The sequence below is a fragment of the Scleropages formosus genome, chromosome 14 (assembly GCF_900964775.1).
Source record: "Scleropages formosus chromosome 14, fSclFor1.1, whole genome shotgun sequence".
Classification (NCBI taxonomy): domain Eukaryota; kingdom Metazoa; phylum Chordata; class Actinopteri; order Osteoglossiformes; family Osteoglossidae; genus Scleropages; species Scleropages formosus.
Window position 1 is genome coordinate 12,218,576 of NC_041819.1, and position 144,179 is coordinate 12,362,754.

The window sequence follows — 144,179 nt, forward strand, 5'->3', positions numbered from 1 at the left end:
CTGTTATGAACAACATCTATTTTGTCAATGTGCTCCACTAGGTGGTTGTGCCCCTTCCATCTGAAGCATTTTGTTTTGATACATATACTTGACAGAATGAATTATGAATTATATTACCTTGTGTAACATTTTCTTTCTGGAGAAGAACCCATGAGCATACACTCATATGAAGGCTGTGCTTGTATTCATTTACAGTTTTAATATTTATGACTGTATGCAGAGGAGAAGTGGGGCTTACTGTAATTGTTGTGAATTCTGATGAGAGGCTTTCGTCTCAGAAGTCTTCTTGCAGATATCTAGCCAACAGACTGTACACTCAGTGGATCAAGCTAAGAACTCGATATGCTGGATAGAAGTACTTCTTCCTCTATTCAGTGTTTTTTTTTTTTTTTTTAAATGTTGTGCGGTTCAAAGCATTATAACGGCCAGCGCTTGTGGGAGTGTGACATTGAGCCCTCCAGAACTGGAAGCACATTATTTTCCCCTTATTTGGCAGCTGCACTGCAAAGTTTATGCTACTGGTCCTTGCTTTAGAATAGTTAATTAAGATGAAACAAAAATAGTCCTTGTGGTGTTATCTCATAATTTTGGCTGAACATTAAGAGCAGTAGTAGCAAAGTGGCTATTCCTCCCCTTGGAGGCCTATAAATAAAATTTTTCTTTACAAATGCTTAAGAGGCTTGAATATTGCGACAGCGTCCAAAGAAATGTGTCAATGCAGAAGTTATTGATGGTTCCCCTGAATATAGTCAGTTAGCATATGTACGTGCAATGACTTTGCTCACTCTGACAAAATACTGTGTGAGTGCCAGTCTTCTTAACCACCAAAACCGCAAAAGTTTCTTTTCATAAACTTCAAAGAGGGGTTTGGATTTCTAAAATAACTGCTCATAGCTGTTCCATGTTTGTGCATGACTTCACCACAATGTAAATGATCATATTAACCAGATGTTTTCTGCGTTCGTGGAAGCAGGGCACCTGTGGCACTCTGCCCGTTCTTGTTTTTGCCGAAATGATAAGTTGAATCCAAGGTTCTGTTTGAATATATACTGTATGTATTTGTCAGACCACTGAGGGGAAGAGGGAAAAAAAAAATTTATCCTCATTGTTCTGTCATGTGACTTGTTCACTATTTTCACCATTGTTCAGTGGACAAGTAAATTAGACAACAGATATTTCTCTTAGTGAAGCCAGTCTTTTTCTTCAATTGTTTTTTTTTTTTTTTTTTTAACATTTATTTATTTAGCAGATGCTTTTCTCCAAAGCAACTTCCGATGAACTCTATGTAGTGCTATCAGCCCACACACCTTATTCACCGCGGTGACTTACACTGCTAGATACACTACTTACACTGGGTCACTCATCCATACATCAGTGGAACACACTCTCTGTCACTCACATACTATGGGTAAACCTGAACAGCATGCCTTTGAACTGTGGGAGGAAGCCAGAGCACCCAGAGGAAAACCATGCAAACTCCAAAAAGACTGAGCAGGGACTGAACCCACATCCTCTCGCACCCTCCAGGTGCTGTGAGACAGCAGCATTACTCACTGTGCCATCATGACACCTGTTTTTTTTAAGCTGTGATTTTTGTGTTTTCAATTAATTTGCTGATATTATGTTAAAATTCAGGCCATTGATTATTTTTTTTAAATTCTCAGTATTATGGCAGCATTGATTATCAATGTAGTTTTGTCTTGAGGTGACATGCAACAGAACACAGTTATGACCTCTGTGACAACTCTGCGTGTTCTCCTTGTTTCCACGTGTTTTAAGCTGTGACAGAAATGTCCATCTCTTTTCCAGACCAGGTGAATATTTCAGACACCACAATTCCAGGGATTGGCTTTCTCTAGATAATGACACTAAATGAACAGAAAGGTCTTGGCAGTGCCCCAACTGTGCATGCTGGGTAGTAAACTGAACCATCAGCTTTGTTCAGTTATGCGTGCCAGATGGAAATGAGTTCTGAAAGTCGGGAGGCTTCCTGGCGAGGGGCTGCTCCGATGGCCTGCAGAGGGACGCAGCAGGACAGGTGCGTGCTAAACGTGCACATCACGGTATGCTCAGGGCTACGTTGTTTGCATGCTTTTATTCCAGCTGCTGTTGTTGAAGCTCGCCTACATACGTCACAATCGAACACACTTCGCCAGTGTTTGCCGTACAGCATTTATTGAAAAGCATGATACTGGCATTGGAATTGGAAACCTCTTTGTTCCAGATCACTACAGGTGTACAAGGTGGCCACCATGTTTACTGAGTATCCACACTCAGGACAGAAAATTACCTGGATCCTGATCATTGAAAGACCTCCCCTGAGAGGACAACAAACTGTTGGAAGGCATTTTTCAAATGCCAGTGTTTGTTTACATGGTTGAGCATGGCTTGCATTGTGTGCTCCCTCGCAGTTTCTTAGGTGCCTATGTAAAGCCTACATCAATGCTAGCGTGCAGTGTGTTAAACTGGAAGTCCTGTTCCGTGTGTTTGAGGAGAAAGAGACGTGCACAAATATTTAGCGAAGTTTCTGAAGGGACTTTCAACGGATATAAACAACTTAATGGCACACTGAGCTCAACAAGCTTGCTGTGTGTTGCTGCGATGGGCAAAGAGATTGACTTTTTGTGCAGGCACAAGGGTGGTGGTTTTCCAGGTTGAATGCTCATCATTTTTATCTGTAGAGTACATCTATGCATGAATCCAGTGCAGCATTACCCAATGGCATCCTATCAATATTTCAGCAGGTGGAATCCTACTGAAGCCATTAAGAAGAGGTTTGTTGTGAAGATTCAACCAGCCTCCCACCAAGAATTCATTTTAGGGGTAGCAGGTCAAGGGTGCAAATTGTTCCCCACATTGGGCAGAAACTGTGGATCAAGTATAAACAGCTAGTCATTAGTAAGAGCAAGAAAGGATTATTCCAACAGCAGCACTCATCCATCCGCAACTGACATACACAGCCCAGAGGGAAACAACGTTGATACGTAGAGTATGTGATCAATAACAGCAGGATTTGTATTGATAAGAGCAGAATCCCACTGGTTGAAGTCCTCTCTTTTTCCTTCTGACATGCTCAGCTTCATTGCATCATGGGTCAAGTTGACAGTTTCTCTGGAGCTGTTGGGGTGCCAGAGCAGCAAGGACTCTGTCACTGAGGCCCAAGCCTAGCACATCTGGAAGGTGTCACATTCAGCAGACATGATGCATTATCAGTGAGCCAAAGCATGCGGCTGGGGTGGGTTCTGGCAAACTTGCAGTAGAGGAACATGCCATCGAACCCAGTGAATTCCAGTCCAACACTTAAACAGTTCATCACCACAGCAGTGGTATGTACTGTAGTACTATGCACTGAAAAAATTAAACATTACATTCTTATTACAACATGTATCATATTTTGTGGTGGCAGAACGTAATGTATTAAAATGTGTTATTTTACATGTGAGGTTAAAAGAAAAAAGGTTTTGTATTAACATATATTAAAATGTTCCACAAATGAACCTTAGAATGCTCATTAAATGTTAAACAGTACATTCTGTCTACTGCTCTTTCAACATATATTAGTTCCCACCGGCCATTTTATTCCCATATACACTTCTACATCATCTTTGGACCTGCAAGTGTTTACTCTCAGTTGCAGAAGCACAAGTATTTGTTAAGAACATAGCAGCGTGTTGTCCGAGTGCACAGTGCTTCTACCTTGCAGCTGGAGGGTAATATTTATTTTTATTATTATTATTATTATTATTATTATTATTATTATTATTATTCTCACTCAGAACTGTGGAAACTCTGTCTACATTCAAGAAGGGTCTGAAAACTCACCTTTTCCGGACCCATTTCGCCCAAGATCTCTCCAGCTCATGTACCGTGTAAATGTTCATGCACCTTAACTTCATGAGCATCGCCAGATAAAGCCTTTATTGAGCCACTACTCCAGCATTGTTTTTGCTTGCTTGTGTATCTTACAATATTATAAAAAAAAAAAAAAAATTGGTAGGAGGGTTTGAGGATTTGTCTATCTTGTGTTTTATGCACCTACTTGAACGATGAACCTCGGTGCAGCAAGTGGTAGGTAACAAACTAGGATTACTTAAGAATCACATGTCTGCAACTATGTCTCTTTCTCTTAATGTCATGCATAAATTGTACTTTTGCCGAGATGTACGTCGCTTTGGACGAAAGCGTCTGCTAAATGAATAAATGTAAATGTAATGTCAATGTATCATTCCCGTTGTTCTTGTTGTTGTTAATTTAGGTGATGCTTTTGTAAAAGTCTATTTACATTGTTTACATTGCTCTTCCACTTCCCCAAACCCCATTCACACTTTGTGCTCCTTTGGTGTTTCCAACTTCTGGAAAACAGCTCAGCATTTTATTCCATGAATGGTGTTCCACTATTGTTTGCAGTAGGACAAAAGGACAGAAAGAATGAAAGAAACAAAAGAAGGTGGAAAAGAGAAGCTGTTTGTCAGCACTTGTCCAAGCTGCTATTTCTCACAAATTACTGGCGAGAGATGAGTCGCGGAAGAGCTCCAGTGAGGATAATCCTGCCCTAATCACCGCGGAAAACATCCTGTTAAAGTTGCCCTTAGTGGATGTTACCCAGAGACCTACCAAATGGACACCACTACTGAGTACAGCTAACTGGAGCCACCAACCCGGTGAGGCTCTAAAGGCCTAATAGTCTGAGCCTGAGACTTTCTCTTCACAGAAAAGGAACATCGGGAGAGATTTTAAATACCTGTGCTGGCATCATTTATAGAGGCCTGGCCCACACTTTTTTATCTGCTCTTTCTAATAATTAAAGCTCTGTTCCTTTGCAATTCTGTTGACTTGTCCAGTACTGGTAAGCAATTGCCTCTTATTGGCAATATTATCCTGCACCTAAAATCAACCTACATTTCATGGTGTCGTATTATATATAGCAAAGAAAAACAAAAATCTGAAAGCACTATCGTGTTATATATCAAAACTGGTTAGATTGCTATATTACTCTGAGCTTCGGAGCTGTAGACTGCACAAATTAAACTTCCTTGTACAAGCATGAGCTTTTTCTCCTAAATAAGTGATCGCACAAAAGTCAATATTGCAGTGAGGGCAAAGCAGATAGCATCACACTGATTGTTGGACTACCAGCATCATAATGCTTTATGTTCTTGGGAAACGGACCAAAGTATATTCATGGTACTTATTTCCAAGTGTAAGCAAGAGTGGATCTTGGGCCTATTGCTTAATGCAAAGAAAGCAGTTGAGATGCACACCTCTGTTGTCTCTTTGAATTATTTACTTGGCAGAAGTTCTAATCCAGCGTCATTTCCGGTGTAATGGCTTCTCATTTTTTCATTCAGTGGCTTTTATGAAGATTCAGATGAATTTCGCTCGAGGCTTCTGAAGGAGTGCTGTCACACTGCACTGCTCTCCTGCTGCTATGGGGTGGTGGGTGGTGTGTCATGAGTTCTGGACTTGCTGCTTCCCAACTAGTCCCACACACAGTGCCCCAGAGGGAAGATTATAGGGACTGTGGCAATTCAGATGAGATTACTTCAGGTTATACGATGGCTGCAGTTGGATGAGATTAACACCTTAACAGGATGGATGGGATGCATTTGGCCTATATCTCTGCTTTGTCTGGTACATTGCGTACCTGCGGCCTCCCTGAAAGAGGAGAGGACTTGGGGACAAATCACAGCCGTCTTGCACCTCCTCCTTGCAGCCTAACAAGTTTTTGCACAGAGGGGCCTAATTGGATAGCATCCCTCGAGGGTAGGGCTGGGACTGGGAAGGGCAGTGAGGCAAGGGGCCCATCATGCCCTCTGGGCTGAAAGATCGCCAGCTGGGGAATTAACTGCTCAGGCACAGTGCTGGCGACACGGTCTAGCTCCCTGTACAAGAGTATCCGGGCGAGCCAAGGACGCCAGTCCGTCTGTCCTCCACCATTAATCACCTGCTGCAAGTCAAACACAAGTCTTCAAAAATATAGTCATCAGCCAGCAGAAAACCACTATCCTCATCATATTTACTAATGCAGTTCCATGAGGCTCCTACTGTCAACAGATGGCTTGTCTTTGCTCTGTAAAGCATTGGAGAGATAGGGAAGATGTATGGATTATGCTTTTTGTAATGAACTCTTGACCTCTCTGCAGAAGGGCAAAGTAAAATGTGCTGGTGAGCCTCAGATCCTGCATAATGCCTTCGATGCATTTCGATCACATTTGTACTTGTCTGATCAATATAAACCTCTTTAGTGCCCAACACTGAAGTGGCGTATTTGATTATGGTGAATTATTTTCTAAAGGTGTCCTGTCTTCGTGACCTTGAACTCTGGACATTGCTTGTTTAGTCCACAACCAAGCAAAGTGTGAACCCTGTTGTTTTGTAATTGTCTTATAAATGGGTGATCACAGAGCCTGCGCATATTCTGTGTATTGCATTCCAGTTTAGCATAGGTAAAATGCAGTATCATTAGTTATCCAGAAATCTGAGGTCCTCAGTCTTGGTTTAGATCAGTATAAATACCCAGCTAATGGGTGAAGTGATCATCCATCGCTTCAAAAGAAAACATGCACAGCAAATGAATTAGTCTCAGCACTTTAATTCTCTGATTTTCAGACTTCATTTGAACACTTATTCTTAAAATATAGATGTATGTCCAGAAATACGGATTATATATTTAGCTAAGACTTTTCTCCAGCGGAATGTTTTTTTTTCCCTCTCTCCAAACCTTTAATATCCCGGAGTCTGCAGCCAGTGACCTGACTAACAGCGAACGGCTTTCCCTTCTTCTTATGTAACCTTTGGAGTCTCAAATGTCTCTACTGTTTATTTCCCTTCGCTGATGGCAGGTGCGTGTCTGCTGCTAGAGAACACAAAATCCCTGCAAAGCCGCCTGAACCTGCCCCTGGACACAGGATGGGCCATCCCCTTCCATCTTCTCACCCAAGAACCCTCCTGCTCACCCAGTGTTTGTTCCTGTTTCCCAAAAAACCACTGTGTTCCTGCACCTGCCAGGGCTGCTTTGTTCCATCAAGGCTGATTAAAGACGGCCTGTAACTTTGCTATTACACCACGTTCCCGAGGTGGGGAGACTAACATTTATAACTTTGGAATGACACTGTGCTCCTCAACCAGCACCTGTTTCCCCATCGAGAGCCCCGGCAGGCACTCACCACAAAAAGTGCATTATGTGAAGAAGAGGACTTTATGTTCTGGGCTCGTGCTGTGCCAGGCAGGCAGTGTTCCTGTCTCGTGTCTGTCAACAACCCGCTGCAGGTGTCTCTCCCTACACTACGCTGTACCACTCCACCACTCACCCGAGAGCTCAAAACTATGCCTTCAGCTTGTGTGCTTGTGGCGCCTCCTAGAGGCAGCTTTGTCTTTGTAGGATGGTGCTCATGGCCATCTTCAGTAGTTATTTCAACACGAAATGAGGAGCACATATACCAGGGAGGAAGCTTACTTAGTTTTATACAGTTTATTTTTTATTCAATGAGTTGTTCATTTTGGAGCTGGAAAGAGTTGATGGGAAAAAACATTTTTTGTTAGTAGTAAACACATATTACCTGAAATACGCAATGTCACTCATTTCACCGTAAGGAGTCCGTTTCCTCGAGGGCACCCAGAACCCACTGGGACTGGTCTATGTTAGTAATATTGATATTATTAGTATAAAAAGTACAAAAACCCAAATGACCTTGTGTTCAGTTTCTTTTGCACGATGTACAAGATTCAGGATTCATAGGTTTCAGTGCATAATTATTATAAAATCTAAGTACTTCACAAGACTGATAGAAGATGCTTCAAATCTTCAAATACTGAAGAAATTTCTGCTTATTCAAGAAATAAGGAAATAACTTGTAACTGAGATTCAAATTTCTGTGTATTTGAAATTTAACTTGCGGGTGTGGGTTTGCACTGGTTCAACTGCTAAGCACTGCCAGTTCTATTTGTCACCTAATGATAACCAGCTGCCTCCTATCAAGCCTAGTGACACAGCTAGTTTAAGCGACAGCGGGACAGAAAGTTGGAGTGTAGCTGGACTGTTATCTTGTGGATTTATTTTTTTTTTTTGATGCAAACGGATGTTAATGATAGTTTATTTACATGTTCCATTCTTTTTCGATTGCTTAAACTGGTTTGCTTTCCTTAATAACTCCTGTTTTTAGAACACTATTGTGTGCGGTGTCAGTACCCCACCCATGTAACCACATGTACCTCAGTAAAGGACACAGTGTGCACATGTATATAGATAAGAATTTCCTTCGGGATGAATAAAGTTTTATCTTATCTCTTATATTGCAGAGCAGTCTTATAAGGCAGACTGCAATTATACGTAGGAGGCATACTGTTGCTGCTGTGTCATATTTCCTGCTACCTCAGGTGCATTACTGAGCCCCCGGAGGAATCTGCACATGCAGCACATAGCGACTAGACTGTTAGCTAAACCTCTCAGCAGCTGTACTCACAGCTTCCCCCTTTGGGCTTTTATATTGCCTGGTTTCAACATAGAGTATTTGCCCTCCTGTAAGTAAGATATTGTGGCTACCTTCAATTACTCTATGCGTTATTGTCCTGTCTTACATTGTGAAGTATATTTGAAGCAAAGAGCCATAAATTTTGTTCACAACTATCAGAATCTATATCAGTTTTTTTGTTTTCATGCAAACCTTGTTAGTCATTTAATGGGCGTATAATGAACAAGCAAATAACTGCATTGATCACAGGTGGTTCCTATTAACGCATTTTCAATGGGCAGTAAAAATATGTAATCACTGTATTCATGAACAATTGCCATTCAATAAATTGTAATAATGCAGACTGAATTTTCTGTATGAGCACAATAACAGGTGCCATGGTTTGGATTCCTGCTCTTGTGATATTCCTTTTCTTTCAGAACAGAGAGGATGTATAATGGACCTGCCCATCTCTTCAAAAAGTAGCACCATCATGTTTCATAAAAGTTTTGCAGGTCCAGAGATGGTGCATTATGTCTTCTTCATGCAAACATGACATCTGCTTATGTGAGTTCGGAGGTCTCCGGCTTTAAGGGTTGCAGGGGCAGGATTTCTGAAATGAGATGGTGAAATATTTTACGCTGCCCGTGTTCATTCCACTTACTGAACTTGTTAAATCTGAACAGTCTTGCTTCTCGGCAGGTTGGAACAAACAGCTAAGGACCACAAGCAACTGTATTTCTTCAACTATGTATTCAAGGGATGGAAAGAAAAAAAATCTGATAATATTTTTTAAGTGAGGGGAAAAGAGGGCAGCAAAGCCATAAGAACTGAAGAAATGGCCAGTGTGAGAGAGCAGGCCAGACTTACGCAAACATCTCGTCGTCTTCAATGGTGGCCAGCCAGAAGCTGTAGGAGTTGGCATAGTAGTTGCACGTTCCACGTCCGTGACACTCAATGAAGGGGGCACTGCGGAACTCCTCCAGACAGGAGCCAGGGGATGCTAAGGCCTGTCCAGAGCCCTCTGCCCCAGCACTGGTGTGCTGCAGGGGAGGTGGAGAAAGCAGCAGTTAGGTGGCATTTAATTGCTAAAAAAGAAAAATTGCCATTAACAACAGAACTAGTGAATGCTGCAGTTTACTAAGTTAGGATAAACTTTCACCACAGAGCATGAACCCCTCTATCAGCCTGCATTTTTCATTTACTTAGTTGACAGTATTCATGTACAACTGATCTCAGAATGATCTGAGTGAGCACGACTAAAAGTGAATAATGTTTCATGCACGTTGAAAAGCAATCAGAAGTGACCAGTACTAAGAAGAACTGCAAACGCAACAATATTTTCACAACAAATGCTGCATATCACACACAGTTTGCAGGAGTATAGCACAGAAATGCAATTACCAGAAAGAGGAATTTCATTAAAACTGTGCTATTGTTTCAGTTAACATGCAATGATAAATTATTGACTGGATGAACATAAATCTTACCATAACAAAGGAATAGCCAATCCACAGAGACTCCCATCCTACAGGACAAGGTGGTATCCTGATAGACTGGCTATGGAATGCCATAACCATGGCAGGGGCCTCACACACTGAACACCTGCCAACACATTACCTTGGTAGAGCTCAAGCAGCAATATTTCAGAATGCCTCTTTCGTACCCCTTCCCCTAGCATTCATTTACCTGCTGATGAAGGGCTGGATGCTGTCCCCTGTGATTGGTGCCATGCTCATGGGCATAGGCTCAGGGGAAGTCAGCCAGTAAGAATAGTCGTTCCTTGAGGCAAAATTGCAAACATTGTTGATGTTACAAAACAGGAAAGGCATTGGGCTGAACTTTTTCAGACAACTGCCTGATGTTCCTGTAGGTAGAAGAAGGAGACTGGTGTCAAGATCAGAGAAGGTTTTGACTATGCTTGGCTTCTTGAATACTGAAGTAGCACAGCAGACACTTACCCAGGTCCTGTCCATGTGAGCGCTCATTACCCTGGACATACAGGAGGGAGTACCCATCGTAGATGAATTTGGTGCCTTCAGGGCAAAGGGGAACTTCCACTGACTGACTATGCCGTGTGACCAGGAATCCATGATCCATGGATGCAAGCCCTGGGAGCCCCATTAAACCAGGTAATCCTTCAGCTCCTGGGGGACCAGGGTGCCCTCTGGGTCCTACAACAGAGCACAGAACAGCATCAAAAAGGACTAAAGGCTTGCACACTTCTCTGACTATATTGTTTAAGACTGTCACGACCGTTTACCCTCAGGTCCAACTGGACCAGGTTCGCCTTTAGTCCCAGGTCTGCCATCAAATCCATGTTGACCTTCCTCTCCCTTTATGCCCTGTGGTCCAGTCACACCTGTGAGGGTACAGAGTGAGCCGCTGATAGAGATCTATCTGCAGAACCAATACAAATTTCCATAATACATACAGTATATTATTTCCACCATATGTATTATTTCACTATATGTTGAATGTCCTTATGTCAAATGGATAAATGTAAACGTAATGTATAGAATTATGAAAACAAGCGATAAGTTACCTTGCTGGCCTTTAATACCAGGGAATCCTTGAGGTCCTCTTGGACCTTGAGGCCCTGGTTCTCCAGGAAGGCCAACATCCCCCTTAATCCGGGTGACTGGACCAGGAGGTCCTGGGGGTCCCTCATTACCTGTGAAACAATAAGGGTTCAATAAATTGATTTGGGGATGTTATCCATTACATAAGTCATACAGGTTTTTATACTGTGTTACAAGGTTTTCACTAGTCTAGTCACCCAGTTAAGTTTTCGTTTATGTACATTTTACATTTATTCATTTAGCTAATGCTTTTGTCCACAGTAACTAACAATTTTAAGCTACTTACATTACTTGACCTGTTTGTACAGCTGGGTAGTTTTTACTGGAGCAATTTAGGGTAGCAAATTCATATCTACAGCTTAAGGTTGTGTGATTTCCTGAGAAGGTGACTTCATTATGTATCCAGATTTTCTCAAAGAGAGCCTTGTATGAATCTCGGTATCTTATACCTTTTTCTCCAGGGAAGCCCCTGTCTCCTGTCTCTCCCTTGAATCCCATCATTCCAGGCTCACCCTTTATACCTGCAAGAAAGTTCTGAGTTTTAGCTCAGAGCACAGCAGCATAGTATACAAATGGCATCCCCTTTTCTTTGCAATGACAGAACACACAAGCACTCGTGAAAATGCATGCTCCTTAGACCACACACCTGAGAATCCAGGAAAACCTTGTTGTCCCATGTCCCCCTTTTGTCCATTGTATCCAGACAGTCCAGTTTGTCCCTAGAGCCCACAAACACACAGAGAAAACAAATTCATGTGCTTATTGAATGGTCCCCATATTAGGAGTTACTTAATGATGAGGTCTTCATAAAGATCTCCTACCATGAATTTAAGCAAATAACAAGCTGCACCTTGATGGACAGAAATTTGTGTATTGCTGAGAGGAGTAAAGGGGAGTCTTGCTGCTGCCACTAATAAATAAGTGACACTGACTCACAGGCATCCCAGGTGGACCTATATCCCCTTTCTCTCCAGTCTCTCCTGGAGGCCCTGGGAAGCCCTGGTCTCCCTTCTCTCCCTTCTCAGCTGCACTTCCTGGAATCCCTTGAGGGCCTGGAGTCCCAATTTCACCTGTGGTAAGGTGTATGACTTAGAGACTGTGCCACAAAGTGTAAAAACTTGGAGGGAGGCATATTAGACAATTTCTCACTCCTATTCTGTTGAGTGCATTTTGCCACTAAATAAAGGCTGAATGCAGAAATGCAGTCCACTTTTGCTCCACAACAGACATAAATTCTAGAGAATGGCACAGTTAAGAAAACAAAATTAGAAACGCACTTAAAAAACTGGAAAATGTCTGTATCTGGAAATCTGTAACTTTAACATTTCTATGAGGGGCCAGTGGACTGTTTCTGTGTCTGTCTTTGCTGGCAATGTAACATACACGAATGGTCAGTTTTCCCACAATGAGCTTACCTTTCTCCCCTGGCACTCCTGGTGGTCCTTGGTCCCCTTTGGGCCCGTCTGCTGACGGACCTGGGAGGCCCCGTTCTCCTGACTTTCCCTGTTGACCCGGGAGACCCGGAAAGCCTTTTTCCCCCTTTACTCCTGGGAAACCAGGGATGCCAGGAACACCGGGAATGCCTGCAGTGCCTTTATCACCTGGAGAGGGGAATGAACACTGCTGGTGGTGAGTGGCAGAAGACAGTTGTTCAGGTATTTATAATTCCTTACTTTGCTCACTCCTTTGTCCAAGGCAAATCTTAGTGTTAGGTCTAGTATTTGTTATTTAACTTTCCTCACACTGACAGCCTAGAGAAATGAGTGATACTGTGAGCCTCTAACCACAAACAGTGGCAGTATTTGTTGAAAGTCCATTCACTTTCAAAACCACTTATGCTGGTGTGGGAATTACTAGCAACAGGTTGCGCACGAGACCATACTTCCTTTTCTGTGGCAACAGTCTCCATTCAGAGACATTACCAGACCAGGCAAGAAATTTAATTTCTTAAGCACATCCTCATCTACCCTGGGGCCTTTTTTTTTAACCCATCTCTCCATTTTCAATAACCAGTTGTGCAATGCAGGGTCAAATGTTCCAGAGATCTTCCCAGAACAATAGGCAAAAGAGGGGCTTAATTTATGTTTGATTACATAAATTTTCCTCAAGGGTTTTTGGATTTTTCTCATCCTTGTTGCAATTAGTTTAATTAATGTTGCAATTAAACTAATAAATTTTGCAATAAACGTTTTCTTTGTTGAGTTTCACTTGAGTTCTCCAGTCCATGTTCTCACTGTGACCGCAACCTTGCCAAAAACTTTTTACTTACTACTTATCCTAATTTTCTTTGCTATATCTGATAATGTTTCATCTTTATTCTTAGCTGTTTTACTGATGCAATGACAGGCAAGAGTTACTGTATTTAGGTACATTTTTTAAGTTGTTGGAGGTACATTTTCTTAGCACAAAAAAGCAAATGTAGGAGAGGCAGAAGGTAATAACCAATGCCTCAGTGCTATAGAAAACACATATTACTGTATTATAAAAGACATACCAGTTATATCACCACTGCTTGTCTACATTTTGAGTGGTTCTTGTTTTTTTCTTTAATGTGTACTGTTACTTGAAGTTAATTGCATGTTTCCCCTAACTTACTAACAGTCAGGAATCACATCTGGTTAATATACATTTCCAGTACTTTTCACTTAATTTATATCACACACACACACACACACACAACCTGAAACCACTTGTCCCAAACAGGGTCACGGAGAGCCAGAGCCTAACCCAGCAACACAGGGCGTAAGGCTGGAGTGGGAGGGGACACACCCAGGACGGGATGCCAGTCCGTCACTTATTTTAAATACATGCAAACAACTTTCAATTTTAAGTTCAAATGTGGGTTGAGTAAATAATGGCAGTGGTGGGGGGGGTTATAGTGAGACACAGTCATAAATAAGGAGCAACATAGCAACAAAGCAGTGTGTAGCACAGACCATCTGTTCTAATGAGTCACAGATATTTGTTCATTTGAAAGCCATGAGCGTCTCACCTTTGCTGCCAGGTTGGCCCGGTAAACCGGGCAACCCTGTGCCAGGTATACCTGTGATAACGGAGGTCAGAAAATAAGAACTGGTGACAAAGTCTGTCAGAAAGGAGTGCTATAACAATCATTCACTGACTAGACAGTTTTACTTTAGTTTTTTTACCATGGGTAAACAAAAAATATATGAATATATGATTTACATATACACAATATACAATTATGTCTTTGTCACAACATGCCAGAATTTCCATGTGTTCCTATATACAACTGGGAAATTTTGTACACTAACCTGGATCACCCCTCTCGCCTACAGATCCTGGTATCCCATCCTCTCCGGGCAGGCCATTCTCCCCTGGTGGGCCTGGGAAGCCCTGTACACCTGGTTCACCTGGATGCAATAGAGTTTCATAAAGCATTGCTTATAACTGAAATATGGAAATATTTTGTTAATTAAATTTTCTTTAACTCAATTAATGCCTTTTTATTTGTACTGCAGTGGCCAGGGCAGCAAGGTCACCGAGAAATTACAACTGAGTTTGTTGCTATTGCACTCTTGAGCTGGCGAGCTTCAAATGCTGCAAAAAAATTTCTACATTTCTAAATTGCTTTCAGAAACAAAATAGCAATGGTCAATGATGTGTGTGTGATAAATAGTAGTAAAAGTGAAGAAGTTTGCTCTCGCATACCTGGCACTCCCTGTAATCCAGGCTCTCCTTGTAACCCAGGCAGTCCAGTGATTCCCTTTTCACCTGGAGGTCCAGGGTGACCTGCATATCAATTGAGGAATATATATTTATTTCTTTTGAAGGTGGAAGATATGGAGAAGTGCTTGACCAGTTCTCTTTTCCAGTTATAAGTGTAATTGCAGAGGACAGGTCACCAGTAGCTGATAAATATCAATGTTGGAGGAACACCTGCCTTGAGATCCCTCAAATCCTCTGTCTCCTTTAGGTCCTTGTTTTCCTGGCATTCCTAAAATGCCAACGTCACCCTTCTGGCCCTTTTCTCCTGGGACACCGGGTAAGCCAGGTGTCCCTGGCTGACCCTAGGAAAAGTGTTACACAGAAATACGGGTATTTCTTGTTCACACACATATACAGCAACCCCATCCACATTAACCTCTGTAGATGCACACTATGGATGACACAAGAAAAAAAAAACACTCTGCCAACCTTCTCTCCATGAGGTCCTGGCACTCCAGTTCCTGGCTGACCTTGATCCCCCTTCTGGCCTTTCTCACCATCCGAACCTGGAAATCCTGGGTGACCAGGTGTACCCGTGACTCCTTTCTCACCCTTTGTTCCAAGTATACCTGGAGAGCCACATGAAGATTCTAAATGCATACTGCATTGATCACAGGAATTATGTTCATGGTATTGTTTACAGAAGCAATAATAGAAAACACAAATAAGCACAGATTTGCATAAGAAAAATAAATAATGACTTGCATAAACCCATACCTGGTAATCCCATTTCTCCCACACTGCCTTTTAGTCCAGGTAATCCAATACGTCCCGGTTCTCCTGGTACACCTGTGTCACCTTTCTCACCTGAAGGTAGCATTTAACATAAGAGGAATAAAAATTGCTGTATATTTCACTGACCTACTAAAATTGCACAGGTCAATATAATTACAATATGAATTGTTTAATACTTGCGTTTTACCTGGCTGACCAGATAAACCTGGCTCTCCATCCATTCCTGGCATCCCTGGAACTCCAGGTTCTCCTAGGTATCCTTGCTCTCCTGCAGGTCCCACATTACCTGGGAGTGAAGATTGGACAATAAAATTTATTAGCTTAACTCTATTTATACAGTAATCTTTATATTGTTCATTTTACATCTTATAAATTTAAATCTAACATTATCTTATTACTATGCCACCTAACTAAGGGTAATTTGAGGTGAAACTTATTTTGAGTGAAACCAATTAGCTGGAATTAATGTCACAGCTTACTTCACCTGCCCTGTGCCTTGTACTGACCTCAGTAATGGAAAGATTTCTTTTGTACCTTTTTCTCCAACATCTCCTTTTTCACCCTTCATGTGTGCCATGGCATCACTTATGTTCCCAGGAGGTCCCTGTAGACCTCGTTCTCCACGTTCTCCTTTGGGTCCCATTTCACCAAGATCTCCTCTTGGGCCCACAAGTCCAGGGTCACCTGGCAAGAAGAAACATCAAGAAAGACTATCATTAGACTACTCAATGACAAAGTGATCAGAGGTCATTTTTGATGTCTGGATTTACCAGTTATATCAGTCATTTAGGCATCATGTCAAAAGTGCAATGAAGAGCCCTACTTTTGCACTCTTTAGAAAGGTAATAGTGAGAAATTCTTCAGTAAAATATGTTGATATAAAATGTGAAAGAAAGAATTTTGACAATTATGTTAGCTAAGCAAAGAAACCATTACTCATACACTTAGTACAAGGTTAATGATGAGCATGTGAAGATGTATCATCCTTTTATGACAGGCCTTCAAGAAATGCTGGAGATGACTACTTTACTACAGAGACTGCAGATTAAATTTTGTATTTAGTGCTGGTAGTATATGACAGTCTATTACCTCTGGGTCCTGGCATGCCAGGACTGCCAGGGAGACCCTGAATTCCTGGCACTCCTGGAAATCCTAACGCTCCCATTTCTCCTTTGGATCCTGGGAATAACATGGATTTTTTTTAAAACCTTTTTAGAGAGCTCTTGTATAAGCATCAGGGCTGGTGACAAACATTAATTTCAACAACAAATTAATATTTTTTTTCACATATAAAAGAAATATTAGAACTAACCAGGTTCACCAGATAATCCATCTCTCCCTGCAGGGCCTGGTCGACCTCGCAATCCTTTAGCCCCTGGAGGTCCAGGGAATCCCACATCACCCTTCTCTCCTTGAGGCCCTGGCATGTCTAGGCCTTGAACCCCAGGGTGCCCCTTTTCTCCCTTTACTCCAGTTTGTCCTGTCAAGCACACACACACACACACACACACACACACACACACACACACATTTTCAGAAACGCTTGTCCCATACGGGGTTGCAGGGAACCGGAGCCTACCCGGTAACACAGGGCGTAAGGCCGGAGGGGGAGGGGACACACCCAGGACGGGACGCCAGTCCGTCGCAAGGCACCCCAAGCGGGACTCGAACCCCAGACCCACCGGAAAGCAGGACTGTGGTCCAACCCACTGCGCCACCGCACCCCCGTCCTGTCAAGCACATCACAATAGAACAGCTGAATCTGATAACAAACCTTGAAAAAAACATTATTTAAATCCAAGATGAGAAAAATTAGAGATGGAAATGAAATCAAAATCCATCTTGATGAGGATTGTTTCATCCTTTTTAATGACACAACAGGAGGTCCATCCTCTTAACGTCTGTAGGTTTAAGCTCTGTGAGAAAGAGTAAACTATAATACTGATTGCATTTATTATAGTCATTAGTGAATTCAGTGAAGCTGCAGGAAAGTCTGCGAACTCTTGGTTTATGCTTGAGAGATGGCCTTACCTCGAGGTCCTGGTGAACCAGGAGGACCCATGTCTCCTGGTGGCCCAGGCTCACCACTTCCTGGGGTTCCAGGAGGACCCTCAATGCCCTGTTCTCCTGGGGGTCCAGGATCACCTAGAAACACATGAGAAAGTGTTTTAGTATAAATTATTACACAATTTCAACCATATTGCTAGGCAAAATACAATAAATTATAGTTACTGGAGATTGCAGCTCAGTGCTAGGGCCTTACTAAATTTATTTATTTGCATGGCACTTTATTCCAAGCTGACTTATAACGTTAGGTTCGAACATTGAGATGCTTAGAATGATACTGTCACGCCCCCAGGAACGAACAAAGCAGAGACACTTGCAGCCACTCAAGAAGACCAGGGATAAAAGAGGCTCCGCGTCCACACCCGGGCACGGATTCTTGCAATTGCTCTGTGCCTTTGCAGTTTCAGTGTCTCTCCCCAGCATCTGTTCCTTGCCTGCTCTTGTGTCTTGACCCTTGGCTGTTCTTTGTTTGACCACCGAGTTTTGGATTGCCTGTATTGCCAAGTTCGTCCCTGGATTGACCTACACCTGTTTCTGACTCTGACCTTGCTTTGTCCCTTGAACCTGTCCTACGATATTAAAGTCCAACCCACAATTGGGTCCACAGACTTACCTGCGTCCAGTCCTCGTCCCTGACAGATTTATCCATTTATTCAACTAAGTAATTCTGACTACAGTAATTTGGGGAAACTTCCAAGCTCAAGTGTAAAAGCAGGATTTCAACACGGGGCCTTTCAAATTACAAGGTATCAGTGCTAAACACAATACTACATGTTACCCCTACATAGAACTATGTCAGAGTTGATATTTTGTAACCATGAATTCTTTTTGTACCTTTAATTCCTTGCTCCCCAGGTGGACCTGTTTGCCCTTCCTGCCCTGGAGCACCAGGTAGCCCAACATTCCCCTTCTCTCCAGGGAATCCTGGCACTCCTGGAGGCCCTGGAGAGCCCTTTGGTCCTGGCAGGCCACGTCCTGGTTCACCCTAGAACTCAGAACAGTAATCAATGAGGATCAAATATTAGAACTTATCTGCAAAGCCATGCAATTAACAGTTTAAAGGAATGCTACTAATTTCCATGACATTGTCATTTTAGTTACTTGTTCTGGTAACCTCATGTACCTCCAGGAGATTACTATAATTACAGTTGTTTCAAGGTACTGTAGGCTTTACTAAACCTTTCCTTAAATACCTTTTGTCCAGGTGTGCCTGGCCTTCCAGGTGCTCCTTCTTGGCCTAGAGGTCCAAAGTCTCCTGGTACCCCTCGTGTCCCTGGTATTCCCATATGTCCTGAGTAAAAAGAAGTGTTTGACTTATTGCTTGAAACAGAACACAGAAATTTTGTCAGTATCCAGCAGTTCTGAGCAGGTTTCACTTACACTGGTGTCAGAATGTGTTTACCTTTAGGCCCAGGGGGTCCAGGCAATCCAATGCCAGGCAAACCTGGGTCACCCTTCTGGCCTGGGATGCCTGGCATTCCATGATCGCCAGGAGGTCCTCGATCACCTAGGAAATTGAACACAACATCATATACATATGCTTCACTAATCTAAAGAATAATTTTCAGAGTTAGAAGATTTGAAGATACTTCTGGGTAAAAATTTCTCCTTTAATACTCCTGAGAAACCACAGGCCCGCTAATATAGAGAGGGTTGTCCTACCGAGCTCTTATATATCTCACAAACTTAACGCTACACTCTGGTTGTGTCATCAGTCCACAAAAGTATAGATACTCACCTTGGAGTCCAGGTCTTCCTGCTTCTCCTCGAGGTCCAGGAGCACCCTGGGGCCCAGGTGAACTGACACCTTTTCCAGGTTCACCTTTAGGTCCTACACAAAATGTTGGACAAGTAAGTAATCCCTAAATCTTAAGCAATTTAATTTTTGAGAGTACAAAAACCAATATTTCTGTATAGCTTATAAATAACGGTCTTAGACAAGCATTTTCTGTAATAGGCAAACTTCTAAACAGATCTGATATTATAGGCTCTGGGCAATGGAAATTTTATGTCTGTCACTGTAACCCAAACACATAACACAAGTCTGCCCATTTTGCTATAACCTACCAGGAGGCCCTGGTGCCCCTGGATGACCAGGCAGCCCTGGAACACCTTTCTCTCCAGGTTCTCCCAGACGTCCAAATCCTGGGATGCCTGGAGGACCTCTTTCACCTGGGAGGCCAATCTCACCAGGATCTCCGGCTTGGCCTTGGTCTCCCTTGGTACCCACAGTTGCCTTGGAAAAGTCAAAGTTATTAAGTTATTGACAGTACATTTGAGAATCCTTAGGAAATCATGTGTGAACATTAAATTAGTGCTGATGTGCTTTTTTGCAGTGCTTCGTGTGGCTTTGGTATCATCACTAGATGTTCTAGTAGATGTGGTCATGGATAACAATGACAATGAGCTCATCGTAACTAGTGATACTGACTGGTTCTCCTTTGGGTCCAGGCAACCCAGGTATCCCATCTGGTCCAGGAAGACCATTTAGACCTGGCAGGCCTCTGATGCCAGTGCTGCCTTGGGCACCCTTCTCGCCTTTCAGCCCTGGAGCCACATAGACGTCCCCTGGATCGCCATGTGCCCCTGGAGCACCGATCAATCCAGGGGGGCCTTGAATACCCTGTGGAGGTGAGCAAAATCAGAGTAACAAGAACTAGTGCATTGTTTCCCTTCTGAACAAAGAGAAAATTAGCCATTTACTCACTGGTTCCCCTGGAGGGCCTTGTAGTCCAGGTTCACCCTTTACTCCTTTATTGCCCTTCAATCCAGGTACACCTGTCATTAAGTTTCAGAGCCATGTGCACAAACATATTACATAAGATATTTTTCACTCTTCTTCACCACCAACCTACTCATTCTGAGATTTCAGTTGATCTCAGTGCATATAAACAACATGGCTATCTCAGTTCCTACCTGGATTATTCATGAGCACATAGTGTTCTCCAGCTTACCTGGCTCTCCAGCTGGTCCCAGAGGGCCTGGAGACCCAGGGGGTCCAAAAGCTGAACAATGTAAACAGGTATCTCCTTGATCACCTGAGGAAAAATAAAAGGCAGGGAGAGATAGCAAGGTAACACTGTAAATTACTCAGTTAAAAGTTTAAGCCCTTGAGTTGTCATGGTGATGACTCTTACCTTTCTGGCCCACTTCTCCGGAAAGGCCAGGTTTACCCGGTTCTCCTGGAGCTCCTCGATCAATATTGCAATCCCCATCACCTAGACAAATAATAAAAGATTAATAGATAAAAATGTGCTTTTTGTATGTAGGGCCAGAGAAGTACACAATCCATTTGTCCAACTTGGTATGATCAATAGTCTTCTTTAGGCAACATTATATGGATTAGTAGACTAACTAAATCATTACGTATTTTTTTAAAAATAAGAAACAGAGTACAGTCCATAGAAAACATAACCACAACTTTAAAAGTTTAAAAGTTCAAAAATGTATTAAAATTGTGTGTGAGTGTCACGGAGTGAGTGTGTTTCACTGATGCATGGATGAGTAACCCCTTCTAAGTAGTGTATCTAGCAATGTAGTCACCTTGGTGAATAAGGTGTGTAGGCTAGTAACACTACATAGTATCCGTTGTAAGTCGCTTTGGACAAAAGCGTCTGCTAAGTGAATAAATGTAAATGTAAATTTAAACATGACATTTTGTACAGTACATATTTTAAGCTCCGAATTTTAGTGTAACACTAATTCATGTCAACATTAACATATTCTGAAGTGCTAGAATTTGAATAATAATTTAATTCTGAAAACAGGATCACATATAACATTTAATGATCATTCAGTTGGTCAGAGAGAATGTTGAACATCGAGTCCATAAAGGCTCAGCCAATATGCAAGGAAATTAAATCTCATTTTATAGAAATCTCATGATTCTTTCATCATCATCTATAATGAGCCCTAAAGAAAAAGTTTTAAAGTTCTTAAATTTGAAAAGGCTATCAATCAGAATTAGGATATTATTATTATTATTACTATTATTATTATTATTATTTTATATAGTGCATTTAAAGAAGTTTATTAGTAAAGAAGATATATAGATTATAATTCTAAAGCAATTCACATTAAATGTCAGATTTTTGAAATTACAACTACAGAAAGATAGAATCCACCCATTATTAATAACTGCTTGTCAAGTACAGAGTTAAAATGGTTTCAAGTCATCCTAGAAGTGTAGGGAGGATACACCCTGGACAAACACCATGCCATCTCAATCACACACCTTCATTTACTTACACTTAAGCAAACATTACAGGTATTTTTGATTTACCAATTCACCCAAAACAGGTTTTGCAAAACTATGCAAGAAAACTTGAGAATCTGGGGGAAACCCATATGAACACAGGCAGAATGAACAAACTCCTCACAGACTGAGGCACTTGTATCGGCTATCTTGTCCATAGGTGAGGACGAAAACCGAGAGCTTTGTCTGAAGGTTCAGCTCCTGCTTCACCCCCACACCTGCATGCAGACCCCAAATAAGTGCTAGAGCAGCCATAATCAGTGTTCCAATAATCTCCTTTTTTTACATCACTCATCAACATGACCCCAAGATCCTTGAACTCTTCCGCTAGTTGCAGTTGTTCCTACCCACTCTTTTTTAGGAGAAGAATATGACCTCATATTTGGAATTACTGATTTTTAACTGCTTTAGACTCAGCAGCAAAATGCTCAAGTCCATGCCAAAGTTTACAGTCAGATGAGCCCAAAAGGATAATCTTCCTTCGATCACCTTCAACACAGCAGAGATACTACCCTTAGTTTTCTGAATTGGACACGATCTGAGACTTGATTACAAATAATATGTCCATGAAAATGTCAAACAGGAGCAGAGACAAAATACAACCTTGGCAGAGTCTGATGCCCATATCAGACAAATTTAGCTGAGAACTAAAAACATGCACTGTGCACATACAAAGATCGGATTACATGCATCAGCAGCCCCAGTAGCCTATATTTCTGCCACACTTGTGATAAGTATGAAAAGAAACTGCTCCACCGGTCTACAATCACGAACAAATCACCCCATTCCTCTTGAATCTGAGGCTCATCTACTAAGGGGAGTCTCCATTCCAGAACCCTGACATAAGCTTTGCCAAGGACAGTAAGGAGTGTGACCCTGTAGTTAGAACGCAACCTCCACTCCCTTTTCAAAAATATAGGGACCAGCACCTCAGTTTGCCAATAAAAAAGTACCTTACCTGGCTTCCATGCAACACTGAAGATGTTGAGACAAGGTGCTCCTACACTGTCCAGCATATTTCTCCGTATTTCTCCAGCATATATCTCCAGGCATATCCATTCCTGTAGCCTTACCACTACATAGGCTTCACAGGACCATAGTGACTTTTAGCCTACCAGAGATGTCATACACTGCCTCCTGGTAGGAAGACATTTCTACCAATTTCCTTCCATCACTTCACCAGGAGTGGTCAGCACTTCCACATTTTTGCTTAGCACAGCCTGAGGAGGATCACACCTTCCCTACCTAAGGAAACTAATGGTTTGCCAGAATATCTGTGAAACTACCTCACATTCTTTCTCCATGGTCTCCTCAAATTCTTCCCATGTCAAAGCTTTTACTTCTGCAATTGCTTTTGCTGTGGTCCTCTTGACCTGCTAGTATATTTCAGCTAAATCAAGAAACCTCCCAAAACCACTGTGTCAAAAGCTTCATTCTTCACTTTACTCTCAGAGCTGTTCACCATTAAGACCCTTCCAGGAACCCAAGCCATGAGAAGACAAAGCACTGAGGTTCAATGAAACACACTACCAAGCCAAGGTGACAGTCAATCAGTGGAAAAGACTCAAGTGTATTATGCAGAAGGACTTTTTAACCTAGATTTAAAGGAGCTTCCCTAAAATTAAGGTCTGGCCTTAATAATACAAGATTTACAGTTAATCCTCACACATAGAATATGTCATGCAAGGCTTATTTACAATGTGTACCTGGAAGTCCAGGAGGCCCTGGTGGTCCCTGCACCCCATCTTTGCCACTTGGTCCTGGCAGTGATACTCCATCAAAACCTCTCTCTCCTTTTTGGCCTAACTCTCCAGGGAACCCTCGCTCTCCTGGCGGGCCTACAATGTTCTTGCCTGGAAAGAGGAGATCAGTGAGAAACTGAGGAGTTAGTAGCAGTGAAAACATGGATGGATGGATGGATGGATGGATGGATGGATGGATGGATGGATGGATGGATGGATGGATGGAATGGCCAATATCACCTGGAATGCCAGCATCTCCTCTGGTGCCAGGCAAACCTAAAAGATCAAAACCAACAAGCACTATTAAGAAATTGAAGACATTCATAAAATACACACAACACCAATAAAGCAGAAGCATGTGGATATTTTTCTTACTGGAACCATTTTCATGATCTTAAATTTAATGAGGACTGGGCTACAGAGAGTCATCTGTGGTGGGGGGTACCTTGTTCCCCTTTTAAGCCTGGAGGTCCAGGGGGGCCTGGAGGGCCAGGAGGTCCATCACCCTGTTTAAGTCACATATTCTGGTCACCCAAATCAGTTATGGTAACAATAACATCACAATCAGTCACCACAAACTGTGAACTCTCTAGGTAGATCTGGTCATGATGTTTCCACAATACCACTTTAAAAGCTGAATATCAGTAATTAAGTCAGAAGCCCCATATACTCACATATCCAGGTGGTCCTCTGTCACCCTTTTCACCCTTCCAAGGAAAAAATATTTTAATGGAAGGATAATAAGAGTTTAGATGAGTTATTAATGAATGTGGTGTTCAGTTAAGATCACCTTAAGATAAAACTTTAAGAGATAGTAACTCTTGGTGATGGTAGCTAAAAAAAAATTAGAATTATGGTTGCTATCTTTCAATAGCAAAGGCTCAAACAGAGCATACATTTGTCTTCATTTTTACCAATAAGAACAGTTTATGGCAATTCACTAATGTCAGTAAAAATGGGTTAAATGTAGAACTCCACATATATGACCTTTCTCTATTATTTCTATGCTTTTCATTAAAGCAACTGAGAGCCCAATTTGAGGCAACTGGAATACATGGATAAAAACTGGTGCAAAATTACCGGCAGACCATCGTTTCCAGAGGCACCAGGAAAACCTTTTTCTCCCTGTAACGTGACACATCCACATGCATTTACATACAAAGGTGAAGCTGAAGAGAGATATCAATAAAAAATAACACTGAGACACATGATTCAATAAGAAATGCCACAAAGCAGGGCCACTTGGTCATTAAGAGCTCATCCCTCTGAGAGTCTGAGCACTCATTGTTGAGCCTGATGGCTCCTACAAGAAATGATCTTCGGTAGCTGTGCTTGGAGCACTTCAGTTGGAAAGTGAAAGTGCTCCTGTGTTTGACCAAGGGGACATATAGAAAATGAATGACCATGATTCATTTACTCCATTTCAACAGTGCAAGTAAATATCCACCCATCCATCCATCTTCAGAACCACTCATCCCATACAGGGGCACCAGAGCCTACCCAGTAACACAGGGCAGGAGGCCAGAGGGGGAGGGGACACACCCAGGACAGGATGCCAGGCCATTGCAAGGCACCCCAAGCAAGACTCAAACCCCAGACCCACTGAAGAGCAGGACTGCAGTCCAACCCACTGCGCCACCACACCCCCACACAATTAAATATCACATTTACAAAAGTATAAGAGTATGCAAGGGTGTAACTTGAGTTGTGTGTATAACGTTTCTGTGAAGGGGAATGAGTGTGGGGTTGATTACTGCACAAGAGGTCGATTTGCAGAAGTGGAAGGTAAGATTGAGGGGGAGCTGTGCAGCACAGAATATACCATGGTGTGAGCTGGTAAGCTAGAGAGACAATGAACCACAACTGCACTAGAGAAATACACTAAAGGAAAATAATGCTATGAAAAGTATTAATAAAGAAAAACACAACAATACAGCAACATATTGCTGTTGTAGTACAGGAAGCATCATTAGAGAACAGGGAAGTACCCTACGATTGGGTAGCTTATACTTACTTTAGGGCCGGTTTCTCCGTCTTTACCTGGTTTACCCTAAAAGACAACACAAAAAGGATCTCTAATGGTCACTTTTTTGCATTTACAAAACCTACAGAATTCTTAGCAAAAATGTATCTGATGAATAAATTGATATGTCATTTGTTCTAATACAAAAACTGACATTAAATGGATTTAAACAGGAAGGGCTTATAAGAGAACTGTTCTGGTTTTTAATTAGTCACTTTTACTCACCCGGGGCCCAGGTGTGCCAGGATCCCCCTTAATTCCATTTTGATATGGGAAGCAACTTCCCTGCAGATAAATACTAATGGTTACATCACCCGTCAAAGATACTAAGGTGCAATTTTTTTTTTACTTGAAAAATGGTTATATGACTTACTTTTTCTCCTTTGTCGCCAACTGAACCTTTCTCGCCCTATAAAAAGGTATGAATTAATACACCTTTTTTAAAAGCACAACTAAACAGATTCATTTTAATCAAAATATGAAAAATTGATAATCCCGCATTGTGAGCACCTTGGGTCCTGGTATGAACTGGGTAGTAGGACCTCCCTTGAATTCTTGAGGAGCTGGAGGTCCTGGTGGCCCCCGAAATCCACGAGCACCCTGTTGGATGAAACCAGCCATAAGAAACAAACTTCTACCTCAAAAGTGACCATCCAGAATGTTCCAAACAAAAAGCAACAGGGAGTATTGAAGTTTCTGCAGCAAATAGACTCACCTTTTCACCCTTCTCACCTATGAAAGTCAGCGTTTCCTTTGATGTAATCAAAAAATAGACAACTTCCTGTTAGAGAACTTTTAATGAACATTGACTTCAATAAGAACGATTACAAAATAAAATTTGTAAAAAATCACCTCTCCTGGTGGGCCAGGGCCAGGGGGGCCAGGATCACCCTGAGAAACAGATAATTTTTTGGATGTTTTCATTTGTGAAGACAAAGTTTTAGGAAAATAACGTTGGCCAAGTAATAGTATTGTTATTGCAGCTCAACCCAGTATTAACATGTTCACTTTGAAGATGTTTGCAAGAGGCACCTGGTTGCGCACTAGTTAGAGCTGCTGCCTTTGGACCCAGAGATCACAGATTTGAATCCCACCTCCAGCTGTAATACGATTGAGCAAAGTACTTATCCTAAACTGCTCCAGTAAAGCTAACCAGCTGTATAAATGGGTGAAAAAATGTAGGTACTTTAACATTGTAAGTTGTTTTGGAGGAAAAGGTCTGCTAAATGAAAAAATGTGAATATTATGGTAAAGCTACAGGAACCGGAGGTTGTGAGAACAACAGCCTTTCCAACTGTTTCTAAGTTTGTTTCACAGTCTGCACTTAGAAGGAATCCTCATCTTGACCACATAGTTTCACTAAAATCAATATTCCCACTCACTCTGGGTCCTGCTGGCCCTGGTGGTCCCATGGGTCCTGGAGTTCCAGGCCACCCCTTGGGTCCCTGTGGAAAGGGCAAAGAGAAGATCACCAGCCAAATAGCTTAAATCTGGGCCAACATTGTGGGTTCAAAGCTAAGTTACTTTGCTGGAATATTCCAGAACAAGCAATCAAAGTAACCAACCCTGCATTTTATAAAAAGAAAAGTTTGAGAAAAAACAGACAGTTGTGGAATATCTACAATAAAGCATGTTTCTTCACCCTTTTTCCACTTAAACTTTTTGCCACTAGATGGCACCAAGGTCAGAGTACATGTCCACTGCTAACTAACAGCTAATAACATAACCATAATTAATTAATGACATGGGCGAAAGTCACCCACCGGCTGTCCTGGTAGTCCAGCAAAACCTTTCTCGCCTTTTTGAGGAATGAACCCTTCAATAGCACCTCCAGGTTCACCCTTTTGAGGCAAACACATACATCAGAAAATTATCATAAGGAATATACGTAGTGGTTTACGAGTAAGAATAAGTAATAATTTAAATTCAATTTAGCATAATAATAATGTAATACAATATAATCATTTATCAGGATCTAAACAGATTTTCAATACATTAAATTAAATTACCACTGGTACTATCATTAATATTCATATGACGGACGATAGGAATGCAAATGTTCTTATATTTATTCATGTAAAATACCTGATACATATTCAAAACTGTCTCCAGAATAAAGAAAATGAAATAACATGCCTATAGACAAATGGCTTGAGTTCCCCTACCTTCATTCCTGGTATGCCAGGGATACCCTGAAAAAATATAATATTAAAAGCTCTAGATTCAACAGCACACACTATAAAATAAATTCTTGCCACTATTATGCAGTGATATAAATCACTCATAACTTTTATACTAGTAAAAACACTGAGGGCTGAATTAAATAAGTATAACTGAAAACTGTTAAGTAGAAAATGGGACTGCAAGAGATGTCAAGATTAAGGAGAAGGCCTTTACCACTACCACATCACATGGCCTCTGTCCCGTTTGAACGTACCGGTGGGCCCTGCAGCCCTGGAAGCCCTGGGTTTCCATCAAGACCATGTTCACCCTAGAAGACATGGTCAAGATAGACATGGACATGGTCATGGCCTGTGCAAAGCTTTAAGGTATTCATGGAGAAAACTGTAAGACTTGGTTCAAACGGCAAAAGAGGGACACCTGTAAATTGGATCAACTTGTTTTTCCCGATGAAAACCAGGAAAACTATATTAACAGACTATATATTTGAAAAAATATAAAAATTTCCTGTAACTTCACATATACATTTAATGTGATGTGACACCTTTGTTCCATTGCATCCAGGGATTCCTGGTGCTCCTGGGGGACCATCTTGCCCAGGGATACCCTACATTGAAAAAGAAAATATAGTTAGTGAACACTTCCAACCACAAAGATGAGAAGTAAGATCATTTTCAGGCTTTTCTTCTTCAGGTTTAATTTTTTTCACAAGAAGGTTTCAGAAAGTACTGCATTCATTATATTCCTGTACCATACTGGTAAAGGTGATGCTTGGTTTTTTACTTACTGGAAGGCCTGGATTTCCTGGGAATCCTGGCAAACCAGTAGGGCCCTGTAATACAAAGATACCAGGAAACATCTTCATCCCAGGATGGACCATGAAACAGTGCCTTTACTGTAAAACCATGGCAGTAACACACCCCACAGGTGGTCTAAATGTGTCCTCATAAGACATTGACAACCATCTCTGCATGCTGTTGGGGACTAACTGAGATGGGTACTGAGGCAGCTATGTCACAAATACTTACACGTGTTCCTTTCAGTCCTGGTGCTCCAGGTTGCCCAAGATCACCCTGTCGATAGAGAAGAAAGTATGAATCACCGTAGATGTACAAATCAATGAAAATTAAATCTATATTTTTTCTATGTTTTACACAGATTATACTGTTAATTGCAGGGACTATATGTTTTTATAAGCCTTTTTTAAGCCTTTAACCAGTTACATTGCCTACTTATCCAGCTTTAAGACTTATCCCTTCGCTTCTGCATGCCCACTGTAGAGTTCTTGTTGAACTACACATGATGCACACTTGCTTGTTAGAGAAAAGTGTAATTGTATATAATATCATGTTGGCATTAGATACTCCCTCTTCTCTTATCAGTATCCTGTTATGGCAGGGTAGCCACCACTTATGCAGAACATTAGCTCTCGCCTGATCTTGAATCTTGTTGAGGCCTACGGTAGCACCAGCTTACTATGTTGCCAGGAGCGAACGACTACATACAACAACTGACAGGATAGGCAATCGTGGCCCTGGACAATGAATGAACATTCCACAGACTACACATGAATCCTGACAGTTGCTTAGGTCTTCTTTGTAATAGACATATACATGCAGTTCCCTTGTCACCACATTAAAATGTCCAGGAAGGGTAAGCGGCCAATAGTTCTTGAACCCCAAGAGGTTTATTTTTTCCCTTTCTTTGCAGTTGGAAGTTTTTTGTTTTCCTCTCCTCACCTTCCAACTGGCTTACTTTATATTTATTGTAACTTTTTTTTATCACATGCTGAAACATTGGATCATTCCCAGCTCTTGGTAGGGCTACTCACCTTGGGACCCATGGGGCCTAGGGGGCCCTCATGTCCTTGCAGCCCAGGAAAGCCAATGGTGCCTGGAAGGCCAGGTAGACCCCACTCACCCTGTGAGATGTGCAAGAGCAGCTCTGAATTTGTCTTTTGTATATTTATATAGAAATGCTTAACAGAAATAAATAAATACAGTAAGTACCTAACTATAAAAAGGAGCAGAAACATAATATTTAAAAATCTGTTTGCATTGCCTTTTATTCTGTATTAGTGCAGTTTTTGAGTCTCTCAGTTATCACAGTTTCATGTAGACCTCCTTAAAACACTATCATTAAATCCAGCATGACAGAAATTGAAGCAATATAACTAGATATGTTCTTAAGAGCAAATGCAGTTTATTGGCCCATGATGAGGGCAGCACTATAGTCTAAACAGCAAAGTACTTTGATTCTGACAGAAACATGCAGAACTGCCTTGACTGCTCTGTAAATGACAACCTAACAGAGATCCAGAACCATTCAAGCTGTAAATGTAATCTGTGACAGAATTCAGAAAGCTACAACTCATACCAGTATTTTCTTCCAACTGTTTAATGTTCCTGTGACTTTCAAATAATAGCCTTTTCAAATTTTAAGAATATGGTTCCTTTCTTGGGTACCAATATTTTGTTATGGGGAAGAAATCTGCTGAATATCCAAGAAGAAAAAACCAAGTACATAGTGCTGGAAAATGTACAACAATAAACAGCATGATGCATTTGTCACATGTAATCCCTACTACCCATTTGGGGAAATTTCATGCTTTGTATTTGAAAGTTAAACTCTCACCTATAACTTATATTTCCACAAACCCATACTCTAGTCTTCCCTCCCAGAATGAGTGAGATAGTAATGATGTGTTTTCGGCATTGTTTCATTCATTCTGCTACAATCATTTCGCTGCTACTAGCAGCCAGACAAATGTATTGTATTTGAGGAATATATATTTTTAGATTATGTATATTTAATACATTACACTTTCAGATTATCACATGAAAATTCTTTAAAATGAAAGAATAATCACAGAACTTTGGGTTTATCTATAGAAGTGGGGTCAAGTTGAGCTACTGTTCAGGTGGACCTCTGTTCTGATTGCTTCGGCTTGCCAAACTCGTTGAATTATTTTCTTTGGCAGCCAGGGGCGGTTGCACCAGTAACTTCGGGAAAGCTTCTTGTTCTGTGAGTTCTTCATCACTGCACTCCTGAATACTCACCCAGGCACAGACACAGACATGTTTTCTCAATTGCAAGAATACAAACAAACTGCAAAAGGAATACCAGAATCATGGGAACCAAGCCACCAGCATGGAAAGAACAGGGTGACTTTATGGTGGCGAACACAGGCAGTATATGAGACATCTGAATTTAGTCTCTCTGAGCTAACAAAAATACATACTGACATGAATGTCTGAAAGCATCAAGTATGTCTCAAATAAATTTAAGTTGTCATGGTATCAGCAGGAACTTAACTGGCCTTTTAGAATATCAGAGTAAGGCTAACGAAATGTAAAAAATAAGTGTAGAAATTTAAGCTAGGGTGTTTTTTTAGAGAAAAGACCTTTTGGCATGAGCATACTTTGTGTGACTACAAGTCAGAACATGGACACTAAATTGAAAGAAATACATATTATGTCACCATGGGATGTAATCTATTTGTCAAGGAAGAATAATGGGGACCCTAGCGCCAAGATTAAGTCAAGTTCCTGACTTATGCATGGGTAACAGGATTGTTTGGACAATTTTCCTGCTTGCAAAAGAAGTATACAAAATGGAAAATTTACAGGACACCAACTACTAACCACCACCTGTGCTAATTTCAGGTTTATAACAATATAGTTCTTGGAAGTAGAAATGACCACCCCATCCAGGGTGTACCCTGCCTCAGCCTTGCGCCCAGTGATTCTGGGATAGACTTTAGGCCTCCATGACCCTGATCAGAACGAGCAGTTACTGAAGATGGATGGATGGATGGATGGATGGATGGATGGATGGATGGATGGATGGATGGGAAATGAAATACTGTTCCTTGATCATTGTTAGCATCACAGACGTGCACTTCTGGTTAATGGTAGATATGTGCTATCCTTACCTTCTCTCCTTTTACACCATTGCAGTCACATTTCCCACATGCTGATCCTGAGCATCCCTGAAGAAAGAAGGTAGCTTGTCACAAAGACTGCTCATCACACTAACACACAGCAGATAGAACTGCATCATTCAAGGGCAGGATGAGTGGCATTCACAGCTAGAAACACAATCCATGTACTGTGGAGTCATAGATAGCAGCACTCCTCTCATTAACATGTACAGACACAGTGACACGAATAACTGTAAAAACAACACCATAAAAATAATATGAACTTACAATATTGCAAATAATTATTCAAAATCATTTTCTACTCAAACTTCAAAACATGAAGACTGCAGTAACACGATTTAGCATTTAATATCTCTGTTTTATCTCTTACTTTATCTTCCTCTGATTTATGGGCAAACTGATTTCATGACTAAATGTGAAAGCTTACAATACCCAAGAACAACTGGCCTGAGTTTCTAACACTTTCCCCTCCCCACCAGCCTAAAAAAAATAAACCCCCCGATAATGGCGGAGCCTGGGAACAGAGGTACATGGAATAGCCAGCTGCAACCGCTCATGGCGGGGGCATCCGGCCAAAGCCTGAACACATCTGCACGATTGGGGATGCATTTCAGACCGGTGCACAGACCCACTTCCCCCTCGTGGGCTAACTGGAGCAGTGTGAACATTCTGCACTGGGCTGGGAAAACCAGGGATATTCTCACAGACTCTGTGACTCATGCAGGGGTTCTCAGTAATTTTAGTAAATTCACATTATTTATTATTAATTCGTCTGGCCAATGCCTTTCCCCAAAGCAACAAACTGTATGTTGTAACCTCTGTGACTTGCACTGATTTACCCACTTATACAGCGGGGTACTTTTTTGATGGATCAGTCCTTTCTAGTACCTTCCTGAAGAGTATTAAAGCAGGAAGTGGGTTTTAAACCCAAGACTTTCAATTGCAAGGCAACTACTCTAACCACACCATTATTCACTTACCCCTTACTATAGGAAAAGACACAGCTGTGTTTTTGTACTCGTAAATACACATCATCAACTTTTCTTCACTCCAGAAAGGTGTGGATACGCCTGATTAACATCACATGAACACAGTATCAGTGCAAAGTAATAGCCTCTAAGCTTTGTCTCTAATAGTAATACTGCTGATTTCGATGCTGAACTCAAATCTCATGGGTTTTTTGTAGTTTTGATGTAAGAAAAATTGTAAATCTTACTGTTTCCCATAGCACAGGATTGCACAAAATTCTTTGTTTAATACAACAGTCACAGCTGTCCATGATCAACCATCAAAAAATTTCAAATTTAACTGTTATGGTGTTGAGAAATATAGTTACGGAAAACCACGTTTGCCCCACATACATGTAATTTAACCGTTTTTCTTTTATTTGTACTCACCAAGCCAACATATAAAATGTATAAATTCAAAAAAAAAGGAAGAGTTATAAGAAGCAAATATTTTATGTCTTTTAAATTATGGCCAAAGAAAACTGCTAAAGGGCACATTCATTTGTTCACTTAAATCGAAGAGAGTTCCAGAGTTTACCATCTCTAGTCTTGCCTTGAAAAAGAAGTGCCTTCCTGTTGCTCATCAGTCCAAAATAGCCGTGGGACTTAAGACAAACTTATTCTCCAGAGGTTTTTTGAACTGCATCAAGGACACAGTGCCCCTCATACTCTGCTGGATTTTTTACACTGCAGTTTGCCCCAGAGCGGTTGGAAGAAATTGTCTCAGCATCTGCCAACGTAGGCGTAAAACACTTCCCATTCCTGTTTTTCTTAGCAGTTAAAAAGTATCCTTAAAGTCTTTTACTTTATTTAAAATCACCTGCAAACTGTAGTCCTGCATATCATACCTGTATAACCACACTGTTTGCCAAGGCTATAAAATTCCAGAGTGTTAACAGGACATAAACTCAGGTTTTACTATGAAGCACTACAGTCCACTATCACATTTCCTTTGGGTTGTTAAAATACGTGTGAACCATAAAGAACAGTTCAATCTGAATACATCCAGCAAACCTCCGAATCCTCATATTTCACGTGAAGAACATTGTTGTAGTCGTGCCACAGCAGATGTGTTCTGCATGTTCTTTGTGCCCGTCTGTGCCTTAGGTTAGTTCCGCACAGAATGTCTGGATAAACTCCATAGCTACGATGACATCACCACGGCAACGGTCTCACTCTGTGCATTTGATTTTGCAGCCTTCAAACACTGCAAGGACCTGGCAGCTGCCTCTTTAATTCCAGTGCTTGGCTTGCCAACTTCAGTCTCTCTCCCTTAAGCAGATGATGTATTACCGAATCATGTATCAATTTTTGTTTAGATTGGCACTGTTTTATACAGGTGGACTTTGACGTGTATGACACAATATACAGTACGTACGCCTATGATGTTTCCCATCTCCTCACAGGAGTCAAGCCAGCATGTTGAACATGTTTAGGCCCTTCTATGAACAATAATGACATTGTGTAATTATTACTTAATGTTTCTTGGGGAAAAGGGGTGCAGTGGCGCAATGGGCTTGGCTGGGTTCTGCTCTCTGGTGGGCCTGCGGTTTGAGTCCCGCTTGGGGTGCTGTCCTGGGTATGTCCCCTCTCCCTCCAGCCCTATGCCCTGTGTTGCCAGGATAGGCTCCAGCTTGCCACGATCCCATACTGGAAAAGCAGCTTCAGCCAGTGTGTGTGTGTGTGTGTATGTGTGTGTGTGTTTCTTGGGGATCACAGACTTCATTGAAATATGGTAGCTTATTACCTTTTTGGAAGAGAAAGCAGGATACATAAGTGGTGAATTTCCTAAGGACAGACTTCACAACTTGAGGAGAGCTGTCAGTGTGAGTGTGCTTGAGAATAGTTAGACGGAGCAGACGTTACAGCACAGGGCTTCATCGATAACCCAAACCTCTTTAAATACTTGGTTTAGTTGTTAAATAAGCCTCATATAAAGCGCAACATATAAAGTGACTAGTTCATAAGAGCATCTGAAAGGACACTTCCTGTTCACAGAACTGTTTAAAACCCTTAGACTGGGCCACTCTCATTTTTCTTGTACATATCGTTGCTTCTTTGAGAGAAGAATTTTGCTTGTATTTTTCTTTCACCGATTATCTTGCTTCTTTTCCCTTTGCTGGTATTTCTACCCATGGAGGACAGCTCTGCTCTGTGCCTTTAGGAAAAAGTCATATCACTGCGCACTGACAAGGGCCTTCCTCCCTCTTTCGATATCATTTTACTGGTGTGAGATATTTCCTTTTGTCTTTAATTTTTCAACTGGACTCCATGTCCTTATATTAAGCCTATATTTCCCATCCAGTGTTAACTGGATTACACCACACATAAATTCATATAATATACATCAACATAAATCACCAATTAACGCAGGTGAAATCTACTGCATAAGAAAAAAAAACGAAAATAAATTTGTGCCCACATATTTGCTATTGGGGGTGCGGTGGGTTTGGCCGGTTCCTGCTCTCTGGTGGTTCTGGGGTTCGAGTCCTGCTTGGGGTGCCTTGCGATGGACTGGCATCCCATCCTGGGTGTGGCCGCTCCCCTTCCAGCCTTGCACCCTGTGTTGCCAGGTTAGGCTCCAGCTTGCTGCGACTCTGCTTGGGACAAGCAGCTTCAGCCAGTGTGTGTGTGTGCGTGTGTGTGTGTGTATGTATATTTACTATTACTTTATGCTTTCTAGTATATAGTAATATTATCTTAGTGTTTCCTTTTCATTCATTTCCTCACAGGATGTGCACATATTACTATCTTAAGGGCATTATGGCTGAAGCCCAACAGAGACAAAACTTTTTAAGTTTCATGAAGATAAGAGGGATCAACCCAAACAGTCACTTATTAGCCTCAAACAAAATAACTGACTAGTCATTGGACAGGGCAGCTGTATCTCCCTTTGCAGCTGCTGGGGCAAGATGACACTATTCACTCGGTCAAGGAGAAACACTATCATTTAAACGCTTGTACTGTCAGAACAAAAGGTAAAGCCCTCACAATTCCAGATCCCAGGGTCTTTGCCTGAAACCCCAGTGAAATTGGGATTTAGCAGTGAAAAACAGCTAATGAACGACCTTCATGTTAGAGCCAAACCATAATACACAAACCATATCTGGTAGCGTAGTGGTTAGCACAACTGCTTTTGGATCCGAAGGTTGCAGGTTTGATCTTTGGCTGTAGTGCCCTTGAGCAATGTACTTAAATTGCTCTAGTACAATTACCCAGCTCTATAAATGGGTACATAAATTGCAATCCTATTTGGAGAAAGGCATCAGCTAAAATGTAAAGGTGGCATGATGAAAACAAAGAGTAGATGGAAGAGGAAGATGCAATGCCACTGTGGATGTGGGCAATGAAACGGTGTCCATAGAGAGGCATTATTTTTAACAAACTAGGTTTACTAAAGTGTCACATGTCTGCAGCCATGTCTCTTTCTCTTAATGTAATGCATAAATTGTATTTTTGCTGAGATGTACGTCACTTTGGACAAAAGCGTCTGCTAAATGAATAATGCAAACATAAAGAAATGTACACACCAGCTGACCAGGGAACACACTTAGTGATGTAGCCACAATGAGTGGGATTAGATGAGAAACACCACTTTTCCATTTTGTTACCCAGTTAAGCTACAGCTAGTTTCTCAGAACAAAGAAATGCTGACCTGCTGTTGTCATACTCTGTACTTTCTGTCATCCACAGATGAAAATGTAGTAAGTGTTTGCTTCACAGGAACATCTGGTTCAAGTGAGTAGGACATGTTTTGTACTAAACTTTAATAGAGTATATAAATATGCAGCATGTATAACAGAAATTCACATCTTAAAAGCAACCTTTTGGTGGGTGGATCAGAAGAATCCGAATTCCAATATATTGTTCTCTAGCTGCCCCCCGCCCCCCCCAAACTGTTGTGAAATCTAGAGAAACTGGTAGCCACAGAGCAAGCTCTAGCATGCTATAAATATGAATATATTGAAAACGACAACTGCCTTGACCCTCCCATTTAACAGCACAACAAATGATAAAGACATTTTCCACTCATTTTATACCATGCTGGAAACAATTACTACAGGAAATACTGACTTACTATGGTGTCCTGTCCATAGTACTGGGATTTCCCTGATGCTTTCTGAACCATCTTACTCCTGTCTGAAAGTTTCTACTGCTTCTGGAAACTGGGGACTAATCCAGTGCTAAGGACTGAGACCAGTGAATACCAAAGTTAACCTTAGTGTAGACACACAATCTGGACCTGTGATTTATTTACCAATGAATGATGTATTTTATATTTATTAACCTCAAAAACTTCATGAATGATGTGGTATTGTCGCAGCAGTTTCATAACTTAAATGATGCTGAAAAATCTTTGATACAACCCAGGCTAGCGAGTCAGCAACTCACACACACACACACGCTGTCTATAACTGCTTGTCCCGAGCAAGGTTGCAGTGAGCCAGAGCCTAACCTGGCAACACAGGGCATAAGGCTGGAGGGGGAGGGGACACACCCAGGACGAGATGGCAGTCTGTCACAAGGCACCCCAAGCAGGATTCAAACCCCAGACCCACCAGAGAACGGGATTCAGCCAAGAGCGGTGCGCCACTGCACCCCCCCCCCCCCCCCGAGTCTGTAACTCTGTTCCTAAAATGGTATAAACCAATTAAAATGTCCAGTAAGTGAGTGAGTGAGTCAGCCCAATTATCGCAAATGATCATGACAGCAGTGAAATTAAGCTTAATGACAGTTGGTCTTCTTTCATCTTTTGTAAAACAAATTTGAATTGCTGCCCCTGCCCTTCTGGACCAAACATTCCGACCTCTGCGATATGATGTCCATTATGCTGGAGGAAGAAAGAGTTAAATTATATACATTTAAACTTTCCAAAGCACAAAAGGCTTCCTTGTGCCAACAAAAGCATTATATCACGGGAAGTCCAGAATGATCTGTTGAAACAGATCAAGTGAGGGTGAGGGAATATGAAGGTTTAAAACAAACGTGATGTAGACTGGAGCTGACGGAGGGGATCATGTCTAACTAATACCCTTTGCCTGATTTCCACTTCATTTCACCCCTGCAGAAGATCTGCAAAGCCACATCTGCCCACCAGTTCTAGCTGCTGTGCGCCGTTCAGCACAGTACTCAGAGGAATCATGTCAGCAGCACTTATTAGAATGTATTATCAAAAGAACAAATTTTGTCTGCTGATTCTAAAACTGCTATGTGTTCAACTAACAATTCCTGCCCAATAAAATTTATGGGACAAATTTAATTTAAAAATCTTAATTAATCCACCTGGATACCTAATTGTACAAGGTACAAATACTTAGGGATCTGAGTCACATTTGTCTGACTGTCAGGAAAACAGGCAACTTTCATATTCCATAGATAAGTAATCTAACTGAATTTACACTATAAAATTAAGATATCCACTGAGTTGAGACTAAGGAAAAAACTTGGAAACTTGGTTTATAGAGACATTGATGTACGAAATTACTTACACATTCAGATTGATTTTAAAAATCTAAATTCTGGAAGCAATTGCACATAGGTGCTTAACTTTGACATTACTGGGAGGACTGCTTGGTCATTCTCATGAACTTTAAAGCAACCCAGGTGAGAAAATTGTAATAAGAAGTCCACAGACATCATTTATCATTGGTTCCTGAGACTGACCCTATTGCTGATGGAGTGAGAAAGGAATATCTGCAAGAATGAAAACCACATTCTCAGAAGCTTACACCAAATACAACTTGTTACCTGAATTAACTCTATTACCTGTTCTCAAGAGTTGTTCTTGGTCATTTTCTGAAAAGGAGGACAGAAATGACTTAAGCACTCCTGGTATCTAAGCAATAATCACTCAGTTAACTTAAAAGTAATGAATGTTTTGTGATTACATTATGTAAATCATCCATATGCTCAAAATCAGAGTCTAATTTAAGATTTAATATGCCTATATTCACAAAGATATTGTTTATTTAAAGTGGTTTTATGATAGTAAGAAAGAAAGACAGAGTTTAAATATATCCTTGATTCCAGTGTTCCTCAAAGACAATGCTGGTTAAATAACTGCATATTAAGATTCAAAAAGTTTTTCTGCAGCAATTTCCAAATATGTAGGACGCTTGCGCATTACTCAGCATTCTCTCTACTGTCCAGTTCCTCCCATACCAGTATTGCCCAAGTGTACTCAAATTTTGAATGGTACTTTTGCTCTAAAACAGCCCTGTGTAAAGCTATTTTCTGTTGCAACTGAGCTCTCGCTGTTGACGGCAGAAATAAGTGACACCGCATAACTACTGCATTACTGGAGTGTCTATATAGGCCTGCTTTCCCAAGCAGTGTCTAACTGGTACTAGGCAAAAAAAATTCTTCAAAAAAACCAAAAACATTTTTTTCTTAAACTTATTGGACATATTGTACATAATCAATCTTGTAAATTTTTAATAGAAATAATTACACTTTATCCTAATATCCATTAACATTCTTTTGAAAAAAGTGTATCCACCTAAAGGCACAATACACACAGCACTGTGGAAAGAAATAATCTGAGTTTTTCAAGAATACCTCCCCAGTGTAATATATAGTCAGCCACCTGCAAATCCCTGACTCTGGAGTCAGGGGTAAAGAATTGAACAGGAAAACAGATGTCTCACTGCCCTCTTCTGAGTGCCCCACCCCCCACTCGCCCACAACCCTTGTCATTATGATGTCATTTACTGTTTACTTTATCATTTACTAGCTGCTAGCAGGGGAGGTGTGGTGGCGCAGCGGGCTTGGCTGAGTCTTGCTCTCTGCTGGGTCTGGGGTTTAAGTCCTGTTTGGGGTGCCTTGCGATGGACTGGCATCCCGTCCTGGGTGTGTCCCCTTATGCCCTCTGTTGCCGGGTTAGGCACCAGCTCACCGTGACCCCGCTCGAGAAAAGCAGCTTCAGCCAATGTGTGTGTGTGTGTGTGTGTGTGTGTGTACCTGCCAGCATCTGAAAACTTCTGTAACCCATTTCTCTGACCCCACTCTGTACAGAAACACACTGACATTCTTAAATGCAGAAAAGCTATCCAAATCTTCCAAAAGCCTGCTGCATTAGTTTTGCCTGTCATCCCAGGCAGGGTACAGCCCAACGATGCTCCCAATCCCAGATTTTAAAAGAGGAGGGTTGGGTGTGGAGCTACTACCCCCACCATGTAAAAACTCTCGCTTGATACAGAAACTCCAATAGAAGTGATACCAAAACCCTGCTGAGGACAATCCACAAATTATTATACCTGGAATGTTCACATCATAACTACCTTTGCAACAGTTTCACGGATATTGCAACGTTGTTAAAAACATTTAAAAATGAGCTGATAGAACAGTGTATAAAGCTGCTGGTTTTGGACGTGAAGGCTACAGGTTCAAGTCCTGCCTCCTGCTGTTATACCCTTGAGTAAGTTACTTATCCTAAAGTACTGTATAAATGGGTAAATAATTGTAAGTAGCTTAATATTGCAAGTTGCTTTGGAGAAAATTGTCAGTTAAATGAATAAATGTAAAATCTAAAGAATATGTGCAATGATTGCTAAGCACAGTAAGGACTTTCTTAAAGTAATAACTATAATTATATAATAATTCAGCTGATTTTACAAATATAAAATTTTGCTAATAACATCTAACTCAGCATTTGTATCTATACATCAGGTAGAAAACACTGAAACAGAAATTCCAGCATTATGTTTTGCCTTAAAATAATGTGATTTATAAGGATTCCATAGCATTCCATTGGCAGTTCTCTTTTCCAGCTCTGAGAGGGGCAACTGAGTAGGGTTCTGGCTTCTCCCTGGAGCTGCCGGAATGCAGCTCTCTGGCCTTCAACAATGTAAGTCTACAATTTATTTCATATTAAAAACTGAGCCAAGCAGAGAGTGGCAGGTGCCAGATCATTGATTAGTGACTCCTTATAGTACACAGTAACACAATCAGCAGTAGACATCAGCACATATCACTATTATTTTATGGAAAAAGGATTCTTAACACAGTCACCACAACGTCTAAACATTTGGAGATAAGCGATTATATATCTTTAGTCATATAGTTTAATGAAGCTGCTTACAAACTGCATGTGCTATGTTCTTATAAGAGCCTTCCATTAATGGTCTCGCTGCCTAAGCAGAGGCTGCAGACACTGCTGTCACAGGAAGCAGTGAAAGAATGGGTAGATCCTGTTTTAAATCTAGCAGGCCACAAACAGCAAGAATTCTCTGCAGAAATCCTACACTTCCTTTTAACGTCCTTTTGTATATTTACCTTAGACACAACTGATTTCTAAATGACAGCCCTCCAGTAAATTCACACCATCTAAAAGTCCTAGGACAGAGGTGCTGATTCAGTTATAGGACAAATTCTGAGGCTGCTCTTCTTCAGGACTCTTTCAATCACTGTTAACTGTCTCATGTTACTTTAGACCCTGTCATGAATGTCACACATCATATAGCTGACATAAGGGGTAAATGGTATTCATCTTAGACAGGGGGTGCGGTGGCGCAGTGGGTTGGACCACAGTCCTGCTGTCCGGTGGGTCTGGGGTTCGAGTCCCGCTTGGGGTACCTTGCGATGGACTGGCGTCCCGTCCTGGGTGTGTCCCCTCCCCCTCCGGCCTTATGCCCTGTGTTGCCGGGTAGGCTCCGGTGACCCCGTATAGGACAAGCGGCTCTGAAAGTGTGTGTGTGTGTGTGGTATTCATCTTAAAGACAAACCTGTGTAGCTGCCTTTGTCATTATAATTTTGTTATTTCATAGTTCAAGTAATTAAAAATGTTCTATTATCTATTTAGAAGCATATGTCTACTAATTAGCATCAGATGTGCAGTTTGACAGCAGAGTGATGCAGAAGGCCTGGACACAACTTTAGAGTCGGTCTTGCCAACAACCTGATCCCAGGTGAGGCTGGAACATTTTTATGATATCAGTCATATTCATTTCATCGTCAATATAAAACAAAAGCATAAAGCAAAAAGAGAGGGAAATACAGATGCTCCTCGCCTTATGATGGTTCAACTTCCAATTTTTAGACTTTACGGTGGTGCAATTGTCACGACCCATAGGGACAATACCCCAACGGGTAAGAAGTTTCGCGGAATGTAATCCCAATCTAAGTCGGGGACTACCTGTACTCATCAACTGGAACACTGCTCAATGTTTGTTGAAAAAAATGTTTAGCAAATCCACACTGTGAGTTTGGGCAGGAAAATGGGTCTATTGTAAATAGTTGTATTGTGGGAAAACTGGAATAAAGTGTTCAACCACTGGGTGGATTTACGGGGAATATAAAAGGGTGATTGTGTTTGCCAGTGGAAAAGAGAAAAAGCCTGGGGGTGCAATGCAGGCTGGCTTGAGGTGCAGGTCCTTGAGGAAAAGGGGTCCTTGGACCAAGAGCGTTATTTCCCTGTGTGTCGGTGTTCCGATAAACCTTCGTCATGAACGCTGCCTGTGCGCCCTTCTTCGCCCCATCTGAACCCAGAGCGCAGTGTGCCACAATACTCAAAATTATTGACTTGGATATTCATAAGCAAACCGCTCCGCATTGTTTATAACTTGAGTTTCCAGCACAAACAGGAGGTAGTTTCCCCAATACAACACTTTATACAAACTGCTTCCCTGCACAAGTGCAGAATGCATGCGCTCCCTCAAATTTCAATGTGAACTGAGGAGGCCGCGGAGAAGCGTGGGAGGCTGGAAGAGGGAAGAGGCCAGCATTTTGATGGGAAACAGGCTGAAGGACAAGGCTTCTCTGGCACAGTGTGGAACAGGGGCACAGCACGGCACGGCACGGCAATCTCGGTTTCTTCACTACAAACAGACTCGAGTCTCTCTTTCCCTCTCTTCTGAGAGAATTTCGCCTGAGAAACACATTTAAAGGAGTTTTCATTAAGTAATAGGATATTTGAAATAAAAGCACAGAGCGAAAATCCATCTGACAGAGAAAGAAATCTCGTGCATAACATACATGATTCGACACACACCACCCATAAATCACTGTATCGTTTACCCGCGTCTAGTCTAACAAAAATTACAAGCAGTTCATGATGATAGAGAACATCACACATCACGTAGGAATCCCCCCAAACTGAGAGTTGCGAAAGGAATCCGTGGAAAAGTCTTGAGAAAAACGACAGCTTTGCTTTAACTCTTCCATTGAAGTCCTTTGTCCGCCCTGTGTGTGTGTCTCTCGCAGAGCTGCTTCAACAAGCGCTTGTCAGCCTGGCTGGCATGATTCTGGAAAAACGTGAGCCTCGAATGTAAATTACTAAATGTAAAAAGCCTCGAATTATCATGTACTGTTGTTGTTGTGAAAGTGACTGAGACGAGAAAGTGTACGTGATGATGATGATGATGATGTTACGCCGAGCAGCTTTCGGAACCGAGGAGCGAGTTACCTTCGCGCGCGTCTGCCCTGTGAGGAGGACCAGGACAAGAAGAAGAAGAAGAAGGCAGGAGGAGAACATAGTGACTGACGCGACAAAGTCTTCTTAAAGATGTTCCGAACCTCCAGCAGGACTCGCTGTGGACCGTCTCTCCGCGTTCACTCCATTAACAGCAGTAAATTTCGCAGTAAAAAGGCTGGAGTGCGAGTCTGCGGCTTCCACACGCTCGCTCACTGTGACTGTCGGCGGCACTACTGCCCCCCGACCCCCCACCCTACCCCACCCCACCTCAGCCCCCCGCCCCCTGCGCCCGGCTCGCGCTCGCACCCGAGCCCGAGAGCAGCTCGTGCCCAGAGCACCTCCGCTCCGCTCCGCTTACAGCTCAAAGGCAACAGCGTCCTCCTCCGAGTCTCTCTGGGCTCTGCCGTCTGCTCTCCTTCCTTCGGTTCGTGTTCTTCTCGTAGCGCGAAGCCTGTTTCTCTCACCCAACCCAAGTGAGACAAGTTCCGTTGTGAATACCTGGGGGCAGGTGCACCGCTTGCTGTTGCCTAATTTCCTTCCTAGGGCTCTCTCTGCCTTTATTTCGATTTACACTAATAAGTTGTTTTTTCCCAGCTCGTGTGTAAAAGAAAAAAAAAAAACAGCTTTTAATGTGAATGATTCTGCACGGCATGTAAGTTACCACTTCTCGCTTGGAAACTGCGTAAAACGTGCCTTCAGATCCACGTGAAACGTCTTCTCTTCCGACCTCAGCTGTCAGCGGCTTAGGGCTGAACATTAATCATTTGTGGATCATTTCAGTTCCGTGTTACCTGAGCATATTCTTGCTTCGGGCCGATTCCGACGCGTTCACCCGCCGCCGCGATGCTGCCGGTGATGCGCGGTGATGCTGTGTGAACGTGATGAGTGATGAGTGTGAATAATCGTGCCGCAGGTCACCGCGTGGGAGCCGCTCCGATGAGCAGCTGAAGAACTGACATCCGACGTGTCAGTGGGTCGCAAGATGCAGGTGCGTCCGTGGACCAAAGTGCATCGATTGTGGCAAGTACTGTGTATTCTATCGTTTGCATCATGCCTTTAATATCGACTTTTTTTTCAACAAAACAGACTATGTTCGTGTATTCATATTGCTGTTTGTTCGCTTCCAGGTTTGCGCTTCTACTTCTGACCATCGTCACTTTTTCCCCGTCTGAAGTAGAAGCGGTAAGATCATCATCATGATCATGTGCTTGTTCTTTGCCCAGTACCATGTTTTCACTAAGGTTATACTTTTCTCCTAGGGATCACTAACGAATGTAACGCGTGTCCATTTCCTAATTAACTATTGTTCTTTATTTAGAGAGAGAGAAAACAAACAGTACTCTGTTCTACCCCTGCTGTGTCATGTCTCAGCAGAGTTGTATTTAAAAGTGGTGCTGGACTTCACTGCATCAGGTGCTTACGCACGGAGCCAAGCGCTGGGAACATTTTGATGGGATGTCTGTTTATTTAATACACCAAATTAAAAGGTTTCCTTTGTTAGTTTGGTTTTGTTGCAGGATTTTTTTTCATCTTTTTTGGAAAGCGATGTGTAAGAAAAGTGAGTGTGTACATCAGTGGTTGAAAACGCTCGCAGGAGGTCAGCTTAGAGTTGTGATGACCGGTGAGCTGATGACTGAGACCAGAAAGCAGGTGATAGGGACAGAACTCCTCATTGTTATCCCTAGCATTTTGTCACGGTGCTTATAGTGGATAATCCTCAGAAATGAGTGATACGAGAATGAAGGTATCTCTGCTTTGCCCCTTTGCACTGGATGGGGACTAAGCCACTGAAGACATTAGGCATAGGTTATATTGCTATTGTCATATTACAGAAAAACATTGCATAACAGTACATGTGGCCCTTGCTTCCATTCATGGGAGGTTGTCTGAAAAGGGGAGCAGAGGAAAAAAACAGCTTTTGAAGATACAGAATGACTTTCTGTGTTCTCAACACATGTTCTTACCATAGGCTGGCTTCCTGTACCCTTATTTTATGAGCATACTCTATGTTGTTCAATATTTAATTAGTTAAATCTGAGCAGTTGACCAAGGACAGGAAATGGCTGAGAAGAGAGCTCCTGGAACTACGTGAAATTTTAGTCTTTCTTGATGAATAGCTTGTGATATCATTGCGTTCTGCTCTGTACCGGGCAAGCAGAGGCATCTCCAAGGCCATGTTTTTGAAAAATGTGTTTTGGTCACAGATTAGTAACCTCCTATCATCAGCCTTCTATATGAAAAAAACAACACTTTCTAAAAATTGTTAAAGACAAAACACACTGAACGAAAGTTCCCGTATGGTGCTCTGTACAAGTGTGTAAAGTGCAGAAGGTGAGTTGCTCAATTACATGTATTCATTTAATTGATGCTTTTTCTAGTGACTTACAATTATTAACCCATTTGTACAGCAGGGTAATTTCACTGGAGCAATTTAAGGTAAGTAAATTGCTCAAGGGTACTACACCTGGACGTTGGATTTGAACCTGCAGATGTAAAAGCAGCGGCTCTAACCACTACTCTACCAGTTGCCCAATTAACAACTAACTGTTCCAAGAATTTTGCAAGACCATGGAAGATCTAGATTCTAGATGTTTGTTATCTTTTCCACCAAGATGTTCTGCATTGAGGGGGGCGTGGTGGTGCAGTGGGTTGGACCAGGTCCTGCTCTCCAGGGGGTCTGGGGTTTGAGTCCCACTTGGGGTGCCTTGCGACAGACTGGCGTCCTGTCCTGGGTGTGTCCCCTCCCCCTCCGGCCCTATGCCCTGTGTTACTGGGTAGGCTCCGGTTCCCCGTGACCCTGTATGGGACAAGCGGTTCAGAAATGTGTGTGTGTTCTGCATTGGAAATCAGAGTATAAATTTAAACATGCAGTGGAAATGGTAACCAAGGATTTTTTTTTCCAAATATGGTGAAGCTAGAGAAAAGTAAATATGGTGAAGCTAGGGAAACTGTGCTTATTTTTAGCAAACTGATGCAAGGGCACATATTACCTTAGTGATTATTCTCTGCTGTTTGGCAGATGGATTATTTCCTGTCCCCTTTCCAATTCCCACCTTTTCCTCATTTTGGCTGGTTCAGGTGTGCTAGCCTCTTTGCTGCTGAATTCAGTTTCAGGCATTACATATCCCATGCAGGTATTGTTTTCAGTAAGAGAACTGAAAAGATGCCAAACATTCACACAGCTGTTATTGTTATTTAACACAAAAAAAATCAAATTAAATTGTAAATTATACTTATTTTTCCTTCTTTGTACATTTTAATTAAACGGTTCTTAAACAAATGCTACATTTCCTTTCTTGAATTAAAAGAACAATTTGTTTAACGCAATTGTAGATTAAACACCAGAGACTCTCCAATACTACAGATATTAGACATTGGTATTTTCTTCATTCAGATGTTAGTTTGTTAGGAATTACAGTTCATTTTTACTATTTTAATTTTATTTGTGAATTATCTTGTATAATATCATTAGCTGATATGTGATTGGGGGGTGCGGTGGCACAGTGGGTTGGACCGGGTCCTGCTCTCTGGTGGGTCTGGGGTTCAAGCCCTGCTTGTGGTGCCTTGCGATGGACTGGCGTCCCGTCCTGGGTGTGTCCCCTCCAGCCTTATGCCCTGAGTTGCTGGGTTAGGCTCTGGCTCCCCATGACCCCATATGGGACAAGCGGTTTGGAGAGTGATATGTGATTGAATGATCCACTCTAATAACCTCCACATATACATCCTTGATGTTCACTCATAGTTCTAAAGGAATACAGGAAAAGCATGACCCCTAGCCTATCTGGCACAGATTTTTGCTTTGTCTTGTATTGTCTGACAGGCCATGTTGTGCTGTACATGTTGAAATTTAAGTGTGTAATTGAATCAACACCCAGATACAGGAGTTTGTGCATGTGAAGAATGTTGTGATGATCACTATAAGAGCAGAGGTACACCCAGCGGGGCAGAACTCTGTAATTACCTGACATACTGTATTTGGAAATATAAATGTACAAGTCTCGTGAAACAGTCACATTGATAGTTCCAATATGTGATGATAGTCTGGATGTCTCGCAAAATTTTGTTAGTCATGATGTGTTTCTAGCCATAGACCTGCACATGAGTGTCCCCAGCATTGTCCCCAGTATCAGTCATAAGGAAACCTACTTAAAGTGTGTAAGATGTCTGGCTGTAATACAAACCAGCACTTCCTTTGTTGGGAGTAGGAAATGGCTGTTCCATTGCTGCAAAAGCTCTCTCCAGCATCAGGTCAACAATGGTTGGAAGGCTTTGCTGAGCTCCCTTCGGCAGGAAAGAGGAAATTCGAGTTACACGAGAAGTCCATGTGTTTAACTGTTGTAGATACACACACACACACACACACACACACATTTTCAGAACCGCTTGTTCTATACAGGGTCACGGAGCCTACCCGGCAACACAGGGCGTAAGGCTGGAGAGAGGGAGGGGACACACCCAGGACAGGACGCCAGTCCGTCGCAAGGCACCCCAAGCAGGACTTGAACCCCAGACCCACCGGAGAGCAGGGCTGCAGTCCAACCCACCGCCCCACCGCGCCACCACGCCCCTCCTCTTGTAGATAAAAAACACATTTCTATGTGCTTTTCTGGAGCTGTTCTTTATTTACGTTAATTGCTTTTATTTACTTTGTATTTACATATTTATGTTACAAGCGTCGGGGGGTGCGGTGGCGCAGTGGGTTGGACCACAGTCCTCCTCTCCGGTGGGTCTGGGGTTCAAATCCTGCTTGGGGTGCCTTGCGACAGACTGGCGTCCCGTCCTGGGTGTGTCCCCTCCCCCTCCGGCCTTACGCCCTGTGTTGCCGGGTAGGCTCCGGTTCCCCCGTGACCCCGTATGGGACAAGCAGTTCTGAAAATGTGTGTGTGTGTGTGTGTGTGTGTGTGTTACAAGTGTCATATATGCTCCCAGACAGTGTTGACATCCAGTCAGCTGCACATTTTCACCGGGACTTCTGCTACTTCATGGTTACGAATGTTATGACCATATTATTATTATGCATGTTTTGCTAAGCATGAATTTACCAGTTGCCAGCCAAACAATTACCACATTTCTTGATCACCTGTACTGATTACCTATACTGTGAATGCTGAGATTTCAGCCACAGCAAATCTTACCCTTGTCTGTCCATCGTCAGGTTTGACAGTGTGAAAAGAGACACACTCCCTGAAGAACAGCACCCCACATTTGCTTTAACATTACATACGCTGGGTAGGGGCCACAGGAACTTTATTGTTTCTCAGTGGGACACAGCTGGAATCACTGCACATCATTTAACTCCGCAATGAGCACTTACAGAACAGGCTCAAGAGCAAATGTTTATTTGGAAAAACTAAAGTGCAGATCACTTCTTGATTACAATTACTGAAAAAGTCCAGGGGTTCAGAGTACATGGGAGAATAAAACATTACCTCCCACACACACAAACAAAGGAGGTCATATTTGAAGTGACATTATGTAGTCTTGCCATAATGGAGCATGGACACCATAGAAAGGGATATAAATTAATTTGTGAGCAATTTAATTTCCATTCTCCTTTTGATCTCAGTTTTTAAATTCATTATCATGTATTTACAGAAAACTTTTTTCTGTTTCTGAGTGTTTCCTGTTCTTTTAAAAAAAGCAGTGATGAACTGGGAGTGAGGCAACAATTTATGGATTAAAAGGTTTTATTTTCTTTGTTTTCTCATGTTAACTTAAACATACTGTGGAAACAAATGCAAATGACTGACAGAATAAAAAACAGCTATAAAAATAATTGAAACTCATTGCTGTATAGAAGGAGGGGTGCGGTGGTGCAGCAGGTTTGGCCGGGACCTGCTCTGTGGTGGGTCTGGGGTTCAAGTCCTGCTTGGGGTGCCTTGCGGCAGACTGGCATCCCATCCGGGATGTGTCCTCTCCCCACTTGGCCTTGCACCCTCCGTTACTGGGTTAGGCTCCGGTTCACTGTGACCCCACTTGGGACTAGTGGTTGTAGATAGTGTGTGTGATCTCTGTATAGAACTACACTCTGCAGCCCAACATCTGAAGTATTGAAGGGAGGCTCAACTAGTGTCAATCAGCCAAACCTAGGCTCAGCATTTTTTTGACAAGCCCTGATACAGGTGTGGATGTCCTTCAGTGTGTAAAGGAAATTCAAGTGTGATTTAGATTGCTTCTTGCTGGATGGATATGTTATTTGTTCTTTTCATTGATTGTCATTTCACCCTCGTATAAGTTATGACACTCTTGATGATTATGAAATTGTTTATATAAGTTGATCAAAATCCAGGTTAAGCAACAAGAATGAATGGTAGAGTAGGTGGGAGAAGGCATGGTCACCCTTTGTGTTCAGCTACTCACTTTCTCTTACCAGTTCATTCTTGTTAAATGTAAGACTTTCCATCAAGTGAATCATCATCACTGTGTCTCCAACATGGATAAGTGAAAATGGAAGAACGGGTGTATGGTATTACCACCCATTACTACTCCATTTACATGTAGTTAAATTTTCACAAGTTTGGCAATGGTCGTGTAGTTTATTTCTCGGTATCTTTTCAGTATACTCAGGCCATCCCACATGTAACCTCTGCAACTTATTCTGCAGGTGCACAGTTGGCTTCATAGGTTTGTTGGAGAATATGCACTTGAGTACATGAAATTTCTTAAATTTTCAGTTTGAAAAACAAAACTAACCTTGCAATTTGTTAGTTTCCTGGGCACGTTTTTTTGGGTTGGCATTCTGTCAGGGGTGTGACGGTTTCCAGTGATACAGTGGAGGTGGCAGAAGGGCACGAGTTGACGCCAGTTCCACAGAGCCTCTCTGCGCCGTGAAAAAGTTATCCTTCACCAGGCTGTAATGTTTCATTACTCCTTTCCTTTTATAGTATGAGCACAGCCATTGTTTACTGGGCTTGAATTTCTCATTTATCATCTGGCCTTGGGAGCTGTGGAAGTTTTGGAAGGGGATCAGGCACCTGGCAACCTTGTACTGGAGCTTTTGTCATGGATGACTCACCATCATGTTTATGTTAACTACAAATTACCTGTGTTCTCTTTCATCTATTTTATGAGCTAAAATGGGCATGTTTCCCCTTCTTACTGTGAAACTTCTTGCAGTTTTGATTGTACTAGTTTCTTAAGCTGTAAAGCTGTAGAATCAGCTCATTCAGGAAGAGGAAGAGAAGCTGCAGATGATATAACTGACATTTTGTTGATGTGTTCTTGGCAGGGAACCAGATATATATAGTATATATAAGTTTTGCGGAATTTAATCAGAAAATCAAAAGTAGGGTGAGTTGTTTTGGAGTTACAAATAATTTTTTTGAAGATTGCTGGTTTGGTTTGTGCACTCAGAGGAGGTCTTAGTGGACAGATAAGGGTCTACTTCCAAACCCATAGTTCAACATGAGCAGAGTAGATGGAATTTTCTGTTTTGGGGTGTTTTAGATCACGTCACTGCAGCAACCTTCCAGTCTTGTTTCCCAGCCTTCTGCAGTGTGGTTTACATTTACATTTATTCACTTAGCAGATGCTTTTCTCCAAAGCAACTTACAATGGATTCTTTGTAGTGTTACTAGCCCACACACCTTATTCATCAAAGTGACTTACACTGCTAGATACACTACTTACACTGGGTCACTCATCCATACATCAGTGGAACACACTCTCTCTGTGTTATTTACACACTATGGGTCACCAATCCACCTTAACAGCAGATCTATGGACTGTGGGAGGAAACCCACACAGACACAGGGCAAACATGCAGACTCCACACAGACTGAGCAGGGATCAAACCCACAGTCTCTTACACCACCCAGGCACTGTGAGACAGCAGCGCTACTCGCTCGCTGTGCCACCGTGCCATTTGATTGATTATATACAATATCTAACTCTGTGCTCAGGCCACATTTGTACCGATCTCTCCTGTTTGAAGACATGCACTAGTGTGTGTGTGTGTGTGTGTGTGTGAATTTGTTAATAGGGACAGCAGTTGTGAATTCAAACAGTGACATTTGAAGACTTGGGCCTGCTATCTTCCCCATGACATAATGAATAGGCTGCATGTGTTACATGAGTTAGTGCCTGTCCTCGGGGACTTCTCGTCTCTCGAGTAAGAGGGAGTTCAAGATTTAGAGTTACATTTTCTGTGGCGTTTTCACCGGGGCACATATTTCTCAGCAGGACAGTTTGTCACATCATGATGAACATGTACCTTCAGTTATTCTGTGTTTCTCTAATAGTGTTATCAGAACCTTTATTGCAATTTTACTCGTGCTGTTCCTAACATAAAAAAAGTGAAAACTGCAGATCAGCTTCAGCTTACGAAAACTTCTTTTACTTATCATTCATTGCTGTCTGTAGAAAAATATTTCAATAACTGTATTCCTCTAATGCAATCAAAACACAATATCACATGATTTGGAAAATTAAACTATTGAAATATTTTTCTTAGTTCACAAACTGTTAAAGCTGTTTGTAAACTAAGAAAAATATGTTAGTAATTTTATTCTTCTAATGTAATTAAAACACAATATAAAATGAGTTGGAAAATACGATTCTGTTTTGCAACGCAATTTTAATATTACCTCTCTTTACTGAGGGGTGCCACAGTGGCCACCTCACAGCATCGGGGGTGTGTGAGAGAGCGTGTGTTCAGTCCCTGCTCAGTCTGTGTGGAGTTTGTGGTGTTCTGAGCTTAAAACTCTTTGCGTGGCATGAAGTTCATGTTGCACCAGCTTTACACACTCTTGCTCTCAGTGGTCAAGAAAAGGCATGGCCCTCCTGAACAATATGGTATCGTAATTACACTGGAGTTGTGGTCCAGATTGCACTGTGTCTTTTTTGGGAGCATACTTATCCCTTGTGTAAAAAACAAAGAAGCCAGGGGCTTTCGGTGGTTTATCATAGTTCACTAATAGACTTTTTCCATCTCACTTCACTTTATTTAACTTCTCATTGAGAGAGTACAGCTTTGTCCCCTCACAGAACTATAGACTGTGAAGTTTAGCCTGTTGTGGACCTTTCAAAAGCATGAGTTGCTCCCCATCATACAATGTTTTTAGCTCTTATGAATAATTATGTTGAGAAACGATTCTGAAGTAGGCATGGTTTACTGCAACGTCTTGTTTATAAGACAATCACTTAAGGCCAAAGTGAATTCCATTTTTGGAAACTGAGATTCAGGGTGCTCCATAGGTTTCTGTCCAATCATGTGTTCAAGGATATGCTTTTACCATTGAGTTATTGCTTTGGAAATATCATTAATTAAAGTCCAAGCATTGATGCGGCTAAGTGAGTCTGTTTGAATCCCGTTGCTACAGTGTTTATCTCTTACAGTTGATATTGTATTGTAAGCAGTAACATGACATTATAAAACTTTCTGTAACATTCCTGTCTCCTGTAGAGTGACTGTAGCAATGTTCATTGTTGGTTTCCTCTTGATCTTGACCCTCAACTTGAGATGTGGCCCTGGGCTGCCCTGGGCTTCTCAGTTTCTCTCTTAGCCATGAACATCTGTTTCACAGGCTGGGAGCCCAGCCGGTTCTGATCATCTCATCTCTTGTTGGCAGAGACAAAGAGGTGTTGGCTGTCCTGACATTTTCTTTTTTTTAAATGGTAATACTAGTAGTTCTAGTAAGTGTTACTCAAAAAAGTAGAGCTTCACAGTGGGGTCCACAGAAGACCGTGAACTCTTCTGGTTAGCTCACTGCCAGCAGTTTACAGACTACCTTGAGCTGTGAAAGTATTCATCAGCTAACGCTGTGCTGTCCTGCATTTATCAGTGTTTGATGAGAATCTCATGCTGTTTGGAGTCCTTATGATTAAATTTGTTTGACACAATTCAGTTGTTCCAACTGTCAACAGAAAATTTACATTTTCACAGCACTGAGCTGGGAAAGGCACGTAAACGTTGCAGTTGCCTGATCCGCGTAGTGATGCTGGACAAACATCACAGCTGCTGGACAAATAACATGACCCGCAGATGAACACGACACAGCCCTGCCAAACAAATGGCATTGCTGTCAAACACCACACAACACTGCAAGGCAAATACCATATCTGCCAGACAAACAGCATGACTACCAGACAAACACTACTTAGCAGTGCAGGACAAATACCATGATTGCGAGGCAAAAGACCAGACTTCCAAACGGCACATAACCCTGCTAGGCAAATGTCACAACTCTCAGATGATTTCCACAACTGCCAGACAAATGCCAGAACTGCCAAAGCAACACCAAAAACACCGCAGCCACATCTTGTACAGAATACTGTAAAGCTGACAGTGTAACAATGAACAGGCACAAAGCTGCCTGCAGGCCTCCATTCTGAGTGCCAAAGCACTATGTAAATATGTAAAGGAATGTGTGGTAAATAAAGCACAACTGTAATTTTTACTGGTGCCAAAGCATCCTGAATACTTAAAAACACTACTCATCCTGAGCATATCTAATTCCATAGTTAATACCAGCCCATTGTGAGTCTAGCATCTCACTCACTGACACATTATGAATAACTGGTGATCACAAGGCAGGGTCATAGCAGCCCAGAGCCCACCTTGGAATCACAAAGCACTAGTCCAGAAAAAGTTCACCCTGGACAGGATGCCAGTCCACTGCAGGGCAGCCACATGTGCACACACTCACGCATTCACAAACTACGATTAATTTAGTCATCTCCATCATGCACAGGCAGTCCTCAACTTATGTGTGACTTATGACCACCCATACTTATGACAGCCATATCATTAAGTTTATATTATCTTAAAATCCTGACATTCGATGTAATAATGACTGCTCCATTTGCTGTACAATAATATTTTCTCACCGGCATACGGTGTCTGTTATTGTTTGGGTGTCAATTTCTGAGTGTCTAGTAGCGAGTGTGTTTTGTTTATTAATCTGTTCGTTTGATTTGCTTGAAGTTACATTTTTTACAGTCACTACCAAGCAACAAAGTGAGTCTTCTGGTGGTGCTGAAAAAAACACGAAAGACAATACATTTAGAAATGAAAGTAAAAATAGTAGTGTAGCATAAAAATATAATATTGTATTGTATTTATATTTTTATTCTATTTTAATATAGTATGAAGGGGGGGTGCGGTGGTGCAGCAGGTTTGGCCAAGGCCTGCTCTCTGGTGGGTCTGGGGTTCGAGCACTGCTTGGGGTGCCTTGTGACAGGCTGGCATCCCATCCTGGGTGTGTCCCCTCCCCCTCCAACCTTGCGCCCTGTGTTGCCAGGTTAGGCTCCAGCTCACCGCGACTCTGCTCAGGACAAGCGGCTTCTGACTCTGTGTGTGTGTGTGTGTGTGTGTGTGTGTGTGTGTGTGTGTGTGTAGTATAGTATGTGTGATGGACAGGGTGGGTCAAAACCCTGTGTCACCCCCTCAGAGTGTAGGCTGCATGACAAAATTTCAGCTCTGATATGCTAAAATGAAGAATGAAGAATAAATGTGTTAAAATGCCAACCCAGTGGTTTAAGTGTTACATAGGATTGTTCTTATGTGTTCATATACAGGCAGAATATGTAGGCCACAACGAAAATTCTATACTTGTACATTCCACTGTGCGGACTGGAAAAAAGCATCTTGTCATAAAACAAAAGAACATCTTTGTTGATGCAGTTGGAGACTCAATGTGGTCATTGTGTCTTTCATCCAGCATATCTCATCCTGGTATAATAATAGGAATTCCTCTAATGCTTGCTCCACTCAACTGTTGCTTAGTGAGCATAAATCACCCATAGAACATGAATTGAACCCACTATATATGGAGCTCTTGCACCCTCTCAGAGCTGTTTAAATGAGATGTACTGATGTTTTTAAACTGAGGTACATGGCACAGAGTTTGCGTTTGTTCCATCAGGGGCTTGTTAAAAAGAAGCTGAAAAGAAACTGGTATCTTCATTCCGTCTTAGAAAACCTTTTGAAAAGTTCAAACCATGTCAACATTTTTTCATAACAATATTCTGGATCTCTTGAGTAGACATCTTAGTTGTCCCCTTCCGCACTCTTTGAAAAATACTATATGTGGTAGTGTCTTAAAATGAATGAATAAACTGCAAGTCATTTTAAAAAGAAAATCAATCCCAGGTTTGCAAGAGGCATATGAGAGGGTCTGTGAGGAAAAAAAATGCATTCTCTAACTTCCTTTGTATATGTTAGTTTTTTACAACTACAGAAAAAAATGCTGTATCTTATGTTACAGACTGAGTTTAAGATATTACTCACTTTTTGTCAACTTACTGAACCTGGTGGACCTTTTATTCAATTAACACCAGTTTAAAAAACTGTTTGGACTCATATGCAAGATGACATTGTGGCAAAATCAAAGGACATGTTGAAGATTCTTGTCTCTATCTTTCCATTTCTACACTAGCTCCTGAACACACAAGCCCAGTTAGGTCCAGAAATCTGTTCATAGCTCTATTTGTTCATAAATCCAAATTTTTTTATACCATTAAGTCAAAATCAATGGAAACATAAAAATTAGACATACTTTGATGTACTTGTGAGCTAGGTTCTGTAGATGCATCAGATAAAGCTACAATAAATAAAAAAAGAACTATTCTGTGAGACCTATTTTATTAGCGTACTAAATTAAAATTTAAATATATTTAAAAGTACCAAAAAAGATGTCCAGAACACACACTGTCTGAAACTACTTGTCCCAAGCGGGGTCGTGGAAAACCGGAGCCTAACCCGGCAACACAGGGCGCAGAGCTGGAGGGGGAGGGGACGCACCCAATGTCCAGTCCAGAACCTCCTATTCAATTGTTGACCAATTCATTCCACAAGCATTTGCGATTTTTGTCAGCTTCCAGTTATTTTCAGTTTTCTTTTTTAACTATTCAATGTGTGAACGCTTAATTGCACATATGTACTTGTCATGCCCTCGACCACACTCCGGGAAAACGCACCTGATCTGAATCAACAAGGTCAAGTGTAAAGGACACCACACCACCACTCTCAAGTTGCGCAATCTCAATGAGACAACCATCCCCTCTGCGTTCGCAGCCTGACTCCTTCTACTCCTCGTCCCACATTTCCTACCACTTCACCCTCGCCCAGCTTTCCTGCCCCCACTCCAGACACCCTCGGTTTTAAGCACAGCTCTGAACTTTGATGACGAACAAGGATTTACTCCAAGGATAATGTTTGCTCTTCAGTGGCTTGACACACGCCTGACCTCAACCACAATTCCCGTCTTCAGTTCACAACCCACAATCCCACACTTGGATCCTACCGCTTGTCTCCTGGCTCAGTGGCCATGACAAAATTTCTGCTTATTCACTGGTTAGGTTCTGAAAAAGTCATGGCAACCATAGACTAACTTAAAGTGATGAAAAATAAAATTATGTTTTCCCAACAAACTCCTATTTGGTGCTGATTTTTGACAAATTCAAGCCATAAAAAGTGTAATGCTCCTCTTGTTACTGTTTACCAACACTCAGGGACACCAGACAGGAGCTGTAAACATTGTGAAACCAGCTGAATGAAGATGATTCCACACTTCTGTTTTATGTGGGTGTGTTTTACTGCCCACTCTTAGCTGGGCATGTATATACAGCTTGCATTAGCTTTCTAGGAAGCAGTAGTTTTACAAAACAGATAAAGAAGAAAATTGTATTTTAAGAAATAAACAGGAAAAATTTTTGCACTTTTGAAAATTTGTCCCTCAAATGTTCATGACAGATGGAAGCAGTGAATATTCACTTTAGTATTCTAATGAGTAGGGATATGAATTTTAATTTTTCCTCCAAGATGTAAATGGAAAGATCTGAGCAGGATTGTCAGATAGTGGTATTTTTATGTTTAACAGGGCCAAATATATATTCAAAAAACAATGATGGGGCTACAAACGTATTTGTAATAAAAGGGAAGTATCTATCGCACTTAATCAGAAATAATTATGTAAAAGCACTCATTATGAAAAGAATTCTCTAGAACATGAGAAAATGTTTAGAGAGAAAGGTTTTTCAGCTGAAGTTTATTACATCTTAAAAAAGGAACCATGACACATTTTTCTGCACAGATTTCGCAAAGTGCATATTAGTTATATTTTAGTATATTGCAGTGCGCTCCATTTACAGGTGTTTTTTATGCCTTTTTTCAGGGAGGCAAAAAGTTCAGTGGAGTCTGTGGAGGAAGAGACTGCAGCGGAGGATGCAAATGTTACCCCGAGAAGGGCGCTCGGGTAAGTGACAGTACCGCTTCACCTCCCTTCTGCTGGAGGCCTCAGGCACTAAACAGATATTCTTTTTTAAAACTTTAGATGCTTATTGTGTGCTTTATTTTTAATAGAAAAACTTCTTTATATTTTTTAACAATTATGTTATTTTTTGTTTTAATCATATCACAACTGATTTTTTATCAATACATATGTTATGTAAAAACTGAATTTGTAACTTGTGCACACACAGATGATGACTGTACAAAAACATTTGCTATTTCCAACTGAATGTGTCTGATTAGTTCACTAAAGTCTGCAAATTACATAAACACAGACTTTTAAAACTTTTGTGAGTAAACAATAAATAGCAAATACAGTCCAGCAAAAATAAACTGCAGGACATCAAACAAGCAGTGTTCTTTGTTGAAATTTATTAAGTAACTAATTTATTTGGTAACTTAAGAAAAGATTACTCAGCTGTACAAATGGGAACCTCATTGTAGACAGCTTAATTGAAGCTGCTGTGGAGCATCAGCTAAATGAATAAATGTTAATGTAGTATCCAGGTGTTCTAAATTTTTTGTTGCATGAAGCATGAAAACACATTGCAAAGACCATGAAACTTGAATAATGTTTTAATATCTACAACCAAATCTATTTAAATGTAAAATTCCATGAATCATATAGGTGGTTTGAGAGGAGATTGACTTAAAATGCTGTTAAATGTCTGACCAGGGGGCTGGTTAATTTTTACACTCTTATAGAATAATAAGTAATAGTGAGCGTAAAGGCCATCACTTACTTAAAAGAACAGACATACAGAAAAAACATTCACCTCCAGTGTTTTCAATGTGCTATAACACACAGATAATGTTTGACTGAACGATCACATATAACCTATTAATTCCAACAGAAGTGTCTTTTAGGTCATTTTAATTCACTGACATTTACTTCTTGAACTTTTTGGTAATTACATGACTCACGGATAATAAACACTGATAGCTAATAATTAATGTTAAAATAATGATTGATAACAAGTTTAGCTTTAAGCCTTGTGCAAATTATATGTGGTTGAATTAATCCATATATACAAACAATGGTGTTAATAGTGTAACACGTGAACATGTAGACACTTTCTACTGTGACATTTGAAAAGCTAAAATGATTAGTGAATGTGTATACAGGTAAACTATGCCCTTTTTGAGTATTTCTCATGCTATGACTTACACTGAAAATGTGTGGTGAGAAGTAAGATGAAAAACACCTTCAGCAACAAAATACTTCAGAAGTCAATTGAAAGTCCTTATGGCAGGATGTATCTTTGCTGTTTGAGAAATACTTTGAAATGAATTGTGTTAAAACTAGATGTTTTCTGTGAATGGGGAACACAGGTGTATTTGTGTTTGATATCTTTGTTCACTAAATGTACATTAGGACAATACGACACATCAATTTTCAATTAGACTTTGCTGTTTTTATTTTTAAGCATGAATGCTTTTTTCGTTGTAGCTTATGTTACAAAAGGAAAATCTGTTATCCTATTTGTGAGAACACATCACACATTCTGAGCTACATTTCCCTTATCACTTTCAGGCCAGGTAGTTCATGCATGGTAGTTTGAGTCAAATTACTCGATACTGTATTTTTATGGTTTATAATGTATATTTTTGATAAAGGGTACTTGAGGCATCTAAAGCAGTAAACTATGGATTTGTGGATTTTGTCTTCTGAGCTCATCATCATTGAGGTTGAGGGCCCTGCCTCAATAGCAGTTGAATGCTTGAGTCTGGAGCCTAAAGCACGTGCCAAATGACTCAGCATTTTGCCAGAGCCCATGTGTATCACAGGCTCACCCTGTGTCAAAGGCTGTCTTCAGCACTGATGAGGAAGACATGAAATAAACAGACTTGACAAGGTGTGTGTTTAAGCAGCTTAGCTAAAGCAGTTGTTACTGCAGATGTTTATACCAGAGCTCATCGTACTCCTGGCAGCCCATGAAGATGGCCAGCTCTTTACGACAGAAGTCGCGTGAGCAAGAGACTCAAATAAATCAAAGACAGTATTCTGTAAAAAGAAAAAAATGTAAAGAAAAATGAAAATTAATTCAAAGTTTGTATGTCCCAGAACTGAAAATAAGTGCATGACTTAAATTGAACTGACTTTAAAATTCCTTTTAAGGTGTTGATCTGTGTTGAGAACAACAGCAAAGAACCGTTAACTCGCATGGCACAAAGTACCGATATAAATATCCAGCGTGAAGGAATTCAGCTATATATTAATAAGAGGAAACTGATTCCAACATGGCAAGCGAATCAAAGCCTTCTATTGTCTTCGGGATTTCCTTCCTGAAAGGTGATTCCAGCATAACTGAGTGACCAAACCTCCTTGTTGTCTCCCAGAGAGAAGACCGATTCTGACATGATTACGTGATCGGACCGCGCTGCTGTCTTCCTGATTTACGTCTTACAGATCTTTCCCCGGCCTCTCGTGTCAGATCACTCTCACATAGGAATCACAAGTGCTGCCATATTTTTTTAAAGAACATATTCAACTCAGCTGCTCTATTTTTTCCTTTTTTAAGATTTTGAATAAACTGATTCTTTTCATTCCAGACACGTGTTTGCCTCCAGGTGGAAAAAGTCCTTGCTGTCATGAGTTACATTTAAGGACAACTTTCACAACGGGTCATATTGTGTGTTCGACAGACTCATCTGATAGAGCAACAAGGGTACAGAGCGTGGCCTTCCCAGCATGGACACTGTGAAACATTGTAGTAGACCTGCCAGAGGGCCAGGATGAGCTGTGGAAAAAGGTCTCATTAGTTGGTGATTTGAAATTAGGAGCATGGTCACATTCTGTGTATCTATTATTTCAGTCAGAAAGCGCTACAGAGGGGTTGACACATAGTTTATGCTGGTATATACTAGAGTCCCCATGCAATGTTTATTGCCAAGTCTAAAGTTGCTATGCAGCAAGGAGAACAACAGCTGCCTTTCCCATCAAGTGTCATAACACAATGAAAACTAAGGTCCAAATAAAGAGGGTATGGTTATGTGCCATGCACAGACGTGTCAGAACACATGTTTTGTAGTTCTTTTTCATTAACGTTAATCTGTGCTGTTGGTTGAAACCAGCGATCACCTCTTGTGTTTTCTTTTTTCTTTGCAAAACAGTAAAAGTCGTTCCTTGGAACACATATGAAGGACACTGGAGAGTTAGGTGTAAAAAGAGTGAGGTTTTTTTCCTGTAGTGCAAGGAGGGAAAAAGATAATGTCAGCTAAATTTACCAAGATTGGTTAATTTCCTGAAATTGAATTGTGCTCATTTATTAAACGGTGGTTCATTGTTAGCAGCTAAAACAACAAAAACAGGATTTAAGTTTATAGCCAAGGTTCGTAGCAAACTCCAGTTCCAGTGCTTCTGCGGGTGGTTTGCACTAAAAAGCTGAAGAGCAAGACTGGAGATAATATTGAAAAGATAAATATTAAAATAAAATGAATAACTATAAAATGTATACTATAATAAACTACTCTATATATGCTACTAATACTAATATACTGCTTTAAAATGAATGAATGAATAATATTCATTTTAATGTGAAAAACTAGGTAGAAGACACTGGAGATTTTGAGTGACTAAAGCATCCCAGCTGACAACTATGTGTTTTCAGATAATATGTGACTATTATTGGCAGTCTTACAGCTCTTGGCTTTTACAGGCAGCCTCACAGTTCCTGGGTTGTTTTCGGTTTCAGTTCCAGGTGTTCTGGTTTCCTCCCAAAGTCCAAATACATGTGTTTCAGGTGAAAAGGTGACTCTAAATTGCCTTTGCGTGTTGGGGGGCGGTGAATGGAGGAGCGTGTGAGAGATTGCTCTACAGTGGACTGGTGCCTCTTCCAAGCTGTGTCTACTCTGCATCACTCCCTCTCTTTCCAGGAAAGACTCCAGACCACTGCGGCCATGCATTGCCAAGCACTTTTTCAATAATGTAAAAATGGGTATGTCTGACATATCTGTAGCTTTGTTTGGTTCTCTGCTTCATTCGTTTACATGTGGACACTGACACACAATAACTGGCCTCATTTTCAGACAGGAACTTTTACCGGACAGCATAGCGGGCACATGGCTGAGAAGTTTTCTTAAAATTCAAGAACACGTAGTGTAGTGTAACTGCAGACACAAATTCTTATGTGAAAAAAAATTCCCTTGACACAAAAGAGGTGCTGACATGTGTTTTGCGGCTGTTCAATACACTCATTGTCTGCTTAGTTTCCTTCAGGATGGGGAAATATAATAATAATGGATAAATTCACTCACGTGTATGGGACTGCAGAAGCTGGTATAGGCCTGTTTGCAGAGGCAAGATGCACTTTTGTTTTTACCAGTTGACATGAGGCCTATACTCTTCCTCAGTGTGGTTTTGCCCTTTGAGGCTGAACAACTGGACTTGTTTGCTTGTTTTTGTGTGAGAACCCATGGTGGTGCATTACTGTAACTTTGTATGATGTGGTACCTACTGTTAAGAGCTGCCTATTTCAACAAGAGTAATATGGATAGGGTTGGTTCAAAGAACTGAACAAGACTCCACATCCAGGGAAAACCAACAGTTGCATTCATTTTTGTCACACGTCTTATTTACGGGTCACAAGATTCCCACCCCTTCCGAAAGACAGCAACATCTGGCCCATGACTAAGAGCTGGAAGTGTTAACTTCGGTGAGGTCAGCAATACGTTTCTTCAGTGTAGGGTTTCACACTGAGAGAAGATGAGATCAGGGGATTTCTATGTCGTCTGTTATCACTGCACCTCATCTGTTAATTCCCTGCATAAACAATGTCAGAGATTTGATTCACTCTAATTAAATAAAGGAGAAAGCACACAGATGTGCAATGTATCATGCTTTTCACAGAACATTCAAACAGCATATACACGTTTATTTTACTCCACAGGCTGAAACTATCATTGTAATATAAATCAGTCACTTTTGTTTTTGGAGCCGAAGGTGCTCCCCAAATGTTATATTTTTTCCATACTTTTATCTAAGGATAATCAGGAAAACTGCTGTCTGTCAATATTCTCAGAAATGGTTTTCCTTGTTTATCCTACATCCTCATTCGTCTCCCTGTCACATCTGTCACATCATTAATGAATAAATTTAATGATCATAATATAATCATAATAATCATAATGAATAAATGTAAATGTAAATCATTATTTTCTGTACGCATTACATGTGGTAAAATGCATTTTGTCAAGTGCGGAACTATTATTAATATTGCTTCCTGCTATTGGCATTCAGAGAGCACTGAATTAGTTTGTACATGCATTTACCATTTAAAGGTAAACAGTAGTGCCAAATCCTGAGAAGAGATGGTCCCACCAAACGAGCATTGCCCTACTCACTAACAGCTGTGATTTTATCGCTAACTTCTCGAGTTCAAATGCTGGACGTTTGGCCGCGAGAGACCTACATAAATACAGTCAAGTTGGTATCACTTTCAGGCAATATTTAGCAAAGCTCCCAGACATAGGTATTTACTTTCCGTGGTTCATTAGCTGAGCAAATTGCTAAATCAAAACAGACATCTGATAAAACCGTAGGTATCAATGAGTAATCTTCAGATCTTCAAATTAGTTAATGTTACAGCACGTTTCTCACGCAGTATTCTGAAAAGTTTCCTGGAAGGACAGACTGTGTTATGAGAGCCCCTGAGTAGCTATTCCGTGTCACGGTTTCACACATCACATACTTGGAACTTCTCTGAAGATGTAAAGATTAAATATTAAAGGGTGTCAAATAAAAAAAATCTCAGGAGGACTCACTGACTCAACGGCTCTGAGAGAAACATATGATCGGTTTGTAGCTATTTAGGACATAGCTTTCTGTTAAACATGTGCTTCGTTCTGTCCCTTCTCTTGCTGCAAGAGGAGGCCACATTGGGGGGATGATGAGAACCAGCTTATTTCCATGCTGGTGCAGCAGGTAGACTGTGACTGTAGGAATTGGAAAAGACCACATCTGCCAGAATATATCTGGAACTTTTTGGAAGTACTGTTACAGCACATCTCCTATCAACCCTATCCCCAACTCTGTACACCCCCTTAGTCACATGATCATGGGGTACCTTCTGTGGGGTGTATTTCATGGTAATGTGGTCACCAACAAGTCCCAGTTCCCAACAGTGTGGTGATCTTTTATAGCTACAGCTTGGAGGGAATTTGTGAAATTCTACCAAGTAATGAGAGTATGTAGTCAGAGAGTACAAGTGTGATGTCTTTACACAGTTAACTTTTTAAATTGAGCTCTGCTGAAATTCAGGGCCAAAATTAGAGTTGTTTGTTTCCTCCATAACTTATTGCCACAGTTTACAGAAGTTGTAGCCAAGCTGCTCTAAGAAGAAATGTTGTGTTTTTCCCACAATAAATGAATGTACCTTTCATGACTAACCTGGAGTAATTTACAGTGCAGATTTCACTTGTAAAATACTTTGTGTATTTTGAAGATTCTAAAGAAATGTTTAATTAATTCAATGTAAGTGTGGAAACATTTTGAAAGGAGGGAACACAGTCACACAGCTGGTAATGGCACTCAGGAACAAGAAGTGTTCCCTCTTTCAACTGTGTCCCAGCTGCAGGCACAGCTGCAATGCATTTTTTGTGCATTTTGCATTAGAATAACCGCTAGAACTATTAATAATTGTACCACATGAAGTTTGTGTCATTAGTGGTGTCACATTTTCCACATTGTCAAAATGCAGTGTTTGGTGTGCTTTACCGCCATCCCATGACTACCTTATTAGTTAATCTTTCATAAGACCGAACAGTTTTGTTCCCACATTTTATTACTGATATTAGTGTCTTGGCTGGTGACTCAGTGCCAGTGGCATGTTGAGAAAGTTTGCTTGTGCACTCTTCCACTAGTTCCAGCTTTGTCACTGTTATAACATTGAAAAATGAAATTGTAGAGTGTAGAGCATGTGCTCATTGGCTAAATTAGTATCTGAAGATACGTTAATCTAGTTTGCTGGCACTATGTTCATTGTAGTGGTCAACAGTTTGTCTTTTGGCATGTCACAGTGGATTACGTGGTCTCGGTTTAGGCATGCGAGACGTGTATGTGGGTATATCTGTGGCTTGTGCTTATGGCCTGTACACGTCTCTGTAAGATAACCAATTATTTCCATTTCTTCATTTTGAGATAACCATAAAAGAAGTATGATTTGTTTTTCAGATTTGATAACATTACCCATGAGAGTAGATAATGAAAACAGAATGATTTTTTTTAGATTTTCATAGAAAACACTTCTATTTTCAGACATGTTATTTCTCATCGCTTGTAATCCTAACTCTACTGCTTGCCAAATAGCTATGAATAATAACATCGTACTGTCGGTCAGAGAATTTTTCATCATTTTTACATTTACTTTCTTACATCATTTCAAGAAAATTATGTTATAATTTATAAATCCACCATCATTTATAAATCATTCTGCATTTTCTGTATGAATATTGTATTTACTATGAAGTCTTTTTGGGGGTCAGCTGAAGTGGCACTAAAATAGGTTATCTAAACAGTCTGTTGGGAGCTAAGAATTCCTTCTTTGCAAGCCAAAAAGAAAAAAAGTAGCTGGTCTTCTTTACAGAGCCTTCATGTGTACCAAAGGGATTTGGGTTCCTTGCTCAGTATAAACTGTGCTAAGTATGTCTAAAGCATTAGAGACGATCAAGAGTCCAGAATCCTGCTCGCTGTCCCTCGAGTAGTGTATGGAGAGTCACATCTCAAAGAACATGCCGCAAATGCTGTTACTCATCATGCTTGGTAGAGGCTTTATTCTATTTTTTAACTTCTGGACAAAGCATGAGAATATAATATATGTATTATTGTATATTGAAAAAAAAGATAAGAAAGTATTCTACATAAAGATGTTAGACATATTGGCAGTAATTTAGAAATTTAATTGAATTGTATGTCTTCAGTATTCATTGATTTAGCTGATGTTTTTCTCCAAAATGACTTTTAATGTTAAACAGCTTGCAGAGATTTACCTTTTTAGACAGCTGGGTAAATTGTGCCTGAAGCACGTCAGGGTATATACCTTGCTCTGTCACTTTATAATGCGAGCAAGACTCAAACCTGGTTCAGATGTTTTAATTTGTAATTGGGGGTCCTCTGATTTCAAATGATTGTGCTATTCTGGCTTTGACATGTACTTGTTGAGCTCGGACTGGGTCAGGCATGAGTTTGCAGACAGGGACATAACCCACTCTAGTGGTTTTTCTCCAGGTGCAGATTTCGCCTCTCAGCCTCTGGGTGGAAGAAAAGGCTGTTTTACAGAGAGCAAAAGACAGATTCTCAGTGTGTGAGACACAAACAGGAGGACAGAGACCCATCTAGTGGTTCTACATCAGCAGCAAAGTCTGAAGTCAATATTACAAAAAATGTAAATAAAGAAATATTTCATCTGTGCTTTCTAAATTAACTTGTTTATGACAATTGTTCTATTCAAATTCTTTTAATGTATTCTCATTTCTGAGCTTTATTCTAATAATTTAGCAGTGCAAAATTATGGCTTTCAATTTAGTAATTGCAGTTAATAAAATTGCAACATTATGTTAAATATACTTACTGTGATGCGGCAGGTCTGGCCTGTACCCGCTGTGTGGCGGGTCTGGGATTCAAGTCCGGCTTGGGGTGCCTTTCAATGGAATGGTGTCCCATCCTGGGTGTGTCCCCTCCCCCTCCAGCCTTGTGCCCTGTGTTGCTGGGTTAGGCTCCAGCTTGCCGCGACCCCGCTCGAGACAAACGGTTGTAATATTGGTTGGTTAGTCATTGGAAAAAGTAAGTTCAGTAAAAATACAGTATTTCAAATGAAGGATGTAATTCAAAGTCAGTATGTTATAAGGTCACATTTCCATTCATGTGTCCATAACCAATAACTGCTTCTCCAAAAGCAGGGTCATGCTGGGGCAGGGTATTCCTTGGATAGGGAAATCACACATAATCATTCGCTCACAATTAGACACATTAAAGGCAGTTTACAGTCTCCAGTTCACCTGAAAGAATATCTGTAGGCTGTTCGAAGAAACCAGAGCATCCAGAGGAATCCCACTGGACACATGCAAGTGCCCACAGACTGACACAGATTCAAACCCAGATTCAAACCCACAGCCCCTAAGATGTCCTTACACTAGGGTGTTCTTTTTTTCTTTAAATGAGTCTTTAACACGAGGGGGTGCGGTGGTGCAGTGGGTTGGACCACAGTCCTGCTTTCCGGTGGGTCTGGGGTTCGAGTCTCGCTTGGGGTGCCTTGCGACGGACTGGCGTCCCGTCCTGGGTGTGTCCCCTCCCCCTCCGGCCTTACGCCCTGTGTTACCGGGTAGGCTCCGGTTCCCCGCGACCCCGTATGGGACAAGCAGTTCTGAAAATGTGTATGTGTGTGAGTCTTTAACACAAATTTTCAAATGAATAAGAAATCCTCTGGGATTATTACTTATCAATGTATTGTTTATTGGTTGGATTGATTTATTATTTACCATTTACTATTCTTACTCAGCTCACACATTTATCCAAAGTGGCTTACCGTGTTTCATGTCCTTAACTCTCCACTATCTGCTGCTTTTGTACTGAAATATTATAGCTACCTTATTTTTTCCAGACATCTTTCTTAATATGTCTAAAGCTGGAAAGAGCTGAATTTCTGATGGACTGTCTGCACAATATATTGCATCTGTATCTACCTGAAAGTAGCTCAACATAATTTTTTGTGTCTTGGTGACAGGGTCAGCCAGGTCTTACTGGTCCTCAGGGACCTCGTGGGCTCCCAGGTGAACTGGGTGACATTGGCCTCCAGGGGCCCAAAGGACAGAAGGGGGACCAGGGGCCAGATGGCATCACCGGACCCAAAGGAGCTATTGTGAGTGACAGATCTGTTCCATCAAAGGAGGAACTTTTTCCTTATAGAGAAAGTAGGGAATGGTGTCAATGATGGCCACTGATATGTACTGCGCTTTAATCTTTCTCTTCACAGGGAATGACAGGTGTTCCTGGGTTTTCAGGAGCTGATGGTATTCCAGTGAGTAGGAAGTTGAATCCAGGGTCTGACAATCCCTGATGAGACTACAGTGTCCAATTCAAAGTCATTTGTCGACAACGTGGACAACTCTTTCCATTTTAATTACAAATTCACAACTATATAAGAGGATAGTTTTGAAGATTTAATCATGTAACTTCAGGGCCACCCAGGACAGGCAGGACCTCGAGGGAAACCAGGTGCTGATGGCTACAATGGAACACAAGGAGACACGGGGTCACCAGGACCACCAGGAGTGCCTGGCTATCATGGCTACCCGGTACATACTTTGGTCTAGTCCACAACCTCCACCGTTTGTGAATATGAGATGCAGAACAACCGTTTGTGGATTCTGTCTAACAGCTCTTCTACCCTTGTTCATCCTCTGGCATTACTTTTTTACCTGCAGGGTGGTCATGGTGTCAAGGGACAGAAAGGTGACACTCTGGAGCTCAGCGTGTTTATGGAGCGATTTCGAGTGAGGAAAAAAGCCTGGCAGAAATTTGTCAAAAATCCCAGCATCCTTCCTTGCTCAGTTTTTAGTATATGGTACAAGTGATAGGAGGAAGGACTGCAGTATTAACATAGGATGACAAGGAAACAACTGTATAGACTGTATACGGTACAGATCTTTGACGTACTTTAACTTTTACAGTTCTGTTTGGGGGATTAAGCGCTGTTTCATTAAAAAACTATACAAGCTTGTTACCCCAAGTACAATTAAAAGTATGTTTTTGGCATTCCTTAGGGTGATTCGGGAGATCCTGGACTCCAAGGAATTATTGTGAGTTTTGTTCTATTGCTTTTTTCAGTGTTTCTGTAATTTTAAAGAATATACTATACTATACTATAATATATAATTTATAAAGAATATATAAGTCTATTCCAGATCTCATATGGTCTTTCTCTGGAATCATTTAAGGGTGTAGTCTTGAATGCTCATAGACTTTTGTTTTTGGACACTAAAATATTCTCTCTTTAGATAGGCATTTTATTTAAGAACATTACTCGTTATGCATAATGTGTTACTGTACTGTAAAAACTGACATGCCTGGGTATTCAGAGGGGGTTTGAGATGAGAGATCATGCATGCCTGGGATTAGGCTAACACAAGACAAGTCTCAGACCCACGATACCATCTAAGTCACACCATACATTAGCACTGATTTTGTATATGACTACTTAGTTTGAATGCTGGAGTTGCCTTAGTCTCTTGGCTCACCACCAGGGACAGGCAAGCTGCCTGCTGTGTTTTATAAACACCTATAAGGCTGTGTCAAAGAAGAGTTTTATAAGATTACATTAGTGTTTTAATGAGTAAATCCTAACCAACGGTTGCCATAGAGCAGTTTATTTTTCTGGAGGCCCTACTTTGTATTGGCTTTAAAACGGCATTAGGAGCATCTGCTTTCCATAATTCACAGGGATTATTACATCTGCATCACTGAAGGAAAGGTTATGGATACTATTTTCATAATTTGTGACATACCAGCTGCCTCAGTTATATACACATAGTTAAAAAATAAGAAGCATTTGAGTGGATATTCATACTTTGTCATCCATTCATACTTTTTTTATGAAGTAGGTAGAAAATATGAAATGTCTGTCTCTCTTTTGCCCGTTCTGTGTCTCAGGGCCCCCAGGGCAGCCCAGGTTTAATGGGCCCCAGGGGTGTTGCAGGACCGCAGGTGAGCAAGTGTATCTATAACACAACTCCACACCTGCATATTCTTGATCTACCTGTATATTTCTCTAAGTTTCTGCATGTAGTCTCTGGCTGTGTGCTTATACACATGAAAATATAAATGCAATATATATAGAATATAAATGTTAATTCCTCTTTACTTCAAGGGGCCCCCTGGACCTCCCGGCCCCCCAGGACCAAAAGTAAGCAATGTATAGCATCTTAGTACTTATACTGGATCATTGTTTTTAAGGTTTAATGTGATTAATGTCTGACGTTTCACAATTGTTTTTTGCTCATAGGGCCTAAAAATCAGAATTCTGAAGGGAGTGAAAGGAGAGAGGGTGAGATAGAGCCTAAAATTACATTTACATTTATTTGTTCACCAGCTGCTTTTCTCCAAAGTGACATACAACTCAGAATGTTACAGTAGTGTTGTTGAAGAGGCATCTACGAGCCAGCTACTGTGTCCTGAATATGTCTCACTTTGTTCCTGTCTTCAACTACAGGGAGACATTGGCGAGCCAGGCCCAATCTTCCAGCCCTCAGCTCTCTCCGGGCCATCTGTCAGTTGCTCATCACTGCTCACAACTTCTTGTGCCTCTTTTGTGTTGTTGAGATTCTGATACTGTGTTAAATTAACTCAAAAGTAGCTGAAAATGTGTGGAACTTACTGTGGATCTCAGAGAATCAGTGAGACATCGATGAATTGCACTGACCTTACTTTTTCTTGTCTTGCTAGGGCAATAAAGGTGAAAAGGGGTCAAAAGGTGAAACTGGAGATTTGGTAATGACTGTTCATGTAAGCGCTGAGTACTTAACCACTATAAACGACAGAATATACTGCACACGTGGTGGCTGAGCACAACTGTTTAGGTCTCCTGTTCTCCACCAGATGCCTTCAAGCTGTTTAAAGTTTTTTCCAGAGTTTCTTTTTTCCTTCTCAGACTTCGATCCATGCAATAACTCTACTTGAACATTTTTATCTTGGTTCCTTTCAGACTAATGGAAGAGGGGAGCCTGGGGTTATGGGGTTTCAAGGGCAACGAGTAAGAAACAGACTTGTTCCACTGATTTGTGTTAAAGGGACTGCTATTACTGTTGGTACTTTCTTTTTGTACTTTCATGCTCTTTTACAAATTTTGTTCTTCTGTTGAGGGAGACTCGGGCTACCCCGGCATACCAGGAGACAGGGTATGATTTCCTACCTGTCATTTCATTTTGTTGCTTTGTTCTCTTAAATGACATCATGTAATCAGATCAAGGTTGGACATGACATTTTTAGCTGAAATTGAGCACAACTTTATGGCTGTGACATTCTGAAAAGAAACTAAAATTGATGCAGTGGCATTTTAAAAAGGAAAAATTACTTTAATGACTGAGAAGATGGTATTTGTTGGGGGAAAGTGCTTTTCTGATCTTCCTCTTATCTCCTCTTAGGGGGATGCAGGAGATCCTGGACCACAAGGAAAACCTGGACTCAAAGTTCTGTTACTTCAATGATACTATTAATAAGTTAAACTAGCAGAGCTAATTGAACATGCACTATGTGTTCATTTATACACAGTATGAGTCATGCACAGTATACATTTTATACTAATAGCTTGCACTGGCTGAAAGAAATAAAATACAAACATTTTATGAATTCTTTTTTTTTTTGTTTGACCAAACACTACCTTGTTGATAACTGTGATAGATTTATTTATTTTTTTACAATATATAGATCATTTTTACTGAAATAAAAACAATCTGATGTAGTTAATATGTTTGAATCAATTATTTTCTATTTAAAACCACTTCTGATAAAAAAGGATTGCCCTCAGTGACCACTCCCCCCCCTTTAGTGAGTGCTGTAACTGTGTGTCATTTCAGGGTGAACAAGGAGAGGCAGGAGAAGTATTATCCCTTGGAGGTCCAGTAAAAGGTATGCAGGGGGATTTAATAAATAAAATGATTACTTAATCAGTAGGTACAATCATACAAATACATTGACTTCACTAGACCCACTAATAAATAACTTCATTGGTATAATATGTTTTCTCCAGCACTTTGCAGGCCGTGTGGTCTAATAGACTGAAATTAATACTTACAGGCCAGCAGCTTCTACAGTCACCGGGAAACTTCAAAGAAATTCCAAAATACATAAAGCAGAGCTGATGAAATTTGAAATCATGGTTAAAAAGTGAAAAAATTCAACTATTACCATGGCTACAATGAGCAAACCGTGCAATATTATGTTAAAGTACATTCTATAAAATTATTCTACGATACGATTAAAGTTGTTTGGAAAGTATAATAAATTTATGTTTACTGTTTTAATAGATCGTATTCCTTCTACTTTGACAAGCACTGCTGTAGACAGCTGTTTACCTTTCCGTTATATGTTCTACCACCCCACACTGAGCCATGCTGTGATATATTAGGTGACCTGCAGGAGGTTACAGCCTGGACTAAGACTATTCCTGTAGGAAACACTAAAATGCCAGTTCAACCAGTAATACTGTAAATAAACAATGTCGTTGCGGTTTGTGTGGCTGTATAGTGGGCCCTGCTGGTCCTGCTGGAGAGCTTGGTCCCGAAGGAGAGAGGGGAGAACAAGGAGAGAAAGGTCCACGAGGGCAACCTGGACTTCCAGCTCAGGCCACTGAACAGCTTGGTAGGAGTAAACTGAGAAAAAACAAGTTCATTGGACTGTGTCCTTTCTTACAAATTCTGTCATTTCCACTTGCATTGTAACAAATTTTGTACTGATTCCCTCCAATCCATAGTGCACCTTACTGGGCAGTTTGGTCCAAAGGGTCTTAAAGGGGCCAAAGGTCCTGATGGTGACCCTGGGTTACCTGCTATGATGCCTGGTCCCCCTGGTTTAGATGGATTACCTGGAACTCAAGGCCCACCAGGCCCCACGGGATCATGTAGGTGCTTAAATTCATATACAAATCATTTAATTTGACTGACCCTTGAACTGAGCTTTGGTTTCTATAGGGGAAAATGAGTTTAGAGGCCCAGAAGGTGAAAGAGGAAGACCAGGCTTTTCTGGACTGAAAGGACACAAAGGTCAGTTTTAGTATATGATTAACATGTGCTTTTATCTCTTTAAAGGGATGATGAGCTGTGTGTGAAAGTGTTTGTGCTATTGATCCAGGTGAACCAGGGCTGTGCCAGTGTGACATCGTTCACTCAGCTGCAGGACCCCCAGGCCCTGCTGGCAATCCAGGTGTCCGTGGAATGCCAGGGGAATGGGGCCAGAAAGGCGACATAGGCCAGCCTGGGCTGGAAGGGCTCACTGGAGTGCTGGTAATGGAGTCATGAATTTTGAATGGATACAGGTATTCGGGGGTCCTTTAAAAATGTATACCTTGACAACAGCTTTTCACCTCCAATAAATATACCATACAGATTATTAATTTTCCAAGTCTTTAGAAGCATCACGTACACCACTTTTTAAAGTCTTTTTGGAATTTGGTATCCACAAAGTAGTTCTGTGCATTGCTGCCCCTACTTACCTGTCACCATCTATCTTTTCTGTAAAGGGATCCTCAGGCCCAAAAGGCCTTCCTGGGCTTAAAGGAAGTAAAGGGAAACCAAGAGATGCCATTGAAAAAGGTGTATTTGCTCCCTGATATTCCTTTTCTTTTATGTATATTGTTATATATTAAATAGTAAACACCTTATAACACATACACACATTGTATGAAACTGCTTGTCCCATGCGGGGTTGCAGGGAGCCGGAGCCTAACCCAGCAACACAGGGTGTAAGGCTGGAGGGGGATGGGACACATCCAGGACAGGACACAAGTCCATTGCAAGGCACCCCAAGTGGGACTCGAACCCCAGACCCACCAGAGAGCAGGACCCAGTGAAACCCACTGCGTCACCATACCCCCCTCTCACTTTATAACAGTCAATTCAAACTTTCACTTAAATGATAAATATTAATACATTGTTACTATAAATTAAGATGCACTCCCGCTAAAAGGCAGCACATTTAAACTCAGGATGGCACCTAATGTAACAAATTATTTTTGGTGATAGCAGTCTGACTGGGTTATGTTATTGTGTTTTTCTAACCCTAACCAATACGTAGGAGCACCTGGAGACCCAGGTGACCCAGGTGAAGTGGGTGAGCCAGGAGAAAGAGGTCTGTCAGGGCCAAGTGGAGTCTCTGGATCACCTGGACCACAGGGTCCTGTGGTGAGTGTTTGTCTACGTTCTTCAGGATCCTACTATGTTAAGGAGAGTGTTCTACATTTACATTCTACAGGGTCTATTACTACCTAAACGTTTTAAATTCTCTTAATGCTGTGGATTGGAGTGGTGTTATAAAAGGTCTTGCAAAAATGCTACAGAGGAGGAGCAGTCTCAGCTAAGGAGAATATGGTATTACAGCACTTTTACGAGGGTCAGTTATATACTTTAGAAACTTTTTTTTACTGTGGACATCTTCAAATGAAGGCCTATAAGTGCCTGTATATTTCTCTGTTGGGAAAGCAATAATCTACCTATAAAGCTATAAGTTACTGCTATGCACTATAGGTTGCTGAAACAGTGGTTTGGAAGCCCAAAGTATAACAGTGCTGTTATAATACACACAGCATATACACACACACACATTTTCAGAACTGCTTGTCCCATACGGGGTCGCAGGGAACCGGAGCCTACCTGGTAACACAGGGCGTAAGGCCGGAGGGGGAGGGGACACACCCAGGACGGGACGCCAGTCCGTCACAAGGCACCCCAAGTGGGACTCGAACCCCAGACCCACCGGAGAGGAGGAATGTGGTCCAACCCACCGCACCCCCACCTGTTATAATACACTCTTTGCAAAACCTGTATACAATGGTATATATTACATATGAAGTTGATGGTCTTTCTGTCTGACTGCTTTAGGGTTCTGGGCCTGTGGGATCCCCAGGAGATAAAGGTCTTCCAGGTCGTCCGGGTCCTCGTGGTGAAGTCGGCCCCATAGGTACACCAGGTTCTGTATTGGGCATTGTGAAGGGAGAGCCTGGCCTTCCTGGTGACCCTGGATTTGACGGATCTTCAGGCACTATGGGACCACCAGGTGTCCCTGGTATGTGTCCTTCTCCTGCTCTGTGTTTAATGCACATGATTAGTAGGCCAGTATATTCAAATTACCTTCTTAATTAACTGGAAAGCAGCACGGTATTACACTTCACAGAAAGCTTCTGAATGTAAGATGATTCTATTCTTTAATAATGACAGATGTGTGTTATCTGAAGCATGAGGTTAGATTTACCTACTATTGATGGTGGCTAGATGAAAGTAAAATATCTTATCATGTAAAACCATAGGTTTTAAAGGGATGTTTTTCCACTTTCAACACACCATACTGAAACGTTTGCTTTCTTTTGAAACCAAATGCTGTAGTTGGAAATTATCCCACAGTGTTGTTTGAAAGTCTACTCTTGGATTATTCACAGGAGAGTCAAATGCAGTGCCTGGACCTCCTGGTGAACCTGGACCTGTTGGCATGGATGGTTTCCCTGGTAACTAGAATTACCAATTTACAAAATGACATAATGTGAGTTTCATCATGAACCAAGTTCAAAGAAAATCAGATATAAGCAGTTCTTACAATGTTTTCAAGATTTTTTTTTTTGTCCTTAACATGTAAAGTGTTGAGCCAATAAAGAGTATATTGGTGTATCAGGTTTGACAGGTCTCAAAGGGTTCTCTGGATTGCCTGGGGAGGAAGGACTCAAAGGTGAAAGAGGGGAACAAGGCCAAGAAGCCTCTGCTGGACCACCAGGTGAGAGTTAAAAGTGACCTGGTGGTGAGAGTAGTGTTTAATCTCATTTGAAAATAACAAATAGCTTCTGATTATTTTTATTTTTTCAGGGTTTGTGGGATCTCGGGGAGACAAAGGTCAGCAAGGTGCCAAAGGAAGCAAGGGTACAATAGGTCCACCAGGCCAGCCAGGTCAGCGGGGGGAAGTTGGGTTGAAGGGCCATCATGGCGAAGTTACTGGGATACCAGCTGCACAGCCTGGAGAACCTGGGCCTCCTGGTTCCCAAGGGAATCAAGGTTTTACAGGAGACCCTGGCAAGCAGGGAGACCCAGGTGAAATGCAAACTTCAGCATGCCAATACCATATAAAAGTTTCAACATAAAATTTTAAGGTGCTATTCTTACTTTTACACCTTACATCTTTTACATCTTACATTTATTATGATGAGTAATACACTGAAATTATGAAAAGGGTTATCTGTCCTCTTTACATTCAGGATATGTGAATTTTCTTACTGTCTTTCACACTTAAAGGGAGGAGAGGAATGCCAGGTGTCCGTGGGCCAAAAGGTGAAATAGGTTCTGCGGGCTTGCAAGGGGAAGAAGGGGAACCCGGGCTACCAGGCAGATATGGATTTCCAGGGTTTTCTGGACAGTCAGGCATGCCAGGCCCCCCAGGCCCACCTGGTGAACCAGGTGATGCGATATTTCATAACTGGAAACAAATTAAATAAGTTCTGAACTGCTTCAACAGTGTTTAAAACATTTATTGTTTCAAGCCTATGTTTTGTGTTTTTTCTTGTGTTGATGTTGTGCATCATATTTTAACTTATTTTCTGGACTTTCTGGGTTTCCGCTGTGTGCTTCTGTCACAATGTGTCTTACTTCTAATGTAACATGTAAGTTGCTGTCATCATACATACTAAGACAATATTGTGACTGTGTATGTAACACATTTGACACTACAGTTTATGTCATTATACAAAGGTTTCTCTGGAGACAGAGGGGATGGTGGCGACCCAGGACCACCAGGGCCCTCAATAATTAAAGGGGAACGAGGTGAACGTGGTGACCTGGGCCTAAACGGAAGTGTGGGTGCACAGGGAGATCCAGGAGAGGCTGGTCTATTAGGCTTTCGTGGAATATCTGGACTAAAAGGTTTGTATTGTAGTGTTGAGTGTGTATATGTTATTCTTTATTTTACCTTGATACAACATAACTGGTCTTCCTTTCAGTGACATATTCCAACTCCAGGAAGAATAGTAAATAAAAGATGTCAGCCTTTAAGTTGCATCCTGTGTTTCACGTTGCATCCTTGATTTCAATTACATTCTTGAATGGGGTTTTGTTATGTTCTAGTTACATTCTAAGGTGTATTTTTGCTTTCTCTGTTGATCAGGTGCTAAAGGCTCACCAGGCTTCTCAGGATTTCAAGGTATGATTGGCCTTAAGGGCATACAAGGCTTTACAGGACTGCAAGGGGAGACTGGATCTTCTGGGGCTCCTGGCGAGAAAGGTAGCATAGGCCAGCCTGGTGAAAAAGGTTTGTCAAATTTCATGTAAATCTTTGCAGATCTGTGAGACTTCATCTTTTTTAGTTTAAAGTAAATCCATCACTAAGAAGTTTATTCAGCATGACCCATGTTCATTTCAGGTGACCGAGGTCTAATTGGGCCTCCTGGTAAGGAACCAGATATTCCACGATGGGTGATTGTAATGATGAAGGGGGTCAAGGGTGATCATGGGATACCAGGGGAGCATGGCTTTACAGGACCCAGGGGTGAGCTTTGTCAGGACAGACAAAGAGTTTCTAAAAACCTAAATACAGGCAACTTGTGAGCTAGTAGTAAGAAATATCCCTGTTATCTATTTACCATAGGCCAAAAAGGCTTCCCCGGTGTGCCAGGAGGCCCGGGACTTCATGGCCTGCCCGGATCACCCAGCTATGAGAAAGGCCTTCCTGGGAGCCCGGGGTCACCAGGACTGCCCGGAAGCAAAGGAATGCCGGGCCAAACAGGAGCACCAGGAATTGAGGGATTTCCTGGGATGCCTGGTCCCAGGGTAAGCAAACCAACTTCATTGCTGATGTATCAAGGCACCTAGTAGCACAGTACACCCTGGGCCTTACATGCAGTTAATGGACAACTAAAAGACTTAGGCTACAACAGGTGCCTGAACTGATCATGCCACTCTGAGAATTTTGTCCAGGAAAGTAGTAAAGAAAATCAAGTGCACACATTAAGGCCACAGTGATTGATTCCCCAAAGTTGAGGGCTGAGATGTAGCTTCCCACAGCAACTGTTTATTAGTTTATTATAAAGGTTAAAAAAATATATTCTTTCAAACTCTAAAAGGCCCCTAAATAAAATAAATATAAATAAGAGTTAAAACAAACATGTATAGAGGAGCACAATCACTCCAATATTTAGAGCAAGGCGAATTCTAAGTGTATACAGTCAAGGGGAAGCCTTAAATATAAACCACACACAACACCTTACTCTAGAATATAACACACAGTACAAGAAGTAATACCAGCGATCAACTCAGAAAGTGCATACAAATTATGGGTACATAAAGGAAGCCCGTTACAACGCACCTTAACCAAGGTGTCGTCTTACGCTCATACAGCAGGGAGACCTACTGTCGCTAACCCCAACCCTAACCTTAACCCTAACTTTGAGGGCTAGGAAAAAGCCCATAACCAGGATCTGAGTGAGTCGTTTCAGTGGATTAACCTTTAGGGTAGAATATTCATATCAAAAAACAAAGAGAATATTGAAATAGCAAAATAAAACTCTCTGTTCATTCTTCTGCCCTTCACAATGCAGAAGCATTATGCAAGTATGTAAAAAGCCTCACAAAACTTGTTCAGACCATGGCCTCCTGCAATGGTGTGTGTAAAATAATAAAAACAGTTAATACGGGGAGACCATTCCCAATTAAACCACTCAAGTTAAACCAGTGAAAGACAGGTGTACATCATCAAGTCACCCTGAATTATAGTCATTGCATCATTGTGAACTAGTGCAGCTCAAGAAATTCACCTGATTTTCCTTCCAGGGAGACAAGGGCACATCTGGAGCCTTTGGTCCTACAGGGGATCCAGGCCTGGACGGACCAAAAGGTATGGCCATCTATAAAAAGAGATGGAGAAAGAAAATAATATTTTATTTTTGCTCACGTGAACTGCAAAAATATGACCAAGATAAAAATCTGTCTCACTGGTCGTTAACTCTAACAGGTGAAGAAGGAGCTGTAGTGGACTTGCCTGGCTCAACAGGATTGAGGGGTGAAAGTGGGTTACCTGGACTGCCTGGTAAGTTTCTCAATACAGGGACATGCAGGCTCCACTTGTCATAATCCACTTGACTAGTGTGAGGTGGTAGTGCCAACAATGACTCTGAACCTAAATCTAGACATGATGCTTACTTCCCTCTTGTAGGCATGAAAGGATTATTCGGCCAGCCTGGAGACAGGGGCAGCCCTGGTTTTGATGGCATTCAGGGTCCAAAAGGGGTTCAGGGTCAGCCTGGTCTAGAAGGGCTAACAGGTGAAAAAAAAGCTGTTTCTGTAGAAGTTTTGCTTTTAAAATATTTCTGATGTATTTATTTGATAAAGCAATGAATTTTAAGTAACCATTTTCCTGGATGATTGTGTGTGTTGACAGTAGGACAGATTTTGCTTTTTTTTTTTTTTTTATTTATTTGCAGGTGTTTTTTACTATAACAGGTCTTTTCTTCATTCTTTAGGGCCACTGGGAAAGCAGGGATACTCAGGGACTCAGGGCCCCAAGGGTCACCCTGGGACTCTAGGAATGCCCGGAGAACCTGGCGCATCAGGAATTCCTGGGCAGAGAGGTAAATCTCATTTTTATTTTTAAATATTTTAAATTTACATTGTTTAAGTAGTAGATTTGTTACAGGAGGTATTATCACTGTGACTTTTACAGGCTTTCCTGGTTTAAAGGGTATTTTTGGGCTGGATGGTCTTAAAGGGCAAAAGGGTATTCAAGGATTCACAGGTATGAACTTCACTTAAAATGGATATGAATTACATTTGTATATGTGAGCATGAGTAATATTTGTAGAAGAAAATGTGTTATTGTTAACGAAGCTGCTTATTATAAAAACTTTTATTACTGTACTGAGCAAGACCTATTGAGACCTATTCTTATGAAGATCCTTGTACATGGCCACTCTATGTCTCCTGAAGGTTTGGATAACTGGGGACTGCCAGGTGAGACAGGCTCTAAAGGTGAAAAAGGAGAGCCAGGGACCCACAGTACAGATGTAGGATTGCCAGGGTCTTTGGGCTTCAAGGGCACAGAAGGAGATCCAGGTTAGTGACTGCAAGACAAGTGCTTTGTAAATTCTGATACACATAGAACTACAAAATGTAGCAATTACAAGAGCATGTATATTAAAAGTACTAATCTATTACTCACTCTAAAGTGCATGGTTAATTCTGCATGGAAAGAGCAAGAATTTTTTGTTCTCCATTTTATGTTTATTTTTCTCAGGTGATCAAGGTGAATCTGGGCCCCCTGGAAACCAGGGGCCTCCAGGGCCTCTTGGGACCATTGGCCAAAAAGGTCCTGTGGGAAGCCAAGGTTTTCCGGGTCCAAAAGGACCAAAAGGTAGAGCAGATTTTATAGAAAGCCTTGTATAAAGTTTCTTCTTTACTTCTGACTTCTGACATGAGTAGCTGCATAAAACTTCTGATAAAGTTTTATGCAGCTACTTTTGTGAAGAACATTGGTTCATATGGTGGAAAGAAACAAACTAACTGCACTTAAGAATCCTGTGTCTGCATCTATGTCTCTCTTCTTGCTAATGTAATGCACACATTGTACTTTCTATGAGATGTACTTCACTTTGGAGAAAAGTCTCCGCTAAATGAATAAATGTAAATATTTAGCCATCACTGCAGGTAGATGATGTATCCCGCTAGATATACTCGTGTCTTACCTTTTCTTGTCTTCTTGTGTAGGTTCCACTGGGGTTCAAGGTATCGCTGGTGAATATTCCCAATTTGGTGATAAAGGAGAGAGAGGCTTGTCTGGAGCATTTGGGCACAGGGGTGTAAAAGGCCTACAGGGAGATCAAGGACAGCTAGGCCCCCCAGGACAAATGGGACCAACAGGGATGAAAGGTAGAGAATACAATATAACTCCATCTTGGTCAGATATTTGCCTTCTTGGTCTATGCAGTGGTGCTTAAGTTATGTGAACCGACAGGCTCACTGGAGAGAGCTTACATTTAACTATATCATATGGACTGGACTGATTTAGATGGGGGTGTGGTGGCGCAGCAGGTTTGGCCAGGTCCTGCTCTCTAGCGGGTCTGGGGTTCGAGTCCCACTTAGAGTGCCTTGTGAAGGACTGGCATCCCATCCTGGGTGTGTCCCCTCCAGCCCCACGCCCTGCGTTGCCGGGTTAGGCTCCGGTTCTCTGGGACCCCACCTGGGACAAGCAGCTTCAGTCAATATGTGTTTGTGTGTGAGTTATATGGTTAAGATAATATAACTTTGTGAGCCTCAAAGACTTCTTAGCACTTTCTTGTAGATATGTAATGTAAACCCCATCCTACAATACTTTTTGGATAAAGGTGGTGGACTCTATAGTATCTACTACTAATGAACTGCAGTTTGAAATCCCCTGGTTTGAATCTTACAGTAGCAGGGCAAGGTTTTCTCTCTGAATTGCTCTAGTAACAGCATCTTGATGTATGAATGTGTAAATAATTAGAGGTTGCCTTGGGCAAAGGTGTCAGCTAAATAAATAAGAAGGATATTACATTGTTTTGTTACACAAAGGAATAAAAGGAGAACCAGGGCTGATGGGAACTCCTGGAAGGCCTGGTGTCCAAGGAGAGAGAGGACTGGTTGGGCCTAAGGGGAACACAGGACTACCTGGTAGTACTCATTACTCATCATTTTCTTTCCTATAGAAGCAGCACAAGAGACAGTTTCTGACAGTCTGGAGATGCTTTTATATGTCATACAACGTATAGAATAAGGGGTTTTGGAACTTAATGCAAGACTGGGTCAGACCTGAGGTCGTAAAGGCCAAAAGCTGAGGAGTGTGCCCAAGGGTCATTTATTTAATTGTTTGCATATAGGTTCAGTGTAATGTCTGGGCTTTTTTAATCTCAACATATGCTAAATTAAGCATAAACAGGATTCAGTTTTCACATGTATGATATTTGTTAATTGTTCCTTGTTGTTAAATTTTAGGTTTACCTGGAGAACCTGGCTCTCGGGGTGTGGCACCCATCCTAGAAAAACAGATTGGAGAGAGGGGCCTTCCTGGGGTCCGTGGAATCAGAGGTCCTGAAGGAGTAAGGGGAGAAAGCGGTCCTCAGGGACCACCTGGAGAGCCAGGTAGGAGATGGTTTAATTTAACAAGGGTCTTGGTGCAAAACTGAATAAGAAAGATCATTTTTGGAAGGAAGACATGACTTGGGCTTGAAAGTCAAAAATCTAGACCAATGAGTTGGGGTGGGGGTAATTTGATGAGAGGGAATCATATTTTTCTGATGACAGTGTTTTCAAACACTTAACTAAAGTGTTTAAGCACAAGATTTTTCTACCTGGGTGTCAGAAGTCCCAACCAGGCTACAGTGCGTAGACCCTGGTACCATTGCATTGCACCGCACACACCATGTTACCCCATTGAGGAAAAGACCTTATCTTTCCTGGTCTCGTGTTCCTCTTTATTGTCTGGGTACCAACTGTCCCTCAATCTTTTACATCCAGGATTTATAGGCCCACAGGGGCAAAAGGGAATCTCAGGAGTGAGTGGTACACCAGGGAAACCAGGGAAGCGTGGAGACATTGGTCTCACTGGACATCGTGGTCTCCAGGGCGTGAAAGGTAAAAAGACATCTTTGAGAGATGGATGCAATTGTAGAATTCTAGGACTGGATTAGAATAATGGAATCGGGGTTATTTTGATACAGTATATACAATTAACCATCCCCAGGAAGTCCAGGACGCCCCGGAACCCCTGGTATCCCGGGCATGCCGGGCCGCAGCATCAGTGTGGGCTACCTGCTGGTGAGGCACAGTCAGTCTGAGGACACACCCATGTGCCCTTTGGGCATGGCCAAACTGTGGGAGGGGTACAGCTTGTTGTACTTTGAGGGCCAGGAAAAAGCCCATAACCAGGATCTGGGTGAGCCTTTTCAGTGGATGAACCTTTAGAGCAGACGATTCACATCAAAAAAACTAAGAGAACACTGAAGTAGCAAAATAAAGCTGTCTATTCATTCTTTTCTTTTTATTGTCACTATTGATTGCCTTCATGGGCCTTTTAAAATTGTCCGTATTGCTTTTTATGTGTGAATATACAGGTCTGGCTGGATCATGCCTTCTGCGCTTTAACACCATGCCCTTCTTGTATTGCCACCCGGGTGAAATTTGCCATTACGCCAGCCGGAATGATAAATCCTACTGGCTGTCCACACTGGCCTCCATTCCCATGATGCCTGTGGAAGGGGTGGATATCAGGCCCTATGTCAGCCGCTGCTCAGTGTGTGAGGCTCCATCCGTGGCCGTTGCCGTCCACAGCCAGGACAGTACCATTCCAAAGTGTCCCCAGGGCTGGAGAAGCCTCTGGATCGGATACTCCTTCCTCATGGTTAGGAACTTCTTGTTAACTTTCTCATTCATCTGAAAGACCTGAATGGCTTCATTCAGGCTTGTAGCTGCACAGCCAGAAGAGGCAGTGAACTCTGACACACTGTTGATGTTAATGTAATCATTCTTATTTAGATGTTAAAAAAGGGTGAAATTAAGGCTTGAGGGTGAAACGATGACATCCTCTAGTGTCTGAGTTCAATAAACGACTAGTTCCACAAATCCAGAGGCAGCAAATGACTGAGACAACGCACTGCATCTCCCCACATACACTGTCTCTCTTGAATTTCTACTGTCCAGCACACAGCATCAGGCGAAGGTGGAGGTCAGTCCCTCATGTCACCCGGTTCCTGCCTGGAGCACTTCCGCACGACACCCTTCATCGAGTGCAGCGGCGCCAGGGGCACCTGCCACTACTTCTCCAGCAAGCAGAGTTTCTGGCTAGCATCCATCGCGCAGACTTTCCAGAGCTCGTCAGCCACCAAGACTCTCAAAGCTGGCCAGATCCTGTCTCAGATCAGCCGCTGTCAGGTGTGCATGAAGAACCTGTGACCTTCCTCGACCTCTCTGGTTTTACCCATCATTCCACAGAAGCATATTGTCACACGGTCAAAAGGACAACAGTAAGTAGTTTCAAATCGTCAAAATTATGTTCACATTTTTATTTGGAAATTATTTATTACCTCATTGCATATTTTTCATTAATAATCCAGAGAATACACACACACACACACACTTTCAGAACCGCTTGTCCCATACGGGGTCACGGGGAACCGGAGCCTACCCGGCAACACAGGGCGTAAGGCCGGAGGGGGAGGGGACACACCCAGGACGGGACGCCAGTCCGTCGCAAGGTACCCCAAGCGGGACTCGAACCCCAGACCCACCGGACAGCAGGACTGCGGCCCAACCCACTGCGCCACCGCACCCCCTCTAATCCAGAGAATATTTACAAGAAAATGTTTTATGCACTTTTTGTATTATTTTATTATTTCACTGTATTTGTACAAGTCAGTTAACATTTCACTTGATTTTTTTGAAACATTTGCATTCCTCGATGTGATTTTATGTGTACATAGGTTTATTTTTTTACTTTCAGTGCTACAAACTGTTTCCACGTGTCTAATGCTACTGCACTTTCAGTGCGCAATACAATTTTAAAAACCAAACACATCATGGCAGCTAAAGTTCTATCTGGGAACAAATTATAAAGAGAATGACATTAGAATTTCTTGGTTTACGACCTACTCAAAGAACAGCAAAACTAGAAAGATTACTATTGTCCATTTAAATCCATTGTTTTTGCAGAACGCATTAAAAAATGTCTCTGTTGCTTGGCTCCAGCCAGAAGGGAATGTACTGTGTCTACGTTATAATAGAATAATATGTGTCCACTACACCTTGTTAGTTATGAATATGTCAGGAAAAATGTTTATATCTGAAAAACACAGATTTGCAACTGCTTTTCACATTTGTAAAATGTAATTGTACTAAATAAACACTGCTACAAATCAATTTTTATTTGTACTCATGCTTACTTATTAGCACCACTTATTTTTTTTAACCTTTTGCAGGATTTATGTCTTACTGCTATTGCATACATTACCTTTTTTTGCTTGAAGAGAAAAGGACAAGTAGGCTGCAGCCAAAGGAGTAGCAGCAGGTAAAGACTCCAGTGGTGGCATTTGTCCAGGCTTGACGTGGTTAAAAATGTAAAGGCAAGACTAGCACACAAACACACAGCATGCGTTGTTTTACATGAGTGTATCTCCTATTGATAGAAAAAGTCCGGTTCTTAATTGCTCGGCACCTTTACTAGATCGCTTGCATCTTTTTTTGTGTATAAATCGGTGGTTTTAATGGCATGTAAATTATTAATGTGCATACCAGAGAAATGAACAATCAACAGCAGTCAGTGCAGGTTAAGTTCAGAATTTAATTTTTTTTTCTGTTAAATTTTTAGTTGTTGCATGTTAGACATACTCAAGGAACTCGATGATACCTGGGGAGAAGTAACGGAATGAGAAAGACTGAGCCTTGAAGAAGCAAGTGATGTGTTGCATCCAGTGGCCATTGATCTATTGCCAGAACATAGGGACTGAGGGGACCCATCTGCATGGTGAAGCTAGTGGAGGGGAGCAGCTGACACGTAAAGGGTTATGCAGAACTCTGATTTGTTGGCAAGAAAGGCCACACACACACATTGTCTGAAGCCGCCCGTCCCGAGAGGGTCGCGGCAACACAGGGCATGAGGCTGGAGGGGAAGGGGGCACACCCAGGATGGGATGCCAGTCCGTCAGAAGGCACCCGAAGCGGGACTCGAACCCCAGACCCTACAGAAAGCAGGACCTGGCCAAACCTGACCCCGCCCCAAAGAAAGGCTAGTCTGGACAAAAGACAACACAAATTGATCAGCTGCACAGACAAGCTCAGCAATAAGTGTTTGAGGTAGCAGAACAATGTTGAGAATCAGGAGAACGGTTTCCAGGATCTGAACAACTGTGGACGACCAAAGACTAAGGCAGAGAGGGACGCTTCACCCGGTGATGTGCCCATTGACCCTGATCAACTCACACTGTCTCACTGAGCAGGCTTCCTACAGGGCATGACTGGCTGTGACAGCAAGGAACACCTCACGTTAAACTGGGTCTCACATTTCGCAAAAATGACTGAACAGCTGCTTCAATTTATAATTTTTGAAACAAATGCTTAATTCATACCTTATACAAAAACATTGAACATTCTTGGTGGGACAGTGGGTAGTGCTGGTGCCTCGCAACTCCTTGGCAAGGGGTTCAGATGTGAGTTTGAACCTGTCTGGAGTTTGCATGTTCTCTCCGTGTTTGTGTGCATTTCCATTGATGATGGATTTTTCATTCTTTCGTACTTTTAGAAAACATGTTAAGATGTGGCACTGACAGCTTCGAAGATCAGTAAACTAAGTAGTAAAAAACCTTCCAAATAGCTAGTTGAGTTGTGCTTCAGAAAGTTAAATGTGAAGATGGAAAAATACCACAGGCATAGGTATATAACAATGACAACATAAACACTACTGCGATAAAGGGCATCAAAAACATATTGTACCTCGTAGTTTGAATCGGTGAATTTTTTTCATGGTTTATAGAATGAAATCTTCAGCCCTATTTACATCATTCATCTTGCGTTGCACTTGGGCACATCATCAGTGATGTAACTTGCGGTCACTGTATGTGTTGGGTCTTTCAACATCAGACACCCTGCACCTGGTGACCGAGCCATGGGGTTCATCGGTCCATGGAATTTGTTAGGATAACCCTACTTTGAACCCACAGCCCACCTCTGATGATCCACAGTCGTATACATGCCCTCTCCATAGTCTCAGTAAGAACTTCTCAAAACCTTTCCTAGCCTTCCTGCTGTGATACTCAGCACAGCAACTGCCATCCAATGGCTTCCACCAAAGCCCTCCAGCCTACTTCGGTGGATATGCGCCTTGCCCTTCGGTTTTTTGAGAGGCACTGCTTCATCAGTTCTTCATACCTCACCACGCTTCCTTCATTAACTTTTCCATCTGTTCTTCACAAGGAACTGTAAGTTCCAAGAAGATGACTAGCTTAGAAGCTTCAGAAAGTAACACGATGCCTGGCCTCAGAGACGTTTCTGCAGTGGTGGTTGGAAACCGGAGCAGTCTTCCTAAGTCAACCGTCAGTCTTACGCTGTCACTAGCAGTGCTCATCGTACTGTTCATCATAATGCGGCAGGAACAAGAACTTAATACAGTGGGTCTCTGCTCTTCAGCCCTCTGCCAAGACCTCATATTCCAGCACTTGTTCCCACCTAGTCCATATGCCCTGCTGCTGCACCATTAAAATTCTAGCAAGATCTTCAACTTCTGTTGACTCAGGCTTGTAAGTCACCATGAGCGAAGGTGTCTGCTAAAAGAATAAACCTAACAAAATATAATTTCATTGTGACTTGAACATTTTATGTGTGGTGTTCACATATGTTGAGGGCTTTAGAAATCATGAACATTAAGGTTCATTCCTTGACCATCATATTTATTGTGATCAGGTAAATACAGAATTATAGCAAAACAAAATTAACCAGGCATCATCATAGTCTGTTTCAAATGGTTAGAATGCTAACTGAACAAGTATAAAAAAGGAAGTCAGTACTGATTCATTTATACCTACCAGAAATGCTGGTGCCACGTTCAGTCAGTTCAGCATTGGCACAAATACACTACACATCCATACGGATACACAAGTTATCACTTTCAAACTAAAAAAAAAAAAAGGTCATCAGTCACTTCCGTTAAAGTTAAAACAATTATCCAAAGCAGATTCACCCTTTTCATGTTTTCAGTTCTCTACACTTTCAGCACTTCAAAAATCAGCACACAGGAACAAAGCTCTACGCAGAAAAACTCATTGTACGACTATTAGTATCTTATGTAAATGCAAACAATTTTCCCTTTAGTATACCTTCGTTTTTTTACTTTTTTTATTTTAACACATGTGCTAAGCGCACTGACAGTTATTGGGAAAGAAAAAAAAAAAACAGAAAACCAGGACATTTCCCACAAGAAGTGGTAACCATTTGGTGCCTGACTGGTGGGTGCTGGCCACCAGCATCACGGACGGACTGCCTTGTGGACGCACAACGCTTTATGAGCCGTGGTAGAGGTGCATGGTGCTCAGCACGGTGTGTTTGTACCGCTGCTCGGCCTTGATCGACGTAACGTGTTCCACCTGGCTGCTGACTTCCTCGATGTTCTCGGCCGTGTCCCCAAAGCCGTGGTAGTGTCCATAGTGCAGGCTGTCTCTCGGGTCGGTGTGCTCCAGGGGTCTCTGGGAAACACAGCCACTGGGGCTGTCGCCAAGGTGCAGGGAACCACACATGTCTGCCGGGGTGCTGCTGACCCCAGCTCCTAACCCTTGCTCGGGAAACCGTGTAGGGGACCCGTTTTCAGCAGTGTGGGAAGCCATCACCCCCCATGAACCTGAGAAGCCATTGGCCAGCAAGGCCTGCTCTCCATTGAGGTGTGGTTGGGGGCACGATCCGTTAGCGGAAAATCCATTGGTCACCAAAGTCTTCTCAGGCATGTGACCGTTCCTCAGGCCTAAAACTAATAGGTCACCTGCCATTCAAAATGAGAGGATGTTATTCAATGAGACCTTTAAATTTACTTCTTTGGTACAAAGAAAAAAGTTAAACTCACTTGTAAAGTTACATACTTCACTAAACTTAAAAAGCACGATCTTGTAGTACAGACTTGGACTGAAAGAAAAAAAAATCCATTTTGATTTTGTTTTGCACAGAACTACTTTTCTGCTTCTCCCCATGAAATGCTTTTATTAGTTAACTAAAAAAACGGCAGCCTGAGCTTCGGGCCGAAGCAAGCATCTGCATTGCACATCAAAAACCAATTCCTAACAAAAATGTTTGACTTCATCTTTCATAAGGCTGGAAACAGTATAGCATAGCTTTTATACAATATACCGTATACAAGGTTTATATCTTGGCTCCAGCTTCAATGCAGATTTTAAGTCTTCAGCTCTGTCACCCTTAGCTCATCACAACTGTTCTGCCAGGAAATGGCAGAAACCCAGAGTGAAACAATCACCTTAGGCTCTTTTTCAGAAAGAAAAAAAAATTCTTTGCAACCTTCATCTGTAACGCAGGGCACAGTGTGTAAATTATACATGTTTAGCAAGAGTCAGTCTAATGGCTAAAAGGATAAAGGCAAGAATTACACAAATGAGGGACTTCATAAAGTAGAGCCAGTGTTGTGTGCTGATCAACGTTTAGCCTGGATTCCAGCGGACAGATGATGTGTCTTGTACCTTTACTCAGCAAGGCTATAATTTAAGTATTTATAAATACAGTAAAATGCAAGAAACCTGAAATGACTAAGGAATGAAATGGTGAAAAATACATTAAAACACTTGTTTCAAGTCCATTTTACCACTAGAGGGAGTAATTCTCATACATTTTACTCAACTGCTATCAAGCACAAGTTTTGAAAGCCTGAGCCAAGAGTATGAAGACAAACACGAAACCAACAAAGTCTGAGAAATAGAGAAATAAATAAAGTCACAGTTTTATCTTCCAACTAACTATAGGATTCTTTTAGGATTAACTTTCTTCTAACTATAGGATTGAATCAAAGATGAGTAAATCACCCAAGCTGTTTATGACCTAAAAGAAAACTGAGAAACAGAAAAATTACCTTGTGAAGTGCACACTGTTTAATGAAAAAGAAAGTGGTAATTTCTAATTAGGCATGACTGTGTTTCCATATGCGTGCAGCCAGTCAGCTAAAGAGCTGCTTCACGTCACTGTTTTCACCAGAAGCCACCCACAAGTCCTAAGGGATGTGTAACGCCCATTCTTGAAGGACATGCAGTGGCATCTCCAACATGACCACTACAAAGTAATACAGCAACAAACGGAAAAGACACCTGTACACTGGGTTCTCAGCTGCCAAACAGTTCTGACCAGAAGTCTGTTCCCAACTTGATTTGTTTGTAAGTCAAGGAAAGCTTTACAATACAGTGTAACTTTTCGGTAAACCTTACAGGATTGCTGCCTTCTGGAGCTTATGCTGCCAACAACAGACAGGAGGCTAAACTGTGGACAACATGCCAGTCCATTGTAGGACTTTTTTTCTTGAAACATAAAAATTAAGTCGACTTTAATAACTAAAACAAGTTCTTTCCACAAACTACTGTTAAATGCTGACTGTCAGTAGGTTCAAACAAGCACATGCAATGTTTGTAACCATGTGGCCACTTTCAGCTAACCTTACTGTCTATTTAATCAACAAAAGCACAGTAATGGTGGTACAGTATGTATACCTTAACATAGTCACTGTGCAGGTTCTTTCACAGTCTCAGTTACAATTACAGCAAATAAGAGACTTAAACACTTCCATTTTAATTCGACTTTGTGCTACATTAAACTAAGTTTTAAAAAAAAAGACTAAAAACATAGACTCCACAAACTTTAATTCAGTGCAGACTGCTGACTGACTTATCCTTCAAACCTGTGCAACCTGCAACAGTGTTGATCAACACTCAGGAACGCTGGACACATGCTGTAAATACTGGAAGTGAGTGGAATTAATCCAGTCACACATTCCTACTCCATCTGGGTGTGCTTCACTGCCAGCTAAAGACTGGGTGCCAAAACGCTGGTTTCATTCGCTATGCAATATTTTTACAAACAAAGTTAAAAACTTGTATCTTTGAAAATTCATAACACAAGGACCCAGTGTAGTGACATTACTGAAAGTGAACTGGGGGATTTCATTAGGTTTTGTCGATCAATAAGGGAAGAGCACTCATTTTATTCACCTGCCTGAAATGTCCAAAATACAAAAAACGTCATATTATATCCTTTATTAAAAATTATTCACAAAATCACCATCTTAGCCTTTCAGGGTGGAATGAAAATTATGTCGCTTAAAGTCACTCTTACAGCCTCATACATGCTCCTGATATTGCTGTATTGTTTTTTAAATATTACTGTAATATCCTGTCCAGGATGTATCCCCCCCCTCAGCCTTGCACCCAGTGCTTTTGGCATAGGCTCTGGATCGCCACGAAGAGAAAGACAGTTACTGAACTCGGATGGATGGAAGGACAGATTACTGTAACGTCACCCAATCTACTTCTCATTTCCAATGAATTGCAGCTGTAACTGAAAAATAAAAGTAATCCTGATCAAGACTTGAAACTGGAAAAGTTAAATGGTAAAGATTTTCTTAAAATAACAAACATTATTAAGTGTGTACACCAGAGGAATCCAGAATAATTTGAGCTACTAACAGTGTTTTTCAAAAATGCAGCAGAGCAAACTGTTTTGAGGTATGTGCAGCCTTATGACCCAGAGAAAACAACAGAGTTACCTGGAAACATTCTCAGATGTGTTGTGGATTCAACTCTACATTGCAGTCCCCGCTCTGACAGCTCACAAGGAAAGGTATAATACACTCTTGCACACACACAAACAGCCACAAAGGCAGAGAGAGTTCAAATCTACTAACATCCAGAAGCACACTGGTTCTCAGTTGTTTCATTATTTAATGAGTTCACGATACAGAGCCTTCGGACAAAGCCGTCACACCGCAATCATGCATGCCAGTCAAACATTTTTTCCATTAGATGAACATTGCTGAAAAACCTCAGAGTACACTGTACTGGCCTTTTAAAAAAAAAATCATGTGCATAAAAAATGGAGTGAAAGTTACTGCGCTTAAAATAAGTTTTTAAATATTTTTTAAAAATTTGATTTCAGTAAATGAAGTTGTCTACAAAAAGGATTACATTAATGCAAGTAACTAACAATTACTGTATTTCATATTCCACGTATACACTTACATGTTACCACTTGGTTTTACTTGATCAGAAGAATTATTTTAATTATTTCACTAATGCTACCCAGGAATACTCTACAGGCTATGTGAAGATTTAAGTACAAAACAGCCAGAAAGCAAGTCAAATTTCCATTGCTAAACACCAAAACGACTGTCACACTCAGGACAGTAGAGATAATGGACTTAAAAACTATTAACAGCCTCTCACACAGGACCAGTATACCTGCTAGCCAGGGTGTCATGATTAAGAAGCACCTTTTACAACTTTATACAAGCTTTGAATGAGCTGCACACCATATATTTCTGTGTATATTCTTCTCACATTCATCTACAATTTGCTTTGGCATAATGAAAGAATGAGGGTATTAAAAATTGCAGGATTGTCACAAATTAGAACTCAAACAGTATCAACACAGAAAAAATGTTAGCCATCCAAAGGACTGAGAAAGACAAAAAGAGAGTTGAGACAAACACTTGCAATCAGTGGAAATCGCACATTTCCCGATGCTGAGTCCCCCAGTGTTTAAAGGCTCTTCGTCATTTTGCTGCTCGGTGCATACTAATGTCACACTGTAGGATAACCGTTCATCCACTGCTCATCGAGGTCCACCAACAAGCTCCCTCCATGGAAAGTTCTGGTTACCCGTGTGCTGGACAACGTTCATTGAAATTGTTACACTAATACAGGTAAGGCTACCATCAGTGTGCAACACAAAGAAACACAAAGAAAGGCATCCTGGGGATTTATGGGATAACTCTACAAATATTGAACAAAAGTGGGTGGGGGGGGTGCGTGCAAAACAAAACTCAAAATGGATATCCTTTGTCCAGTCAAATGTAAAAGAGCTACACATGTAAAATGCAAAACAAATTAAGCCTTAATGCTGACAGTTGCATAATAGTTTATACATACATGTAATTTTATGTTTATAATAAAAAGGTTTTAAGCATTTTGCACACTTGGTGAAAAAAGGCAATATGCACAAAATATCTACATTTAAGAGTAAATATTTCTGGATATGTATACTTAATGCATTTATGTATAAGGGTACGTTTATAACCGCCATGCAAAATCACCCACTGTCACTAAATGTAGGAAGAGCTGCAGAGTCAGTCTGGTGTACAAATGGAGGACTAACAGTAGAGGACCCTGGGTGACTAAACTATGAATTGGTGTTGAGTCATTACAAATAAGCGTAGGAATTAGTACAGCGGCACGGGATCTGCATGGAGGCCACGGTGAAAATCTCCAGCTCTCTGGGTGCAGAAGCACTCTCCATAGTTGCATGGTCCTGCGTGCTCTCAGGCCTGCTGGGGTCAAACAGAAAGGCTCCAGGCCCACCTGAACTGAATGCTGCGGACGACTCCATGTGCATGCTCTCCAGCTCCTCTCCCACGCTTCCAAAAATCTTCATGGGCGAGTCCGGGCCTGCGAGTGAACAGTCACAGGGTTGAGGTGAGGTCCCGCTGGGCAGGCAACATTTTCAAACTTTGATCTAATGTCTCCTGGCATCTGATGTTTTGGTAGAGTGCAGAAACTATGCTCATGATTCCTTGCAACCAGCTGCCTGGAAACCGTTCAGGGCTCGATTACTCAGGTTTCCAAGAGCCCAATAAAAACAGTGAATTACATCACTGCAGGATGTCGGAAAAGGGTAAGCACAGTACAACCCTTAATTCACTTACTCAGCCACAGAGAGCTGTTTGCTTTGAACAAAGCCATGTCTCACATTCTCTCAGTACTGCGAGAAGGAACAGCTATGGGTTAAGAAAGCCCTGGTGTTCCACAGCAGCTAAGGTGTCATGTGAGCAAGTCTATTGTGGAAAAGGAAGAAGCATCCATTTAATAAGGAAAAACTGTCACCTACTCAAACTTCAGTTGTGCACAGAACCAAGTGATTCTTTCTGTCTGTGGGGCTACAAACCGTTCATGCTTTAAGCATCTCTGAAGTTGCTTGTCAGAAGAGGTTCCTTGGTAAATGCCGAACCCAGACCCAGCTGTAGAAGAGCAGGTGGAGACCTACCATCCGATCTGGCCTTCTTGATGTGACCGGACTCCATGCACTCAAGTGACCTCTTTCTGTTTGGTGCCCCATTGAAGAGGCTTGGCGCTCGGGTTTGTGGGTGGTGCCCATTTGGGGCCCCATTGGGGCAGAATTCATTGAGCTGGTTCTGCACGTTAGAGAGGAGTTGGGCACACTCCTGGAAGCCCTGGGTATGGGCCAGGTCAGCTGCGGTGAGCCCACTGGCGTTTCTCAGGCTGCACAATAAGAAAGAGCCAATCAGTCGCCGCGCTATCGCTGCCGTGCACACACACACAGGTCACACACTTCTCTGTCTGTCTCTGCTGCCCTACCACTGACAGTTATTTACCTGAAGGTGATATGGACAGTGAGCTATTTTACATTGTCAGCTTTAATAAACAACTGTTAGTACATCAAGAAATTAAAAATGCAAAGAGAAGTCCCAATCCTTACATCAAATTTTGAGATACACACTGCAATAGGAGATGAAAAAGTACTGCAGATGCAAACTAAGTGCCCAAAGCAAAACCCACAATACCTTCTGCATTCAACATCTTTTAAAATCAGTATAAGGCAAAGACCTCTGATGCACCTGATTCATTTTTCCCAGAATGTTAATGGAATATTGTTTTGATATGCTGCAAATTAAAACTGCTTTCTTCAGGACGAAATTTAAAAATTAGCTTTTATCATCCACATATTCAAAAGAGATGACAGATGAAAAGATGGACAGTGCCCAAAAAGCTTTAATCATTAATCACATCCATGGCTATAGAACTGGTACATCATAAAAAGTTGTATTTGAAATGTTAGAAGTTGTATCTTGCAGAGATAAAAGATGAGGCCATTAGAAAGAAGTTCCAAACTGTTTAACAATATGCACCACGTCATTCTGCTGTTCTGAAGTGACAGGTGATGTTCACGGATGAATTCCAAGCTGCCAAGCGTGTGATATTCAAGAATGAATTTTGGGCTGTCGAGTTGAAAAGGCCATAAATGACAACATCCATCTTGAGTCTTCCAGTGCTGCTCATTTGGACACTGTGCCTTCAAGCTGGGAGAGTCTTCCATCTTCATTGCATCTTACATGTAATCTTAGCAGAAAGTAGCCTTTACAAAGTCTAAAGTTAGTGTTTACATGCAACTCTACTACCCTACTCTTTCAAATCTGTTGCTATACAAGTGATTTGACGTTACACATAAAGAAGGAAATATGTTGAAAAAAAATCCAGATCTTCAGTGGACGTCCCAAGGTGATCACATACTTGGAGAAATAAAAAAATTTCTTTGTGGGAATTCCTCTTAGGCCAAGCCAAAATCACAACAACTACAGAAGTTAGGAAGCAGAAGTTAATTATTAGCAAAGATGTGAAAATCCACTGCATACTTGAGGAACATATGTGCATTGTACATTTACAAAATATTGAAAAGAGGAGTCCAAAAGCAGAAGAGGCAGAGTGACCAAAAGGAAGCAGGTAGACACTGAGGTGAAGGTGAGAAGCTGAAGGAAAGCGATGCTGCCCATAAAGCAAGAACCTGCACAAGAACCAAAGAAAGAAGAAACTCATTCCCCAAAGTTCCTACCATTAACCCTCTACATTAAGCCAAAGGTTAAAATATCTCATCAGTGATTCAGCCTCATCCATCACATAAATATTTGTCATCTCCCATTGCAGTGTGAAGCTAATGCTTCTAGGAGCTTGTGAATAAACAAAACGTAATGCATAATTATTAGGTCCTGCACTTACCGGCACATAGTTGTTTTCCCTTCCCACTCCCCAGTCTTTAGGCAATGAAATAGATGTGACTGCCACTTGGGGTTGCTCACCAGAGCGCCTGCACTGCACCGCACTGCACCAGCCCTGAACATCCTCACTGCCTCTGCAACAGCTACCAAAACCACTGCATACAACCATATGAGCAATTTACTACCACTATGGAATGTCAACAGAAACACTTGGTCACATGCAAGTCCTCTTACAATAACCCTGGCACATCACGGCATTACGGTCTGAAACAGCAAAAGCTCTGGGTTTCTTCTTACCACACAATACAATCGTCTACATAAATGAAAGACTTCAACATTAGTGGTACAGAATGTCTGAGGATTCTCCCATCTGGACTGATGCTCATGCTGCAAGAAGTAAATCAAAAACACCAAGCAGACTTCTCCATATGTACTGTAAGACTACAGGTGTATTACCGCATTTGCTTTAAAATGTTATTTGTGAAGTGTTTCAATTTCGACCTTCTTACCGAATTACTTCATTGCAATCTTGCCCTTTGGATTATTGCATGTCAATAAATACCTTCAGCAGAAAGGAAAATATCCAGAGACATCCCTACGAGGAGTTAAGGTGGTCGAGTCAAAGGCTCCTCTACTGTTCTCACACAAAGACTGAGTTCTTGGGCTGAGAACGGTACCACCTGATGTAGGCAGCCAGGAAGTGCTTATTATCAGAACCTTTTAGTTAGTACTTATGCCCAGTTATGCCTGAGATTAAGATCAAAACGATTCACTTTTTGAACTACTATAGTGAACCAAATACTTGGATCCACAGAGTTGTTGCTGCATGTATTACCAGAAGTGATCTCCCTTCTCAGCAACTAATCAGGAAAAAGCAGCCCCTTTGATTCAAAACATCTTAGGCTCCCGATGCTTAAAAATTTTCAAAAACAATCGACATAAAATAACTATTCTGTTGTATAATTCAGCGTAGCCCTGCTTTAATGGCAACCTGCCCTTTCTAAGGCATAGATGACGACAATCAGCCATTTTGAATGCGAGACGCAGAACTCGGCCACAAAGTGTCACGGGTGCCAGACATCAAAACATTTCTACTGGCAGCCAAGTGTCTGGCACTTGCCGTTAAAATTAAAGGCCATGAAATCATACAGTGAATTCTCCACACAGGGAACAAGGGCTCCTTTGTACGCCTCTCCAGCCCTGTCACAGACTCTGTACTTCCAGTCTGGAAAGAGGGAAACCACCCTGCTTCCATAGATGGCCAAAGCAGAATTTGCTCACACACATCTACACATTAGCAGGCCCAAATCCTGCAGATGCACACATTCAGCCAGAAAAAAAAAACCTGATTCAACTTAGAAGCCCTGAAACTTAAACGGCAAAAAAACTGCCCGAGTTCGTGGTGACAACCGTGAGGAAAGTAATTTTTTTCTTACCTAATGTGAATCCCAACAGGCAGTCGGGTGCAGCAACCCAAATGGACAAGTGACATTCAATACCAGGTCAAATTTCATTATTTTGGTGCTGTTTGTTTATTCACAAACTCACCAGAGCAGTGCAGTATCTTGGAATATTTAAATGCAGAATTTTTAAACGAATTCACTTCCATAACAGTGTCACAAAAACATCACAAAGAAAACAAAATTAGCATTAGAAATAAGATATCTAAAGAGTTTCAAGTGCTAAAATTTGTTGAAATAAAAGGACTGACTGACTTGCATACATCCTTGAACAAACTTATTTTAAAAAATTAAATGCTTCCAAAACTTTCAACGCTGAGAAAGAATTAACATTTTCCAGAGCGAGAAGACTAGCGGGTCTCAGTAAGTAAACTCTTCCTGTGCCAGAGAGATCATGTTTTCAAACACCTGGACAACATCTTCTATACCGATGAGTACCAGCCTTCTGAAGACTTCCACAAAAGAAAATAATCAAACTTTACATAAATACACAGGATTAGCCAAGAGATGCCCGTTTCGTGTTGCACTAAGAGCAAATATCAACACTGAGCAAACTACTGACCACATGTTTCAAGCTAAACCAGCTGTCCTCGAGAATCTGGTGTATTATACTCTTCAAACAGGGAGTTCACACTTTAAAAGTTGCTGCATTCAGTAACATTAAAGCAGAGCTGAAAAACCTGCCTTTTCCCACCAGGACTTGTCCATTTAGCAAAGGGAAACGCTGAGGTACCAGAGTCTCTGAACCAGTAAGTCATGTATACAGGACCTTCGCACGGAAAACTCTGCTCTCAGCCCATCTGAGAAGCAACACCACGGGATTTAGTAAGAAGCACAGTACGAGATGAGAAGCGTTCCTACACCAGAGCATTCATATAGTCATATGAAACAGCCGCCTTGATGTGTGCTCCCTTATGTGTTGTGTTCAGGAATACATTCTAACTTCTGTGTAGCTCTTAACTCCTGGGCAATGTAGAGGTAACTGAAACAAGTTGGACATCCCAAACATAAGGTCACTTTATGAGCTGCTGGAGCACAGTGTGCAGTCTTGAGCAGAAAAGAGTCTCAATCCATTATGGAGAAACACAGAACTGGGTTCCACAATTAATTCTTTTTAGAAGGGATTATGGTGGAGCAACTGCAAAGAAAACAGACTGGTGAGTCTTTTTGACCCTCAAATCAGCCAACAAAAATGCATTCTGGGTACTGCAGCATTGCCATTGTAAAATACAGCACTCCTGGGGGAAATATTTCTTAATGCAGTTGAAGCATCTGGGATGGGTAATATTGTTTTTGATCTTGTCAAGAAATGCACCGTCACAGAAACCAAGAGTGAGGTCCAGTGCCATTCCACACTGAGTGACTGGATCCAGGAACAGACACTATTGAACAGTTGTTAGAAGAGGCTGGAAGACAGCACTGACCAATGGGGTGCCATACTCAAATTTGGTAACTGCACAAGCACAAACAAAAGTCTCTAAACTGTTCTTTCACAGTGGCACTTGGTTCATATTACTATGAATATCTGTACATTGAGGTTCTGGGATATGCACTTTATTTTCTCTGCCATCACAGTTTGGTCATGTCTTTCTGTTCCCCAGGCTATATGTACAGTACCGGTCAAAATTTTGAATCCACCTGGGCAACACTTGTATAGGACCAAAAAGGACATCATAGTCAAAGTAAGCCCAAGGTACCCTGCATCTCTGCAGATTGCTGCAACAGAGCTGGGAAGATGTGTTGGCTGATATCTGTTCAGTCTTGTCAATCAATGGGTTCTTGGGGGGGATAGTTTCCAGAAATTACACTCAAACATTTGACTGGTGCTGTACATGATGTTCTGTACAGAAAAATAACCACTGTAAAAAAGAAATGAATAATGTATATGGTTTGCCTACATAGACAATATTTTCATGCAAAAACCTTCCTCATGGGTTGTCCATTCATTTCTCTACCACCTGTACAGTGCTATATTAAAACAAAGATTAGAACATAAGATGTGACTCTGTATGGAAAGTGAAGAAATACAAGTATCTCACACATCCGCTAAACCCACAGAACGCTGACTGAATGAGTCTCCGAGAGGCATAGCTGTCTAATTCTCCTGAAACAACCTCTGGCTCTACAGTGGGCATGAAGGACAACCTCGATGTAGAAATAAGGCAGCAACCATACTTGTGGGGGTGGCAGAGCTGTATCGTGCCAACGGAATTGAAGGCATTTACAGGGTACCGCTTGGAACCACAAGCACGTCTAGATACAGTTGTGGTACATTAACCTCATTTGCGCACGTTTTATAACCTACTGTACTGATTCCCTATAAACCTGAACATGTCCCATGCATTATGATGAAGAGTAAAGGTTTATTAAAACCTTTTTTTTAAACAAATTAAAATTTGTATTTATAAATATAAACATGAATATAAATGTTGACTACTTAGTTTTACTAAGAATTGTAATACAAAGAGCTCTAAGAAGCAGCTGTATTGACTTAAAGGAGGTGGCAGGGAGATCCTGTATAGAAGGTCTTAATTTCTTTAAAAACATCTTTATACTTTTTGACTATATACTCAGCATCAGTACCTACTTAATTCAATTCACACTCACACTGTACAACAGCCAACACTGTAACTATGCAAATAACACAAATAAGTACTCATATGTTGTATGTTATGTTGCTTATAAATTTAAAAATGTTTTGAGATAGTGCCCTTGTGATCACAGGTTTACAAATGAAAACTGGGCTGAACCATGAGTTCTAAATTCATTCATGTTGTGGCTGTAGAGCATAAAAATCTCCAATACAGTATAGCCAAGCAAAGGAAGATGCAAGACTGTATTAAAACAGTTGGTCCCCTGCTTACAAAGTTTTACATAAACTTTTCAGTGTTACCAACTTGTTGAATAATTTCACATTTATTTTTTTAAAAAGAGAGCTAGCATAACAATTCAAATGTGCACCAAAGCTTTATCCATTCTACTGATAGTGAGAGCTTGCTTGTGCTTTTCAAAAGAGAAGCAAAGATAGAAAAGAAACAAAGAGAAGGTCAACAAGCTATAGATGATCCTCTGGCTTCTACATCTACCATTTTTGAGCCATTAATGCAGTGCTGCCTTTCCACCCTCGGTACCACCAGGTAATACCTTAGGGTCCAAGTTGAAGTGAGGTTCAGGTCTGCCCTACAGGTAAATAACATACAACTGATGTTTTTTAAATTTCTTCCAATTATCACTTATTGGGTATTAGTAAATTCTGTGTGATATGTAGGGAGAAAATGGATCCTGGAGCAACAGATGAGTTTAAACTTCTTGGTCTAGCTCTGCTCCACAGGTCTTTATTGAACTTTCTTATTTACGTGTCTCAACTACTACTCTCAGGGAATTCAAAATACCTAGACCAAGTCATCCCAGCTCACCAGAAAGAGTCAGGGAGAGAGAGAGAACCAGTCAGCTGCATCGCTGTGTTCTTACCCAAAAGGCTTAACTTTTGTCTGCCTCCCCACGGAACTATAAGGGTTGCTGACATTTGTATTTATTAATTTAGCAGATGTTTTCCTCCAAGGCAACATACAATTCAGAGTAAACAAAAATGCACTTCATCAACAGGCTGAGAGAGAGCGATGTGATTCTCAAAGTACAATCACTAAGTTCAATGCCACCGTTTATGCCAGTACACATTACACAGATGCCCACATACAGAATTGTATGCTAGATGACGAGACCCTCACCAACTTCATGTAACATTCAACTAACAAAGAAACCGACAAACCAAGTTTTCATTTCCGTTAAGTTGGTAAGACGGAAATCAGCTGTATGCAATGCTTGGTAGAGTGATTATACTAACATAAAGTCTGCTGTACACACATAAAAAAACACTGACAGCAGCTTTCTTCTGTTTTCAAGTAAAAGAAACTCATCTATTTTTTTAAAAAACAATAAACAAACATATAGGATGGCCAAATTCCATCAGTTTTTTTAATGTTCAGTACACCTGGAACCTACACTTTAAATTGTTTATATGTAGCTCAAAAAAAAAAAAAAAAAACTAGTAGGAAGGTGTTCAGGTATCAGCGATATTCTGTTTCATGCAGCTACTTGTGTGATGAACATCGGTGGATATGGTGAAGGAAGCAAACTAACTGTACTTAAGAGTCATACATCTGCAGCTACGTCTTTCTTTCTCCTAAGGTAAAGCACAAATTGTATTTTCTATGAAATGTACATCACTTTGGAGAAGAGCATCTGCTAGATGAATAAATGTAAATGTAAATTGTATTCAGGTAGCCCCCTACTGATACAAGTTTAACTTCTGTAAGAACACATGTGATTCCTTTACAGGAAAAATGAAAGTTTCCATTTACACCTAAAAGCACTAAGCAAAACACAGAGCATACAATCACTCTTAATACACTATAACAAGTCAAACCTTTCTGAGATCTGGCAGCATATTTTTGCTGCCCTGCTAAATTAGTTTGCCTATTTGTGTTCTGCATAAGACACTATGTATCGCTTATAACTATGGTTCCTTGTTTTAAAAATGTACACTAATCCCACTATTAACAGGGTAAATTCGATGAAATAACTTGCAGGCTTATTCCCATTATGAGGGGATCTAACCATTTCTTACAGAAAAAAAAAAAAAAATGTTAGTGGAGAAAAAACGTATCCACTAAAATTAATGAGAAAACCAAAAAAGTTTTTATATGCCTGTCAATGACCATTTCAATGCATTCTATATTATTTTAAAAAACATTATTGCTAGCTTGTCTTTTAAAGTTATGCTATAATAATAGTTATCAATAGCTTTCCAGTGCAGGGTCACAGTGATGCAGAGTCTAGCTCGTAATCACAGGATATGAGACACTACATGGACACATTTTCAGAATTTGCCTCAAGAATGTTTCCAATATAAAGAATACTTTCTATGACAGACTGTAAAGCATTCATGCAGTTTTGGGGTCTGTATAGTGTTAGAAACAAATATTTGATGGTGAACATTAAGTTTTATTTATAATGGTGTGACAACATTGTTGTTAAAGCTGTTTATATGATTGTGGCACATGGGTACGCAAGCATAATTAAGTTTCTGCACATGGATAAAAGAACTTGTGTAATTTAAAAAAAACTCCCTAGAGCATTGGTTCTGAGGTTAATTTGCTATTGTTGCTATGATGAATGACTGCACTGAACCGATAAACAGGGATAAACATTGTTGGGATTCACCTGCGGTTGAGCACACATGGGTGTGGTTGTGCAACCTGCAGCATCTTTGTCAGTATTATGAAAAGCACATTTATGGAAGTAAAATGGCAGCTTAATGAACAAAAATGCTGCTGTAATGAATTTATGAGCCCACTGGATGGGGGAAAAAAAACAAAAAGCATCTGCCCACAAGCCATTACAACAAATTTTTATTATACAGGACCCCATTATGTGAGGGATGAGTGTGCTCAGACTCTGGCTTCTGAGAAGCATCTTAAAACAGCAAAATTTAGACAAAGGTTTTCATAACTGATAAAACTGGATTTTACAACAGCAAATAATAATGATGAGTATATTACTACTTCCTATTTTAGTAAAATCTTTTTTTTTTTACCTCAAGAAATTTTAATACAAAATGATTGTCTACAGAAGTATTACAGAGGATCTCATTTACTGAACACTAAGTTTGTGTGGCAAGCCTGAAATACATCATTCATTTGTGGCTAGGGGTTTTCATGTTTGCTGGGCTCTTAATTATCAGTGATTAAGCTCTGATTGAATACACTGCACAATTCACATAATGGTCGAACAAGCATGTTAGTTTTAACACAAATTTATGTAATTTGTGGAGTACCAGCAACACTAATTACAATGATTACACTTACTTGACAATCAAGAGCCTGATAAATCCAAATGAGACTCAAAATTAATTTGACTGCCGCAAAACCAACTCCTACAGTTTCTCAGTCTACCGCAAAATGTGACTTCACACAACAAACGTACCGTACTTGCAAGTTTGGTTCTAGATTATTTGAACTGTGCGGTTTCTTCAATCAGCAGCAGATTGTGGCAAAACAACAACTCAGGTGCTTAAATGAGCTGCTGAGTGAACACATGCCTTGATTAATGATACACTAAAATGTTACTTATCTAATAGAATGTAACATTATATACCGGGGGGGGGCAGTGGTGCAGCGGGTTTGGCCTGTGCCCGCTGTGTGGCAGGTCTGGGGTCCAAGCCCTGCTTGGAGTGCCTTGCGACGGACTGGCATCCTGTCCTGGGTGCGTCCCCCTTCAGCCTTGCGCCCGGTGTTGCCGGGTAGGCTCCGGCTTGCCGCGGGCCCCGCTCAGGACATGCGGTTGTTGATGATGGATAATATACCCACATTCTAAGAGGGGGAAAAAATTACCCCTACCAAAGATAAATGTGTGGTAGAACATAGAGAAGCAAAAAAAAAAAAAAAAAACAGTTTTGCATCAATCCTCCTTGCAACAATCTTAAAACACCATGTATTAACTACTAGTGTGTCTGTGGAGGAATGCTTGACCATTTGGGAATTTGGCTACTAAGAATTCTTAGACTATATTCCACATTTTTATGATTCTCTAACCAGCTCTCCTGATGTGCTCAAAAACTGCTGATAAAACAAAGTATGTACTGAAGAGAAGTGCTTTTTTTGTCAACATAATTCTCGTAATATGAAAGAAATATCACATTATTAAAACCTTACCTAAAAGGGCTTGTGTCCAATCATCACAATAAATGCAGGTGGTGGACTACTAGGGTTTACATCCATATGCATGTTAAATGCCTATCAAGCAAAAATTATTCTGAATGCATGATGATTTTGAAAGGAATTTTTTTTTTTTTTTTTTTTTTTTTTTAATAACCAGTAAAGTTTAAAGCTTTAAAGTAGAATTTTATGTGGACAGGGTTGAATTCAATACTGTATGCTTTGGCAGCAAACTGTACAATGAGAATAGAACAGAAATGCCAAAAGACCTCTTTGATTATTATCTCTTACATTTTCCTTTTCATTTAGGGTAGCAGGTAGTGTCTGGTTTAGAGCCATAATCTTGCAATCTAAAGGTTCCTGGTTCAAATCCCACTGCTGCTGTAGTACCCACGGTCAAGGTACTTACCTCAAATCATTCACGGAACGTGCTGTAAATCACTATATAAATTATCTAAAATCTTAAAGTGCCAGCTAAATAAATATTAAAAATAACTACTATTCAATTATTCAAAAATAACACATCAGACTATAAGTAAAGATCATTGCAAGTTAGGAGTCCAAAAGGAAGCACTGCATTATTTGATGGCAGATTCAACTGTGGAACTAACTGTAGACTTACACTGTTATAAATTCAGTTGACTAAAACCTAAAGTGAGGCTAAACTGGCTTGTGTATCATAATTTATTAAAGTTCATTATCTAAAACTGACAGCTTTAAAACAATGCTCAAATTTTGAGATACCACAAAGTAAATGACTATGTAAATCTTCCATGCTAGAAGATATATACAACTCCAGATGCATAATGAAATAACAACAGTAGTAAAAATAACCCAGTTCAGACCCTTCCGCAACAAGTCCAAAAATACCAACAGGACCACAATGAGCCCGGAAAACAGAGTGATATCAGCAACTGTCTGGGCCATTGTTGTGCCAGCCTCTGGGAATACACCAAGGGTTCTGCAAAGGATTTGTTAGTACATGGGGCTGCAGCTCATGGGTATTGGGATTTCTGCAACTTTCTAGATCATGTTCAAGTGAACAAAAAGGGCCCCGAAGCTTCTAACCTTTACATCAAGTTCCTAGCATCTAATGCGGTGCTTAAAATGATTTCTTTGAAAGATTCCCATGAGCATGTTAAGAAGTTCTTTGAAAATCTCCATTAAAAACTGCTTTAAGTACTACAGATACTGTACTATCGTATATGCCGGTGTATGAAGGCATTGAGCAACAGTATGAAAAGTAATAGGGTTAAAGCCCATAATGTCAATCGAGCAAGTGTGGCTTATCCTTTACAGAACCCTGTGTAAACAGAGCTCAGATGTCTGGCTACCCTGACTGGCTCCCTGGTGGCCTGTAGAAAAATTTATATGAAGCCAACAGTAGAAAGCCAAATCACTACAGGGACCCCAAACACTAGGGGAGACCCCAGAACAGGATAAAACAGACGAGGGGTTTTGAAACCCCATGACGTAATGTTTCCAATGCATACTCCACACAGATGCGTACTTTGTTATACTGGTGCAAAAGTCAGTAAGTGTCATGGAGCACTCCAGCATCACACTGTTCAAATACTCTGCTTTCTCTCATTTCTCCAACATCAGTGGAGAATTAAATGTACTAATAGCACAAACAAAAGCTTAAAGGTGAAATGACAAGAGAAATCTACACGCAAACCACTGTCTCTGGCACTGAGTGTGAGACCCGCTGTTCATCTTAAAGCTTTGCATCAAATACCAGGTGTGGGAATGCTTGTTCACACATGATCACATACAAAATAAGTCCCTGGTCAGGGACACAAAAAAGGAAGCATTTAATTTTTTTGGTTCCTGATATGCTTTGCTTTTCAGTTCTGAATATACATACAACTTGTCATAGCTTTTCTGGCTAATATATCACCTTCAGAAACTGAAAGACTAGAACCATGCTTGCATCTGAATTGTGACAAACATTTCTGATTAGACCTGAGCTAACAGTATTCCTATTGTTAGATTACAAATTAAATTAAAATAAAAATACAGAAAAAAATTTTAACAATTAGATAAGCAAAGCATGCAGGTCTAAACAAGGACTATCTTAACTGTATTCCTAGCATTAAAACCAATCACCGCAAGAAATACCTCAACGGTTTGCCAGTGTGTAGATACGAAGCGATACTGAGAACACTCAATGCCACAACTGTAAGGTTTTCGCAGAAGCACTTGTGGCAGACTCAGCAGTGTCTATTTGGAATGCTCCCCCTTTCTAGGATTACTTGAAAAAATCAAGTCATTTCCAATTCAATAGCTGCAAAACATTGAGACGTGTAGTTTTTTTTCTTTCTTTTTTTATAACAGCTTTAATAATTTTTCTGCAGCAAGTTTATCATAATGTCACTTTCATAAGGGAAAGGGTGACAGGTGATTAGAAAACATCTTAAGCATAATGGTTAAAACTGCAGGTAACATTCATAACAACAACAGTTCTGTACCTTATGTGGAACAGTAGACAACCATGAATAACTAGAGATATGTATTCTCATTTGAGGTAATGGTGAGCTGATCTGAAACTACCTTCTGCCCTAAACATTCCCTGCAACATCTGCTGGAATCCCCAACATAGCCAATAGCCTGAAAGCTCATGAACAGGGGAAAAGTGAGCAAAATAATTAAAGATTTAAAAAAAAAAATAAAAAAAATAAAAAATAAAAAAGAAAAAAAAATCCTCTATTAAGGAGATTAAAGCTAAAGTTTTCCTAATTTTTCATTATACTTTTTTCTTTTACTCTGGCCTTTAAAAATTAAACAGAATTTGAATATAATACTAATACTTTGTTAACTTCTTAAGGTCTGATTTAAATGATTTTAAAAATCTGAAATTCCTCGGTACAGACAAAATGAAACGCATGTGATTTTGTTGGCTAAATAGGGAGAAGCTCACCAAATCAAATTCTTGGGCCGAGATGTTTAATAAAAAATTATATTCATATTAGTGGGGCTTGCAGAGAGCAGAATAAAGCAGTTCTCAAAAGAAGACTCCGGTCGGAGAGTAATGCAAGTCTGAAGTCTGCGATTTCAAGTAAGAACCACGTCTTCAAAGCAAATATCATCCTGTAACAAACATGCAATCGTGGAACTGAAGATGGGTCAAAAAAAAAAAAAAAAAAAAAAACTGCAAAAACATCTTAAAGTCAGAACAAGATTAACAAGGAAATGGTATAATTCTGGGGAGAAAAATCACAAATGGGTCTAAGGCACAGTTAATAGCAACAGGAACAAAACACATCTACCAGGGGCTTTCAGTGCTGAACAATGTTCTTCAGTCGAAAACATTGGACAATTGAGAAGTGGCTTTGAAACCCAGTTTAAAAGAAAATTATGTGCATGATAATGAAAAGGTCCGATTTAACAGGGTAATACAGGGGATGGAAGCCTACACCTAAATGAAAAAGACTGCTTTTTGGTGTCTCTCATTTTACATTCAAGAGAAGACATGTTCTAACCCTTGGACATATAAGAGAAAGAAAGGATAGTCTTCATAGAAGTCTTCAAAGAACACCTGACTGTCAAGACAGTGATTCTGCATGCCAAGGAGACACAGATCTGTGTTCTTCGTGCAGGTTATCCTCATCACAGGCATGCCGAAGGCACAAGTGCTCTGAAAGTAGGAATTCATCAGCAAAGCCCACGACTGGCATCATGGGAGGTCCTGAAAGAGGACCATTCTGAAGAGAACAAAGAGTTGATTTTTCCATGAATAATTCGCTCAGGCAAGAAAATGTATGTATCGCGATACTGGCAGAAGTCTACAATGAGAAGGAGAGGAGTTACACAAAACATGACGGAAGCCCCTCAGACCAACTGAAAACTAATGTGTTTCATTTTGCTGTAGTTTATGCATACAGAGGAATTTCAGATCAAATGGTAAAAGTCAAGCTAAGAATCCACATTCAGAGGTTTTTATATGATGCAGCTGTAATTCAGATTTTCCTTATGCTGCTATTATTTTTAAAGTGCACATTTAATACATTTAATTAAAATTTGAATTTCTACAACCTTTGTTTTGAAATATTTAAAAGTTCAAACTATAAAATTATGCCCTATTTAAGTAACAGAAAGAAGCATAAAAGACCCTTGTGAATGCAAAAAAGAAATTTAAGATGCCTTTTGCCACACATACAACCTCACTTATGTCCAGTGTTATACTAAGAGCCTGGTTGAATATTAGAAGCAGATGGGGTCATCAATATAGGGGGATGTTTTATATGTTCTAAAAATTGCCTACATGGCTCACGTCCACAACCCACATTAGTGGACTCAGTCACTAATGAAGCCAAAACACTTGATGCCGTTTGGAGCAGCAGCCATGCTTCGTTTAAACATGTAATGTGGGAATGTGAGATGATGGTCCAGATCATGCTTGTCCTTGGTGCTCCTGGTCTGAAAAGCAGCCCAGCCATTACAGAGATGACTAAGATGGTTTTAGAAGTGAGTAGTGGGTACACTTTTGAAGACTGCCATGTTCCATCTTTAACTGAACGTTACACCAGTTAATGGGTATAACAATAGTGTGCAAAACATTAAAAAGCCACATCTGATGGCAGCAACTGCACATTAGCTTTATATTTCATGGAAATTTTAAGATTAAGTCTAAAATCACAAATCAAATTAGTGGTTTGTTATATTTTGCATCAGTAATCAATTACATAAAAATTCAGTCTCAAATTCACTGTCAGTGAAGACCTTTAACGTAAAGTAAAACTGAGTGATATGTGCCTCCCTGGGCAGTGACAGATTGAGATAAGTTAACACATAGTGTTTTGATCAACTGAGTGTGTCAACTGCTTTAAAATTAAACTTAAACCGAAGTTTTACTGTCCTATCTACCAGAAAAAAATGAAAATTTGTTTTGAAAGTCAGACATTTATGAGAGAGCTGCATTAATTTTCTATATCGGGCAGGTTTTACACAACATAAGAGAAAATAGTATTTAATTCAAGGGAAAGAAGCAACACTGATTGGAATCCATACACATTTCCAACGTAAGTACCAAGACGAATGTTTACAAGAATAAAGGCTTTGTTTTTTTAAATATATGCAAAGCTATTGAAACAAAATTACACTGCATTTTCTTTACAATTAAGATTCACCACACATTGGTTAAAACATTTTCTTCTAATTTATAGTACCGCTTAATTCTTTAAGCAATATATTATATACTGAAGAATATATATTCTCCATCACATGTAATAGCTGGGATGCTGTTTTTAAAAGCAGAGGGGAGTGATCTTGTGTTTTTTTTTATGCCTTGGTATAATTCTGTTCTTGAGAAAATACAGGTTTTAGGATCTTTTGCAAAAATGCTCAAAAGCTCAAAGGTACCATTACATCTAGGTTTTTCTATGAGGTGTTACCTAAAATTGTCAACTCTAAAACCTACACAGAAAAGTGTATTTTCAAAGTGTATTTTTACTAATAAGAAATGGTTACATGCAATTAAAACACTTATGAAAAGTTTGAATCTTATCCATTTACCTGTATCTATAACTTGACAGGATTTGTAACTGCCCTTTACAAGAAAGCACATACATAGCAGAATCAATTCTATATACATTTAACCATTACGGAATACATTAGTAACGATGTTATTTCCTGTATTTACTGATTTATTCATTTCACTTACAAATGTATATTGCTCTGTTTTTGGTCTGTCATTTGTCAGTAACTTGTATAGGCACTCTATAGGATAGTGCGCTGTAAGTGTATATAATTACACACTTTATACTATAATTCACAGTTTCTATATCTACTTGAAAAGCACTTGTAGGATCAGTCTCCCAGAAAAATGGACAGGCAAAAAGCATCTTAAACTTTAAGAAGTGCATTTGCTGAAGTTTGCAGTAGTTATTTACAAATAAACCACGCTTGCATGTGAACTCTTGGAACACGGCAAGTTCACTGCTGGTCAAAATTTGGTTATAAATCAAAAATAAATTTGAGAGTGAGCGTTCACATATTAAGCCTACAGATATTACAGATTAAACATAACTTAAAATTACAGGTTAAACGTAACTTAAAAGCAAGATGACTGATTTGTTTATTGCTGTAGGACCAATTTACTTAAGTTTGGAATGTTAGGTAGCATTTTTAGAGTTTAATTTGTCTATATTTTAGGAATATAACATTTAGGTTTCCTACATTTCAGGTGCTTGAGGTTGAATGACAACATTAATGGATATTTATAATGCAATTATCAAGTCTGGTACTTCACTGGATTCTAGAATATGGTATCATTTGGGATTAACCAGGACGAGCTGTTGAAAAGGCAACCACAGCCTCAAATTGAGAAAAAGCAGAGGTATTTCCAACTGAGTGAAAACGAGTTGCACTGAACGTGCAGACACTTGCATCATCGCCTCTAATGTGACCATTAAGTATTCCAACCACTTTTTGTGAAAAGAGGGAACCAACGGCCAAAACAAAACCCAATTCTTTGCTACAGAATTAAGGCATTGGTAACTATAATGTGGGGGGGGGGGGGGGGGGGGGGAGTAAAAATGACAAAGGCAACAGGTACAGCTGTTACAACTGCTCCCTAGGATTTTAGGGACCCAAGTGTGAATCCCACTTCCCGCTGTAGTACTCTTGCTGTATAAATGAGAGAAATATAGTAGTTTATCATTGTACGTTGCCTTGGATGTTTGTAATCACTCCACCCATATACTGGTGCAAAGCAGAGAGATTAGACTGAAGGCAACTAAGAAGACCTGCTGAGGTCAGAATTAGGGGCTCTCTGTCGTCTATAGCCGATGAATAAGCACATTCACGGTAAACACTTAACAAATCTGGACATCTGGGACGATGTGAGGGGAGTCCAAGAAGCCAAGCTTCCACCCACTTCAAACTGGAAATATCCTCATTCCCAGGAGGCTGACGGCTGCATCTCCCACTGCCAAGTTTCCCAAAAAGGGCAGCGCTGACTTCTTCCATCTTTGGAAATATTTGCTTGGTAAGTCAGACCTTTGAAGTACCAGATGAGAATGGCTTGTTGAATTGTCCTACTTAAAACAGCTGGAGTTGCACACAGAACAGTGTCTACAACTATAATTATTTTAGATTACTAATCTTTATTTCTGATTTCACAATGAAAAGAGTAAATTGTTATCCCCTGCATGACGATTTGTTGTATTTTGAAAACTCAGAAGCCACGCATTAATCTAGTTAAAAGAAAATGTTAGACTGATATGATAATCTAAACAATATCTTGAAAAGCAGATGAATTTTTATTTTAATTTGGATTTGTGATTAGGTTTTTAAAGTAAGTTTTAAATTATAACAGAAAAAAAAAAAAATCATGAGCATTTTCTATACTAACTGCTGTCTGTATCTGTGTATTACCTTCTCTCAGACAAACTAGGGAGTTTACTGGCTTCCAAAATGTTAAAATGTACTACAGCTGTCAAAGGAAACAACAACAGGTAACAAAATACTTTCAACATGCTTTAAAAATAAACTTTGCAGCATTATGATAACATTAACATGTAACAATCAAACTATTTGGTATAGTCATTTCTAATAACTAAATGCACATTTCATCATTTTCCACAAATAAACAGTCATTGAGAAAGTCTTGAAAGCTTTACCTTGCAACTTTTGATACTATGGAGTGTAGAAACACAGTAAGTCCACATGCCATGTCTTGTTCCGAAAGTCTGAAAAAGACTTGTCTACATGGAGCAGGTGTGAATAAACCCCACTTTTGTTTACGGAGAATCTCCCTGTATAGCACCGTCATGCTGCAGCCCTACTTCAATACGAAGAAATTGTTTATCTTGCCCTACAGAACATTTTAACTACATATTTTGAGTGGATTCCATTGGTGAAAACCTCAATTAAGTCAACAAATAATGATGAGTGACAAGCTTAACAGCTCCACAATAGGGTTCATTTCAAGTTATACCAGTACAGTACTTAAAGTGAGGAATACTGACCTTTAAAGATAAGCGTGAACTGTGTGTACAGTATCAGAGGCAAAATTCCAACACATCAGTGATTTGGTATGTGCATATTAGCAACATTATAAACTTCATCTATACATCTGAAGTTTTTGGCTTTGATCCTGACCTAAAAATAATCTCTGGCCCCAACCTAAACACAAAGGAATTTGTTTAAACCAATGTAATCTCCCTGCTCCTCAGCCTTTATCATAAATATTTTGCCATTCCAATACAGAGCTCAATTACAATTGTTCCTTATTTAAAATATTTAAGGGGCAATTACCCTTCTTATGCAAAATACCTGCGTCTGTCAGACAGACCCATAAGGGGCAGCAAGTACATTCAGTAACCTTAGCTATCCTACCCAGTGACATGAGTTATAATAAAAGGGCATACGGCATTTCCAAACGAAGCTAAAACATGACAGACTGGCTGACCCCTTTATGAGAACCCTGCAGCCCTGGACAGCTGGGGTACCACACCACTTCAAGTCTGCAACTTCACCATCCCTTCACTGTCCCCAGAACTAAAACAAAAGCACACAAACAAGCATGGCATATAAACTTACTATGGATTTGTGGAGATCAATTTACAAAAGTGTAGACATTTTGAAATTTACCCTGGGCTGTGTATTATACAACTTGAAGAAAGGGTACATTAGCAGTATTCCACAGATGGCACATGAAGTAATGATTTAACATCTCTTGACATATACCCTGCTTTCCGTTGGGTACTACTGCCTATCCCTGTGAGTAACAACTAAATAGGGAACCTTAACATTTTCCATGAGTTCGTAACTATGAAAATATGCCCCACATGATAAATGCTACCTGAAAAAGCAATGAAAACATCTACATATCTCACCTCCAGTGCACCAATTTTATCATAAGAGGCATCCATGTTGACTGTATTACTTGGATTTACTGTATTATCGCTATAGCTGCAGGAATGCCAGCTACTCCTGTCACCTGTAAATTAGAGGTAAAGAGTTGGTATTGGTGTACTGCTTCCCAGGCCAAAGGCAAAAAACGCCACTGGAGAATGCCTCACATGATGGGTGGTGTCTGGAGACTTCAATTTTGACATAATTGCATTTCCAGTTCACATCTTACTCTCAACGAGACTAACATACATCTGAGTAACGCCGAATTTTTAAGGGACACAAGTGTGTTTTCTCATAATGAAGACAGCATAACGAGTCAAAGTAAGACAATACACTACCTCCACAGGAGCTCACAAATTTTATATTAAACGGAATGTTCGAATGACTGCGGTGATAAAGTGTCCAACATATTTCGATAGTGTAATCAGTCGTACCGGATATGGAGTACACCGCACAAATAATGAAAGCTAAATATTCCTTTAAGGTTACAGCAAGTCAAAGAATGCTCTTTGTTGTATTTAAAAGGTACCAAAACATTTACCTTTATCATTACTCCTACAAACAATCACAATGACAAGATACGTAAACTTTTTCTCCCCAGTCCTTTCATCACATCTACTTCAGACTACCTGTAAAAGAGCACAACGAACACACGCATACTGGAGTACCTGGATAAAAGTATTAAACAGGGTTTCTTTCTTTCCTGCTGTGCACATCTGTGGAACAGTGCTAGTATATCCTTTCAGTCTATCATATATCACAAACAACTGAAGACCAGTCATTTTGATGTTCCCCAACATGTAAATGTATGGGATGCATAAACCTGTTTACTGACAAAGGGATACATAGGCTGCAAAACGTCATGTCTTAGAAAACAGGAGAAAGGCAACAGTAACCACAACATTGCATAATTAAAAAAAAGTTTTGATTAACGCTTTCACATATTTGCAAAGTCCCGTGACGCAGATGACACCCTGCATACTCTTAAATCACATATGCGAAGGGCAATCTGTCATCAGGCACGGCACCTTACAGGCATGTGAACTGCGTAAGGACTGAGTGGTTCATCTGTTTCCAACCCTGCCCATGTTGCCAGGTTAACGCCCCCATTGCACCCCTATGCCATGCTCAGAAGCCACAGCGAAGCCTTATGGGTGGTGTAAATGATCTTTGGAGAACACACCCATTCCACACACTCAAATGAAAGCACCCACCAGATTCATTCATTACTTTGTTTTCGGCTGCCTTGACAGCACACGACAGGTTCTTTAAATTCAAGAGTTCAAAAAAAAATAACGCTAAAAATTTATGTTCTTCAGCTTTTTTCCAGTCTTCCTGCATTACAGAAAGCTGGCCTACGGATCAGTGCCAGCATGGATCAGAAATCCATTAATCTGACAGTCAGTGAGCCACTACTGTTTGCGGGTGCTATGGAAACACAAGCTAAGCACAGAAGTGCAAGTGAAGAGCAATCTCCAAAGGGGCAATAATTAAAAAGAAACCGCATCCAATGAAAGAGTAATATTTCCCAGGTTTCCACCAACACACAGGGTGATGCACCAGGCCATTTTTCACATAATGCAACCTACACTGAAATAATTCTTTTGAGCAAAGCAGAGGGGCAGGGGGAATGCAGCAATCATGCCAGTGTCCCAAAGAAGTAAACAGGATTCTGCTATCTTAATCAGACAGTCCCAGGGGATTATTAACATGTTTTCTGAACCTTCTGAACAGCAGTTTCATTATGGACAAGGCCAAGAGTCAGGATGGTTTTGGAGCTTTTGAAACAATGAAGAAATGTGCATTTACCCTCAAAGCAGCTATCAAAATATACTTTAAGCAGAAGGAAACACTTCAACTTTACAGGTTAATGCAAGATGCCAGTCACTGAAATACACTAAAACTATTAAATAAGCAAATTACATACATTCAAAAAATTTATATAAAAACAGTTAATATTACTATAACATCAGTTGAAAGGGTAACTCCACCAAAAACTGTCGTGAGATGTGGTGCTTTTTTCACTCGCAAAATGACCCAACTCTGAATTAAGCCGCTCAGATGGGGGACACTGCATACACCTGACAACAGTTTATGGAACTCTAGAAGTGAAATTTGGCTGAAGTTCAGACCAGTAAGTGGGCAGGCAGAGAAGTAAAGAACATTTAGATAAGTGTGTGAGACTTTTTGCTTAAAACATCATTCTGAGATGACTTTAAAAGGGAATATGCTGCAGGATTACCTCTCGTCAGCATATGACTGGTTTCAGCCAAAAGCAGCCAAAGAACTCATTTCTCTATGAATTTAACTACTTTAAACCCTGTCTGGTCACTTAGTGTCAGAACTACTGTCTAAGGTTAAATGTTTACAGGTGGTAAAACTCCACAGTATACTTCCAAGGAGTCTTTTCCTAATACTGCCAGGTAAGTGTCTCATTTCCCAAAACTTGACCATTCTCATACACCACTGACCGTTCAACTGTTTACAGGCCAAGCAAACCACATAGAAAGCATTGGGTGGAGTCACCCTGTGAATTCACCTGTTTAGTAGTCACTGAGCGCTGTGCAGCAGAGCGGTGTGTGTGAGCACACTCGGTGTGGCGTATAACTTACTCAGCTCTGGCTCCTTGCATCAGGAGGACTTTTATGCACTCAATGCTGCCAGCCCGGGCTGCCTTGTGGATAGGAGTCTCACCGACATAGTCCTGCAGAAAGATGATGAGAGCATCAGGATGACCAGCCCGGCAAGGGCTGGGTACCACCTACACCGGTTTGTCTCAGTGGCAACCACAATCCATCCTCATGACAGCAGCATGACAACAATGAGTGTGCATCCCCTCCGCTGTTGACTCTGCATTAGGTTTTGCTTCCTTCAGGGAAAGAGACAGACATGGCTAAGCCTATAAAGGGATCACGGTGCAAGACTGATGCCGTTTGTTATGCAATGTGGCCTGTAATCGTCTGCCGGATGATCTACACTCACTGGGGCAGCTGCTGTGTTTATCAGAGCAGCCGTTCATACCTGCTCCCTGCAGCAGGAGCCAGCCGGACTCAAGCAACAAAAAGTAAAAGCAAAAACCATACAAATGTGCAGGGTTCAAGAGGAACATAACTTTGAAACCCCACTTTTCATCTGTTCATCTGAAACAGCAGAGTGAAGGCTGGGTCGCATAACCACAGATACAGTGTGAGCTATGCTACCCATGGACTGCAACTGTGCTGGGGATAGCTCTGATAATAAATCTGTAGGTACTTTCCAGGTGCACAGAGACTATCTGCGAGTGGCACTTCAACTCTGTCTGCCTTGAATATTTAACACACAAGTGCAATTCAGACAAAGTTCACCTTGTCTGCATGTCAGCTCAGAAAAGCACCCCACAGTCTCCCTCCAGCCATGAGCAGTCAAGAAAGAGCACCTGACCCTACAGACTGATGGCATCTCTAGCACAGTGTAGCGTAAAAGCCTGGATGATCCAGTATAATTGGATTTTCTTCTAGTGGTATTGTTTAGGAGTTCAGCTGGAGATACTTCTCTGCATAATCATGACCATGTAACTGCTCATTTGGGCATAAAGCATCAGCGAAAAGTGTGAGCCCACATGCTGGAAACGAGTTTTTGTTCATAAAGCATTACATTAACAAGTTTGATCAGGAAATGAGCTGACGTTTTCTTTGCTCTTCTGTAGCAGGACACTAGTGAGCTGCTTTGCTTTCACTCTTCTGTCCAGTTCATACCATACAAGCATTGCTCAAGTATACTGAAATTTTTGACTAGTCTGTTACACTTCAAGCACTGCGCCCTTCATATATATATGTTCTTCAGTCAAATGCTTTATTTTTAAATTCTACAAGCAAGCCATATTAATCTGAAATGAATCCCAAAAAGCAGGCAGAAGCAAGTCCTTGGTTACCAGAAGTGCTCATCTGAACCTAGTTTTCAGGGTGTCATGGTGGGATTGCCTAGGAATATTTTGTACATGAAGAGTGAAGTGTGGCTGCAGGAACACAAACCTGTCTGTTGACGTCGGCCCCGGCTTGCAGCAGCCACAGCAGGCACTCAGGGTGACCTCCAAAGGCAGCGATGTGGGTGGGAGTCTGGGCAAACCTCGTTGTCACGGCATTCACGCCACTGCCCACCTGCACCAGACGCATCACACACTCCAGCTTGAGGAGGATGAAAAAAAGAAAAAAAGGTGTCAAGAGGTAACAAATCCAGCCCCTGCCCCAAAAAAAAAACCACACAGTCAAAACCTGCAAGTTACAAACCGCTCAATACTACTACAGGCAGCAGTTTCATAAGACAATAGACTGACCTAAATATCCGGCTCATTCCACATGCACACAAACTGACAGCTGAGGCTTTCAAAGTGAGCAAAACAATGAGGCAATAAACCAAAGATGACCAACTGCAATGTGCATTTACACTTATTCATTTAGCTGACACTTTTCCCCAATGCAACTTACAATGTTAAATCTACCTACACTTCAGGGTATGTACCTTGCTGAAAGATACTACAGCCAGAGGTGAGATTTGAACCTGAGACCTTTGGATCCAAAGACAGCAGCTCTAACCACTACGCTACATGCAGCAACAAAACCCTCCTTCTGCAGTAACTTCATAAAAGAAATCGCTGAATGCCTCGAGCAACCAGCACACCTAACATCTGCAAAATATTTCACAGAACAGTCACTCTTCTGTGGAACATGTTCAAACAACCCTGCTGCAGGAAAAACAGCAGTGTGTGTTGCATTGCAGCAATGTTTTCCTGGCAGATACATTGGTATGTTACACCAATATTTAGAGTTAGGAGGAAGCAGCTTTAATTACATTAGATACAATCGTTTTCCTAATAATTTCAAGTCAAATTTGAGAACTCTCGTTTTTGTTTAATTTCAGTAACCTTAAACGGCACTTAGACTTAAAACTATTTATTTGTATTCATTACATTTAAAAAAATGTATCCAGTTTAAGTTCTTCTACTCGTTATACTTTGTTTTCAGACTGCTGGGCTTGACACCATGCTGTAGCATCCTTGAAAAACAGGATGAAGCAGCAAAAGAACAAACAGCAGAAGAATGAAAAGCAAAGGTTGCGAAAATCTCAGCAATATAAATGATTGATTTAGTCAGCCACAACGCTGGTAACTCATTTAAACTGACAAAGCAAAAATAAGATGAGGCGAGACCCACAGGGCCTCTAGTCCACTACACACTTTTATCTTTTTCTGGTTCAAGCTAAACATAAGAATGGGATAAAACACAAACTGCTCACAGTTTTGGGACCATGTCACATCACATACAACTTGTGCATTACAAATTGTATTTCTCTGAGAAAAGCATCTGCTAAATGAATAAATGTAAAGCACAAACAAGTAATTAACTTGAGTATTTCTTAAAGTTGCAGAAACAAAGCTGAAAAGGGGGAGAAAAAAGTCTAAAAGTACTCCTCGTCCGCTAAAGGGCAACTTCCATGCCGAGTTGTGCAGCACATTGGGCCAGCAGGTGGCACAGCGGTTAGAGCTGCCACTACTGTACTACTCTTGATTGAGATACTTACCCTGAATTTAGAGCACAAAAAACACCACATCAAATGGATAAACCACCGTAAGTATTTTATAATGTAGCATGCTAAGCAACCTTCCTCGAAAGGTGTCCGGTAAAGCGACACCAAGCCCACCTCACCTCCAACACCACGACCATGGCAGCATCTCCCATTTTGCTTTCTTTTCATTTTTCTTCCTTCTCTGACCCCATACCAAGCAAACTTTACTTCTCAAAACCAAAATGTACACTTTTGCCACCAAAAAAAGTAATAATTCTGTCAGCACCAAAAATCCCTGAGGTAATTATGGTTACCTCCAATTACACACACTACCTGCTTTCAAAGGTCAGGAATTATGAACAGGAAGTAATTTGTTTGCTTCCAGGGGGAACGACAGGGCTTAATAAAGCTCGTCAACAGCACATGTATTAAAAAGCTACTCCACACACCGCACCTCACAGTCACGGCGTAAGCGCGCAATCGCCATAGTCAAACACCATTTCTTCCTTTCAGTCTCTTCGACCGTTTGTTTTTTTTTCCTCTTCTCCTCTCTCCACACTTTGCTGCGGTTTTGGCGCGTAACACGCGATTGGCCACCTTTCAGCCAATGAAGAGGTCGCCACGCTCACGTAGCGCTCATGTGGGACACGCCCATCCACTGTGATTACTACCTACCCTTGTACATCCAGAACGAGCCGTTTTTTTTTTTCTTTTTTTTTTTTTTGCTGTTTGTAATATTAGCGAGGCTACGAAAGAAATCATATTACCAAGTCTCCCTGTGATCACAGTGAAAAGTACCACCTACGGAATCACTTAAGTACTGGAATAGCATTTTATATTTCCATTTCTAATTTAGGAGGCGGCCGACGGCGTAAAAGTCGTTAGCCTTAGGGGGAAAAAAGTATTTCTAAATAAACAATAAATACGTTTTATATTGTGAACCTAGTTTCACGATATTTAAATCCACTTTGCTCCAACTAAGCGGTAACTAATCTCAGGGATCGGGACATTAGCTAATTCACTTGGTCAAGCAAGCTCCGACAACGGTCACAACCTGGTAACCAGGTCCCAGGTGGTTAAACATTAGCGACCGTTCGACACGGACCGACGAAGCGCATGATTTCAAACAGACCAGCCGTTTCGTCTTCCTCCTGTATCCGCTTAAAACACTACCGAGTATTATTTGACGACTTCCAGTCTCTTAATTTTTAATGGCGTCTTGAAAAGCCAGCTCGCTATTCAGACACAGCAGCTGAGCTGTTTTTTTTTCCCCCGCGCACAACAGTATAATCATGCAGTGATCATCGTGATGTCCGACAAAGGTTATTTATTATCGACGTCGTCAGCGTGTCGCTACCTTCCCGAAATGAGCCGCCCAGTGAATTGGAGTCCAGCCGTAGAAAGAGTCCTCAGTGTCGAGGTCCGCCTGGTTCGTGGTGCGCTGGAGCAAGGAGCACAAGGCGACGACGTCCCCGTCTCTGCACGCCCGGTGAAGAGGAAAACGGACATTGAGCACCTCCTCACTCGAGAATCCCGACTCGATCATGTTCACAGACATAATGCCGCAGTCGTATCAAAATTATTGTAGAGAAAGTAGAAACGCTTGATATCGAAACAATACAAAAACACACGTATTTCTTTCTGTGCGCCAACAATGCGCTGGCCAAGACGCACGAACGCACACCACGCTACCAGCAGACAAAACAGCAGCCGCACACAATGGCCCGTAGTGAACCGCGCACCGAGCCTTAGCTAAGGAGTGCGACTCGAGAAGCTAAAGGGAAATCCCGAACTGGAGTGGCCCGCACTGAAGCTAACTGACGGACTGGATTCATTCGCGCAAAATGTACATCCTGGACTGGATTCAGCGCAGACGGTATATCCTGAATTGGGCTAAAACGCGCTGAAGGTAAATCATGGACTGGATTTTACATCAAGCCGCTCCTTCGCTCAGGACTGAAACTTGTGAAACGGAGAACAAATCCGGACTGGACTATTGGAATGCCGCGCCTTTCTCCAGTTGTGCAAACTGTAAGACAGGACATACTCTCGTAGATTTCTCTTATGGGAGAAACCCGAGAAGTTGAAGGCAAATCCCAGACTGGATTCTCTGGATGCCCAGCCGTCCTGCTATTGACACAAGCTGCCGGGCACAGAAGTCCAGGCATACATTTACTGAAGGTCAAGTAAGTGCAAAGCTGGTTACAAAGAAAGTTTCCAAAGCATCTTGATTCATATTTAGGTGACCAAAATATTCACATGAATATGTATCATTAACAAAATATAACCATATACCAGGGGGACACAGTGGCGCAGCGGGTTTGGCCGGGTCCTGCTCTCTGGTGGGTCTGGGGTTCGAGTCCTGCTTGGGGTGCTTTACGATGGGCTGGCTCCCCGTCCTGGGTGTGTCCCCCCTTCTCCAGCCTTGCGCCCTGTGTTGCTGGGTTAGGCTCCGGTTCACCACGACCCTGCTCGGAACAAGCGATTTCAGACTGTGTGTGTGTGACCACATCCCTCTGCATTTTGGTATTAACATTATAGCACACTGCCTCCACATGGGGTAAAGGACAAAGCACCAGCACAACTCACTATGAACATTTATTGGAATACAGGTACACTGCACAAGATATAGGCACAAACACAAGGAAATAATGCTGTTAGTCCAAGGATCTCTTTTCCTCCCAGACTTATACCTCTAGCCAACCTGCTTAGTACCTATCAGGCTTTTCTTCCACACTAACTGGCAATCAGACACCCAACCCCTTATATTCTCTGTGAGTCCTCACAGCGGTTGAACAACCAATTCACATTTTACCCACAATTCTCAACCATTTGCAATAAACTCATTTTCCTGCTCAAACATGACCATCCCCAGTAATGCGGCTCATTACAATATATTAGACCCAGAAAGTCACCAAATGAGGTCTTCACATGTCTAATTTGCACCTTCTGGGAAGGTTTACCTCAATCAGAGTGATACTTGCATTACCCCCAACATGCAGTACATGGAACAGTTTGGCTTCTTAATTTCTGCACCAGAAGAAACCTTCACTGAAATATTTAGACTGACTTCCATTTACAATGTTATTGTTTCGTTGAACTGATACACGCACACACGCACACGCGCACGCACGCACACATTTTTGGAACCGCTTGTCCCATACGGGGTCGCGGGGAGCCGGAGCCTAACCCGGTAACACAGGGCGTAAGGCCAGAGGGGGAGGGGACTCACCCAGGACGGGACACCAGTCCGTCGCAAGGCACCCCAAGCAGGACTCGAACCCCAGACCCACCAGAGAGCAGGACCCGGTCCAACCCACTGCGCCACCACACCCCCCTACAGAAAATCCCTGTCCTCAAGAAATGTTTAATCGTGTTTCATCGGCCCAAACGGAGATTCTTGAAGACTTAGCTGAGTGGTAATTGATGGTATCGGGAAATTCGATCAGCTGCTGATAGCTCACACTAGCGATGGAGCTACTGCCGCAGTCCACGCTATAGAAGTTGATCGTGGTGCAGCTTCGAGCATCCCATGGTGTGTGTACTGTGGGGTGATGGCACGAGACGAAACCGCAACTCGCGCAGTCAGTTTGTGAACTAAAATTACGATCCAGAATTTGTCAGGATGAGTAACACTGAGAATGAGTTACGACATACCATAAATTAGGAAAAAGCCTTTGAAACCGTGTCGGCCTAATAAACAACTATTCATGCCATCTGTCGCCTGAAAGACGATGTTTTCCACACGACTAAATAGTAACCCTGAAGATGCAAAGCTAAATAAATTCTTTTGACTCAGTAGGCCTGTCTAACAAAGTTCCATACAGGTACTCGGTTTTGTTGCACAGAAGTGACACCAGCTGGATAAGGAGGATAAGAAATTTCCAGAACTTCCTCTTTTCTCTGAAAGGCCCGGCCCTTCAATATTATCAAGCAGGGCAAATTATATCAGCTGTCCGGCCATGTTTCCGTGACTGGAGCCAACACCCTCATTCCCGTGGAAATAGAACAGCCTGCTGCAATGGGTTTTTATCAGAGGTCATTTATATTTAGTTTCCTGATTCACAGGGTGTGAGTATTCATAGAACAGCAGTTATTCCCAGTAGAATAATATTTAATGGAAAACAGTCTGTCATATAAATTTAGTGGAAAATAATATAACAGTTCATACTCTTCTGATTCTTTTCATTGTTATTTTTACACCTGTGGTTGTATGATGGCCTCAGTAACTGCAGGGTAACATCTCTGTACATAGCACTTCATCTGAGTTACTATGATCTTCTAAAATGTTATTTCTGGACCTGTGACTATATGTTGCTGTGTAATTGTAAAATGCCATGCATTCTGTTCTCATAGTGCCCAAATAAAAGCTCAATTTGTACTCCATTAGAATGTTTCCTAAGGCCTGAAACACGACAAACAAAGAGCTGAACAAGTGGATAGTTCAGAGGCTAAGTCCAATATTGGCAAGACAGGACAGCACTCAGAACTGTAGAGATTATTTATTGTTTATTGTAATATAACAGGGGGGTGTGGTGGTGCAGTGGGTTGGACCGGGTCCTGCTCACCGTTGAGTCTGGGGTTTGAGTCCCGCTTGGGGTGCCTTGTGATGGACTGGTGTCCCATCCTGGGTGTGTCCCCTCCCCCTCTAGCCCTACACTTTGTGTTGCTGAGTTAGGCTCTGGCTCACTGCGACCCTGTATGGGACAAGTGGTTTCAGATGGTGTTAGTGTGTGTGTGTGTGTGTGTGTGTGTGTGTGTGTGTGTGTGTGTGTGTAATATGATGCAAACACATTTCAGCCCAAAGCCTTTTTCAGCATGTCTCCCCGACCTCAGAAAATCATTCAGAGCAAACAGACTCTCCTTGGACCAGAGAAGAAGTTGTTTCCTTTCCCATCCTTGCAAATCCCAGAAGAGCATTTTTACATACAGCATGTGTGGCATGTAAAATGTTATATTCATGCAAACACAAAATTGTGATTTAGTTTCTTCTTCTTATTATTATTATTATTATTATTATTATTATTATTGTTGTTGTTGTTATTGATCTTGTTGTTGTTTCGTTATCCATTTAAAGGCAACAAGGCGTGATATTTTACAAATGAAATGTTTGTTTAGGCATTTAGTTAAGATTTAATTTACCCCTGATAATGGGAATTTCAAACTGGTGTAGATGTAAGAAAGTGACGAGAAAAGAAGCACAGCGTAGCGAGTGTGACGTTTGATGTAATGCAAAGAGCTACCGCCAGGTGGCAGCAGCGAGGCGGTGGCGCTGTGTCACCGGGGACATAGACGCATAATCGTAAATGTCAGCGTTAAACTATGTTCAGTACAGTCACCGAGCGGAGATGCGGCGCCGTCGAGTCGTGATGCAACAGGATAAACATCTGTACATGTTTATACAGTATGCTTAACATAACTGTCGTTCTCGTACAGATTTATAATGTATTTGGACAAATTGTACGCTTATGGATGGCTGTGTTTCAGGGACATTCAAGATAAAACTGCGTTTCTTTAAGCGTCTTTATTAGATTCTGTTTTATGCGATATATGACTGATTGACACCATGTGGTCGTCCGAAGCAAGACTGGTGACTAGTAGACTAGTGAAAAAGGAAGGTAAGGGAAATATTGTTGGCCCGTCCAATCACTAACGGGCTTCGCCTGGGGAGCAATTGCATAGTGCTGACGGTAGGGGGCGCTAGTAAGATACAAATGGAAACGAAATAGTCAATGAACAAGAATAGGCAGAAAGAAGAAGAAAGCAGGACAATTTCAGTGCTGGGAGGGATATAAATCCTGTAATACCACTAGTATCATTTAAGTGATACGCTTCCAATTTCTCTCAAAAAACTTCCTTCCTTTTTGCTGACAATAAGTAGTTAACGCACTGTATGTAAAACATGTATTTAAAAGCCTTTGTATGTGTCATTTATGAGCAAAAAGCTTCAAAATAGTACCGGTAGGGAACTGTATTCTCTGCTTACATGAATAGATACGTGTTGTACCAGGTTACTCATCACATCAGTTTAGTAACTTAACTGCTGTATACTATTAGACACTTTTATTATTTTTGTCATGGTAACAGCATGAGGCAGTAACAAAAACAAAGAGCAGATGCATTTGCCGCAGTGACCTGAAGTTTTTTTGTCTACAGCTGCATATAACATCTTTGCTCATTTTAAAATATCAAATTTTCTCTGATGAATGAGTGTTATGGTGGTGCAGCAGGTTTGGCTGTGGCCTGCTTTACAGTTGGTCTGGGGTTCGAGTCCCACTTGGGGTGCCTTGTGATGGACTGGTGTTCCATCCTGGGTGTGTCTGTTGTGTTAGGCTGCAGTTTGCCTCAGGACAAGCAGTTGTACACAGTGTGTGTGTGAATAAGCATTATTTTTTTCTGTTAATGTTACATTTCAATTAGTCAATCGATTCATCCATCCATCCATGATATGAACTTTTTCAAAATCACTACTGCAAACACTGAGACGCTGGTCAAGGTGCTGTGTAGTGTTACTAGCCAGTGTTTGAATCTTGCTCCCGCTGCAGTACTCTTGACCGAGGACTGTGCGAGTGAAAATTACCCACTTCTATATAACGAGGAGGAAAAGCCATGAAAATCCACGCCCAAACAGCCCAGGTGCTGAGAGGTGGCAACACTACCCGCTGCACCACCATGCTGCCCATCTGCTACTTTAGTTACCGAAGACCCTATACCCTAATCGGTGGTTATGACTAATTTCCATTCTTAAAGTAACAATACTTTCAGGTTAGCAGTGCTACTGAGTACTCCACCAGCCTGAGGTGGTAAGTAACTTTTAAAAAAAAAAATCTTCCACGCATGTCACGCTGTAGGCCGATGCAGACGGTAGGTTACCAGTAGAGGGTGTAACTGTCCGTTGCATCCAAGGCAGGAACCGCCAGATCTGTAGCTGAGAAGTTTGGTGTGTATCAGCTGTGAACTCAGCACCACACATCTGTGAAATGTGTATTTGAACACTGTAAGTAACACACGTGCCAGAAGGTCCGAAGGCCTCGTACAGAAGCCCCAGAGCCCAGGGGCACATGGGGATGTCACATGGGGAATGAGAGAACCGTGAACGGTGATCGGGAGGCACCGCCTCTGCCCACAGTCGGGGTAGTGACGGGCAGCGGGCTCATGTCTGCTTCTCCGCAAAGGCGCTTTTACGTCAGATTTGCCTTTTTCCTACGAACGTCTTCACGTGTAGTCACTTGGCATGGTGCTTGCGCACATATCAACTGACTTTTTGCATTTGCCATTTCATGTCCCTCATTTCTTCTCATCCGTACGCTGCACCTGTGTCACCCCAAGATATGCATTTGCTGAATTATTACGCACTTGAACAGCCTGTCATGACGAATCTTCATATTCAAACAACTCGCTGGTTTGACAGGCTGTTTGCGAAAAGGAAGTATAAGAAATGGAGAATAATTTGCGAGTTGTTGCTTCTCATAAACCAGAGTCCACCGAGACATTAATTTTCTGGACTGTGCGTCACAGGCAGCTGGGAAATAAGTCGGCTGGCTACGCTGCCCATGTTCAGCGTCATTATGGTGGATCACGGCACCCACTTTCATCCTGCGCTGGGGTAGGTTGAACATTACACGCCACCACACACATCCCCTTCTCTGCTCCTGCGCGATAAAGCTTCCTTTCCTCAACTGAGGACATTGTGAATTTGACCATAGTAAAGAGACTGTGATTTTTTCCAGTTGGGTACTGGCATATTTTCTGTTCCAGAGCAAACAAGAAGTGTGCATAAAGACAGAAGCACATTGCAGTAGCACTTTTGGAGATTGATGAGAACTGGAACGAAGCAATACATGCAGAAATCTCAAAACAAAATGCGGGTGGAAAGTATTTTTATATCTGTCCCAGATGTCACTTTAGTCACTTTAGTGTTTTGTTAAAATGATTCTGAAGCAATTTCCATCCTCATTCCAGGACAGGAAGAAGTTTGGACACACATTCTTTGGAGCTGAAAACTGCCTGTAGGTGTGTGTGTGTGTGTTTGTGTGTGTGTGTGTGTGTGTGTGAGAGAGAGAGAGAGTTAGGTCAATGTGTAAGAGTCTGTCCATGTGTACGCTTGCTAGTGTGGCATATGAGCTGTGAATGGAGGTGACAATGTGCCACGTGCTTCCTGCCAGCCCACCAAAGACTCTCGCCAATTATACTGCGGCAGGTAAAGTGTTTGCCTGCAGCAGATGCAATGCACCTGAACCCGGCTAAGACAGCGGGGAGGCGTGCGGCCTGGGAAGCAGCTCGAGGCAACAGGTCGTAAGGCGGAGACGAGCAAACTGGAGCCTGGTAGGAAAAGTAACGGTGAGATCCCGGCAGACAGTTTGGCAGAGCAGGGCAGCTAAATGGGGAGCCAGATGGCTGAAGGCAAGGGGTTTGTCGGGGGGTAACTTCTTACAAAAAGAATAATATAGATCAGGTCACATATGGATCATCAGAAATGTCCAACCTACTGCAAAAAAGGACAGATGTCACTTCAGGCAGCAGGTGACATGGAGGTATTAAGCCATTGTACTGCTGTTGTACCCCAGAGAAAGGTACTTAACCCATTTGTACCCCAGTGTTTAACTCAACCAATTTGGGTTAAGTGTAAAATTGTCAGCACATCCACAGAATCAACCGGATTTGCATTATATTGCAAACTGTGGAGAACCAAAGGTGGGTTCAGGAGAGCGGAACTGGTTGTGCAGCTTAGGGGCTCGAGTCACACTTTCCTCGGAGCTCCAGGGCTCCAGCTTTGAGTCTGGGCCCAGGTCTGTCTGTGTGAAAAATGTTCGAAAAGACTTGGAAGCATTTCTTTTGTTTCTGTGGGGTCCCTCTGGGTGCTTTGGCTTCCTCCTGTAGGACGGAAGAGACATTCCATCCAGGTGAGGTGGTAGATTTAAGTTACCCTGAGAGCGTCAGTGTGCGGATGCTTCGCTGTGGGCTGTCTGGGGTTCGGCTTATTATTGCGGTTCTGGAGCACAGCGACCCTAATTGGATTTGGGTTTGCAGCTGGGTTTGAGTCCAGCTTTCCTTCAGCCTGACACAGACTCCTCCTACTGAGAAATGTGCAGGAGTTCTTGTTCTCTCTCTGCTCACTCTGCAGGGTACCATGGTGTCGCAATACCGGCTTTGCTGTAAGCAACGGTGCAAATGAATACATTCCTACTACCCGTTTGTCATGTGGCATGTTTGTTATAAGCGTGCCGTCAGTCGTGGGTTCGTGCATCACATTCGGTTTTATGATGCTGACTGGTGACTTGGAGAACTGAGATCCTTCAACAACACTGGCAAATGCAGAGTGCCAGGAAGCTGCATGGGGATACAGTCCCAGGGTGGTAATTCGTTACTACCTCCTTCGCGGCAGGGTTTCTGCGACTGTCAGGTCACCAAAAAAAAATCTTTTTTTTTTTTTTAAATTTTTTCAATTAAATTAGCTTAGGCTTTCACAGAGGCACAGAAATTGTTCTGCTTCCCTCAAGGAACTTTAAGGACAGTTACGCTCTTGGTAAACAAGGCAGTGTGAAGCAAACGTGAAAAAAACAGAACTGGGTGAAGGACTTTCTGAGGAATTCATTGCAATAGATTTCTGTGACAAGTCCTTCATGTGCTGAATGAACCTGTTCAGCGGCACAGCCTCATACGCTTCCAAAAGGTTATCAGTCCTTGGCCACGGCTCACGGTCACAGGGAAGTCGAGACAAACCAGAGGCAGACGAAACACAGTCTTCTGGGTGCTCGATAAACATGTACTACAGTATCTGTTTGAAAAAGCTCTAAATCCCGCTACTCGTGTAATGTACACTGGTTTATACATCGCCGAGTGGCAGATTCACTGAACTCGAGAATCACGCGTCTCCTTCTGTTAGTGTGACGTATCGTAATGCGTTTTTGTACTGTTCTCGGAGATGGACGTCACTTTTGAGAAATTCATGCGCTAAATGAAAAAATGTAAATGTGAACTGAGTGACCGTGACTCTGTGCCCACCTGCATGGCCCACATGCTGCATGCCTGGATTGTTGTTCTGTTCCCCACCGAAAAGACGCGTGCAGGTGATTGGGGCGACCTGGCTGAACATCACACTCTCAGCTCTGCTTGGGACAAGGAAAGACGGAGAATGGGCGGAGAACTCAGTACAGCGCTACCGCCTCTACAGCGCAGACACATTCTGCAGAAAAGAGGAACACCAGTAAAACAGTGAACTAATTTCTTGACATGAGTCACTCAGACCACTAACTTGCTAAAAGTCACCATAAAGTTGTGAAAACAATCCTTCCCCCTTTTTTTTTTTTTGAGAAATTCACTCAGCACGCAATATACACATCACATCCCACACTGTAAACCACCTCATATAATTCAAAAAAGAAAGACAATAAAACAGCCCTCAGTTGTAAAAAATGTTAAAAGGCCCTGTTTTACCCGCAGGGGCTGGGCTAGGAACGAGGGGTCAGGTTACAGTCGAGATCGCTGTACCCCACAGTCTGCTGTTGATGCGCTGCGAGGCCGGTTTTTTACGTTCATATTTATTTATTCAGCTGATGCTTTTCTCCAAAGTGACTTCCAGCGTTAAGGTACGTATAGTTATTTACCCATTTACAAAGCTGGATAATTGTACTGCAGCTGTTTAGGGTAAGTACCTTGCTCAAGGGTATTGCAGCTGGAGGTGGGATTCGAACCTAGGGGTCCAAAGGCACCAGCTCTACCCACTACAGTAGCAGCTGCCTCAAGGGGCTCATACCAGTCACACAACTGCACACCTACCTGCTTACGTGACCCTTTGCCTCCTTTGCCCCCCTGCCTACAGGGGGCTACGGTCCCAGCACCATCCCGACGGTCAGGTACCCCCTCCCAGAGCAACCCTTCATCTCTCACATGCTCCCTGCTGCTGTGGCTGGGAACCCGTGATCCGCTGTGCTTGCTTGAACTCTTGTAGCGTTGGCTGGCTTTCTTTTTGAAGACAGGATAATAAACAGCATCTTGCTTCCAGGTGGATGTTAAAGGGCAATTTCAGAAGAAAGAAGAACTTGTGCAAAATCTCTTAGAAATTTCCATTTTTATTTCACTTCTAACACTACTGCATTTCCTCAGTCATGACCCATAAAAAACATATCTTGAGGCAAGGTTGCCACGGTCCAGAGCCTATCCTAGAATAACGGGGTGTCAGGCTAGTTAAGGTACATCACAGACAGGACAGCAGCCCAACTGAGACTAGCCATATCACACAGTCACTGAAAAATTCGCACACTATGGGCACGCTATGCAAGGCCATCATTCCATCTAAAATACGTGTCTTGGTTACTTTGTGCCCGCTGTGCTTTATTTCTGCATTTGGTCTATTTGTAAAATTCCAGAATAAAATTTCAAAAAGTGTTGTTTCCAAATACGTTCCAAGAAGTACGGTTCCTCTTGAAATTAACTTCGGAGCAAGCGAAAGAGTAAATTCTGTCACTACCCACCTCTGTAAGTAACTTTGTTCTGGAAAACAACAAGCTTTCACTATATGTGTATTATTGTTTTGCACCCAATCAAGAAGTACTTTTCAAAAGAACATTTCATATTAGACTTATTACCATGTTAAAAGTACACCACAATTCTCCTTCATCTGTCACTCCAAGAGATTAATTTAGTTGTTTTTTGGGGGGGCAACAAATGTATTGTTTTGAGTTTATCCTGACTTGCCTCTCTTTGCAGAGAATTAAATATCCAATATTTCTGCAGGGCCTCTGAGAACCAGAGTCATAAAGTTTTTTTTTTTCTCTTTTTTTGGTAAGCACCCCCTCTTCATCTCACCATTTTCTCAGACACACCGAGACTTTATTTCTCTATTGAGTTTTCGGGCTGACTGCAGCACATTTCCAGGAAACACCTTTCCTACTCTGACCTGCATACTTTCTCCTTGAGTTAGTGGCACTTGTGTCGATTTGGAAGGAGTCGCTTGACTGAAAAAAGCTGAGAAGGCCTTTCTGATTGAAGCCGTTATTACTGAATTAGTAATGATTCTGATCAGTACTCATGCAACGATACCAAAACCACAGTAGTATAGTTATGATTCTCATAGTCTCAGTTTATTTGCATTGAGCAACGAATTACAGGAAAGCAGCATTTGTGAGGATGGAGAGCAGCTTTGAGACTCTGGAGATACATACCGTAGGGCTGAAGCTGAGCGCCACATTGCTAAGTGTCAAAGGGTACCCCACAAGGACATCAGTGACGTCAAAACTTTCAGTTTTCCATGGCATTATTTCCTCTGGAAAAATTCTCACAGGGGGTAAGCTGTTTTCTGAATTGCTTTATACTGTTGAACTGTTTATTTAGATTGTCTGGACGCCAACATCTGATAACTCTCGAAACAGATACCGGTTTGCAGAAGGCTAAATGAGCTTCCTTGGGTTACAATGCAGCGTGGTGACGTCGACATTAGAGGTTCCACGCCCATAATAAATTGCATAAAACTGCTTGTCCGTGTTAATCCAAACCATCTGTGCTGCATCCCACAAGCCCACAACTTGGTGTCCACATGGACAGAGCTTTTCCAATCGGTTTTCCAGCAGGGCAGTAAATTTGGCTCTCTCATGTAAGGGAGATGGAAAGAAATTCAGTAAAACCTTATCCCACCTCAAAACTCCTTTGTGGTGTGTGTTCAGTGTATTTATTTATTTAGTAGTGACGCATTTCAGCGGTGGACCTCCTACAGGCAATTCACCCTGCCTACCGGGGCATCAGCAGAATTCACACAGCTGCGTGGCGAGCAGAACATTCTCGGTAAACTACCCGGCCACCTCATGTGATGTAAAATGTGACACTAGCATGACAAATGAAAAATCATTTGCAGCATTACAGTAGTGATTGACGTGTGCCTTTTATTAAGTATAATAGCTCTTATTACTCCACATATGACTGGCGGCACGGTGGTACAGCCAGTAGCGCTGCTGTCTCGCAGTAGCCATATCGGATGAGGGTTCGATCCCCGTTCGCCCTGTGTGGAATTTGAATGTTCTCCCAGCATCTGAGTGGGTTTCCTCCCCTAGTCCAAAGACATGCTGCTCAAGTGGATTAGTCACTCGAAGCCACCTGTAGTGTGTGAGTGACAGACAGAGTGTGTTCCACTGATGTATGGATGAGTAACTGTAAGTAGTGTATCTACTGGTGTAAATCACCTTGGTGAATAAGGTGTGTGGGCTGATATCACTACATAGAGTTCACTGGAAGTCACTTTGGAGAAAAGTGTCTGCTAAATGAAGTAATTTAAGCTGAATGTTGTCACCCATCTATCATTTAAGTTTACTATAGAATCTTGTGTATACTATAAAATGTAATAATTGCCTAAATAGCTGCTCATGAACAGTATATGTGGTAAAGGATGTTGCAGGTGGATTTTCATATAACTTGTTTGCCTCTCACACAATTGTTAATATTATGGGACATGTTGATAGTCATACAATTCCTATAGCTAGTTCAAAGAGTAGCACTTATTAAAATTCACAAAATTTCCTTAATGAATGATATGGCTGTTTTTATATTTTGTTCATTCTTTTTTTCTAAATAGGCAAAACTGTCTGACTTGCAAACCAAGGTTTTTAAAGAAACGTTTTTCACCACTTCTTCTGAGCAACCGTTTCCTTTTAATCTTTGTCAAATACAAATTAAGACATTTGGCTCACCATTTCATTGCATATACATGAATTTGTTTTCTTAGAAACGGTCCATTTTAAACCCAGGTGACGTATATTAACAGCCACCTCAGTGAAAAGAAGGTGATGGAAAAAGCTTGCAAAGAAGCTTGATGAAAAGCACAAAAAACGAATGCAGTTATGAATAACACAAGCAGGGACACACATATAGATACTGATAATATCTAGAAACCCCGACTTATAAATGCATGAAGGTTTAATGAACTGACCAAGCTATTAACCCGCATACCACTGGTTTTTGTGCGACAAGTAGGGTTTGCAGGTCTTACGATGGCATGACAAAGGCTTAAGGAAGGCAAAAAAGAAAAAAAAAACCCAACGAAGTAAAACACCTTTTAAACTAAAATGTGAAGAAAGCAGGCAGATCCAGCTCAAGGAAACGAGCAAAAAAATTTTTTACCTTGGAATGCAATTGCCTCTGATGAGAATGGCTGGAACCACACAGGTAAGCAGGACTCAGCTGAGTGTACTAACATTAGAGAACATCAGCTATGAAAGCAGTAAAATACAGATTAATACTTGTACATATATTAAAGCATACACACACATTGTCTGAAACCGCTTGTCCCATATGGGGTCGCGGCAAACCGGAACCTAACCTGGCAACACAGGGCGTGAGGCTGGAGGGGGAGGGGACGCACCCAGGACAGGACGCCAGTCCATCACAGGGCACCCCAAGCGGGACTCAAACCCCAGACCTACCAGAGAGCAGGACCCAGTCAAACCCGCCACGCCACGCCACCACATCCCCTCACATCTAAGGCACAAATATGGACTTGGATCTAAAGCCCAACCCGTGTCAAGGATATGACACATTATAGTCATGGTAAAAAAGTTTTGTGTGCATACCAAAAGCACTTTTTAAGTCCTGCTTTGAGTGAATTTCTTTCACGACTAGACAACTGGTTGTGGTCCAGCTCAAAAAGACAAACAAAAAGTAACAGGTTCATGTTCAAACTTCTATGTCAAGCAAATCTACGAACTGGTCCAAGAATTTTGATCCATGGCGTATCTCACCTGTACAGCAAACACATTTTAAGTATAGCAGAAAATGTGTTCGGTCTTCCAACTAGGTCATGACCCTGCTGTTCACAGAGAAGAAATATTGCAGGCCCTTCCCACCTGAAAGTGTATTATAAAAGAGCATTACTGAAAGGTCATTCGATGTGGGTATTGTAAAGTGCAACAATATACGTCATCCAGCTCCTTCTGTCTCCAAGGCCACCTCGTGTCACTGAGCATCAGCAGAAAGGTGCTTCAGACGGGATGTGCTGCTGCTTGGCAGACATGGAAGGGTATTCCTGATACCCTGATAAGAGAGAATTAAAACAAACACTTGGTGAGAAAAGCCCGCTAAATGTTCTGCTAATATTCTATTTGTCCGTTCGTTCAACCGTCAGCATTGGCACTGGTAACTGTTGCCATCATAGATTCATCAGATTTTACCTTCTAGTGTGTAGGCCTCTATTTTTCTGGCAATGACACATGGCTGTACAGGGGAATTCAACGTGTTCTCAGGTTTCAGTGGGAAACAAAATCTAAAACCCCCTTAGCAGCTTTCTGCTCACACACAGCTACAGTGTTGCTGCAATGAGGAAAAAATCAGGCTGCCACACTCCTGCAAGGCCTTGGGTGGTGAAGCAAACATCTGGCTTGCTTTAGAAACAAATAGCTGCCTCTTTCTTCAACTTAAAAAAAAATGCTGTGAATAAAACACAAGGTCACTTCAAAAATGTGTCACAAGTGTGTTGCCAAGCCAATAAGGAGGAAGCGCTTAAGAAAATACTGTACAGTATTACACACACACACACACACACAGTCTGAAACTGCTTGTCCCACGCGGGGTCGCGGCGAACCGGAGCCTAACCTGACAACACAGGGCGTAAGCGGACACCCAGCACAGGACGCCAGTCCATCGCAAGGCACCCCAAGCAGGACTCGAACCCCAGACCCGCCAGAGAGCAGGATCCGGCCAAACCTGCTGCGCCACCCTGCCCCCATTGTACGGTATTAATGAAACCAAATTTCAACGATTCTCAAGGAAAAGTATATTTACATTTATTCATTCAGCAGACACTTTTCTCCTAATGTCAGAAGAAACAAAAATGCATTTCACAACACTTATAGATGCAGATACACAATTCTCAAAGCAGAGCCAGTTTGTTGGATACCATTGTTTTTGGGAGCATACATTGCATCAGCACCTGCATGTAGAATTGATAGGAAATGCAAAGATCAATGTGAGTGATAGTGTAGTGGAAGTATATGAAGCAGGGGTGGGAGGTAGGAGGTCAAGAGAAAAATGAGTGAGTGAAACATATGAGACCCTTCTGGAATGCTGAAAGCGGTTCAGCAATTTGGAGGGAGTCAGGGAGCTCATTCCACCACATCGGAACTCAAAGAATCTATGAACTTTCCACTTTGCAATTCATTTGTGTGGAACCTCCTAATGGCTGGAGATGCAGGAGCATAACCATCTTGCTGATGTGTAGGAAGTGATGAAGCCCTGAAGTTGTCAGGGTGCAGAACCTTTGACCGTCTTGTAGGCCATCATCGGAGTCTTTAACTTGATATGGGCAGCAACAGGAAGCCAGTGGAGAGAGACGAGGAGTAGAGGCACATAGCAACACACCTTGGCAGGAGGAACGTGCATAATTGGGAGGTATCTGCATAATTGGGTTATGGCATCAGTGTGTCGGGAGAAGCAGAGACTTGGGTCAATGGTTACTCCTGTTGGATGAAGTGGACAGAATGAGAAAATTGTTCAGTTTGACAGAAAGTTCCTGGCAGGTGGATAGACCTGGTGGGAGACGAATAATATCAGAGAGACTGAACTGTAGTTACTTATTGCTCCATCTTACTTTACTTTTATTCATTTAGCTGACACTTTTCTCCAAAGCAACTTACAATGGTAGCCTACCTACAATTATCTATGCGTTTGTACAGCTGAGATATTTTACTGGAGTAATTTTAGGGTAAGTACCTTACTCAAGGGTACTACAGCTGGAGATGGGGATTGAACCTGCAACCTTTGGGTCAAAAGGCAGTAAATCTAACCACTACACTACCAGCCTGAAATATTCCTTTTTTTTAAAAAAAAAAAAAAAAAAAGAAAGATCCAAAACTTATAAACTGCAACACATTGAAACAATTCAAATGGATTGTTTCAATGTGTTGCAGTTCATAAGTTTTAGGTGTTCATTTAAAAAAAAAAAAAAAAACTGAACATTTTAAATGTGCACACAGCCATAGGATTTATAGAACTGTAATTAGATCTCATGAAAGATGTCCGAACAAACTTTACAGTCAAGAGTCCACACTCCAGCAGCGAGCATTACTGCAACGAAAGAAACTGTGTGCTTTATGCTAGTTTCAGGAAATAAAATTAAATACCATCATCAGAAAAAGACAACTTTCTTTCATTGTTTATTTTAAATGTCCAGGTTCTTTCATTGGCGCTTTGTTTAAGCCCCCAACTTAAACATGGCCACAAGTTATATCTTTCAGACATTTTTCCAAGTAAGTATTTGTCATAGCTCTATTTTATTTCCTCATAACTCAGAGGCAGAAGACTTCCCCGACGTGTCAGGTTTCCTTCCCCTTGTCTCATTCTCAGTCGTGCAGTCGATGTATGTTTCTTTCCATCTGTGTCTTCCCCTCCAGCTGTGCTCAGCAAGTGCAGATTCCCCAGTGCAGCTAGGGCTTTCTCCTTTCTTTCCAGATGTCGAGTTTTGAGAAAACAACAATGAAACTACCTTCTCCATTACACCGGGGCGCATTCAGCAACTGCCACAGCGATGCAGGGCAACTTTTTGGACAGCTTCTTTAAAATGACAGGAAGTGTATGAACTGTGACAGTAAGCGCTAGAAATGATCAAGGAGTAATTCAGCTGCTGACTTTCTGGTCATTTAAAGAAAAAGCAGTGCAAATGTGCTCCAGAGATTAGATTTATATTTATTCATTTAGCTGATGCTTTTCTCCAAAGCAACTTACAATGTTAAGGCCACAATTATTACAAGCTTACAATCATTTACACAGCTGGGTAATTTTACTGGAGCAATTTAGGGTAAGTACCTTGCTCAAGGGTACTACAGTTGGAGGTGGGGATCAAGCCTGCAACCTTTGGGTCCAAAGGCAGTAGCGCTAACCCCTATGCTCCCAGTTGTCCCTAGAGGCACTGATTTACTGACGTGAACCATTCTTACTTATTAGAAGTGCATGAAATGCATTCTTTCCATTAAGGTCCGAGACTTGTGATACATTTTTAACTGCCCTAAGTTACAGAAATTAAAGAGCATGCAAAAAATACTATGAAATACTATGTATCATGTACTCTCTTTTCACAAGAGAAGGCTAGATTAGGTAAACCGAAATAAAATGTGACGTGACGATGAATAAGCACCAATTCCCATCATGACTCACGCAGGTTACTTTAGTTGTCTTGTCTCCTCTCCTTTCCATCAGTTCACATCAATCCTCGAAACACAAAATGATGAATTAGTAAAAATCCAAAATGCGTCACAGACAGCTCTCCAGTAACAATCCTGAATGCGGAGCGGAGTGACATGCTCTCAGAGAATAATAGGGATGAGGAGCTCAGTGGGAAGCAAAAGGGGACAATGGAGCTGATTCATTCTTTTATTATGTGTAACGCAAGTGTGTTTCACAGATCGCAACATCCAGCAATAATTTCCATCTGTACACCAACGCCTTTCTTTAAGGCCAGTGTCAGTGTTCAGGGTGCGATCACAGAGACCGCTCGCTCCCAGCTACCATGCCTCACATGGCCTTGGGAAGCTGACAGGTGTGTTCCGCATGGACAATATCCCATAATCCCTGCTGAGCTGCTCTTTTTACAACGCACTCTCCTCTAAATGGCCTGTACTCGTCCCCCACACACACACGCACACACGTCATGAGTCACACACGGCTCATAGTGACAGAATGGAGAGTGGAGCAGGAGGTGGGGGGGGGGGGGGGGAGGACTAGTATTTGTGCCCCACCTTATGGTGCTAAGGTATGGTGTAAAGCCCTTCAGCCGTCTGGGAAGTAAAACTTTGATTAATCTCAGCCTCTGCACGTGCCTGCCAGGTTATAGGGCCAGCAGGACTCCGGGTGAGTCAGTGTTGCTGAAGCGAAGTAGAAGACGATTAAAGTTTAAGCAGAGACACAGAAAATACAGGTGGGGGTGGGCGGAGGGGTTGAGGCTCTTGTGCGGGATGAGGATTCAGAAATAGCAGTGTGAGACATGCTTGCGAGTCTAAAACGAATCCCAACTCAACGGCCAGTTTGTCGTTTTATATCTTGTTTCTACCAGACTGCATCAGATTGTGCTTACTGTCAGTTTTTGGCACATCTACTGTGTCACATCAAATGTTTCATGTGGACTTGCAAGTGAATGTCACTTTCATGAGAAAAGACTTTTTCACTGCTGACATCGCTGTCAATCTGCCCTAAGCAGCGCCTTGTGTCTGGGAGAGAGGGATTGGGACTGGGGTGCTCACGACCCCGCAGCTCCTCTGTGGTCCGGTGGCCTGTCTGCCATTCTGTGGAGGCCTTGACCTCAATGAAACAAGAAATGTTGACAGATTGTGGCCATGAGCTGGACTGGTTTCTTGTGTAAATGCAGAGCTCTGTGACATGACCTCACCTGCCAGCCTTTTTCATGTCTCTCCGTCACTTCCAGAACCTGTTCTCATCGCTTGTCATGTGGATTGCATGTGTTTTGGTCTGTCTGTGGGCATGTCCGATCAGTCTGTGCGGTATTGACATCCTGGCCTTGCTTGGCATCGCAGTGGAAAAAAATAAGTCTTCGGGACATTGTTTTAATTTACTTGCTTCCTGTGGATCCGGTGCTTTGCCTGACAAGGGTGCCGTTCTATTAAATGAGAGAAACTCTGGGAATCACACTTCCTGCAAGACATGTTTGACCCTGATCTTAGGGTGCCCCCAACACAAAAGGTACACAGAAATGGATTGCTTGGCTCTTCTGTGCGATTAAAACAAGGCAACTCGGATTTAGCGAAGGAGTCAACATGCAGTTGCCGACACAGGCATTTCTAGTTAAATTATTGTTTACCTAGAACAAAAACGTTTCTTAAAAAACCTCTGATTGCATTGATGATGGGAGACTTTGCAGAAACTGTGCACATTTCCTCACCCTTAGGCTGTCTTAGTATCCAAATTCTTTTGTTCATGACTTCCATGCTTAAAAATATTGTTGTTATAAGGAGAATTTCAGATCAGAGCAAAGCTCCAAGACCTCTGATGCAGAGAAAAATCAAAAATGCAAACATTTAACTAATAGTGTTTGATATAAAATAGAGTTTTGTCTTCTATTTGCCCAAAGTGATGCAATGTTATATTGGCTCAACAGGAAAGGTTACATGATCTTGTAAATCTCATTGCACCAGGTTCTTTGAAATGAGAATATTTGAATAAGAGAAGCAAACTCTCCTACACGATGATGCCAGATTCACCCCCACCTCTGTTTTCATGGAAGACCTGAACTGACGTGAACGCTCAGAGGGCTTTTTCCTGGTTATTTGCAGCGAAACTCTCAGCTGTGACATAACAGGGTGCAGAACAAGGTAACAAAAACACTTCCTCCTTCACCCCATACTGCAAAGCCAGCAGCCTTTTAGTATTGACATGCACCTGGGTTTCCTCCCTCTTCAAAATACAGATACATACCAGGCTATCTGGCTACTTTTTTTGGTGCGTAGCATGTTTTCAAGGTCAGGTGATCTCGAGGGCAAGTTTGTCTGATCTGTCAAAGCTCCAAGCATGGATTCCAGGCAATGAAACAAATACCTTAACCACATCTGATTAAAGGGCCGCATGACGTGAATGTAAAGCACAGCCACAGCTGTGTAAGCTTTGAAACCTGAACCCAAACCTTTTGCATGAGTTCCTTGTGTGCATCCATGGCCATTCATTTTGTTATCCTCATGCATTTTGAACTGTATGTGACCTACATGTTTGTGTACTCTACTCCTGGAATGTGGGGAGAGGGATTATTAATCATTAATATGTTATTAATTATGATGTGAACCACACATGTTGATGTACATTCTCACATGGAAGCCAACGCTTTCCTGAGCCAACAACACAGAGAACAATTGCAGCATCTGACCAACAGCAAAAAAAGAAGTGCTTCTGCTAAAGGCGGGCGATAAAGAATAGCTTCTCTATTCCCTGGAATCAAAGAGGCCTTTAAAATGTAGAAAACAGTTTGAAGTAGCAAAAGACGTGAATTAAGATAAGAGGCCAACAGAGGTTAAAATCCCAGCACAAACCCCACAGCGGTGTGATTAGACACAGTGCTGTCTTAAACAAATGCAAAGCATCGACAGCTATGGTTTGGAAAGGATTTTTTTTCTTTTTTTTTTTTTTGGATTTCCTTCATTCAGAAGACAACAATGGGGACAACTTTTTTGACGGGTAATTCCAAGTAAAGGCAGTCAGTTCAAAAGCCTACATTCGAAAACTGCCTTTGATTTTAGAGGGTAACCTCTACTGGCAACAACTAATATCTGAAGTAGTCATGTACCTTAGACAAAACAGCATATGCCATTGTTCCCATTAATATTACTTACCCTGGGTTAGCAGGCAGAGGAGGAGTAATCAGTTTGCAAAAGGATGGACAAAAGTGGAGAGGCAGATAAGATTCACATACTTCAGTGAACCTCTCAACATAATTGTGATAAGGGGCAAGACAGAACGGCTTTACGCAAGAGTGGTGTTGATGAGGAGAGACGACATGGTGTGCGCCACAGGGTAGGGGGAACAAGGAGCCATAGAAGGACACATATGTCAATAATAAACCATTGTGATGACATCACTGGAAGCCTGGATGGGTAGTGACATGAATCATTGGGTAGTTATATCTTTTCATACGTCAGTACCGGATCGGGGGTACTTCATTTTGTGCCCCAACAGAGCTACGGTTTATGCGCTTACACTTCTAGCTGAGTGAGATTAAGTGTAGTAGAGTCCATGAAATACAATGAAAAAGAGAAAATACTTCAAAAAATTTGTAAAGGATATTTGTCTGTGTGTATATGGAGTTATCACCCTGCACCACCTTCAGTGATTTCCTAAACTGACTTCATTGAATTTCTCGGTGCACTGCCGTTTCAGATATGAAATGACAAACTATGTACAACTGTCCTCTCAGCAGCTGTTACATTTGCAACGCATTAATTAGTCTACAAATGTCTTTCAGGGTTAAGATCACAGACAGTGTTTAAAGATCGCAAAAAAGGTGCATGTCTTCTGATTGGAAGTCACATCATGTGACCTTTCATACTGGGGTTTTACATGTCGAGCAGGTTATGTGACATTTGAGTGAACTTCGAGGTTTGCATTTTGTTTGTGTTTGTTCATCTCATAAAAAGCAGATTAAGCACCATGATGTGACCTTTTATTTCTTTTCTCCACATTGTGGTGAAATGTGATATTTACTGTTGCTGTTCCTGTCCATTTTGTTGACTTTTTCCTTCCTATGCAGCTGTTGTGGATATTTCACCATGTTTCCACAACAGATGCACCCAGAAATGGAGTAGTACTGTGAGCATTCTCAGGAGAAAGCCTCCACGTTCGCTTAATTTTAAGAGATGCGTCTTTCAAATACGGTTCATTTTCTTGAATGATCAAATTTGTTAGAAATGATTAATAAATTTCTCTTGAGAACGGAGCTATTAGAAACACAGTGCAGTGGTTCTAAAGTTCATTCTGAGGAAAGAATAAAACACATTATAATTTCGGACAAACATTTTCTAAATGTCAAAAACAGAATGCACAGCAGGTCAAGGGCTGCAGGCGGCATACAGACATACACATACACAACCGAACACATACCACACCTAAATTTTCATGAAAATGCAAAAAATTAACATTTTTTCAATTTAAACACTTAAGATTGAGTATATATTTTACTCTGATTTTTACACGTGGCGGCTTGGACCAGTTTACAATAATGACTGTGGCCCTTCGTGAAAAAAAGACTCAACACCCCTCACTCAGTGATGTGTTCTAACCCCCCTTTGCAAAGCTGTCATTGTTACTGCTGCTGCAAGGATCTTCTAACATTTACGAGTCACTGAAGCAGTGAATGTTATATCTGTGCATGCATACACGAATTAATTAATCTGCAAAATTTTAAAATGTTATTACACTGAAACAACATGAATCATGATCCAGAATGACTAAACTTTCTCTCTCTCTCTGCTGCTTTGCTATGCACATTGTTTTTTTGATGGAGAAAAGCGTCTGCTAAATGAATAAATACAAAGGTAAAATCTAAATGTAAAACAGCTGGTACAACGCAATGATATTGTGTGAAAGACGTACGTAACTAAAATAATGCATTGCATAAAAACGATTGTGCGAAATAACACAGCCTGCTGATGTTAAAACAGGCCTATTCATTTTCACATTTGAGACGTTAAGTTTCATTATAATAAATAAAGTACCCGCATCGTTTAGCAGAAGCGCGCACCCGCGGAGGTCAGCCATTAGAAATGAGAGCATAAAAACCTGAACCTCAAAAAAGAAAAAGGAAAAAAAAAAAAAAATCGAAAGCCTTCCAGCAGGGTCAGCCGATACAACCCGGCTTTACAACAATAACAGCTTGGAAAGGAAAATCACGTGGTCGCGCGTCTGTCCTACCTACGTCATCGCCTCCATCTCCAGGCAACCGCTCCATCACCGCGAGCGTCAGAGCGTGCGAGCGCCGCGCAGTTGCCGGGCAACGTGCGCCTTGCGCTCTCGGCCGGCCTCGCGGCCCGCTGGAAGCTCTGACGCCAGTGTGACGTTAATGAGGTGGGTATCAATTTGTTATGGCGGAGGGAGGGGCCAGAGTTCCTCAACTGAGAGCCGAGCGCAGGCTGCTGCATGGCGCTGGAATGCGTTGTAGGTGCGAAGAAGCCTGCGATGTAACTCTCTACATACACTGCACGCACTTGAGAAAATCAAATCAGAGCAGTGCTTTATACTCTTTGTACATAGGTGCAAAGTTCGGGGCCGAAACAGTTTGTTGGTCAAACTTTGAACTCTGTGGATATTGATATTGCTGCTGCAGCATTTGCTTCCTTCAGAAATTAGAATCAAATGTCTTCGAATGTCCGTTAAGGTGAGTGAACATTATTTTATTTAAATTACTCGACCGCAGTAATAATGTAAATGCTTAAAGAATTACTTTGCCAGTTTTTTTTCTAAGTAACAGTTCTTTTCAATTGCTAAACATTACTGTAATTACACACTCTGTGCGTTGTATTTTACGAAAAGCCGAATATATTTATATAATCATAATGCGCAACGGACGTTTTCGTTTCTTTAAATAAATATTTTCCTTTACTTTTCATCTGTGATTTCGTGGTGTTCTTTACCGTTACGACAAGTCTTTAGTTTCCCATTCGGTAGCGATATCTATTGTAGTTTCATTAACTATTTGCAGTTAGTTAACACCTTATAATAATAATGCAGTAAATTCGACTAAAAAAATACAATTTATTTGGTGGATCAGTAATATATCGGAGTAATTGTTACTGATAATAATAAGTGCAATTGTCTAGACTACACAGCGCTTTTCGAGTACATACATTTTTTTTGTGTATATGGAGGAAATTTCTGATCTAAGGAGTCGTCATGGAAGAGAAATGTGAAATTTGCTGACAGTACTTAGTGTCCTGTATTGAATATGTTCTGGCTTTGCGGAGCGGACCCTCGGCGAGTCGCTCGGGAAGTCAGTCGCTGCGCTGCGTGTGGTCCCAATCGGAAGGGATGTGATGTAATACTCGTGCCTGTTGAGCGCTTTCATTCTGAGGTGGTGTGAAGAAATGTAGTCAGACTCAGGTGCCCATGGTGTGAGTGTGACTGCGCCTATAGAACCTCCTGCCTGATGCACAGTTTTTATTCTCACACGCAGGTTTCGGAAGGCAAAGACAATCCATCCCAACAGGCCAGAACACTGAGACATTTTACAGGGTAGAGCAGAGCACTGTGTGATCATGGTGATCATGCCTGAAGGCAGTCAGTCGCACTGCAGGCCTCTCCAGGTTGGCTTCTATGAAATCATAAGGACTCTGGGCAAAGGAAACTTCGCCGTGGTGAAGCTGGCCAGGCATAAAGTCACCAAGACACTGGTATGTTCTCCTTGCATCCCAGTGGCCATTTAATACATCCTATATTTGCTTTTATCCGTACTTGTAGTTCTGCAAGATTTACTTGTCGAACTCAAACCGTCATCTAAATGAAAGCTTTACATATTTAATAGTTGTACTTTTATGTGGGCTATGCATATAGATGTCACATCTTCACATCTACTTCTATTATCTATTATCTTGCTTCTGGGCAACAGTAAGGGCAATAGTAATTGCTGTGATTTTCTTTTTTTTTTTTTTTTGTCATATAGGTCGCCATCAAAATTATTGATAAAAAGAGACTCAATCCGTCAAACCTGGAGAAGATCTACAGAGAAGTGCAGATCATGAAGCTTCTCAACCACCCCCACATAATTAAGCTGTACCAGGTAATTCAGGACTTGCTGGTTTTATCATGGTGCAAGAATGGAAATGGCAAAGCATGTGACAAAAAATAGTGTGTTGGTTTTCCTTTGCTGGGAACATGAGGGGCATTTTCGAAGTGCTGGGAAGGGCTCAAAAATGTCTTCATCAGGTGACATTTGAGCTACGAAAGGGAGAGATACAGAGGAATGTTAATATGATAGTTCTGCTGATCTCGTATCTGTCATCTGCAGTCTCGACTCGTGGTGGTTTTTGTATGCTGATATTGTTTTTACATGCCGATATCATATCTGTCATCTGCAGTCTCGACGTGGTGGTTTTTATTTGTGAGATCAAGCAAATGAAAGCTGAAAACAGCCCTGAAGTTCTACACTCATTGCCAGCAAATGAAATTTGCTTTAATGTTAAATAGTGTGAACCTATCCAAAAGGATTCATGTTAGATGCCTATATGTACTGTATGTACGATGACTCTTTGTATTGTCTTAAGTACTGTTAATAGCGGATTATTTTTGACTGATAGTTCACGTTCTTCAACAATTCTCTCGAACTAAAGCTGTGTGTGATTTTGATGTCTGGCTGCCAGTCTGAAACGGTTTCTCAGGAAATGGTCTGCAGAACTGCAAAGAGGAATTAATACAATCCCCTTTGCCCTTTCCCTGGCTTTTCATGTTTGAGCCGCTGTGTGGAGGAGAGAGTGTTAATTACCCTGGATTATCAGCGACTCATAGGTTTGAACGTCCAGTTCAATTAGCTGCAAGTGCAGTGTGGGTCAGAGAAATCACGTGAATCTGAGTGCACGTGGACAACATTTTACTATTGATAATGATTTACAGTAGGCCTACTGAGCCTTTCTCTCAAATGCCTTGCCAAATGTGTTTTTAATTCAGGTTTGAGAATTTAATAATTTAAGAATTTCATGTACTCTATTTGAGGTTTCAAACGTAAAACAACAAATCCTACAGTTGTGGTACTGAAAAACTCCAGATTTCTTTTAGATCAACAGACCTAACTTCCTCATCAGTAATGTTTTAATGCTGTAATATTGCAGTCAGATTATTTTTAAATGAGTAAGACCTTTATATGCTTTTAATCTTAGGACTTTGTTTTTTTGTTTTCTGACATTTGATTATTTTTTAAAAGCATAGTATTTCATATTTTTGCTGAAAGTGTCCAAATGGTTAGCTGGCCAAATTTACAAATGCATGCCATTTCGAAGGTCAGCCGTGACAGAGATGAAGGCAGTGCGTGTGTGTGCATGGTATTGCAGGGAAATGCCTTTCGGGCAAGCAAGTATTTAGGTACATTTCGTCTGACGAATCAGTTTCTATTAGAAGAAATTCTGACTTTAGCTGCCAGGAAGCATTATGTCATTTTGTCTGAGTATCGCCACAGCTTTTGTTGGAGAAGGTCACATTTGAGCACGGTAACTCGGCACACGAGCGTTACACCCATTTGGGCAGACAAGGTCAAGCACTTCAGGCTTTGTTTTAGTCTTGCCCAGCTCTTGAGTCTCTGGGGATTTCGAGTGGAAAGCAAGAACCAGATTAACCAGGCATCAACCCCTGCGCTTTGTTTTTGCATGCATGTTTTCTCTTCGTGGTCAACAGATAAATTAAACAAAACAGTCCAACACTCCAGACAGAGAAAAAACCATTTCCCTCACCCTGAAGGTCAGCTTAGCTCCTGAATGCTGAGAAACCTCTGTTTGCCTCTTTCTCGTATTACAGTTGAAAAGCCAAACTATGAAACAGAGTCACGTTATACCCTCCTGCAAATGCAAAGATAAGACATCTGT

The 144,179-nt window shown here is 41.4% G+C and overlaps 4 protein-coding genes across 7 annotated transcripts in view; 2 read left to right on the plus strand and 2 right to left on the minus strand.

The window, feature by feature from the left end:
* Window positions 1-8,055: 8,055 nt before the first annotated feature.
* On the minus strand, window positions 8,056-43,348 carry LOC108920008 (collagen alpha-1(IV) chain-like). Its single transcript, XM_029257747.1, has 52 exons — window positions 43,117-43,348; window positions 31,699-31,755; window positions 29,596-29,685; window positions 28,793-28,837; window positions 28,552-28,596; window positions 28,309-28,371; window positions 28,021-28,074; window positions 27,749-27,775; window positions 27,347-27,424; window positions 26,966-27,028; window positions 26,436-26,474; window positions 26,299-26,334; window positions 26,094-26,183; window positions 25,957-25,992; window positions 25,809-25,868; window positions 25,575-25,610; window positions 24,641-24,685; window positions 24,235-24,267; window positions 24,006-24,066; window positions 23,801-23,836; window positions 23,525-23,671; window positions 20,701-20,781; window positions 20,518-20,601; window positions 20,271-20,341; window positions 19,995-20,186; window positions 19,631-19,799; window positions 19,302-19,394; window positions 18,966-19,070; window positions 18,757-18,854; window positions 18,398-18,548; window positions 17,528-17,641; window positions 16,809-16,976; window positions 16,586-16,675; window positions 16,031-16,180; window positions 15,684-15,782; window positions 15,479-15,568; window positions 15,191-15,330; window positions 14,937-15,063; window positions 14,705-14,785; window positions 14,308-14,406; window positions 14,025-14,075; window positions 12,448-12,633; window positions 11,969-12,102; window positions 11,679-11,751; window positions 11,482-11,553; window positions 10,996-11,124; window positions 10,714-10,812; window positions 10,412-10,624; window positions 10,140-10,317; window positions 9,941-10,055; window positions 9,321-9,493; window positions 8,056-9,063 (listed from the first exon to the last, which is right to left on the minus strand). Exons 1-52 carry the CDS (start codon window positions 43,183-43,185, stop codon window positions 8,982-8,984), a joined length of 4,917 nt encoding a protein of 1,638 aa, XP_029113580.1. The 5' UTR covers window positions 43,186-43,348; the 3' UTR covers window positions 8,056-8,981.
* Window positions 40,543-83,147, plus strand: LOC108920057 (collagen alpha-2(IV) chain-like). Of its 4 annotated transcripts, none has more exons than XM_018728524.2 (47): window positions 40,543-40,560; window positions 44,039-44,145; window positions 44,253-44,307; window positions 57,240-57,320; window positions 67,075-67,209; window positions 67,324-67,368; window positions 67,529-67,645; window positions 67,775-67,843; window positions 68,114-68,149; window positions 69,000-69,053; window positions 69,217-69,252; window positions 69,352-69,393; window positions 69,559-69,615; window positions 69,792-69,851; window positions 70,051-70,098; window positions 70,208-70,243; window positions 70,490-70,534; window positions 70,922-70,973; window positions 71,592-71,705; window positions 71,818-71,964; window positions 72,035-72,106; window positions 72,195-72,346; window positions 72,583-72,655; window positions 73,137-73,243; window positions 73,940-74,123; window positions 74,494-74,559; window positions 74,724-74,822; window positions 74,912-75,133; window positions 75,335-75,496; window positions 75,788-75,958; window positions 76,200-76,343; window positions 76,455-76,580; window positions 76,680-76,861; window positions 77,861-77,924; window positions 78,042-78,116; window positions 78,243-78,350; window positions 78,550-78,657; window positions 78,750-78,821; window positions 79,013-79,138; window positions 79,320-79,436; window positions 79,790-79,951; window positions 80,615-80,713; window positions 81,035-81,181; window positions 81,557-81,673; window positions 81,783-81,974; window positions 82,153-82,439; window positions 82,739-83,147. In XM_018728524.2, exons 2-47 carry the CDS (start codon window positions 44,108-44,110, stop codon window positions 82,988-82,990), a joined length of 4,953 nt encoding a protein of 1,650 aa, XP_018584040.2. In that variant the 5' UTR covers window positions 40,543-40,560; window positions 44,039-44,107; the 3' UTR covers window positions 82,991-83,147. The 4 variants fall into 4 exon arrangements, with proteins under 4 accessions (XP_018584040.2, XP_018584038.2, XP_018584041.2 ...); XM_018728522.2 differs by lacking the exon at window positions 40,543-40,560 and adding an exon at window positions 43,427-43,598; XM_018728525.2 differs by lacking the exon at window positions 40,543-40,560 and adding an exon at window positions 43,427-43,598 and having other exon boundaries at window positions 69,792-69,836.
* A 3,311-nt stretch (window positions 83,148-86,458) lies between these two features.
* ankrd10a (ankyrin repeat domain 10a) lies at window positions 86,459-118,900 on the minus strand. The gene is made up of 6 exons (XM_018728505.2): window positions 118,502-118,900; window positions 115,614-115,766; window positions 114,216-114,307; window positions 92,822-93,057; window positions 92,140-92,226; window positions 86,459-87,557 (listed from the first exon to the last, which is right to left on the minus strand). The coding sequence occupies exons 1-6, from the start codon at window positions 118,700-118,702 to the stop codon at window positions 87,085-87,087; spliced, it is 1,242 nt and encodes a 413-aa protein (XP_018584021.1). The 5' UTR covers window positions 118,703-118,900; the 3' UTR covers window positions 86,459-87,084.
* A 21,791-nt stretch (window positions 118,901-140,691) lies between these two features.
* The window catches only part of LOC108920086 (serine/threonine-protein kinase SIK2-like), a 9,616-nt gene continuing 6,128 nt past the window's right edge, over window positions 140,692-144,179 (plus strand). The window contains exons 1-3 of the mRNA XM_018728586.2: window positions 140,692-140,989; window positions 141,785-142,001; window positions 142,271-142,387. Coding sequence (XP_018584102.2) covers window positions 141,867-142,001; window positions 142,271-142,387 — 252 coding nt within the window. The 5' untranslated portion in view covers window positions 140,692-140,989; window positions 141,785-141,866. The remainder of the gene's footprint in view (window positions 140,990-141,784; window positions 142,002-142,270; window positions 142,388-144,179) is intronic.

Bases quoted from the DNA above. Each gene is read 5' to 3' on its own strand.
- LOC108920057 (XM_018728524.2), top strand. From the start codon at position 44,108: ATGCAGGTGCGTCCGTGGACCAAAGTGCATCGATTGTG. The intron at 67,844-68,113 runs GTGAGGAAAAAA...GGCATTCCTTAG, and splicing joins TGTTTATGGAGCGATTTCGA to GGTGATTCGGGAGATCCTGG. The intron at 71,965-72,034 runs GTAGGTGCTTAA...TGGTTTCTATAG, and splicing joins ACCAGGCCCCACGGGATCAT to GGGAAAATGAGTTTAGAGGC.
- LOC108920008 (XM_029257747.1), bottom strand. From the start codon at position 43,185: ATGTTCTCCTCCTGCCTTCTTCTTCTTCTTCTTGTCCTGGTCCTCCTC. The intron at 20,187-20,270 runs GTGAGTAAATGG...TCACCTCCACAG, and splicing joins AAGGCCCTCCAGGGGAACCA to GGTATTCAAGGCCCCCCTGG. The intron at 18,855-18,965 runs GTAAACACATTC...CTTTTTACTCAG, and splicing joins TGGACCCCCTGGGCCTAAAG to GACATATGGGAATACCAGGG.
- ankrd10a (XM_018728505.2), bottom strand. From the start codon at position 118,702: ATGTCTGTGAACATGATCGAGTCGGGATTCTCGAGTGAGGAGGTGCTC. The intron at 92,227-92,821 runs GTAGGTCTCCAC...GTTCACTCGCAG, and splicing joins CAAGAAGGCCAGATCGGATG to GCCCGGACTCGCCCATGAAG. The intron at 87,558-92,139 runs GTGGGCCTGGAG...TTTGAATGGCAG, and splicing joins GTCCGCAGCATTCAGTTCAG to GTGACCTATTAGTTTTAGGC.